Raw genomic sequence first — 138,597 nt, forward strand, 5'->3', positions numbered from 1 at the left:
ATTACCACAGACTGGGGGGCTGAAAACAACAGTTTATTCTCTGACAGTTCTGGAGATCAGTGCTGGTTTGAAACTGTTGTGTACCCCAGAAAAGCCATGTTCTTTAATCCTCATTCAATGCTGTTGGGTGGCATCTTTTTATTAAGTTGTTTCCATGAAGATGTGATCCACCCAACTGTGGGTGGGTTTTTTGATTAGGTAGTTCACTGAAGATGTGTCTCTACCAATTCAAGGTGGGGTTACTTACTGGAGACTGTTAAGAGGGAACCATTTTGGAAAAAGCTTTAGGATCTTCACAGCCAGAGACCTTTGGAGATGAAGAAGGAGAATGCTCCTGGGGAAGCCTCATGAAACAAGGAACCGGGAGAAAAAGCTAGTGGACTTCAATGTGTGCTTTCCCAGCTGACAGGTGTTCTGGATGGCATCAACCTTTCTTGACTGAAGGTAACCTCTTCTTGGTGCTTTCATTTGGACATTTGCACAGCCTTAGAACTGCAAACTTGCAACATAATAAATTCACCTTTCAAAGCCACTGTTTCCGGTATATTGAATTCTGACAGCTTTAGCAAACTAATACAAGACCAAAGCCCGAAATCGAGGCATCAGCAGGCTGGGCTCCCTCTGAGACCTGCAGGGGAGTCTCCTCCTTGGCCTCTTTCAGCTTCGGTGGTGGCCAGCCATTCTTAGCATCCCTAAGTTTACAGCTGCAGCACTCCAACCTCTGCCTCTGTCGTCACACAGCCTTCTTCCCGCTGGGCATCCTTTGGGTCTGTCTGAATACCCCTCTCTTTCCTCTTATCAAGATGCCAGTCATTAGAGGATTACATTAGGATTCACCTGAATCCCACATGATCATCTTAACCTGATGACATGTGCAAAGACCTTATTTCCAAACAAGGTCACACTCACAGGCACCAGAGGTTAGGACTTAAACATGTTCTTTTGGGGGACACAATTTAATCCATTACAGTCTGTAATAATCTTGTGGCCATATGCAGCCACCACCTGTGGTGTCAACATTTTGGCAGTTCTGGAGGTGGTTTGCTTTCCCTCCTCGGGCTCCATGATGGCACATATTCCCGGCTCTTTTCCTGCTGCACTGGCTATTCCTTCTCCTCCTCGGCCCCTGCCCTTCTCTCTTTGGTATACGTACTCTCTCCCTAGGTGAACCAACCCAGGTTAGTGGTTTTCATCCCCACTCTATATGGATGACTTGGATTATATCTCCAGCACTGACCTCCACACACAGGTCAAAAAACATAGGTTCAACTGCTGATTTGACATATCTGTGCACTGATAAATGTTCAAACTTAACTTGTCAGAAAGGAACTCATGGCTCCACACCCACACTGCACCACCTGCTCCTTCTTCGATCATTTATTGAGCTGATAAATGGCCACACCCAGTTGCTCAGACCAAAATGTAGGAGCCACGTTGTCCCATCCCCCTCTCACTCCCTGCCAACTCTGCCTCCACCACACAGGTCAAATCTGTCTATGCTCTCTTTTCACAGCTCATGAGTGTTAGCTGTGGAATTATCCTGCTCAGATCTTCCTTCAAGAAAGAACTTGGCTTTCAAGTGAGAAAAGTTGCAGACAGCCAATGGCCTCCAGCAGCAGCACCCACTCCATCCGCTCCACAATTTAGGCTAAGAGCACTCTCTTCCTTAAAGTCACTGGCCAACTCTCTCTCTCAGCCAACACAACAAGCAAACTCACCACCCTCCCCCTGTCTACATGGGACATGACTCCCAGGAGTGTGGACCTTCCTGGCAACATGGGACAGAAATCCTAGAATGAGTTAAGACTCAGGATCAAGGGATTGAGAAAAACCTTCTCGACCAAAAGGGGGAAGAGTGAAATGAGACAGAGCGTCAATGGCTGAGAGATTCCAAACAGAGTAGAGAAGTTATCCTGGAGGTATTCTTACACATTAAGTACATATCACCTTGTTATTCAAGATGTAACAGAGAGGCTGGAGGGAACTGCCTGAAAGTGTAGAGCTGTGTCCCAGTAGCCATGTTTCTTGAGGATGATATAGCTTTCACAATGTGACTGTGTGATTGTGAAAACCTTGTGTCTGATGCTCCTTTTATCCACCTTGTCAACAGACGAGTAGAACATATGGAATAAAAATAAATAATAGGGGAAACAAATGTGAAAATAAATTTAGTTTGAAATGCTAGTGATCAATGAAAGGGAGGGGTAAGGGGTATGATATGTACATATATATATTTTTGTTTTCATTTTATTTTTTTCTGTTGTCTTTATTTCTTTTTCTGAATTGATGCAAATGTTCTAAGAAATGATCATGATGATGAATATGCAACTATGTGATGATATTGTGAATTACTGATTATATATGTAGAATGGAATGATCAAAATAGGAATGTTTGTGTTTAATTGGTGTCTTTTTTTGTATTAAAAAAATAATAAATAAATAAATAAAATTAAAAAGCCACTGGCCAAGGACTGAACACAAAGGGGCTGCTAGGTTCCGACAACTCTAACCTTAACCCTAACCCACTTCTGCCCATGGGGAGATTCCTGTATTAGGCAGTCTTGGCTCCAGAGCTCTCCATTGGGTTGGCCGGTACTCAGTCAGATCTGCACTGCAGTCTGAGAACCCCCCTTGCTTATTCCAGCTTCTTTCCCATTTCCCTTTCTCAGGCAGCAGATCTGCATCATTATCTGAAAGGCTTCCCCTGCCCTCTGGCATCTTCCCATTTACCTTTCACAGCCCGTAATAAATGCTTTGCAGTCCTTGTTCCATCCCTGCAATTGCTTCCTGGAGACCTAATCCAAGCCACACCATCTCTGGCACGGCCACCTGTAATCATCTCCTAAATGGTCTCCCTACTTTCTTCCTCACTTCCCTCCCGCATCCCATTCCTCCTACAGAAGCCGAAATGACCTTTTAAACACTTGTATCATGACCCTCTCACGCTTAAAATCATTGACGGCTTCCTTCACCATTAAACAAAAACATCCAAACTCTTTTCTGCAGCCCACGAGGCTCCACAACGGTGGCCTGGCCCCTGCACACCCCTCTGGCTGTACCTGCACTCCTCCACTCCCTCCCTTCTGCCAGCAGAGCTTAACCACACCAGCTTTCTCTCCATCCCTCCCACACGACCGACTCATTCCCACCTATGCCAGTACTTAGCTGTCTGCTCCATCCTCGGATCTCCGCGTTCGGGTTTCAGCTCAATGTGTCCTCAAGGAGGCCTTCCCTCCTGCCTCCGTCCAAGTGCCCCTCCACCGGAAAAACACAGGACACCCAATTAAACGTGAATTTCAGATAAACAAGTAAAATTTTTAGCACAATTATGCTCCAAAAATCGCAGATATCTATGGCATGGGACATCGTCCCACGGCCAAAACTGTGGTTTTTCTGAGGCTCATAGACAGCTGGGCGCCCCACACCGGCAGCCTTGCCCCGGGTCTAGGTCCACCACGAAACGGCATGTTCGCCGCCTTCACTGGCGTCACCTCCATCCAAAGGGAGCTCGTCCACTCGTCCGCCCATTTCTCGTCGGCGTCTGCAGCCCCTTCGCCCACTCGGACGTCGACGTCGGGGCCCTCGGGGCCAGGCCGGGGCCCAGCCCGCAGCCCGCGCTTCACCACCCCCTTCGCCGCTCTCTGGGGTGCTGCCGGCCGTCCTCCGCAGCCCTGGGTCGCGAAGGCAAACGCGCTCGCGGGGGCCAAAGCGGACTCCCGCCCGTCGGGGCCGCAGCACGCCCCTCTCGCCCCGAAGCCGAGGGTCCGGGGACACGCGCCGCCAGGCCCCCCTTCCACGCTCGGCCGGCGGGCTACACCGACCAGGCTCCCAGCCGCGCTTCTCTCCCCACTCCCGGCTCGATGCAGGATCCCGGGAGCCCCCAAACCCGACCCTCGACCGCCCACCCTGCGGTGCTCTCTGGGGAACGCCCTATTCCCGTGCGGGCCAACGCGGAACCGGAGGCGGCAGCCCAGTTTCCAGCCGGCGGGAAAGGGGGAAGCACTTCCGGAGCCTGGCGCGCGCATGCGCGGAGCGCTTACGGCGGCCTGTCCGGGACCCGGAGCTCGGGTTCCTGCCCAGTGACAGCCGGGTTGGTCTGCAGAAACGTGCTTTCGGCGGGGATAGGCCGGCTCCGGGGCCGTCTCTGTTTTGGCTGAGGACACGTCGCGGCCGGGAGACTAAAGAGAGGGAATACGCTTTCCGGGGGCGCGCGGGGGGCGGCCGGACGCCGCCGTTCAGTGTCGGGCCCCCGGGACCTTGGGTAGTGCCGGGATGGCGAAGGCGAAGGCCCCGACTTCCAATCGCGCCCCGAGCAGCCCCGAGGCGAAACCAGAGAGTGTCAAGAAGCGAAATCGAAAGAAAAACAAGAGGAAAAAATTCTGGAAAAAAAAAGCACAAGAAGTCAGCAAGAAGCCGGAAAACGAGTCCAGAGTGGTCGCGGTGCGACCTCCAAAGGCACCAGAAGACTTTTCTCAAAATTGGAAAGCGCTGCAAGAGGTAGGACTTGAGAGGGCCCTGCCAGAGCCAGTGGCGAGGACAAGGGAAGCTCATTTCCCCCGGGGCTCGCTGTTCAGTCACGCAGCACACACTAGAAAGGGAAAGACTGGTGTGGGCCCAAAGTCACACGTTCTGAAATGGGTTGATGCTTTTTGCTGCTGCGCATTGTTGACTTTCAGAGTCTCCTCTGCAGTTTTCTGGAGTCCACTGTGGGGCCTCTGAGTGAGAGAGAGAAAGTAGAGAACCTCCTGAGCCTCTTAACACCCGGCACGCTGTCCTAAGGGCAGTGGTTTGTAGGGGTTTTCCTACCCCGACACAGAGGACTAGATCATGTTCAAACAGAGTTGAATTCCCCTGGGGAATCCCGGGGTTCTGCGTAATGTCTTGAACACTAGCTGTAATACTACCTCTTTCTCCCAAGAAGGTACATCAGAATTCAGTGCATGAGAGGGATGTGTGCTTAGGGGAAATCTTGAATTCCTTGTGAGAGTATGTAAGTCCTTTAGTTCTCTAGATATTATGGACACAGGTAAGTGGAACTCAGCTTACCCTCTCTCAGCTGGTTGCTCCACAGCAGGGTCTTCACTGGTTGAGAACTGCCATGTGGGGACGTGAGCATGGAGAGGTAGATGGGCTCAGAGACCTTGGATCCCCTCTTGGGATGAGGCAGAACCAAGACTGCTGGGATTCTTCAGCCATCTCCAGTTTGACAAGAGCTGTTCCTCTTCCTGGGACCCTCACAACAGCAAACCAAAAAGTTTGTAAAGAAGCTGGTTGCTGTATGCCAACATATTGACACCCAGTCATTTCTGACTTAGAAATAACTTATGCGATAAGTTAAATACATTTTTTAGAAAATGGTATCAGGTTGCCTAATGTTTCTGCAGGCTCAGAGCAAATTGGTCTGCAGTGTCCAGTGATCGACAGGTACTTCAGGGTGGTGTATTGGCCTAAACAAGGGAGCGAATGTCAGCTTATGCAAGGCAGTGGAATAAGCAGGGGAACAGCATTCACAAGAATGCTGTGTTATGGGCAAGAATGAGAAGGGGCTTTCCCAACCCACCTGAAAATATATTTCAGGGATGGTGGTAGGAAGTTTACATAGATGTGATTGATGTGTGGTTGTATCTATTAGAGACACATACACATAAATTTTTTTAATCTTCTATGCTTACTTACTTTCCAAATTAAAAAATGGCATTCATTTTATTTTTGATCCCTTAGTTGCTGAAACAAAAACCACAAACCCCAGAAAAGCTTCCTGTTACCCCTCAGATGGGCTCCAAAAAGCAGCCCAAAATTAACTGGCAAAACAGAAAGGAAGTCTCAGGTGAAGATGAAACACAGCCAGGGCCCACAGCAAAACCAGACCGCAGGGCCCCCAGGAACTCCACACCTTCTGGAGTTCTGACAGACACGAAGAGGCCAGCACTTCCTGCAGAGGCCATCAGAGTAGAGCACAAGGAGGAGGCAACCAGGAAAAAGGCAAATGGAGCCATTTCTGTGAAGCGAGTGCTTATCAAACATAAGCGGAAAGCCAAGGAGGCAGCTGCAACCCCGCCAACAGAGTAAGTATTTGGAGTTTCTTTCCCCAGTGGTACCCGTGGCCTCCTCTGCAGCCAGAATCAGCTCTCAGGGCCACAGCCTGGCCCCTGTCACCCCTCACCCCTGAGAACAGTTACAGCGACATCACACCCTGAGGCCGGTACCCCTGCAGACTTGCCATCGCCTTACCTGACGGTATTTGCTTTCACTTTGGTTGTAATCTGCTGTTACTTGTTCTCCCCTAGCATGCGGACATCACGGAAGCAGGGCTGTCTCGTGCTCAGCCCTGTGTCTTCAGGTTCCGGCACAAGCACAGCACTTAGTAGGCACAGTAGATCTGTGGGGTGAATGAATGCCAGAGCCGGAGAGACACGAGATGGACACCAGGTCTTATTCCTTGTGGGTTGGCTGGTTTGGAACAAGTGAGGGAAGCCCCCCAAGCCTCGTGCAGCCATCTGCGGGCAGTGGGAAGGGGTAGAGGGTGGGCATGGGGTACTGGCCCATATGATTGTCCCTCACGCAAGGAGGACCAGGAGCCGGCGGTGTCTCACCTGAAGGTGGCACCTTGGCAGGTCAGAGGCAGGCTCCACATTACCTGGGTGTTCAGGATACGGTGTGAAGGTCAAAGGAATGAATCATCTGAGTGTCCAGCAGATGCCGTTGTGCTAGGACCACATCTGGGACTGGAGCCATTGGCAGGACAAGCCTGGCCCTGGCCTGAGCTTCTGGTGATAAGCTGAAATCATCTTGGGAGCCATGTGTCTGTGTTCACTGTGCACTTGGTGCAGAGATGCTTACGGGGGGTGCTGGCAGGGGCAGCACATCTCAGTGGGTGGGGCTTGGGAAGAGTTTTTCTCAGGGAATGGCCTTTCAGCCAAGCCCAAAGGATGAATTCACCAGTGACATGCTTCTGTTGTTGTGTGGGCATCCAAGCATGGAGGCCTGACATGGAAACACCACCTGTCAACCTTAGGAGTTCTGCGCTTTCCATTTGATGGTTGTTTTAGTTTGCTAGCTGCTGGAATGCAATATACCAGAAACGGAATGGCTTTTACAAAGGGGAATTTAATGAGTTGCTAGTTTACAGTTCTAAGGCCGAGAAAATGTCCCAATTAAAACAAGTCTAAAGAAATGTCCAATCAAAGGCATCCATGGAGAGATACCTTGGTTCAAGAAGGCCGATGAAGTTCAGGGTTTCTCTCTCAAGTGAGAAGGCACATGGCGAACACAGTCAGGGCTTCTCTCTCAGCTGGAAGGGCACGTGGCGAACACGGCGTCATCTGCTAGCTTTCTCTCCTGGCTTCCTGTTTCATGAAGCTCCCCGGGAGGCGTTTTCCTTCTTTATCTCCAAAGGTCTCTGGCTGGTGGACTCTCTGCTTTGTAGTGTTGCTCTCTCTGAATCTCTCTGAATCTCTCATTCTCCAAAATGTTTCCTCTTTTATAGGACTTCAGAAACTAATCAAGGCCCACTCAAATGGGTGGAGACATGTTATCCCCTAATCCAGTTTAACAACCATTCTTAACTAAATCACATCAACCAGGGAGATGATCTCATTACAGTTTCAAGTATACAGTATTGAATAGGGATTATTCTACCTTTAAGAAATGAGATTTATATTAAAACATGGCTTTTCTTAGGGGGCATACTTCCTTTCAAACCAGCACAATGGTCTTGGTGTTTGTCTGCGTTTCCTGTTCGGTAATGAACATAAACCTTTCGTAGTTAAGAGGGAAATGTTGGCAGTCATTGTATCTTGGGGGGAGAGTTACACATTTCTATTTTATATTCTTTGTATTTGTCTGAATTTCTAGAATCTGCAGTAATGAACCTATTATTTTGTGATTAAAGAAAACAGTATCTGTTTGATGAAAGCAAAGTGCCAAGATGATCCAGACAGCAAGACCAGCTGGGGCAGTGGCTTTGCCGCTCGGACCCTGGTCACTGGAGGCGCAGACCCCAGGCCATATGCCGTCTGCCTGTCAGTGCCTGCAGAACCGGCTTCCAGGAGGCAGCTTGAGGGTGCTTTGGTGACCAATGTGTCCCTGTCTTTGCCTTACAGAGAGGACATCTGGTTTGATGACGTTGATCCGGCGGACATTGAAGCTGCCATAGGCCCTGAAGCAGCCAAGATAGCAAGAAGAAAACTGGGTCAGAGTGAAAGTAGCTTCTCCTTAGTGAAGGAGCACGCCTTCAGTGGGTGCGTTGGCCCCTGGAGGAGCCCTGGGTGCTGGGAGGGTTAGCCTTAGGGAGATGAGAGCCTCAAGAAAGAAGTGCTGCCCGTTCCTCCAGCTGAGTTGGCCCTGCCCAGAGTGCTCTGATGATGTCCGTGACCGTGTGCATATGCCACAATGGCGGTTGGTGGTTCCGGGCAGAGAGTGTTTCTGTGCGGAGGCTGTTGCCCTTGGATCCCTTGGGTCTGACTGGGAATGCGGGGCTCGTTGTGCTTATTGAGCTGGAGCTTCTGCTCTCCCTACAGCCTGACAACGGCTGTGGCCATGGACTGCGAGATGGTGGGCGTTGGCCCCAAAGGGGAGGACAGCATCGTCGCCCGCGTGTCCTTGGTGAACCAGTTTGGGAAGCGTGTTTATGACAAGTACGTCAAGCCGACAGAGCCAGTGACTGACTATAGGACGGCAGTGAGTGGGATACGGCCAGAGAACCTCAAGCAGGGTATGGAATTTACAGCTAATAAGCAAAGAAGCGACGGTGGCTCAGTGGCAGAATTCTCGCCTGCCATGCCGGGGACCTGGGTTCGATTCCCGGTGCCTGCCCATCCAAAATATAAAAGCACAGAAGGGAAACCGAGTAACTGTGTCAGCCTTTCTCCCTCTCATCCCCTTTTCTGTTCAGCGGGAACGCTGGCACTTTTTATCTCCTGTTACCTCTGCATCTGAGATACAGGGCAGGGAGTGCTGTTGGGAGGTGGGATAGGTTATAGGGTCTGGTAGGCCCTTGTAAGGACTTTGGCTTTTAATTCATGCGAGAGGGGAGGGTTGTGAGCAGAGTCTGGCTGCAGTATCCGGAACAGAACATAGCGGACAGGAGGGTAGAAACAAGAAGGCTGGATCTGGTGGCGACTTGGGGTAGTGGCAGTGGAAGGATAAGGGTGTGTCCGGGGGCTTGCACGACTAGGACTTGTGAGGTGGGTTGCAAGACAAGAGTGGGACCCAGATAGATCCTGGAGAACCTTTTGGGGCCAAGACTGCTGCTCTGGGCCCCCTGTCTGTCTGATTCTGGATCACATGCTTGTGTTCTCCACACCTCTTCACGTTCTTTTTCTGCATACTGCCTTTCTCTCCTTTTTTTTCTTTTAATTGTGCATCACCTGGTACACTCAGTCCATTAAGGTGCCCTGACACTTAGCACCTCTCAGTCCCAATTCTGGATCTGTGGCAGGGAGGCTGTGGTCCTGCTTGGGTCAGGGGCCACGTTTGGTCCAGTCACCCTTGGCCAGGGTGGGTGGAGGAGGGTGGTGCAAACATGGTTGCTGGGGCCTTTCCTTGTGCAGGGGTGAGGAGGGAGTTCTCACAAGTGGGGTGCAGGTGGGGTTGCCTCACAGGGTGTCTGCTCAGAAAGCACACAGATTGCTGCCTTCTGAGCTGGGGTCTGAGCAGGGCCTTACACACTGTCATGGCCAAGACCAGCTTTGTTTCTGATCAGAAAGACAAAATGCAAGGCCTAGTTTTTATCATTAGATCCGACAGCCACAATTACCCTGTTAGATGGCAAGAAGGGTTTCTTACAGCTTGCTTACCATTTGTCCAGTCCCCTCATGGGCTGTGCAGGTGGTCTGCAGGCCGTGGACTGGCTGGCAGTGCTCCAGAGCACCATCCCTACCCAAGGCTGCCTTCTTCCCACCAGAGGCAGAGAGCCACGCCAACATGCCCCACAGCAGTGTCCCCAGAAGCCCTCCCTGAGGGCCAGCATGGGACTGAGCCCCTTCTCCCTGAGTAAGACCTCAGCAAAAGGTCCTACTCATAATGGGTCCACACCCACAGGAGTAGCCTCAAGTATGGGCATTGTCCTGGGCTTGGCCGGGTCTCACCTCCAGGCCAGAATCCCAGCCCGACCTGTCAGGGGCCGGAGGTGGGAAAGGGCCCCACCGGGCAGGTTGTAGTCTTCTGGAATGCTTACCCCACCATCACCACCCAGTGGTTTACCTGTTACCAAAAACCACTTCTTTGATGTGATTTCCAGGAGAAGAATTTGAAGTTGTTCAGAAGGAAGTTGCAGAACTTCTGAAGGGCCGAATTCTTGTTGGACACGCACTGCACAATGATTTGAAGGTACAGCAGGTGGAAGCCTTGGGCCTCCTGGGGACGCGGGGCTGGCGGCTCCTGAGTGCACGGTACACTGCGTTTTGCTGCATGGGCATTGGTGTGGGGTTGTTTATGTTATTTTGGAATTTATGCCTGTTTTGAGTTTTCTCGGATGCTCAAACAAATACCATGAAAGAGGTCAGCTTAAACAATGGGAATTTATTAGCTTGCAGTTTTGAGGTGAGGAGAAAGTCATCAGGTTTTGGCATGTTGGGACTGGCAGCCAACAGGCTTTGGTCCTTAGCTTGTCACCTGGCAAAGCACATGGTGCCCTCTCCTGGTCTCTCCCTTTTCTGGGTTCCATTTCAGCTTCTTGCTTCCTGTGGCTTTTCTCTCTCTCATGTCTGAATCTGTTCTGCTTATAAAGGACTCCAGAAATAGGATAAAACCCTTCCTGATTGGGTTGGGTCACACACAGCTTAACCGAAATGACCTCAGCAAAAGGTCCTCCTCATAGTGGGTCCACCCGCAGGAGCAGATGAGGTTTGAGAACAGGTTGTCTGGTGTATTTGCAGCCCTACGCTGGGAACGCCCTAGAGAACTATCAGATGCCGCAGAGGAGAAAGCCGAGGCTCGGGGATGTTTGAAGGGGCTTGCCAGATATCAGCCTGGTAGGGCTGGGGTGCAGGCCCAGATCTAGGGCCAGGCCCCTCACTGCCATACTGACGCACACCAGCTTGCTGCTCTCCAGCTCTCACCCCGCCAGGCAGTTTTCAGGACAGGTCTCTCTGAAAACTGTCCTGAGGTTGCTAGGTGAGCTGTTAAAAATGATTGTCATCTCTCATTGCCTGTATGTGTTGCACTAAGTCAAAATGGGAACAAGTTGCTGCTGCCTAGTTGATGACTGTCCGTCTCCTGCCTCCCCCGTGTCATGGGGGTGTTTTTATTAACATGGCCCTCACTGTAGGACTTCATCTCAAGGTGGTGAGAGAAATTTCTTACAAAAACTCAGAGTCCCTGTAAGACATCACTGTTGCAGTATTTTATTTTTTTTCTAGGTCCTATTTCTTGATCACCCAAAAAAGAACATTCGGGACACACAGAAGTACAAGAACACACACGGTTAAGCTGTGTGTGACCCAACCCAATCAGGAAGGGTTTTATCCTATTTCTGGAGTCCTTTATAAGCAGAACTGATTCAGACATGAGAGAGAGAAAAGCCACAGGAAGCAAGAAGCTGAAATGGAACCCAGAAAAGGGAGAGACCAGGAGAGGGCACCATGTGCTTTGCCAGGTGACAAGCTAAGGACCAAAGCCTGTGCATCTCTGAGGCCCAGGGACCCTTGTCTGGAAACACTTCCCCAGGTTCTTTGCACGCGGAGGCTCAGCTTGTCTCCCTCCTCACCTGACAACTGACTTTGGCTGGTTGGCAGGTGGTGGAGTAGGGATGGTCTTGCACTTGAGTGTCCTGGCCCTCCTCATTCCTCAAGCCTCAGCTCCTTCTGGGCATCTCTGCTGTGGGCAGAGCTGACCACAGTTCTGATGGGAGCCCTTGGGCAGGCAGCATGGAGACTAGCTCAGGCTATGGTGCCACATGTCATAGTTTGCAGACTGTGTTCCGTGGAACCCTGGGGTCCACAGAGACCTTCAGGGACCTCTAGCTGTTGATTCTAATGTCTTTTAAAAATACATTTTTAACCTTTAAGAACTAATAAAAAAATAACCACACACTCAGATACATTAAATCACAAATATCAACACTTGAAGGCCACCACCTCCCCTTGGACATCCCCCCAACTCTGGCTCTATCTGTAAACTTGTGCAAACTTGCTTTTCTGAAAGACTTCATAGGTCTCTCTGAAAACTGTCCTGAGGTTGCTAGGTGAGCTGTTAAAAATGATTGTCATCTCTCATTGCCTGTATGTGTTGCACTAAGTCAAAATGGGAACAAGTTGCTGCTGCCTAGTTAATGACTGTCCGTCTCCTGCCTCCCCCGTGTCATGGGGGTGTTTTTATTAACATGGCCCTCACTGTAGGACTTCATCTCAAGGTGGTGAGAGAAATTTCTTACAAAAACTCAGAGTCCCTGTAAGACATCACTGTTGCAGTATTTTATTTTTTTTCTAGGTCCTGTTTCTTGATCACCCAAAAAAGAACATTCGGGACACACAGAAGTACAAGCCTTTCAAGAGACAAGTAAAGGTGCTTAGATGTGACTCAGCACGTTGTACTCTGTCCTGTTAGTTCACCTGGCTGTGGTTCTGGTCCCTGGTAGCTGACGTATTGGCTAGAGGGTTTTATGTTTTTTCTTTTAAACCTTTCAATCTAAAAGGACTCTTAAAAGGCAAAGTAGGTTTCTGCTCATTGCAAACCTTAAGATTAGTGTAGCTGAGGGCAAGCGGTTGCCAATCTCTGCCCCCGAACAAGCTCCCTTCCAGGTTCCACTGGCCTGTCGTGGCTGGTGGTTGCAGCCCCATGTGCTGCCGGTGCCTCCATTGAAAGGCAGCCAAGGTCCCTGGTGTCGAGGCTCAGTGGCCAGTTCTTTCTGAGCTGTGGCTGAAGGCACCTTACCGAGCACAGCTGAACTGTCCCCTCTCTTTCCAGAGTGGAAGGCCGTCTCTGAAGCTGCTTTCTGAGAAGATCCTCGGGATCACGGTGCAGGAGTCGGAACATTGCTCGGTGAGCATGTCCTTGGGGGGATGGTCTTCAGGGCTTGGGGCCGTCCCTGACCTTGTTCCAAGACACCTTGTCACCTGACTGCACACACAGGTGTTGGGGGAGGCAGCTGGGCCTTGGCAGCCTTGGTTTTTTGATCTATAAAACCAAGTTTTCTTGGTTTCTGATCTATAAAAAAGGAAATGGCAAATGAACTCACCAAATATTGACAAAACATTACACAGAGCTATAAGGTCGTAATTATTTGGTGAAAAAAATCACCGGTCTAAATTGAAGGCCCCCAGCAGCCTGCTTGGTGCCCCTCTGTGCTCAGTGAAGAGTAGCTTGTGTTGCGAACCTCAGAGGGTAACTTGTCCCCTCCCTCGTTTGGTTTCCATACCCTTTCCGGTTAAGTGGGGGGGCCTGAGGCCCAGAGTTGCTATGAGGATCAGTCGGTTGGCTGACAGCTCCCCACATTGTTCTCCCTCTCTGCGAGTACACATCACAGCGAGTACACCTCACAGCGCCATGCCTGGCATCGGACTCAGTAATTGTGGATGGAGTTGGGTCTGTGTGTGTGGCCAGGCTGTGCTACCTGTGGGAACAGCCATCGTGTTGTTCTGTGTCGTCTAGATTCAAGATGCCCAGGTAGCAATGAGACTTTACGTAATGGTGAAGAAAGAGTGGGAGAGTGCTGCCAGAGACTCAGGCCCAACAGCAACCGTGCCAGCTGATGACAGCATGTGACCCATGCCACCCCTGGGCTCCACCGCCACCATCCTGAGGCAGCACCTCATTCCAGAGGCAGCAGCTCCCAACCACAGGGCCACTGGTATCTCCCTACCCAAGAGATGGTCTCCAAGTCAGCTAAGACCTACCCGTACTCTCTTGAGTGTGATGGTGGCAGGGTGGAAGGGCCAGAGCTAGGGGTTGCTCAGGGCTTCTTTCCCTGGGCACAGCCAGGGGGAGGGGGCCTGGCTGCTCTCCAGGCTACGACCTTCAAAGCGAGGATGATGAGCTGGGGAGAGATGGGCCTGCAGCATGCTGTTGCTGCCACCCTGGCTGAAGGGTTCAGGGGGTGGTGCACCCAGGTAGCTGTCTGCCAACCGTGTCCCAAGGGCAGAAGGCACCTACCGGCTTCTGTGCCTACCTCTCCTGAGGCAACTTTTTCCTCCACTGTCATGGGCAACATAAAGAACTCTGCCGGGACTTGATGGGACCTCAGACCAGGGGCTGCAGTTAGCCGCCTGAGAAGTGACTTGCCATCAGTTGCCTCCACCAGGCAGCTTTCTGACTCCCCTTTGGAATTCAAAAGAGCCTTCCTGAGGATGGATATTCCTCCCCCCTCCCCAGTTTAAACACCTACCCATCTGAGTTGGCCATGGTTGGCTGGCAGATCAGAGCCCGGTCAGGGTGCCACTGTGAGGATGTGGAGGGGTCAGGGTGATGGGAGTGTCCGGGGCCCGCAAGCACAGTGATAGCTGTTCTAGAGCTGGGTGCCTTGCCCTTGGCGAAGATAAGACGTGCTGACCGCGGAATGGCCACATTCTTCAAGCACGCCATGGCCTGAGCTGGCCCAGGTGGGATGCTTTCTCGGCATCGGCGTCAAGAGCAGCAGCAGCCCTTGCTGATGGTGGGAATGAAGCCCGAGTCTTTGCAGGGCCAGGGGATAGCTATGTAGAAAGGTCCAAATGCCCAAGGATAGTATTTAAAATAAATGAAGATGTTTACTTTTTAAATGGAGCTTGCAGATTCTGAAGCTCAACTTCCCCCGTTTGAAGCTCAACTTCCCCCGTTCGAAGGCCCGCAAAGCCCGCTGTACCTATTTCCACCACCAGCTTCGGCCAAGGGTGAGATTTGTGGGAAGACTGCGTACAGAGGTCCAACATTGGCTAGCCATGTTGCACCCTGTCCTGTCCCCAGGGACTGACTCGGGAAAGCCAGAACAAGCACTGCGGTGTCTTTATTAGCACTCTGTAAGAAGGCCCCAAGTGCACACACTGTCCCCATCAAGTAACCCAGCTCTCTCCTCCACCGCCACTCAGCAGCAGTGCTGGGAGAGGAGGGTTGGGTGCTTCAGCCCTAACTGGGGAGGGGAGGTGTGCTCTGTGGTGGTGCCTTTGCTGTGTCCGCTTCTTTGCCATCCAAGCAGAGAGACAGGCTGTTCTCGGGGGAGCTGGGTGGCAGGGCCTCCTCCAGCCTCAGCAGCACCTTTTCAGCGTAGGAAACCAGCTCCTGAGGAGAGGGCAAGCAGGTCAGCGTTTCCCCAGACAGGACCCCTCACCTTCAGGTGTGCAGGTGGAATCAGGGTCCTGCATGCTCGGGACCCTGGGCCCAGCGCCACCCAGGTCCAGTCGGAAGATGGTGTGTGCATCAGCACACGTGGGTCCTGCGCTGCACTCACCAGACTGGAGGAGAAGCGCCCCCTGATCTCCTGGGCCAGGGACCTGATGTCTTCGGACAGGAGCTCAGGCAGGATCTCCCCTGGGGGCAGGACAGGAGGCTGTGGGTGGCCAGCAGCATCTACCCGGCAGGAAGCTTCCCCAGCTCCCAGCCCAAGGAGAAACCCTGAAGGGCCTGGGAAAAAGCTCGGCATGGTGGCCCCGTGAGAGGCAGGCATCTCTGAGACAGCCCATAGGGCTGGCCTGGGGTGCAGGACCCTGGTGTCACTCTCAACAGGGACAGCGCCTGGCACATGGCAGGTCTTCAGGGGCCAGCCTAGTGGGACAGGATGGCTCAGGGCGGGGGCTCCCACCAGCAGAGACCTGAGACCTCCGCCCTCTGGCATGGGGTTCTGGCCTTAGGCAGTGCCACAGCCCCTGGAGCAAGCCCCTAGACCACAGGCTTCGGGGTGGGGTGGCGAGGTGCCGGGTTCTCACCATAGGAAGCCAGGTGGGCCAGCAACATGCAGACATTCTCCACCACCTCAGGGTCATCCTGGTGGCGGCAGTAGGTCTCCTTAATGAGCATCAGTCCACTGCCGCCCTCCTCCTGCATCACCACCTGAAAGGCTGCCAGCTCTGGGGGTGGGCAGAGGGCAAGTGGGGTACATTAGGAGTCTAGGTTTACACCCTGGTGGGCCACTTCCCAGCCGGCCCGAGCCAGCTGTGGCCTGAGCTCCAGCACTGTCCTCCAGGAAGTAGAGTGAGCATTGGCTGCCAAGGGCTGCAGAGAACCCAGGGTGCTAGGCGTGGCAGGGGCTGCCGCCAAGGGGGTCATCTTTCCCTGTTGCCTCCAAGGCTGCTCCCTGAGGCCTGGGCTTCTCCCCTTCGGTTGTAAAACAAAACCAATAGTGATTTGCCACCCGTTTCCCACATCAGGAGGGACACTCCACCTCCCTTGCCCCAGGCACTGCTCCTGTGAGCAGTGGCCTGAGCCTGGGCACGCCTGGTCTCTAGAACTACCCCCAGGCCTGCCTGCGGACAAGGGGCTGGGGCCAGTCAGGATAGTCAGGCCTTGGCCACTGGGGTGGGGAGGGGTGGTGGGAAGGGTCTGTGGGCAGTTTCTCCGCCTCACGCGCCTGCTATGACTTCCCAGGCACAGGCTGTGCTTACAGCTCCCAAGTTCTGTGGAGATGTTCCCTCGCCAGACCCTTGTTCTGAGATCCCAGGCTGCACAAGCTGGTCCTGTTCCTTTGTCCTCAGGGCCTCAGCCTCCCCTCTGATCCCTCAAGGGAGTGAGCCTGCTGACTCCTGGCACAGAGGAAAGTCGGTCCCTGACGCTCTGCAGAGCCTCCCAGAGCTGAAGGTTTCCCCACTCACCTCAGGGCCCAGCCCAGCCTGCCCATCCTAGAGCCCTCAGTTGGCACTGAATGGCAGAGGGGCTGAGCCATTCCCCATGCAGGGGCTGCTGGGGGCTGGGGTGGGGTGCAGTGGGTGGGATGAGGTAGGATCCCGTTCCGGCCTGGACTCAAGAGTCCCCCATCAGCTTGAGGAACCCAGGAGGCTCTGAAGACAAGCTGGCATATGCCATGATAGGGTAAGAGGCAGGGGGCAGAGGGGAGCTGGGACAGCTGGGAACAGGCCTGGACCCCAGCGTGCTCAGGAGGGATGTGCAGAGCAGAGGTCCTTGACCTTGGGTGGGCACCTCCACCCACCGCACTCCAGGCCTCAAGTGTCCTCTGTGACGCTCGGGTGCCCTGAATGGGGTCACAATGGGGGGTCTTGGCCCAGGGCCCGGCAGCACGTCTGAGGCAGAGGAAACGGGGACAAACCTGTTCCTTAGCCGTCAGAGCTGCTTTAATAAGTTAGGGTCTAACTGTGTGGTGGAAAACTGCAGCCCTGATGTGAGTTTGTGGACAGGGAAAAACATCCGCAGTACAGCATGAAGCAAAGGAGAACTTGATCAAAACTGTGCATAGGTCTCTCTTTCTGGATGCTGGGACAATGACTGCTTCCCCTTCTTTTCTCTTCACCCTTGCTGGGACAATGACTGCTTCCCCTTCTTTTCTCTTCACCCTTGTGACTGTGTGTGGTTTGCGTGTGACCAGTGGTCCCTTGCTCACCTGACCTCTTGGCAAGGCTGGCCAGGCCCCGGTAGGCGTTGTTCACCAGCAGGACCCTGTCCTGGCACAGCCGGACGCTGTGGAGGAGCAGCGCCGTCACCCGCTCCAGCTCGCCCTCCTTGATGCAGCCTGTGGGGTCAGCGTAGCCGGTCACCACATGGCCACCGTAGGCTCGTGCAGACCCTATCCCACACAGCCCCTCTCTGGAGGCCCTGGTCACTCACCCTGGAGGGACAGCAGCCAGTAGACTGCACAGCCGGCTTCGGCCATCTCTGTATCCGTGGGGTAGGTTGTCAGCACCTGGGCGAGGAGGGCTGGTGCATTCTCCAAGGGGGTCTTGTCCACCAAGACAGCTGGAACCAGGGGCCAGGGTGGAGGGGAGGGCACTGAACACTGCGTCCCCCACCACGAACACCTCACCTCCTCACAAGGACAAAGTCAGAAGGCTGTGAGAAGCAGCTGTCCTCAGAGATGGGAAGCAGGGCTTTCCCCCACTGCCCGTGCATCTTGGGAGGAAAAGGATGGTCAGCCTGCAAGAGGCGTGGGGACTCGGCACTTGGGAGTAGGCAAGGCTTTCCTGAGCTTCCCTGGCCCTCCTTGGTTTGGGAGTTCTCTCCGTGGGCCAGAATGCCCTCCAGGGCATGGGAGAGGCAAGACACGGCCTGGAGGCCACTGTACCTTCCAGTGCCAAGCCTGGCTCTGAAGCCAGTGGGGGCCAGGATGGGCAGGAGGCATCGGGGGACCTGTCCAGGGTCTGCCCGAGCAGGCGCCCAGGCCCAGCACCCCTCCTGCACACCTGCTGCTTCCAAGTTACAGTCTCAGAAGGTCCTGGCAGCTGTGGCTAGTCCAGAAGCATCTCAGGGACGGGGTATGGGGGCCCCTGAGGATGAGGGAGGATCTGGGGGTGCCTGCCTCCGCAGGGAGGCCCTCACCATCCACTAGCAGGGCCCAAAGGAGGCCAAGGCCACTGAGGCAGATGTCCCTGTGTGCCAGGCAGCTGTCCAGGTGCTCCAGGATGTGCTTGAACAGCCCGGCTCTCTGCAGCTCCTCCGCCACCGGTTCTGTGGGGCAGGCCCAGGATGAGGACTCAGAAGGCCTCCTCCAGGAAGCCCTCCCTGCTCTGCTGTCCTTCCCACTGCAGTCCTGTCTCCCCAGCCCTGCTGGGGGCCCCAAAACCTAAGAATGTGGTCCTGACCCTTGATCAAGGGGCCATCTCCTGGGCCCCACTTCCCAGACTTTCCCATCTCTTGGCTGGTCTGGACCCAGCCCCACTGTAGAGTCCCATCCACACCAAGCAGGCTATGCCTTCCTGGAGGAGACACAACTGTGGGCATCCCCAGCAGGACAGGCCAATGTCCAGTTTGCTGGTGGCTCTGTACCTATCATACCTATTAGTAATTCCCCTTTCATTCCCAAAAGCCAGCCCGGGACTTCAGGTGTTTCCCTGAGCCGGCTGGGGAGAGCAGGGTTGTGGGAGGGTTGAGTGATGCCAGGCGATAACAGACACTCAGCCACACACAGGGAACCCTGGGCCATGGCCCCGCCTCCATGCCACCCCTGGCCACCACCTGCCCAGCCGGCCTCGGGACCCAGTGCGCCACAGGGTGGAGAGGAGCCAACTCTGGCTGCACCCCATCCAGAAGGCGCCAAGAGGTCCCCACGTGATGGGCTTCCTCGGGAAGACCTGGTGGCTGGCACTCGGCCTGAGCGCTGTCCATTTGGGGAGGAATGAATGACAAGGCAGAGAAGGGAAGTGGGTGGCTTCAGGTGCCGTCTCAGGAAGAGGCCCAACTCCTGTGCCAACAAGTAACTGGGATCCCAGTCCTCCACCCTCCCAGCCCCACGTTCTGAGTTCCTGCCTGGGACAGGGCGACCCACCCTGGCCCGCGATGATGGTGAGCAAGCTGTAGACCAAGATGATCAGCTCCTCTGAGTCGGGGTGGCTCCGCGTGATGCTCAGTAGGTCGGCGACCATGGCGCTGTCCCATGGTACCTGTGCATCCAGGCTGTGCACTAGCGCTGCCCGGGGAGAAGCACCTGTCACCCCGCCATGCCCAGGCCTGCACCCTCACTCTTGGGCGGCAGCGACCCCCTGGATGGGAAGAAAGCCGCGTCCACCTTGCTCCCCCAGCTTGCTGTCTGCCCAGGTCAGTCCCCACTGAACACTGAGAGCCGGGGCCACTTCCAAAGGCCTGCCAGGGCGAGGCTGCCTGGCCCCATGGCGTTACACTGAGCTGAGCATTTAACGTGCTTCTTGGAAAACATGACTTGAAAATTAAGGTTTAAATGTGAAAACTAGAAAGATAAACATACGTGCGTGCCTTTGGCTCAAAAACCAAAGCTATTCGAGCCTTCCTTCACCATTCAAAAGGCTCCAGCTCCTTGCCAGGTGGCAAGCATGCAGCTACCTCTTCCTCCAAGCTCCAGCACGGGGGCACAACCCACCCCTCCTCCAGGGTCAGTCTGAGGACCACTGAGGCCCCGTTTTGTCAAGAGGAGAAAAGGACAGCTGGGGAAAACCACCGGGGAGAGTGAGGGGTTTTCACAGCAGACATTGGGGGTACCCAGGTCTCTGGACTCCTGGCCTCTGCTCTGCCCTCCCGGCATCCCCAGGTGGGCTGGGGGGAGGAGGCTGCTGAGCAGAGTACGGCTGTCCAAAGGGTCAGCAGCCATGGTGGGCACTGCTGTGGGCAGCGAGCTGGGGTCCCTGGGTTTAGTTGATACGGCAGGTGGGCTGGGGCCCCGGGCTAGTCCTGCTGTGTCAGGGACCCTCCGTCCTGGCGTGGTGCCCTGCCTTGGCCCAGGACGCGCAGCAGCAGGGAGCAGGCACACAGCTGCATGTCGAGAATCCTCTTGTGCTGCTTCATGATGCTGACCACCTCCTCCACCAGCTCCAGTGGCCAGGGCAGACCTGGGCAAGGTGGGGCGGCACAAGTGAGATGCGGCTGGGAGTGCCAGTGGGCAGGTATGCCCCAGACCAGGGGCCACCAGCATCACTGGGAGTCAGCACAGGACCCTGGAGAGTTGGATGGCCACTGACATGTTTATCAAGGGCTTATGGAGTGCCCACAGGGGGCATCTTACCGCTACTTCCCAGGGCTTTGTGAGGGACCCTTCTTGCTACTACCCGCATTCCACAGGGGAGGAAACCGCGGGCCAGAGAGCTGAGAGAACCTGCTCTGGAGGAACGCCTGGGCCCTGAGCACCAGCGGTGATCTCTGGGTTCCGGCCCATCCCCGCTGTGCCAGGCTTGGTGCATGTGTGCCAAAGGGGTAAGAGGCAGTGGGAAGGTAGCTCAGTCCTGTCCCAGCTGCCCCTTTCCCCACTGCTACTTCCCCTCTCCCAGCCTGAGTTTCCTCACCTGAGGATTGCAGATAATAGTTCCTCCATGGCAGGGTTGTGGGGAGAATGAGAAAGATCAAAACTCTGGCACAAGAGGGCTGAGCCACAGCAAACCCCTCTCCAAGGGGTGGGGAAGGGGCCCAGCAGCCGCCCTCAGCTTTCCCAGGAAGGCACCATCTCCTTTCCAATTGACCCCATCCTGGACATGGTTCAGCTCTAGAAGGGATCAAGGGGAAGGCGGGGAGTGGGGGAAGACAGATGGCCAACAAGAGGTCTCTCCTGCCCCACAAGAGGCTGGGCTGGGCCCCTATAATATCTAATGCCTGGCCACTGGGTCAGGCCCCGGACCTCACCGAATTCTCAGTACATCTTAATACGTGTTTCACAGTGGATGAAGAGAGGGAGGGATGGGTGGATGATGGACAGAGGCAGATGGGTGGAAGAAGAGATGGAGGGATGAACAGATGAATGAATGGAAGGATAAAGGGGCAAATGGGTGATGGAGGGACACATAGATGGTGAATGACTCAAAGGACAGATGGAAGGGTGGACAGATGAATGGATGGTCAGAAGGATGGACAGATGGGTGATGGATAGATGGATAGGTGACAGACAGATGGAAGGAATGGGGGGGGATGAGTGAATAAATGCAATCATCAGGACAGTGAGACCGAGATTGACGGGAGAGATTTTATGCAACCATGATTTGGCAAAATTAAGAAGCTTAATACTCATTGATAGGAGGTGCTGAGGAAGGAGCCCCTCCTGTGCACCCTTGGAGAGGGGGTTAATTTGGGGTATCCATGGGAGGCGATTAAAGTAGTCACCCCTCAGAACACCCAGGCACGTGCAAGTTTGTGGCCATGCTTGAGGACTGGAAGGAGCTGCTCACAAACACTTGTGCAAATGCACAAACACCCAGCATGGGATGGTCATCACAGCACTGTGTCACCGTGGAAAATGGTGGGGACACAAGGGGTGCCTTGTTATGTCCACTAAAGTCAAGGGGGCCCCAGGGACACCCTTAGGACCCTGGCCACCCACACCTCCCCTCCTCCACTTGCATGGGAAAAGCTCCGTGCTGCCTACTGGACAAGCAGGTGGGAAACACATGGGAGCCTTATGGGAAGGACAAGAGGCCTCGAGAGGTATAAGAAAGTGCCAGCTGGGAGAGCTGGGGACCAGCCACAGCTCCCCCAAGGCCTTGGCCACAGGGTCTGTCCAGGGGAAGAGCTGGGGAGGGGAACGGGATGGGGTTTCGGTACCCAGCTCGTCTTCAGGCATTGTCAAGAGCCGCTTCAGGGCCCTGAGTTGGACCTCGGGTCTGCTGGAGAAATTCTGCAAGACCTCTGCAAGGGACACAGGGAAGCATGAGAAGGTGAGTCAGGGTGCAGGGGTTCCAGCTTAGGGTGCCCACTACTGCTCAAGAGCCACGTGCCCAGGCCACAAGGCAGGCGTGGAACAGTCCCACTTGTCAGGTGAAGCGAGGAACCCAAGCCTGGGTGCCGCCAGCCTGCCCTGGAGCCGTGGTGGGCCCTGCTGCTTGATGCCAGGCCCCTGGATTCTTGCCACTTCCCCCTGCCCGGCAGTTTCTTTGAGTCACAGCAAACTTGCCCCCACCCCATGCCACCCAGCCCAAAACCATCTGTGATGGTTCCTACGGCTCATTCAGGGACTCCTCCACCCCCTAACCACGACGGCACCGCCAGCACCTCCCTAGCAGGCCTCCCCAAGCAGTAGTTCCCTAAATCCTCACAGCAGCCCGTGAAGTAGGTCCCACTGGGATCCCTGCTTGCCAAATAAGGAAAGGGAGGCCCAGAAGCAACTTGCTTAAGGCCACCCGGTGGTTAGTGATGGGCTTGCATCTGACCCATCTCCAAAGCCTATGTGACTGTGGAGTCAGAGAAACTGATTAGGTGGGGCCTCTTGGGGACTCTCCTTCCCTGGATTGGGGGAGACAGACGGCAGGGGGCCCATGTCAGAGTAGCCTAGGGGGAGCCACGGACAGAGGGGAGGGACAGAGCTGCCCATCCACATGGGACCCCGAGGCCCAGGGCAGGGCATGGAGCTGAGCTTGAATGTGAAGGTGGTTCTAGAGCCACTGTGTGCTCAGGTCCTTGGGCCTGGCTGCTGTCCACCAGCCATGGACCCTGGCCTGGGACACATGGTAGAGGCTAGCGCCAGGCACCCAGGGTGCTGAGAGGGGGCAAGCCCCCCATCCACAGAGGGGGCCAGCGTGAGTTGAAGTGCAGCCAGAGTCCCTGTGCCCTGTCATCCCTCTGCAGGGACCCCCACCTGCCAGTCCAGATAACCCCTCACCCATCTCCAGGCCCAGTGCCATTCCAGGTATGTAGGGAGAAAGCTGGACCCTTGCGAGCCAGGGTGTAGAAGCAAGAAGGCATGGGGTCCTGGGGAGCCTGGGGCCAATGATCCGCCATGGTAGCTGTGAGAGGGCTTGTGAAGTAGAGAGGGAGGAGCTAGGCTGTGGGGATGAGTGCTGGGGTGGAGGTAACTGGTTGCTATTGAGGGTATTGCAGTTGGGGCAGGGTCAGTGACCTGAGCAAAGCAGTGCTCAGGCAGGACGGGGAGAGCCAGCTGCCAGGCCTGCAAGCTAGCAACTGACCCACTGGAGTGGAAGCAATGGAAAGTAAAGGCCATGGTGGCCCCCACTTCGGGTGTCCAACGTCACCTAAGACACTTGCGATGCTGCCCGCCAGCAGCATGTCGGCCAGGTGGGTGGGCAGCGGCTGCCTGTGCACATCCAAGGTCATGGCCACGCTCGAGGACTTGAAGGAGCTGCTCACAAAGGCGAAGTGGATCGCATCCCTGGGAGAGAAGCAGAGGGAGGTGGAGGCAGCCCTTCCCAGCATTCGCCCTGCCTTGGGGCCGCCTCGCGGAGTGCAGGTGGGAGGTGTTTGGTAGGTGTATCTGGAAGCCACCAGAGCTCAGGTGTATCTGGAAGCCACCCGGCCACCTGGCCTCCAGGAACCTCTTCCCAGGAAGCCCCTGGGCCCTGCCTGGGCACTTTTGCCTTTGGGGGTCGGGGGAGAGGCCCCTCCTCTGCGAAAACACATGAAAGATTTATCTTACGGAGTTCTGTCTGACGTTGGAGGGTGAGAAGCAAGGTGGCGGCTAAGTGACGTGGGGATTTTAGTTCATCCTCCAGAGCAGCGAGTAAATAGCCAGAAACAGTACAGAACAACTTCTGAGGCCACATCAGTGACTGGACGCACAGCATGCCCCAGTCTGGACCAGCTGGACCAGCTGCAGTCCCGCCCAGAACCATGAGTCCCACAAGCCACGGCGGCCGGCGCCCTCCCTCACAGGCTGGTTCCCAGAGGGGAAAGGAAAGGGACTTTACTCGAAGCAGGGGCTGAGCACAACCAAGCTCCAATTGTGGAATTAATTAACAAAATCTCACTACTAAAAACAGGCCCCCAGCTCAGATAAACCTGGAATCAGAGATAAATTACTAAGAGTTTTTGCCTCAGCAGAGAGGGGATGGGGCTAACTGAAAACAAAAAATTAAGAAAGAGGCTTTTGAGTTGGACAGCACAAAATACGTGAAGAGGGCTCCTAAAAACAAGGGACACATAAAGCCTGGAAATTCGTAGGGCCACATACCAAATTAAGCTCTTGATGGACAAAACCTGAGGAGCAAGGGTCCTGTTTTTTTTTTTTTTGCTTTTTGCTTTGTCTCTACTACTCAACAGCTCACTAGATACAACTGCAAACCTTTTTAGCCTCAGGCACTGCCCCAGGCCAGGGTGGAATTAAGCTTGTCTGAGAGACAAAGTAACTAGTCAGGTGAAAGGAATTAAATTGCTAAAGCTATACCTTCCCCAGAGAAAGGTGGGGCCCAGCTTAGGTGCAATCCGGTCCTCACGGAACTCAGGCCTCAGGGACTGGAGCACTGAAGCAATTACCGCCAGCCTCCACCCTCACCCATTCCAACCCCAACCCCGGCAGGGACGGTCTGCTGAAGCTAAAGCCACCGCCCCACTGTACAGTGGTGGGAAGTCCGGGTGGACAGCGCCCCACGCTGGACGGGATGGGAAGAGCAGCCTGGAGGCTTCCGGGGAAGTGGCCGCCCGCTGGGCCTCACCCTCAGGGACAACCGGTGCAGCTGGCAGGAGGCCAGTCCAGTCTGGGGAAACCTGGCTGGGGTCTGTAATATCTGAGGAGATCCTCCTCAAAAACACAAAACAAACAAAAACTCCAAATAGGCAGGGCAAGAAGCGGAAAAACAAAAAGTGAAAAATTCTGAAGTGTAAAAGAACGGTTAGAGAACAAGCTGTTCCAACCCCAACCCCGGCAGGGACACTCTGCTGATCAAATCAGAACAAAGCTGTTCTCTATCCAGCAAGACAATTCTAGGTAAAAGAGTGGAAACAACCCCCAGAATAAGCTAATTAAGGAAATTAAATGCCTAGACACCAGCAAAAATAACGAGCCGTACTAGGACAATTGAAGATATGGCCCAGTCAAAGCAACAAACCAACAATTCAAATGAGATACAGGAGTTGAAACAACTAATTCAGGATGTTCGAACAGACATGAAAAATCTCATCAAAAATGAAACCAGGGTGGGCCACGGTGGCTCAGCAGGCAGAGTTCTCACCTGCCATGCTGGAGACTCAGGTTTGGTTCCCAGTGCCTGCCCATGCAAAAACAAATAATAAATCAACAAGTTGAGGGAGGATATAAAGAAGGCACTGGGTGAACAAAAAGAAGAAATTGAAAGTTTGAAAAAACAAATTATAGAACGTATGGGAATGAAAGGCACAGTAGAAAAAATGAAGAAAAAACGATTGAAATTCAGAGGTCTCACACTAAAAAATGTTTATTTGGTACAAAATTCATATTTTGACTAGTGCATTTCCTAATATAACTTATGTAGATAGCTTGATTGAACACCATAAGTACTTGGAATCTTGGGTAGGACATGAGATTTTGTTGGTTTGTCCAGAGTGGTGCCCCAATGAATCCCAGAGTGATTCAACCAGTGAGTGGAAAAGTATTTGCAGAGTCCCCTTCGGGGAATGGTGAGAATGGGGAGAAATTCAACTTCCCCAAGTTGAATTCTTGATATTCTCACAAGCAGTGTGGACAACCAAAGCTATAGGCTGAGCCCCCAGTCTTGGGGTTTGTTCATATGAAACATAACCCCACAAAGGAGTGTGGACCTTCCTGGCAACGTGGGACAGAAATCCTAGAATGAGCTGAGACTCAGCATCAAGAGATTGAGAAAAACTTCTCGACCAAAAGGGGGAAGAGGGAAATGAGACAAAATAAAGTGTCAATGGCTGAGAGATTCCAAACAGAGTCGAGAGGTTATCCTGGAGGTTATTCTTATGCATTAAGTAGATATCACCTTGTTATTCAAGATGTAGTGGAGAGGCTGGAGGGAACTGCCTGAAAATGTGGAGCTGTGTTCCAGTAGCCATGTTTCTTGATAAATTTAGTTTGGAATGCTAGTGATCAATGAAAGCAAGGGGTAAGGGGTATGGTATGTATAATCTTTTTTTTTTCTTTCTGTTTTTGTTTTATTTCTTTTTCTATTGTCTTTTTCTTTTTCTGAATTGATACAAATGTTCTAAGAAATGACGAATATGCAACTATGTGATGATACTGTGAATTACTGATTATATATGTAGAATGGAATGATCATATGTTAATGCTTTTTAATTTTTTTAATTAATAATAAATAAATGTAAAAAAACAATTGAAATCTACAATGACAAATTTGAAGGGGCAGAAAAAAGAATTAGTGAACTAGAGGACTAGACATCTGAAATCCAATACATGAAAGAAAATATAGGGAAAAGAATGGAAAAATATGAGCAGGATCTCAGAGAACTGAATGGCAACATGAAGCACGAATATACGTGCTGTGGGTGTCCCAGAAAGAGAAGAGAAGGGAAAAGGAGGAGAAAGACTAATGGAGGAAATTATCACTGAAAATTTCACATCTCTTATGAAAGACATAAAATTACAGATCCAAGAAGTGCAGTGTACCCCAAAGAGAATAGATCCAAATAGACGTACTCCAAGACACTTACTAATCAGAATGTCAAATATCAAAGATAAAGAGAGAATTTTGAAAGCAGCAAGAGAAAATCAATCCATCACATGCAAGGGAAGCCCAGTAAGACTGTGTATAGATTTCTCAGCAGAAACCATGGAGGTGAGAAAACAGTGGGATGATTTATTTAAGATTCTAAAAGAGAAAAATGCCAGCCAAGAATTCTATATCCAGCAGAATTGTCCTTCAAAAATGAGGAGATTAAAATATTTTCAGACAATCACTAAGAGAATTTGTGACCAAGAGACTGACTCTGCAAGAAATGCTAAAGGGAGCACTACAGGCAGATAGGAAAAGGCAGGAGAGAGATACCAAATAGTTGGAGACGTCAATTCCCCACTCTCCTCAATGGACAGAACATCTAAACACAGGATCAATAAAGAAACGGAGAATTTGAATAATACAATAAACGAACTAGACTTAACAGACATTTATAGAACATTACGCCCCACAGCAGCAGGATACACCTTTTTCTCAAGTGCTCATGGATCACTCTCAAGGATAGACCATATGTGGGTCACAAAGTGAGTCTCAATAAATTTTAAAAGATTGAAATCATATAAGACACTTTCTCAGATCATAAAGGCATGAAGTTGGAAATGAACTTCTGGCAGAGTGCCAGAAGATTCACAACTATATGGTGGCTCAACAACACACTCTTAAACAACCAGTGGGCCAAGGAGGAAATTACAAGAGAAATCAGTAAATATCTTGAGGCAAATGAAAATGAAAACAAAACATATCAAAATTTATGGGATACAGCAAAGGCAGTGCTAAGAGGGAAATGTATTGCCCTAAATGCCTACATCAAAAAAGAAGAAAGAGCTAAAACTCCTAAGAATTAGCTGTTCACTTGGAAGAACATAAGAACAGCAAACTAACCCCACAGCAAACAAAAGGAAAGAAATAACGAAGGTTAGAGCAGAAATAAGCAAATTTGAGAACATGAAAACAATCGAGAAAATCAACAAAATCAGAAGTTGGTTCCTTGAGAAAATAATTAAAAATCGATGGACCCTTAGCAAGGTTGACGAAAAGAAGTGAGAGGATGTGAATAAATAAAATAAATAAATCAAAATAAATTAAAAAAAAAGATTTATCTTACGGCTGTGTGGCTATCAAGATAGGCATAACCCGGGCTGGATTTGTTGTTTTATATTCATCTTTTTCCTTCTGAATTGCAAATAAATTAAGATGAGGAAATTTCCTGGATCGCACTGTCACGTGAGGATGTGCCTTCAAGGGAGCTGTTCATCCCACGGATGACCTGGGCACGTGCGCTGGAGCTCTCTGCAGCCCTCAGGGGTCCGTGTGCGCCTTAAGATGGGTAGGGGCTGAAAGGTGGGCTGACGACCAAAGTGAGACGCTGGAGCTCTCTGCAGCCCTCAGGGGTCCGCATGGTTGCACCTTAAGATGGGTAGGGGCTGAAAGGTGGGCTGACGACCAAAGTGAGACCCCAGGCCCCAAGCACCTCACAGTGGTCCGTTCCTGAGGCTCGATCTGAAGCATCATCGGCAAGAGAGAAGCCAGGGTTACTGCGTCGGGGACCCCCTTCTCCTCCAGCTGCTTCAGGGCGCACTCCAGGCTGCCCGGAAGCTCGCGGATTGCCTTCCGCAGAAGCATGGCCTCTGTCTTCTGGAGGAGAGAGGAAACTGCTTCGTGTGTGTCCTTGAGGACCACGGGTGTTCACAGGGACGGAGGGAGGAGGGACTGGAGGCTGAGAGCAAAACCAGCAGGAGCACTCAGGGCCCGTCTCTGATCTGGATCCAGCCCAGGGAGGGGGCTCCCTGTGCCCATTTAACAGAGGGAGAAACCAAGGCCTTCAACCTGAAGCGATGTGCCCCAGGTCACGCTCTGCCAGGGCTGAGAGTGGAACCTGGTGCCCTGACCCAGCGTGTCATGCAGCCCCGCAAGTGGGACGTCCTGACCTCCATGGGAGTCTCCAGGAGAGAGGTGGGAAGGCGCTGGGTCGAGGTGGAGTTAAGGTGGGGACCTGGGAGATGGTGCTTCCTGGAGGCCACATGTTGGGGGGTGGAGCTGGGGAGGCTCTTGGAGGTGCCCAGTGACCCCACACCCACCTTGCATGCTCTTCCATGGAGGGTGTGACACGACACCCTCGACCTTCTGGAGGTGCCGCTGCCAGGGTGACCACGGGGCCTGTCCTGGCCAGAGGGTCAGAGCACTGAGGGGCCAGCATGGCCCCCTGCCCATCCCTCTCCGTCCTACCCATAAGCTTTGCCCGGCAGGCGTGGGCGTGAAAGCCAGATGGAAGGATGGACAGAAACGTTCAAGGCGTGGGTGCACTAGCCCAGGGCTTGCACGAGAAGAGCTACTCCGTGAGCTTCAGCCCCTGGAGGTCCAGCTCCCTGCTCTCACAGGTAAGTGCATCCTAACAACATGGCCGCGTGGAGGGCTTGGGACAACAGAATCCAGATCCCCGGGGAGAGGGTGGCTCGTCCAGAGGGCGTGACATGAGAGGGAGGACCGTGATGTCCCCATTAAGGCATTCTCATCCCCGCAGAGCCCAGGGGCCTGTGTGAGGTGGGTGGGGGGCAGGGGGCAGCACAGCTGGAGGAGGGGGTGCTTTGCACAGCTGTGTGGAAGGGCACCCAAAGGGGAGGGGGTGTGGGTGGGAAGCAGGGTAAGGACCACCCCTGCCCGCGCTGGGGGTGAGCACACCCCTGCATCCGGGGTCTGCTCCCTGGGGACCCGAGGTGTGGGTGGGGCAGGGCAGAAGCCGGCTCACATTCATGAAGGAGCAGTTGGCCATGTCAAGGAGGATGCAACCCATGGACCAGACGTCAGACTTCTGGCTGAAGGAGAATCTGAGGGCTTCTGGAGCCATCCAGGACTTCTGGAAGGGATCTGCAGGTGGGAGCAGGGGGAGGGAACGTGCTTAATCTTAACTTTCTGGGGTGCAGGGGGTATGAAGAAACCATCCCAATCAAGAACTGTATCCCTTTCAGTACCCCCTTGGAAGTAGTGTAAAAACAAGCCCTTAAATGACCCTTATGACAGTGGAGAAGTGCTATCTGTGGAGGGAGAAGAGGCCACAGGTAGCAAGACCTTGCCTTTGAACTCCAAGTACTATGCCATCTGTATACCTCCAACAGATCCACCATCCATCCACCCACCTCCATCCCCCATCCATCCACCCACTCATCCATCCATCTCTCCATCCACCCACCTACTCATCCACCCACCCATATACCACCCATCCACCAACCCATTCATCCATCCCCCGACCCAGTCACCCACCTGTCCACCCACTCATACATCCACCCACTCATCCAACCATCTCTCCATCTATTGATCCATCCACCACTCCATCCACTCATCCATCCATCTCTCTCCCCACCCATCCACCCTCCCATCCTTCCCCCACCCCATCCCCACCTATCTCCTTTGTATCAAGGACAGAGCAGCTCCAGGACTCTGGAATTCTCCACGGTGGTTTCCCTCTCTCTCCCTACAACTGCTACAGGCTTGAGGCCCAGCCCTTTTGGCCCCTCATCCTTTCAATGGCAAGAGAACTCATTTCCCTTGCCCCCGCTCCTACCGTTTCGTGATTACTGTAGGACCCCGTAGAGGAGTGGGCAGGAGCCGGTTCTTGGCCTCTTAGGGGCCCTTGGTCCTGACCTGTTCATTCCCTCCTTTCTGAGACCTTTCTTTTCCCTCCATGAGGGTGTCATAACCATCACTTTGTTTCTCAGGGCTTTTTCTCCTAAGCGCTGGGGGCCTTTGGGACCCTACCCCTCCCAATTCTGCTCAGGGGTGACCCAGAGAAGGAGGTCTCTTTGGAGCCCATACAGCCTGGAGATCTGTGGGGCCCTCAAGCAAAGGGAGGTTTGGTGCTGCCTTGTCCCAGCACCGAGAGTGTGGCGGCCCCTGGGCTACAGGAGCTGACCCCTGCCGGTGAATGAGCCCACTCCGGCCACCCTCCCCCTCTGGCTGGGCAGACCCTGACCACCTTCCTCTGCCCGGACATTCCACTTGGCCTCATCGGTCATCAGAGTGCTGGAGCTCAGGTCCTGCAGCTTGCAGCGGTTGGGGCTGACGAGGACGATGTTGGAGGGCTTGAGGTTCCTGAAACCGAGAGGTGGGGGGTCTCCTCTGGGCGCCCGCCAGCACACTATCGCCCCTGGCCCAGCAGCTGCCCTGGGGGACAGATCCCTGGGGTGGGGGCTCTGTCCCTCCAGAGCAGGGCTGGACCTCGGGGAGACCTGTGGGGGAAGGGGTCATGCATGTGCCCTCACCCCCTACCCCCCTCCACCCGGCTCTCCAGTGCAGGCCCCGCCCCTCCTCTCTCCTCAGTGAAAACGCCCCCTTCTCAGCCCACAGTATAAACAGTTGTTTCCTAGAAACATGAATTATGCTCAGTTATTTCAAGTTGGAAAAAAAAAAGCCAGCCTGCGAGTAGGAGAACACCCAGCTGCCCTGCCGCCTTGTGTTACCATCTCGGTTTTTCTCCTCCCAGCCTCAACAATGTATTTGTTTGGGGGGGTTCTCTTGGACCACTTTTTTTTAATGCCCAGGGATAGGAACACTGATTCATGAGCCTTTTCCTTTGGACCAACAGCCTGCCTGGCGTCTCTCTCTTCCTTTCAATCAGACATGGATATTTAAATGGGAAGCTGTCTGCCCCAGGCCGAGGTGTCCCTTCTCCCAGCCAGTCTGTGGATCCCAGAGGCCGGGGCTCTCCTACCGGTGGGTGACAAGCTCAGGCTGGGGGTGCTGTGACCCATGCTGGCCCGTCCACAGGCCGCGGCCACGGCAGGCCCTGACGCCTCCCCGGAGGGCTGTTATCTGGTTCGTCCCCTTGCACTTTAGAACCAAACTGCCGGGCCAGCTCATACCTGAGGCAGCTGCACAGGGCGGGGTGAGTCAAGAATCGCTGCTACGTGGCAGAGGCGGCTTTCTCCTTAGGCCTGGGCCCAGACCTTGCTGTGGCCGGGCTGGCTCTGGGCCACCCCCTCCCCAGGCCTGTTCACGGGCTCAGAGGCCCCGCAGTCACCGGCAGGACAGGGGCCCTGGTCACCTGTGCAGGATGTCCATCTGGTGCAGGTGTTCCAGTGCGTCCAGCGCTTGGCCCAGAATGTTCTGCATCCACTGGGAAAGAGGGGGAGATGCCAGGAGTCCCCAGCTGGCCCCTCCAAGCAGCCAGTACGGGGCAGCACATTCTCCCCTGGTGTCACAGGTCAGGCCTGAAGCTGGCCACCAACTGAGAGCAGGGAGGGAGAGGGTTTTGCCTTTTTGGGGTTTCTGGAGCCTGGAGCATGTGTGGCTTTCCAAACAGAGCCAGGGCAGCTTCCTGGGTTTGGACTCCTTACTCCTGTCACCACACTGCAGACCTGGGTGCCCCGGGCTCCACCCTCTCCGTCCTCCCTCACCCCCCGTGGGCCACGCTGAGCAACTCCCACCCGGAGCAGGTGGGTGTCAAGATGGCAAAGACTTCAGTGCCTACTCGGGGTGTCCCCCTTGCTGCCAGCAGAATATAAGAGCCCTGAGCAAGAACGTTCTGGAAGCACTTTGGGTCAAAAATATCCATCTCAGGCAATAATTTCCAACCCATGTTCCTAGGCACCCTGGAGTCCACACTGGTGGGGGCTTCAGAGCCACCCCGGGTGCTGGAGGGAAGCTGCGCAGGCATCCTATGGGTTCCCTTCACCCTACCTTACTCAGCCCCTCCCCCAGCCGGAGCAGCGCTGCTTTACTCCCCGGCTTCTGAGTAACATCTTGTGTTTAAACATTCCGCCATGGACAGAACGTTCGAAACCCACCCCGGAGCCTGCACGGAGGCCCCTGCTGGGAGAGGGGCTGCGTGCGCAGAGGCCACGGAACACAGTGGGGCTCAGAGCCAAAGCGGGAGCACGCATGCAGAAACACGCTCGCAGTGTGCGACAGACTGAAATACGAAAGTGAAACATCTTTCACAGAATCTCTTCATGACCTTGGGGCGGCAAAGGCCTCAAAAGGCACAAAAACTGTTAAGAAAACAACCGGTAAACTGAATTTCATAAAATTAGGAAGTTCTGTTCACCAAAGCCATCATTAAAAAAATGGATCCGCCAGGACCAGGCTGGGAGAAGGTATTTGGCTACTTGGAACCCAGATATAGCAAGAACTTCTACGAGTCAAGGAGGAAAAGACAAGCAACACAAGTTTTTAAGTGGGCAGAAGACTGGAATGATCATTAAAGAAGACATCAAATGGCCCCAAGTACTCACCGTCGTCGCTCATCAGGGAAATACAAACTGAAACTGCGATAAAATACCACTACCCTTACCCAACCCCCCAATCTGAGTAGCCAAATTTAAAGAACTGATGCTGAAGTGTCGACAAAGTTTTGAGCAACTGGGATGTTCAGAACTTTCTGGTAACATTGGATGCTGGTCCGACCAAGCCACCTTGGGAAACTGGAATATCTACTAAAGCTAAACATGCAGCTACTCCACCAACTGTCCCACCCCAGGTGCTTCTCCAAGGAGAATGCCAGCATAGGTCTCAGGAGACCGGTCCAGCCATGCTCGTGGCTCCAAAGCAGGAGCAAGCCCGAAAGCCCCCAGCCCTGGCCTAGATGAACTGTCTACTCACAGCACGGACTAGGGCTGAGCGGTGGAAGAGAACCACCTGGTGTCACACGCAGCAGCACAGATGGTAGAGTGCTAGGGTGAGCAAAAGACCTGAGAGGCAGCAATGTGGCTTGATGCCACCCTCATGAAGTTCAGGGACAGGCAGAGCAAGTCCACGGAGGTGGGAGTCAAAGTATGGTTACTCCAGGGCTGGGGCACGGATGGGAACCTGTAGTCTGAGGAGTATTCTAGCTCTCAGTCAGGGAGAGGCTGTGTGGGTGTATGAACACGTGACAATGCACCAAGCTCTACACTCATGAGGTGTGCACATCATCATACCCAGAGCCTCAATTCATAAATTTGAGAGAACAATAAGTCCAGACTCCGGGGGCGCCTGCCCTCCCCTGTGTCCCTCAGCCCACTGCTGTGGGCGGGCGAGATGACCCCCAGGGGCCAGCCTTACCTCCGAGTCCATGATGGCCCTGGCCTTTCTCTTCTCCTCGATGACGCCCTCGAGGCTCTCCCTGTGGTACTCCATCACCAGGCAGAGGAACAGAGAGGAGATCTGTGGGGCGCGCAGAGGCTGCTGAGCCAGGGCTGCAGCTTCCGAAGCCCCGTCCCCGGCTCCAGGCCTCCCCTCCGCCGGCTAAAGGGTTACAGCCCCACCACTGAGCCCTGCTCTGGTCTCAGGCCTCGTCTCTCTCCTTTCCCCTCCAGGCCCACTGCCAACTCCACGTTCTACCCACATTAAGCCACGTGGGCTTTTCTGAAAACCATGCTTGCCTCTGGCCAGTGCACGGCCCCCTGCCTCGGCCTCTTCCTGGGATGGGCCCACTCATCCTTAGGGCTCAGCTGAGACCCCACCTCCCTGGAGGAGCCTGCCAGGCCCTGACCCAGCAGACCCAGCCAGGGGCCTCAGCTCAGGCTTCCGAGAGGACCCTGTGCCCACTGCCTGGGAAAGTGTCCTCTTGAGAGCATTTGGGGGACTCAGAAAGTATTTTGGGCTGAATGTGTGCCTGTGGTGAGGCGGAACACGTCCTGCACAGACCCTCAGCTATCAGCATGCTGGGGCAGGGGGTGCTAACGTGGAGATGGACGGAGGTCTGACCCCTGGCACGAGGTCTCCAGCCTTCCCCTCGGTCCCGGTCTGGAGCCATCTGAGAGCCTGTGGCTCCGTGGAAAGCCAGGTCAGCCTGGGGCAGGGGTACCGAGACCCGGGTGTGGGTGGCCATGCGAAGGTTACCGGCCAGGTGGCTTTGGGGGTTTCCTGAGGCTCTCTGAGCTCCAGATCTACCATCAGGAAAGGAGGAAGGCCACTCGAGCCCAGGGAATCTCCTAGGATCTGGCCATAAACCGTGCAGGAACCCCACAGTGAGGGTCAGGAGGCCCTAAAACACTGCTCCTTGGTGGGGTGGAGAGCAGGGGAGCAGCTTCCTCATGCCCCTGGCTCAGTCCTCAGCCTGCAGGGCACGGACCCAAGGTGCACGAGGGTGCTGAGGCCAGCATTGCTGGCCGCTCACAAGCTGGATGTCCAGGGAGGCAACGTGCCTCTCCTGGCCTGTTTCTTCTGCACAAGTTGGGTCACCCTCACTGTCCTGGAAAGAGTCACCGCAAGGCGCAGTCGGGTGGGGTGGGGGGCTGTGCTGGTGCTGGCCCGCCGCCCGCTGAGCCTGAGGCACGCCCTCTGACCCACCTGGCTGTCCCACATGATGAACAGCTCCTGGTACACGGAGATGTGGGGGTGCTGCAGCTGCAGCAGTGGCATCAGCTGCAGAGACGAGAGCAGAGGAAGTGGAGGGGTTCCGGAAGCCCCATCCCCCCTAGAAGAGGCCTTCACTCTCACCTATCCCAGCAGGAGGCATGGCCACACTGTGTGACAGAACCTGTGCTTGACCTGTCTGGCCTCCTTCCTCATCTGAAGATGACCACAGTGTCTGCCCTCCAGGGATGTCATGAAGTCAAGTGTGGGTGTGCTGTCGGAGTCGTCAAGTGGGGAGGGGCTGCTAACTCGCTGCCCCTCCCCCCAGGCTGTGCAGACTGGGGGTCTGAGGGCCCCCTAGGTGAGGATGCTTTGAAAGCAAAGGCGATTTGGTAGCCGAAAGGGCACATCAGAGACTAAGGCAAGTGGCCATGGGGGAGGTTGGATGTCATAGCAGCTAACCTCACCAAATCTGCAGGGGATGAGGGAAAGGGAAAAGCTGGAGGGCCCTTCTCTTTTCCTTCACTTTTGTCCCAACGTGGCCTAGGGCTCAGTTACACCGAGAACTGAATCAGCGTTTGTTGCAAAGCTCAAGAGCTAGCAATTCCAGAAAGAAGACAAACAAATGACTATTGGATATAAAAGGGTACATTTATCCTTCTGTGAAATCCAAGAAATTCTACGACGTTGAAATGCATGCAGTCGTTATTCCTACGATTATATACTGGGATGTTATCATTGGGCATTTTGGAGTGGTAGGATTAAGGTGATTTGAATTTTCTTTGCTAAATAATTTTGTATTTTCCAAATTTTCTACTGTAACAAATAATTTTATGATTTAAGAAAAAACATTTAATAAAATTATCATTTGGTAGGTCAGCTTAGGGACCTGACCAACATTTAAACTTTGCCATCATAAGAAACACATTCTAGGGTGTCAGCACCTGGATTTAGAAATGAGTACACCTTGGGGGCAGCTGGTTTCACAAACACGGGTGTGAGAACACCACGCTCCACCAAGGTATCCCTCCACCTGTCACTCAGCAAGCAGTTGCAGAGCACAGTCCCAGTGTGTTCTGAATCGTAATTCCCCAAGAGAGGAAGACACCAACAGAGTTACCTCCTCTAGAGCTGCGTTTGCCTGATGCTCATCGATGCACTCCACCTGCAGGGGCACAGGAACGCTAGCTCAGAGACGGGCTGCCATGGCCATCCTCACCATCCCATCACCATCATCCTCACATCACCATCACCATCCTCACCTTCACCATCCTCATCATCACCATCCTCACCATCACCATCCTCACCATCCTCACCATCCTCACCATCATCATCCTCACCTTCACCATCCTCATCATCACCATCACCATCATCACCATCACCATCACCATCATCATCACCATAATCATCATCATCATCACCACCATCCTCACCATCACCATCCTCACCATCATCATCAGCATCCTCACCATCATCATCACCATCACCATCATCACCATCCTCGCCTTCACCATCCTCACCTTCACCATCCTCATCATCACCATCACCATCATCACCATCACCATCACCATCACCATAATCATCATCATCATCATCATCACCATCCTCACCATCACCATCCTCACCATCATCATCAGCATCCTCACCATCATCATCACCATCACCATCATCACCATCCTCACCATCACCATCCTCATCATCATCATCACCATCCTCACCATCATCACCACCATCATCACCATCAATCATCATTATCACCATCCTCACCATCACCATTATCACTATCATCACCATCATCACCATCACCATCATCATCATCACCGTCACCACCATCACCATCACTGTCGTCATCACCATCATCGTCACTAGCACCCTTGCCAGCACTGCCCTCCTCCTCCTTGTCACTGTTTCAGAATGCTGGGCTACTGAAAACAGACACTACAAAATGGGGTGGCTTTTAACAGTGGGAATTAGTAGTGTGCCAGCTTACAGTTTTGAGGACATAAAAACCATCCAAATCAAGGCATTGTCAGGGCAATGCTTTCTTCCTGAAGACTGGCTGCCAGCGATCCCAGACTCCTCTGCCACAGGACAAGGCACATGGCAGCATCTGCTGGTCTCTCCCTTCTCTTCTGGGATTTGCTGCTTCCAGCTTCTTGCTTTCCTGGCTTTCTCACCTGAATTTTATTCTTATAAAGGATTCCAATAAAAGGATTAAGAACCTCCCTAATCAAAATGGGTCACGTCTTAATTTAAGTAGCCTTGCCAAAAGATCTACTTGCAATGGGTCCACACCCACAGGAATGGATTAACTTTAAAAACATACTTTCCTGGCCTTACGGAGAGGCAGCCCCCACCCTTTCCAAGTGCTGTGCAGTGGCTATGCTCTCCCCAAACATTGGGGTGGAGGCTCCAACATCTGCAAACATTGGGATGATGGCCAGGCTCTTGGTTCTGCCCTCATCAAGCATCGGGGTGGTGTCTAGACTCAAACACCCATGACCCCTGTTTTCCTTCCAATTTCTCGTCATGGGAATGCTTATCCTATGCCTGTCCTTCCTTTGCATATTGGAAGCAGATAACTCGTTCTCTAGGTTTCCCAAATCCGCTGGCTCAGGGGAATTGTGCCCCAGGGTAGACCACACCTATAACTGATTGTGATGAGACTTTGTACTTAGTATTGCTACTGAAATGAATTAAAGCTTTCGGATTATTGTGATGGAATGAATGTATTTTGCATATGGAAATAACATGTCTATTTGGGGTGGAGGGTAGAATGCTGTAGTTTGAAGTTGTTTTTAAAGTTATGTTCTTAAAATTAATCCATTCTTGAGAATATGGACCCATTAGGAGTAGGATCTTTTGGTGAGTAGAATATTTTATTTTTTTAAATTAATTTTAAAAATTTTTTTAAAAATATGCAAGAAAGAAACACAAACATTCTTAACATATGATCATTCCGTTCTACATATATAATCAGTAATTCACAATATCATCACATAGTTGCATACTCATCATCATGATCATTTCTTGGAACATTTGCATCTATTCAGAAAAACTAAACGAAAACAGAAAAAGAATTTATACATACCTTACCCCTTACCCCTCCCTTTCATTGATCACTAGAATTTCAAATTAAATTTATTTTTTTAAAACTTTTTTTATTGATTAAAAAAATTAACAAACAAACCATTAAGATATCATTCCATTCTACATATACAATTAGTAATTCTTAATATCATCACATAGTTGCATATTCATAATTTCTTAGAACATTTGCATCAAAAACTAAATTTATTTTAACATTTGTTCCCCTATTACTCATCTTTATTCTATATGTTTTACTCATCTGTTGATAAGGTAGATAAAAGGAGCATCAGACACAAGGTTTTCATAATCACACAGTCACATTGTGAAAGCTATATCATCATACAATCATCATCAAGAAGCATGGCTACTGGAACACAGCTCTACATTTTCAGGCAGTTCCCTCCAGCTTCTCCATTACGTCTTGAATAACAAGGTGATATCTACTTAATGCATAAGAATAATCTCCAGGATATCCTCTCGACTCTGTTTGGAATCCCTCAGCCATTGACACTTTGTCTCATTTCACTCTTCCCCCTTTTTGTTGAGAAGGTTCTCTCAATCCCTTGAGGCTGAGTCTCAGCTCATTCTAGGGTTTTTCTCAGTCCTTTGGTGCTGAGTCTCAGCTCATTCCAGGATCTTTGTCCCACGTTGCCAGGAAGGTCCACACCCCTGGGAGTCATGTCCCACGCAGAGAGGGGGGGGGTGGTGAGACTGCTCGTCATGTTGGCTGGAGAGAGAGGCCACATTGGGCAACAAAAGAGGCTCTCTTGGGGGTGACTCTTAGGCCTAATTTTTAAGTAGACTTGACCTATCCTTTGTGGGGTTAAGTTTCATATGAACAAACCCCAAGACTGGGGGCTCAGCCTATAGCTTTGGTTGTCCACACTGCTTGTGAGAATATCAAGAATTCATCTTGGGGAATGGTAAGTAGAATCTTAATTTAAGATAGGATCCACTTCATTCACGGTGGGTGTTAATCCTCTCACAGGAGTCCTTTGTAAGAAAATGAAATTTAGACAAGAGAGAGAAAGCCAGGGAGCAAGAAGTTGAAAGCTAGGAAACTTGGAAGAGAAGGGAGATGCCAGCAGATGCTGCCATGTCCTCGCCCTGCGGCAGAGGCGTGTAGGATGCTGGGAGCTGGTCTGTGGGAAGAAAGCATCGCCTCGATGATCCCTTGATTTGGATATTTTTCATGTCCTCAAAACTGTAAGCTTGCACACTACTCAATTTCTTTTGTTAAAAGTCAGTCGTCTTCCTTGAGATTTTAAAGATAATCACCTATATTAACTTTGCTTTCACTTCTCTTTTTGAAAAAAAAGTCTAACCCTTTCTGGAGTGATGCAAATGTTCTAAAATTGAACATTTTCAATTTTAGATGAATACAAAACTATGTGATGATATTGTGAGCCACTGATTGCATACTATGTATGTACTGTATATGTGTGAAGATTTCTCAATAAAAAATATTTTTAAAAGAAAAAAAAAAAAAGTCAGTCGTTTTGGACAACGGTGTCTCAAGTGGTAGACTTCTCGCCTGCCATGCCAGAGACCCGGGTTCAATTCCCAGAGCCAGCCCATGCAGGAAGAAAAACAAAAGTCAGCCCGTTTTATGGTATCTGCTTTCAGTAGCCTAGCAAACTAGAACAACTGTCGTCATCATCCCCCTTGTCATCCTCACCACTGCCATCAGCATCGTCACTGCCATTCACTATGGGTGCCGGGCCCCCACCTTTCATTCCCCCAGCACATGACACTAGATGGGGCCTAGAGCTGTTCCCTAGGCAAGGACAAACATACTTGGAGTGATAGAGCATCTTTGTTCCGGCTGCAAGGATAAGTTTAGCATAACATAGACGGACCAATTTAAGACCGTCTTAAAAGCTGGGAAGAAACCAATGTGTTCACTCCAGAGCTCTGACCTTGTTGGGAAAATATCAGTCTCATCACTTCCTCGTTTAGCCAAACTGGGAAGATGGTTCCACTCACCAAACATGTATCAGCCTTTCCCTATCCTCTCTCTCTCTGGGTGGAAAGGTGATGGGGCAGGGTGGGGGATGGGAGGGAGAAGGACGGGGCGGGAGGGTGCCAGGAAAGTGGAGGCTGAGGCCACACAGAGGTTCGATTCTGTCACAGCTTTGGTGGCAGTGCCTCTGGGTAAATTATATTCCCAGATCAAACACTAGAGTCTCATCTAGAACTTTCACTCCCGAGTTTTATAAATGAAGTGCGCCTACAATAGGGGCAACTGCAGAGCAAAATAGAAGCTGGGCAGGTTATTCCCGGATGCATATAAAGATGGGAACTGCTGCACCTGGGGCAAAGACCCTGGGTGAGCCCCCTGCCCGCGCTTCCTCCTGCTTCCAGGGGACTTTGTTCAGGTCAGCTTGGTCAAAACAGACATGAAAAACTCAGAAATCCCATGCCTAAGCATTTTTCCCAAAGAAATCATGAGCGCTCAGAAAAAAAGAAGCTATAAGAATGTTTATCAGAGTTTGTATATAGGTAGTGAGAAATTGAGAACACGCTAAAAGCTGACCTCAGTGTGGATGGGGGTGGGTGACAGTACGTCCGGTGTGACAGATATCCCTGTGGCCCCCAGACCCAGGAGAGAGGCGCCATGCCAATGACAGAGGTGATGGTCACAACTTATCAGGTAGAAAAAAGTACATTGCCAGCTGTAACGATCCCATTCTTGTAAAGAAACACAAAAAGGCTGATGAATCCTTAGTAAAAAGACTGGAAAGATACACCAACTCTTACTGTCACCCCCGGTTTTTAGAAAGAGCTGACTGGTTTTCCAAAAGCTGCTCGATTGCCCAGAAGGCAGCCTGCAGACCTGCACAGCTACCCCCAAGTTCGTTTATGGCAGCTCTCTTCTCCGAGACCGTCTGTCTATCTGGACCCCCCGTCATGGACACACAAAGGGGTCTACTCCCTCTGCAGCTCTGCCTGTCTCCCACCCTGCTGTGGCCAGCCATGGAGAAGTGGGAAGGCAGGGCCCAGGACCCCTGTCCCACCCTTGCTTTGCCCTGGGTACCCTTGTCTTATGCTTCCCTGAGCCTCACTGCCCTAGGCTGTGAGATGGAACCATCTTCCCTGCTGTGCTCGTCGACAGGTGATTAAATAGGGAGAGGATGCCAGCGGGAAGTACCATGGCCTAAGTGGTAAGAACTGGGGTCGTTATTATGATTTGGGCAAAACTGAGTCATTGGGGCGAGAGAGTCTAGCCTGCGAGGAAGCCTGGGGAGTCTCACCCCAAACCAACTGGTCTTCTCAAGGCTAGCAGAGAGAACCCAGTTTGGGCAGCAGGATGCCCTCCCGGGGAGTGTTGAGGATGTGTCTGGGGAAAGGGCAGCTACAGGCCCCCCTTGAGGCTGTGGGGGTGCCTCTCACCTGCTTTACCACGTGCTTCACTCTGCTGGTTTCTTCCACCACCAGGTTCACCCCCAGGGCCCCGGGCTTCAGCCTCTCCAACAACTGCCAGTCAAGAAGGAGAGAAACGTTCAGGGAATGAAATTTCAGGGAAACTTCTCTCCAAAGTGTTCTATTCGGAACCCCCCATCAGCCAGGCAGACAAGCGTCTTCTCCCTATGTTGCTGACAGTGTGGCCATTAAAAGGCAGGACTCAAACCCGTCTCTTTGGGGACAATTCTGGAGCTCTTTCGTTCCCTTCTCCCATCTGCAAGGGAGACCAGCAGGCATCCAAGAGCTGACACCTCCCTGGGACAAAGGGTTTCTTCACCCCAACTTCCAGCATATGAGATTTCCACACTGGCAGGGAACTGGTCCCATAACTGGTCGGGCATAGCCTGTGGGCCCAGCACAATGGCTAATTCCACAGCGATACCGAGGAAACCGAGGCACAGAGAGTTAGGTCCTTTCCTGAGGCCATGGAGCCAAGAAGTGGACCCCTGGATTGTTCCCAGATATCTGAGCCAGTCGTGCCAAAATGCCCCCAAGCCAGAGCTCTGCTGGGGGCCAGGTGCTCTGAGTGAGGGGGCAGGCAATGGCATCTGCCAGAGGAGGGGAGGGGTGTAGAGCAGGGCATGTTGCACATGGAACCCTGAGTCTAGGGACTCCTGGGGTCCAGAAAAGTCTTCAGGTTCTCTAACCCATCTCCTGTCCATGGCCTGAAAGCTGCTCTGGGGATACCTGGGAAATTGTCCAGGTTGGCTAAAGCACAAGGCCTGAGAGCAGGCCAGCATGAGAACTGCGTAAATCAAACAGGATGAAATACAGCCACACCTCAATCAGGTCTACAGCCTTTTCCTAAAAGAATCGTTTTGCTTTTAAAACTATCTGCCACCGGAAGTGCATCTGACTGAACACCGGCTGGCTCCCCTGCAGCCCTGTCCCCAACCAGGGAATCCCCGCCGGGTGAGAAAAGCCCAACCCACAACTGTGTTCAAATTAATGACATAGCTGCAAACACTGAATCTAACATTGAATAAATCTGACATATGTGGAAACATTCAGTTAAACATTTATTCGTTTTCATTTGCCAGCTTTCTTTCTGTGTTTTAGAACCAATAAGTGAATGTTTTCAGGTCTCAACCATTGTCACATGGAAAATACCCAAGGCCCCTCCTGGGATGACCCAGGTTGAGGGGGTGGGGTGTTTTTGTTGTTCTTGTTTGTTTTTTTAGGTTTAGGCGTTTTTGTTTTTGTTTAAATATTTTTATTGAGAAACACACACGTACAGTCCAACCATATTATACAATCAGTGGCTCACAATATCATCACATAGGTGTGTATTCTTCTCCATGATAATTTTTAGAACATTTCCATCACTCCGAAAAGAGAAATAAAAAGAAGAAAAAAGAATTCATACATCCCATATTTCTTACCTCTCCTTCTCATTGACCCACAGTAGTTCAAACTACCCAATTTTTATCCTTTATCTCCTCCTATTATTTATTTATTTTTATCCTTAGTATTATTACTTTTTTTTAGCTCATCCGTCCATACCCTGGATAAAAGGAGCATTAGACACAAGGTTTTCACAATCACACAGTTACATGGTCAAAGCAATATAGTTATACAGCCTTCTTCAAGAATCAAGGCTACTGGAACACAGCTCAACATGTTCAGGTATTTCCCTTCAGCCACTGTAATACACCATGAACTACAAAGGGACATGTATATAATGCATGACAATAATCTGCAGGATAACCTCTCAACTCTGAAATCTCTCAGCCACTGAGACTTTATTTTGTCTCATTTCTCTCTTCCCCCTGTTGGTCAAGAAGGCTTTCTCAATTCCACGATGCTGGGTCCCAGCTCATCCCAGGAGTCCTGTCCCACGTAGGTGTGGAGGGCAGTGAGCTCACTGCCGAGTTGGCTTAGAGAGAGAGGCCACATTTAACAACAAAAGAGGCCCTCTGGGGGTGACTCTCAGGCACACTTATACACAGGCTCAGCCTCCCCTTTGCAGGAGTACATCTCATAGGGACAAGCCCCAAGGTCGAGGGCTCAGCCTATTCAATTGGTTGTCCCACTGCTTGTGAGAATACCAAGAATTCCCCAGATGAGAAATTTGAATATTTCCTCCTTTCTCCCCACTCCCCCAAGGGGACTTTGGAAATATTTTTTTATTCTCTGCTCAAATTACTCTGGGATATATCAAAGCTTTCCACTAACCTGTACACAAACCAACAAGACCTCATGCCCTATTCTAGATTCCATGTAATGAGAGGGTGTTTTTAAGAGGCTGGGGGCTCCCCAGTCTATATCCTGGACATTCTAGGGTGTCTTCTGTCTCCACCGCTCTGTGCACTTAACGGTCCCGGGGCAAGGAGGATGGGGAAGGGGCTGGTCTCCATGCACAGTAATTCCCACCTTGGGGAATGGAGGGCCCTCACAGTTCATTTCTTCCATCATTTCAGAGAGGGGGAAACTGAGGCCCAGAGAGGCTAAGGTCACCCCACACGTCAGCCAGCAGGTCCCCGAGGACACCCTGCGAGCTGGCGGCAGCCGCTGGCCACAACACTGGCCTCTATGGGTTGGATCTGGCCGCCGGCCGCCTCTGCAGGGGCTGCGACCGTTATCCCAGTAAGAGTTGGGGTGGCGGGGGACGTCCTCATCCTGGGCTCGCCCCTGACTGTCGACCTCACGTGGCCCCTCCCCAAACCCCCCCATGGGGACAGCTCGTCACCTGATACTTCTCCATAGTACAGTGAGACAAGACACCGGGCCGCACTGTCCGTCTGTCCGCTGGGTGCTCGGGGTCGACGCCCCGAGCTGGCGCCCGCAGTGGGACCCTGAATGGAGCATGCGCATAAGGAGTCACCTCCGGGGGAGCGCCCCACCCTCCCCCGGGGGCGTCCCTGGTCCTGGGTATATCTGCCAGACCCCCAGGACTCTGTCTTGGAGGGCTCGCCCTCCTCAAGGGCCGAGGGGCTCCGGGATGCGGCCCTTTTAAGGGCAAGGCGGGGCGGGGCTCCGGGGCGCGGCCCCTTTAAGGGCAAGGCGGGGCGGGGCTCCGGGGCGCGTCCCCTTTAAGGGCGGCGGGGGCGGGCCGTGCGGCGGCGCGCGGCCCCTTTAAGGCTTGGCCTACGTGGCAGCCGCTGGAGCCGCCGCCGAGTCGCGAGGCCGCGCGGGCACTTCCTGTGGAGGCCGCAGGGGCGCGGGCGCCGAGGAGGCCGAGGCCGACGAGCGAGCCAGCCGAGCCCCCGCCGCCGCCATGGGCCAGAACGACCTGATGGGCACGGCCGAGGACTTCGCCGACCAGGTGCGGCCCGCGCGGCGCCCCCAGGCCCCGCCCCAAGCCGCCAGCCCCGGCGCGGCGGGCACTCCCCCACCCCCACTCGCGCCCCGGACGCCCCGGACGCCCCGAGTCGGGCCTCCCGCCCCCCGCGGGGCTGGGCCCTCACCCCAACGCCAGCCAGCCGGAGGGGGCTCGCCCTTCCGCAGCCTTCCAGCCCTCGCCCACCGTGCAGACCCTCCGAGCTCCCGCCCCCGTCCTGGCCTAGGACCCCCTGGAAACCGGCCTCGGGGTCCCAGCCTGTCCTAATCGCCTCCCCCAGACCGAGGCTTAGGGTGTGTCCTCGGGGGGCCCCTCGCGTTTGCCCCTGGCGTGGATGGACCGGGGCCCTGCGCTCAGCCTGGATGGAGATCCCCGGGAGGTGGGTGGACGTAGGTGACAGCGGCAGGAGGCCCTGGGGGTCTCGGGGGATCCGCGGTTGGCCCGGCTCTTAGGGAGCAAGCCTGAGGGCTGTTGGGAAGCGTCCTCTATGGTTGAACTGTTGGGGGGCCCCGGCCCAGCCCCCCTTTCACAAGACACCCTTAGGAGGCGTTTGGGGGTGGTGGGGCTCACACTGAACAGTGGTTGGTCAGATTGGCGGCCGGGGCCGGGCTTTCTTACCTCCCGAGTAGTGGGAGGGCCCTGGGATGTACCCCAACTCAGAACAGCAGTGGCACTGTCTCCTTTTCACTTTCCCAGGTTTGTCAGACCCTTGGGGTCCCTTTGGCACCCCCTGCATCTTTCCTGCCCTGTTTGGACTCTGCCCTGGGCCTGGATTGAATGGATTTTTGTACACAGACCTGGGAGGAGGGGAGGCCTATCTTCCCCTTGTTTTTCTCTCTTCCAGAAGTGTCCAGGTGGCATTCTGAGTAACAGGGAAGCTCTGCAAACAGGCAGTTGAGTAATTGGGAAAAGCATTCAAAAGCTGTACGGACCAGGTCAGATCCTGGGAAGGTGAAGGGACAGCACTTCTCTGTTTAAAGCTCCACAGTGGGGGCGACTTTGGATTTAGTTGTCTGTCTGTAACTTCTAAAAGTATTCCGTTATGTCTCCAAATTAAGGACATTATCCCTGCAGGCACATCCTCGTGGACCCCAGTTGCCATTTTTCCTTCTGTTTACTCACTGTGTGTGGCTCAGCTGAGTTAAAAGTAATGGTGGTGAAGGTAGTAATTTTTATGGGGGTAATATTGAGTAATCAAACTCTGAAGTCTAGACTGGTAATAGGGTGTGTGTGTGTATTTGTATGATTTTTCTTTTTTTTTGGTCTTTTTAACCCAAGTTAGCATTTTCTGATGGGAATGAGATTTTTCCAGGGATCCTCTCAATGAGTGATAGCTTTCCAGTATGTCTCATTATTATTGGGTTTTTGGGGTACCACTTTCCTGTGGGAAGGAAAAGCATACTGACTTGAAGAAACAGTATATCCTAAAGTCACGATTTTGTATTTAAAAACAATTAAGAAATCACGCCCTTTGCAAAAACAGCTTGTATTGAAGGCTCTCGGGAACTAGGTAGGCCTTTTTGTCTTGTCAGTTTTCATTGAAGTTAATTTTTCATGACCCAATTTGATTTCCCCAAAGTAGCAACTCATGAAGAAGATGGCTCCTTTTCAACTCATGAAGAAGATGGCTCCTTTTAGTCAAAGGAGTTTTTAGAGCTATGTACACTCACTCTTCAGCCTGGAAACCCTGGTTTTGCAAGTGAATTTCATAACTAAATCTAGATAAAACGTCTCCAGTCTCACTCCTGCCAGCTACCAAATGATAAACTCTTCTACTGAAAAAACAGTTCAGAATCTCTTTATATAATCTTATGTAATCTTCTCTCCTTTATTTCTGTGCTGTTTGTTGTTTTGTTTTCATTGAAAGAAACAGAGTCTTGTAAATGGAAGGGTCTTGCACGGGGCACATAGTTTACCTTAACCAAGTTTCTGAGGGGACAGTGAGACATGCTGTGTCTCCCAGACCTGCCAGTCTCCAGCCTTGAGGCTGATGCTGTCAACAACGTACTTTTCCCACTGGATGCTTCTCTTCTGGCACAAATCAAGGCACAAACACTATCATTGTTAAAAAGGGGCATGCTGCTTAAAAATGAAAGGAGTTGGCTAGCAGTGTTTAGAGCTCCGCCTTGCTCGGAGCAGAGCATTTCAGTATGAACTTCATGCTCCTGTGTAGGGAGGGCAGCATCTCTCATGTTCCTCAAAAACAAGGCCAGGGTGCCTCTTCTCCCATGAGTAGGCTGGGCGCAGAAGGAGGAAGTGGAGCGGTGTCAGTGTGCGGGCCAAAGTGGCAGCTTCCCATGGACAAGATCTGGCCACACTTGGGTGGCTCTTGTTTCTCCCATTTATCTGTGATCTTCAAAACAAAGTTGCCAGTATTAAAGAGTGCCAAGAGTCTGGACTCATAAAACAAAGGTGATCTAATATGAGGAGAGTGGGGAAGTAATGTTGGAGTCACTTCTCGGATAAGGCAAACCCATTTTTTTTTTCAGTTTGCCTCCAGAAAAAAAAATAAAAAAAAGCAAAAATGAGGTGATGGGATTTGAGCAGAAAGTCTGGGCTGCTGAGGGTGAAACCCAGAAAAGCTTTCTCTCCAGATGTCTGTCCTCTGAAAATCATGCCAGGGATATTGAGCCTGTAGCTGTATACCAGGCTTGACCAGGTCCTTGGGGCATCTGACCTTGTCTCTCGCTGAGGCCAGCCACGGTCTCTCCATTTCTAGACAAGGAGAGTGAAGCGCGTGGTCCTGCTGACAGGTGGTGGGGCTGGCATCCGACCCTATGTCTTGATCCCCCAAGCTCCTGACTGCTTGGCATGTTGCACCCTTTCCTTTAGGTCTGCAGAGGCAAGTCCTGGGAGAAAACAGGCTGCTTAGTTCCTGCTGGTAGCCTCCTCCAGTCCCTGTATATCACTTCTTTGCCTTTGGCCACAAGCTCCTGGCTCTCTTTGCGAGTTGGGTGCTTGTCAGCCACTGGAAACCAGGTCGTCAGGGCCCAGGCACCCATGGACTCAGTGGTCCAAATAATGAATCTGCTGTGCAACCGCTATTCATTGCTTATTAGACAGTCTACAAAGTGTAACTTCCAGCACATTTATTCCAGGGAACAGGAGAGTTAGCACCAACTGGGCTCTGCCTGAAGTTCACACCAGGGTACTGAGCTTGCTGCACAGATCTTACTCTTTTGTGTGGTCTTTGGTGTTTTGTTTCCAGGAAAAAAAAAAAGCAAAAATGAGGTGATGGGATTTGAGCAGAAAGTCTGAGCTGCTGAGGGTGAAACCTAGAAAAGCTTTCTCTCCAGATGTGTCTGTCCTCTGAAAATCATGCCAGGAATATTGAGTCCTTCAGTGTGACTGAGCCCATCAGGGAGATACCACCCCTAGAAGCTCCTCTTGGCCATTGCTGGAGCATTGGGTAGCTGGGAAGGCTCTGGCGGTGGTGTCTGTACTAGGTGCATGCAGCCCACAGGCAGGGCTCTCTGCTAACACTGCTGGAAAGGCCACTTTGGGTGTGGTTCTGGGACGGGGTGTACTCTGCACATCTCTTGTTCCTGTGCTCCTCTGCCACCCCCTCCAGGGGGTTCCAGTCCTGGAAACGAATGAGGAGAGAGGGCAAGGAGTAGCAGACTGTTTTTCTCTGCTTGCTACAGGCCACAGGAGGTCACAGCAAACCCCAGCACTTTGGAGGGAGGGGGTGGGGGTGGGGAAGCAGTGGGGACTGTGGTAAGTATGGCTGCTCCTAGAAGCTGTGCACACAACATTCTCTCCTGTCCAGCCTCTGGGGCTGCTTTCCTAGAATGCAGCATTTTATCACAGAGGAGAGATTTTAGGACGGCAAGGTTCTCCACACTGCTTGGGGCCAATTGACTTCTCTCCTGGGCCCCGTGATGCAGCACAGACCTGAGAAATACTTGGAAGAAATGGGAGTTGGGGGGAGGCGTTCACGTGTCTTGGAACCTGAGTGCCAGCCCTGACTCAGCCTTAAGGAGGCAGCCTTTGGCACAGGCCCTTGTCTTCTAGGGCGTGGAGACTTAAGTTGGTTCTTGAGAAGGGCAGCCCCAGCCTTTGGTGATCAAGACCATCTCATCCTTTTCCTCTTCTTCAGACTTTTCATTGACTAAGAATTGCAGGTTGCTTTCTCCAGTTTTATTTTCTTCCTGTAGACCCAGAGAGTAGATTTTTATGAATTGTGTGGGAGTCGAAGAAGGCTTTTGGGTATTCCCAAAGAGTTATGTTTCTGATTGGAGAGAATTATATTTATAAAATCCCCTTCAATCCCCTAAAATATTGACCCTGTTGAAATCGGATTCAGTTTTCATGTTTGAGTCACTTGGACGCTGTCACTTCTTAGACACCCGTTGCACCAAGTGTGACGCCCCTGGGGGTTCTCCCTGAGAAGCTAGCCTGTAGAGTTGGCTGCCTCATCCTGTCTTCCGTCGAGCCCTCCTGCACAGTGGCCCCATCCGGGCTGGCCGTGCTTGTGGTGCTGCACACTCGCGAGCAGCATCTGGCTCTCAAGTCCCCATGTGCTGCCTGGGGGGTCCAACGCCAGCAGAATTGGGACCCAACTGTTCTCAGTTCATTCAGCGGCATGTCCTGTTTGGCTGGTGGAGTCTGGGCACTTCTGGGTTGTGGTAAGGGGGAGCTTGCTTGGAGACTTCCTGAGTCTCAACATGTCGGTTAAGTGCCTAGTCCAAATGGCTGTGACCAAAACACATGCAGGGAAAAAGATGAAAGCTGGGTCTGATGTTGTTATTAAATACAGGGTTTTTTGTGTGTTCAGCCCAAACTGATGCTTATTGGAGGGGAGCTTGTTTCAAGGAGGTTTGGGGTGGGGGTGGCTGGCTTATAAAATGACCGACCTCAAATCCAGATCATAGACATCAAGTCAGACGGATCTAATTCTGACTGTAACGACCAACACTTTTAGCTTTTGTTCTAAAGTGAGGAGATGTGTCTGTTTCTTCGCCACGTTTGCATGGGAAAAGGAGGAGTGGATCACCTTCCTGGATGGAAATGTCTCCCCATCTCTTTGCTTTTTAACCTTCCCAGTCTGACACTCTAGTTAAGAGGGAGAGTCTGCAAGGACGCATTTAGGTGCTGCCTCAGACTTGGGGGCTGGGCTGCACAGCAAATTATAGTGTGTTCACTGAGATTACTTCTAGCAAAGGGAGGGTCTTGTCTGCTTATCCTTTTGGTCTGAATGGCACTGTGCAGATGTCCCAGGGAGCCAGCTCATGCCCTTTTCAGGAAGTAAGCAGAATGCCTCCCATGACTGTCTTGGGGGCGTGGATCACAGGACACTCCTCCTGGGGTCCCGCCATGGCGCCTTCTTGTTGGAGCCTTCCTTCCAGGCGGTTGCCTTTTTCCAGGGGTTGAGCCTGAGCTGGAGGTCTGTGTCCCTCCAGGACCTCTGCACACTGGACCTTCACATGAAGGTCATTCCAGCCGACCAGCACCAGTTCAGGAGCAGGGTGGTGGTTTTTTCTTCTCCATAGGAACCGGTGACTACACCGTTGCCAGGCATTCTGGAAGTGTTCAGGCCCCGAGATGGAAACTGGGCAGATGGGTGGTGCCAGTGGTACTGGACCTCATCCTCTGTGCAGTGCTCGCCGTGCACGTATGCACCTGCTGTGTACGCTTCCCACATGGGCCCTCAACTCTATGGCAGAGCACTTGGGACTGCTCATCTTGTGTTTTCAAGCAAGGTTTTGCTCCCTCCCTGCTGATGGTTTTCTTGACTATTAAGTTGGGACAGACCCTTGGTGACCATCTGATCCAGCTCCGCTTCTTTTGTAGAAAGATAAGAGACCCCTCCAGAAAGTAACTTGGCTTGTCCCTGGTCACATGGTATGGTCAGTATTGGGGCCAGGACAAGAGCATGGCTTCAGTCTCAGCCAGGGCTTTGTCTCCCGTATCCATTGGTTGGCTGTCTGGGTGTCTGTCTGTCCCTATTACTAAATGGGGAACCAAAGCCTGAGTGTGGGTGTGACGTCAGCAGTTGGGGCTCAGGCTCTGTGGTCTTGGCCTCGTGTGCCTCCCCCTCCTCCGAAGATGAGCCAGTCAGTGGTCCCAACCAGAGGCTGCTGGAAGGCAGTGGACTTGCGTAACTAGGTGCTCCTTAGCAGAAACAGACACTTTCCAAAACACCAGCAATTAAGAAATGCTCTTAGGCACACCCTCGTTGTTCCAGCAGCAGGTTGGATTGGCCCTGAAAGGGGCTGTTTGGCCGATGTCCACCTGACTGTATCTTTGAGGGATTAGACTCAGGTGTGCCCTTTAGACTCCAGCCTTCTGGCCCCTGGCTCATAAGGGTGGGCCCTGACCTTTCTCCTACGTACCTGCTGTGTTGTCATGGGATTCCTTTCCTTTTGTTTCTCAGCTTTATGGCTGGGAAGGGAAGGCATACTGGCACATGAATGACATTTGGACCTGGCATTTGACAGTACATATGTGTCTCCTAATCAAGCCATCATAAATGGCATAACTTGCATGGGACAGACATTACAAATGTACTTTTTCCCTCTAACATTGGCCATTGGTTTCCCATACCTGCAGTCATTGCTGCTCCAACAGACATTCTCCTGATCTATGTATCTTTAATTTGTTTTGGCTCCACAGGCTTTTTTAAAAATCCCAGTGATTTCTAGCCATTCCACATACTCAGCATTTCAGTTTTACTCATGATTATTGTGCATACACAGTTGTCCAAGTCAGACTGCCCAACTGTATTAGGGGCTAGGATGGCAGCTTTAAAGAGTGCCTGCTCCCACAGCCTGGGCTACCCCCTCGCTGCTCTGCAGATTTGGGAAAAGGCGAGCTCCGGAGCTACCACCAGTTGACCCCCTCACCCCAGAGGCCTGGGACCTTCTGGGTGGAGGGGCACTGAGCATCCCTGAGGTGTCAGGGAGGCCAAGACCATGGTGACTAGGTCACAGATAATCCAGTGGGCTAGGGGCAAGTCTCAGCCTTGCACTGTCATGTCACTGTGGCCTTGAGGGAACCACTTCTCCCCTCTTACCTTCAGTTTGTCCATTTGTAAAATGAGAGTTAGACTAGAGCAGTGGGTCTCAACCAGGACCAGTTCTGCCCCTTCTCCCTCCCCAGGGGAAATGTGGTGATGTTTGCAGACATATTTGATTGTCACAAGGGAGGGTACTCCTGACTTCTGGTTGGTGGAGGTCCGGGATGCTCTTACATATCCCACAGTGCATGGGATGGCCCTAGACATCAGTGTGCCAAAGGGAGACCCTGTCCTAGGTGATCTCTAAGGGCCTTTGTGTGCCGTGACTAAGTGGTGGGCTCCCTCAACAGAAATGCAAGCTGTGCCTCTTGTAGTCAGGTCTATGTGTTTGGCCCACAGTTGCCACCTAACTGTGCCTGCTGGGAATTGGAGGAAAGCAGGTTCTAGGGGAGGCTGAGCTGCAGCAGCCGATGCTTTACAGAGTCTGGGGCTGACACTTGGATTGTCGTGCACACTTAAAAGGGGTGCTGGAAAAGAGGTTGAGAGTCCCCCAACTGCCCTGGAGAGATACTGGGAACCTTGAGAGCTCTTCTCCAGTTCCTGAATGCCCTGTTATCTGCGGAAGCTGTGGTGTGTTAGCAGTCGCAGCCTGCTCACCAGGGGATTTCTCTGGTCCGCAGTTCCTCCGTGTGACGAAGCAGTACCTCCCCCACGTGGCGCGCCTCTGCCTGATCAGCACCTTCCTGGAGGACGGCATCCGCATGTGGTTCCAGTGGAGTGAGCAGCGGGACTACATCGACACCACCTGGAGCTGCGGCTACCTCCTTGCCTCTTCCTTTGTGTTCCTCAACCTGCTGGGACAGCTGAGTAAGTGGCTGCTTGTGGTGCTCCGAGTCATCTGCGGAGTTGACAGGCTTTGCCAGGGGCTTCTTGTTCCCTCACCGACACAACCTGCACAGTTTGTGCTGATTAGAGGCTGGGAGGCTGTTTGGATTTGAGGCTCTCCTGAGACGGTTGTCTACTTTTCCCCTCTTCTCTAGGGCAGGCTTGCCAGGCCAGCGAGTTGTGTTGTGCAGACCCTTCAGGGAATGCTCTGTGTCAAGTCCTGGGCTGATAGCTCTGGCACTTGCTAAAGAAATACAGCAGTGCTTGGTCTGCAGTGCCCAAAGCAGGAGGTGCTGGGGAGACTGGGAGGTCTAGGTGGGCCTGAATTGGAGCTAAACTAGGTAGAGACAGAGGGGCCTAGGCAGGATAAACGGGATTAGGTAAATGGAGAGAGAAGAATGAGGCCTGTGCTAGTTTCTGACCTTTCTCCTGCTCCTGTGGGACCATCTGCTGGTAGCTCCCTCCATAAATTAGGGGTGAGGAAGAGACTTACTTTCCCATGTCCTCTGCTCTTCATAGTAGAGCAGATAGACTACTCTGATGGGAAACCAACCCCGGGAAATTGCCCCTTTTTCCTAGCAAGGGCTCCACCGGATGTGTCTTTGTAAGTAACATCCGGTGAGCTGGTTGCTGGTGCATGCCCAGTCCTGTCAACTCTCCCAGAAGCTGCCTGCAGCTTGGGGCAGGTGAGGAGATGATGTATGTTCCTTGCCTGGGGTTACCTGCAGTGCCCTGACCCTTGCCCCTCTCCCTTCCAGCTGGCTGTGTCCTGGTACTGAGCAGGAACTTTGTGCAGTATGCCTGTTTTGGACTCTTTGGCATCATAGCATTACAGGTAGGCAGAGCAGTCTTTGCTGGTCCTCCCTTGTCATGCCCTGGGTACAGTCAAGCTGTTGAAAAGGTGCCATCCTTTCAACCTCTGACTGCCTGGAACCGTTCTCTACTCAAGGGCCAATAACTAGCTTTTCCTCAGCACAAGCTCAAGAGCAGCAGACCACTGAGCAGGGCTGTTGAGGCTGTTCCCATCGAGGAGGCAGCATGCGCTGGGGCACCAGGCGGCTGTCATGCCCATCCTTGGCCACTTCCCTGAGTCTCCGAACCACAAGGGTGGTTTTCAGCCAGAATGTTATCTGGTTATCTAAGAGGAACACTCTTTATTCAGATGAAATGTTTGCAGTGGTTTCAGAGCCTGGGTATTGGTTGAGCAGACCCAGGGTCCCCATACTACTCTTTTGGGGAATTACTAAGCCAAACTTCTGAACTTGGAGCTGTCCCCAGTGTCCTAAAACGGTTTTGTGTACTTTTATATTTTTTACTTAATGTTGGAAAGCTGCCAAATGCTGTTAATTCTATAGAAAAGAAATTTGTTTGAAAATGCTGAGACTTAAGTTTCTCTCTGTCTTCTCCTTTCCCCTCAGACGATTGCCTACAGCATTTTATGGGACTTGAAGTTTTTGATGAGGTATGTGCATTCTGGCTAGTGAATTTAGTGAACTTTTCTCCTATCTCTACTCTGAAACCAGTGTTTGGAGTAAAGCTTGTTTGGGTCCAAACCATGCTTTTTAATAAAAGATTCTGCAGCAGGGCCTGCCCTGACAAGGCCCCTGCCCTGATCCCCTGGAGTGCTGGTGAGAAGGCGCTCATCTATCCAATCTGGGGAGTGGGATGGATGGACGGACTTGCTTGCCAGGGTTCGTCATTGGTCTGGGCATGTCCAGGTTACCGGTCCCTTCAGTTGGAGAAGCACACCTGCATCTGCAGCATAGGGACCTGAAGTTTGCCTGCGTCCCAGTGCTCTGGCCCTGTAGGCTTGAGCCTGCTGTGGTCCTGCTTAGTGCATGGTCTGGGCTTATGCCAGGTCCCCCTCTAGCTAGCTGGGCAGGCAGGTCAATGTGTTTCTTCTCCTCAGGAACCTGGCCCTGGGCGGAGGCCTCCTGCTGCTCCTGGCCGAGTCCCGGTCAGAGGGAAAGAGCATGTTCGCAGGCGTGCCCACTATGCGTGAGAGCTCCCCCAAGCAGTACATGCAGCTCGGAGGCAGGCTGTTGCTGGTCCTGATGTTCATGACCCTCCTTCACTTCGATGCCAGCTTCTTTTCTGTGAGTATTCTCGCTTATGGAAATCAGTCTGGTTTCAGAGTCTTCCTCGAAAAGAGCAGTCCCTCTCCCAGTCCTACCCTGTTTTTCTTGGTTGTGTACCGTGCAGGGGACACAGCAAACCTTGTTTGCCAGAGCAGTGGCCTTTCCAACAAATTATGCCAGAAATCGACATGAACTCGCCCCGTTTTTCTTTCCTTTGTTCATCAGAACCTTTATCGCATCCTTCTTGCATGCCAGTTGTTGGGGTCACAGACATGCAGAAGGTTCCTTTCTTGCCTTCAAGGAGCTTACAGAGTACATATCACACGTATCACCACCTAGACAGTGGTGAGGTTGGCAGTGGGTATGAGAGACCCTGGCCAGGGCAGGCTACCCCACAGGTTCCAGATTGGCTGTGGGAAAAGAGGTTGTTTCTAGCTTGGGTGACTGGGTGGGTCGTGAGGCCCCTGGGAAATGAGTTATGGCTCAGATCCATCAAGCAGAAACTTGAGTTGATCTTGGTGAGTCACAGCCCAGCAGTTGGAGATTTTCTTTTCATCTTTCCCAAACTCTTTGGCTTCAAAGCCAGTGTTATGTTATCTGCTGCTCCCCCATCTCTGTCTCGCTTTTATTTCTCCACCTGTAATTTCCCACTCTTATTTTCTGTCTTCATTCTTGAACCTTCAACTGCCATCTTACAGCTGAACCCCTAGTTGCTGAACCTGGCACAGATAAGTTGATGACACAGGACAGGTGGGCATTTCCATCTTTTCCTTCCCCAAAGTCATTTTGAATTTCTACTTTCTGCCCAATGCAGATTCTCCAGAACATCGTGGGCACAGCTCTGATGATTTTAGTGGCCATTGGGTTTAAAACCAAGCTAGCTGCGTTGACTCTGGTCATCTGGCTCTTTGCCATCAACGTGTATTTCAACGCCTTCTGGACCATTCCAGTCTACAAGCCCATGCATGACTTCCTGAAGTATGACTTCTTCCAGACCATGTCCGTGATCGGAGGCTTGCTCCTGGTGGTGGCTCTGGGCCCTGGAGGTGTCTCCATGGATGAGAAGAAGAAAGAGTGGTAACAGATCCCTCCCGACCTGGCTAAGACCTGTGGCCATCCAGGACTGGTTCGAGGTGGAATTTGACAAAACTGCCAGCATTTATGTATCCTCTTCTTTTCCCCTCCCTTGGTAAAGGCACAGATGTTTGAGAACTTTATTTGCAGAATACCTGAAAATTAATGGCTAAATCTGCTTTGGAACCACAATTTGGTATCTTTGGGTATTTAGTGCTGGCCAGCCAGAACAGTTAGTATGGCACCCCTGGACCAGGGCTTCTTGGAGTGAGCAGCTTGGTTAGTTGTGGCCTCTTAGTCCCATTTTTGTTTCTTTTCTTTTGTTGTTGGGGGGAGCCTTCAAACTGTACTGTGAGCAGATACGTTTGTGTCTCATTCAAAGTGGTCTCCCTCTTATTTTTATGTTTTTAGCTAAAGCTACTAACTGATTTGGAATGGCCTGGCCAGCTATCGAACACCCTGTCCAACTTCCTGGTTTAAAATCCCACCCAGTGGCTTCAATGTGTGTTGGCCCCTGCATTGTAAGACTTGTTAAGTGTAGGAAGAAAACCATTTCAGAGAAATCCAAAGAAATGATGCAGTATTAAAGGGGCAACTGAAGCTGCTGCTCAAAGCAAAAGACTTGAGTTAGAACATCAGCTTGGGTTGGTGTCAAGTTTCTCTTTGGATAACACCCCTTAGTTGTGAGCATTCATGGCCCAAGGCAGGCGCTAAAGGCTCCCAAGTCCTGGGGGAAGTGGCTGGCAACCTGCAGTCCCCAAGCCTGGCATGCAGGATGATGGTGAGGACACTGTACACTGAGACAGCTGGCACAGCCTCTTGGGCAAGTTGGCCTTGGCAGGCTCCTGCTGACCAATCTCAAAGGCTGCTGCCCTGGGGTAGAGCAGTGAGGGAGGCTCTAAGACCCAAGGGCTTGCAAATTAGTTACCTCACACTTGACCTTTCCACCAACAAGGTCTGAAAACCACATGCAGAGCTCTGACCTGACTTGGCACCATCCCACACATTTTTTTCTTTGGCTTGAAGGTTTTCCCAGGCTGCAGGTTCAAAGTTACACAGCCATGACTTAACATTTCCAAGAGGCTGTTGCTTGCTCAGTGTCTTTCGCTATGCTGAATACAACCCAAATTAGTATTTACAATTTGTGATGCCTTATCAATTTGATCTTAATCCTGTATTTAAAGTTTTCTAACATTGCCTTATACTGTGTTTCTCTTCTTGGAGAGTATCCCTCCTTGCTCTCCTCTGTTATCTGTATTGCAGTGGCCTCACAGAGGGTCAGATACTTTCCTCCCTCAGGGGCGTGGCTGCCTAAGACTGAGACCCACACCTGGGGAGGGAAAGCGGCTCACTCCAAACTCAAAGGTCTAGCAGAAGCCCAAACTTGGGCCTTATTTTTTTCTCTGATAGTAGCAGCTAGGTATGCAAGACTTAGAATGAGTTCCCAGGAGTGCTGTGGGCCCAGTCCTGACCTCCCACTTCCCTTGTCAGCACCACAGAACAGGGTGAGGCAGGTGTTTGTCACCAGGGCTTGAAAGCCTTCTCTGGTCCTGCAGCCTGGGCCCCCCTCATCTGGCAGGAGTGATGGGGTGCCCTTTCAGGGCACCACCCCCACAGGGCCCCGCCATAGTGGAAGCTCCTCCCAAGATATCTACTGTCTACCCCCTAGTAGCTACAGGGCTAGGCCATGGCATAGGAACAGAGGGCTCTTTCCTTCCTGGTCACTCATGCTTGCTGCATGGAAGGTGACCTCTGATCCCTTCCCCATTCAGCCCTTTCCCTGCAAACACTGCACAACAGCCCCATAGGACCACACTCTTGGCCAAGTCAGTTTCTCGGTGGCCAGTTCTGGCGGGCAGGGTTCTTCCTTGGCACCACCCTTGGGGACTTGTTGGTTTGTAGAAAGCCAGAATGAGCTGAGGAACCCAGGGTGGGGAGGGGACAGCCATCACTGGCTCTGCAACAGCAGCCTTGGATCTGGTGGTTTCCTGTCCCCCCAGCCCAGAGAGGCTAGTGTGCAGGGTTAGATGCCTTTGCTGGAAAGAGAGAAAAAGGATGGTCTACCAATTAATTGGTTTTGGCAAACAACTTCTGAAAATGTATGTGGGAAATAGGTATAAATTTCATTTTATGCTGTATTTTATATCTTAGTTGTGTTTGAAAACGTTTTGATTTTTGGAAACATCAAAATAAATAATGGCATTTGTTGTATGCTGTGATCCTCTGGTGTTTCCTAGACGGGGATGGTCCTGGCCCGAGCTTGCCTCTGTAGGTCACAGGGAGCCAGGTTCTTGTCTTGGAGAGCTCATCCAGGTAGCATCCTTCCTTCTCTTGGAGCACCTGCTGCTTTCTCATCCCAGGCAAGGGAGTGGCCTGGTCAGCAAGTGGGGTGGGGGGGCAGTAAATGCCAGGAAACAAAGCTGAATCATGGAGAAGGTACTGTTGACACAGTGCCAGCAGTTCAGGGGCATGTGGCAGCCTGATCAGAACAGTGAGGGAACAAGAGCTAAAGAGTTTCTCCAGCTATCTTGTATTAACCCAGCTGTTTCAAAGAGCTAAATCTCTTAGGTTTGCAGTGATGGCTTTTGAATTTCTTCTTCAATGAACTGGACTGCTTCTGTGGCATAAACAGAAAATCCTATTTGTTAGAACCCTTCTGATCCTAAGATGTTGGGCTCTGTGAAGTCAGGGCTCCCCCACCCCCCATGCAGAGAGTTTAGTGTGACAGTTGTCATCTTTCCTGCCACAGCTTAGCTGCTGGATGGAATGGCTCCAGGGGACACAGGAAAGGGCAGCCAGTGGCGCTTTGGAACTTTGCAGCAAGACCCGTTCTAGCCTAACCCCACTGATTTATCCTTGGGGACAAGAACCTTCATTCCTGCCAACTGCAAAGGATGGCATCTAGTAATGGGGTTTCTTCTCTAGGATCCTCTGCTACAGTGGCAAAGAAAAGCAAATCCCAACTCCCATTAGGTGGTTTTGCTTTTAGACTGGTGGTTTCAGCCTGTCCAGGGAGCCAGGGCTCCTTGTAGCTGCTTCCAGGCAAGCGCTAAGCAAAGTAACAGCTTTTGCTTAATCATAGCAGCCTTGGCTGGTGTTTTCTTTGTATACTGTTAAGTTCAGGGTTCCATTTGCTTGGGGACCTACTGTTTCAAAGAACTTGAAACTCACCTTCCCGCGTTTCCGGTCCAGCGCCGGGGCCACCCCAGTCTCCCCTGCGAGCCCAGTGCCTTCCTCCCCAGCATCATCCTCACTTGCCATCAAAATGACATTGGTGTGGTCCCCATTCTCAGTCCTTCCTGGGGCCTTCTGGGTGAACAGCTCGGCTGGAAGGAGCAGAGGGAGCACGCTGAAGCTTGAGGGATGGACATGCAGTAGGAGTGAGAAGGGCCCAGACCAGAGCCAGGGATGCTGGTGGGAACCCCAGGACTAAGCCACAGTGAAGTGTGAAGAGGAAGTTGTACTGGGCCTGGCCAGGTAGAGAGGGCCTATGCTGCTTACGTGGGTACAAATCTGTCATGCTGTCATCGCTCTGGGCTCCTTCCTCGTCACTGGATGCGGGCTCCCAGAAGTGTGCTCCTCTGCCAAGCGACCCATCGCTATCTGTCTGGCCTTCCCTCCTACTCCTCTTGTGCAGCAAACAGGCAGGGACAAACTCCACTCCCTGCTTCCGGCACTCTTCATCTGGGAGGTAAGCACATGCTGCCTGGCACCTGGTGGCTCCCTCGAGTCCTGTGCATCCCCAACCAGACTGTGAACAGGGCCCTGGCACCCCTACCCACTGGGGCAGCTCAGAGCAGTGGCAGGCACACATCCTTGGCTCAGTTCCTGCTAAGTGTGCAGGGAGAGTAATGGGAGCCCAGAAGTCAGCATGGGCCCATGCGGCCATTGCCATCCTATCCCTCGTTCCAGCCAAGAGATAGAGGCTGGGAGCAGTAAACAGGCACAGACAAGAAGAGCTGTCCCAAGGGAAGGCGGACGTGTGGTCCTCCAGCATAGTCGGGCCTGCCACTCGCCCTGGCCCACCTTTGGCTGAAAGCAGTTCGCATTAGTCTCCCACAGAAGGCCCTCACCAGGACCCCCACTGATGCCTTCCATGCTGCCAACCCAGGGAAGCTGGGTCCCTGGTGTGGAGAGGCAGTGAGCAGAGGCTGGGTAGAGACAGCCCCCTAGGGGCCACTGTGGCTCCCTCACAGGGGTGCAGCACTAGGTCAGCCTGGGCACCAGGACACACCAGCTCCCTCTTCCTGCTTTCACCCCTCACTGGCCAGTCCTGCAAGGCCCTGGTCTCTAATTTCCCTGCCTGCCTCGGTCCCACCTTCAGGTGCCTGCGCTCCACCCCACCACAGCCTACACTACACCTCCCTGGGGCAAGGCAGCCAGGCCCCATCACCACCAGAAGCTGCACACGGACCTGGAGTTGTTCTTCGGACATCCTCGGCCAGGTCTCTGACTCCAGACCATTGTCCTAAAGTGGCCTCACTTCCTCCTTGTTTGGTCTCACGCCCCTGGTCCATCACTACAACTCGGTCCTTCCCTCTTGTCCTGTTGAACGCACTGCGAAAACCTCAGCCCTGAGCCCCCACCTTCCTCCTTCCTATGCCCCAGAGCAGCTGAGCATGCCTGGAGAAGACCCACCACCGGCTCTCATCTGGAACAGCGTGCTCTGCAAGCTGCCTGTTTTCTGCTCCTGAGAGGCCCATGTCCTGCCTTTTTGACCCTCCTGCAGCTTCCTCTGCTTTCACACTCAGGCAAAGACTGGCTTTCCATCCTTGACCCCACGTGGCAGGCTCCCGGGATGCTCACTCACGCCCCCAGGCTGTCTCACAACGCCACCACAGCCACCACAACCACCCTCGCTGGGGTCGCCAGGGCCCTCCAAATGGTCAAACCTCACGATATTTCTGTCCTCACCTTCCCTTCACCAGCAGTTGATGGAATCAACCCCTTTTCCCGGAGACCCTCCTCAGGCCCTGAGGCACCACTTTCAATGGGGTTCTCCCCCTCATGTGGCCCCTTCTCTGCAGTGCTCGGACCTTCCCCTCCTATGCTCACCCCAATGGGGGACACAAGCACCACCTCGGCCTCTATGACTTGTGGTATTGGAGTGTCTCAAGGACACTCCAATAATAGACCTGACCGAACATATCCCAAGGAACCTTAATTCTCACCACAAACCTGCTATTCAGACTCCATTCTGCTGCCTTGGTTACTGATACTCCCATCTACCTGAAGCCGGAAGGATCGAAGCAGATCATGCTCCATCCCTTGGTGGTCCTGGCCACGGCCTCCAAGGCCCTCTGTGACCCGGTCCCTCAAGCCCCCTGGCACGCTGCCACAATGGCCGTCCTTTGAATCTCTTCTGCCTCAGACCTTGTCCGGCCCCTCTCCTGCCCCTGGAGCACTGTGGCCCTAGCCCCATGTCCCTCAGGTCTCCACCAGAAGAGAAACCCTGGAGATCCTTTCCCACCCTGTCCAAGGTAGGCCTCTGGACACCTGCCTAGCACCGCCTTCTTTGCAGGCATGCCACAACTTGCAATTAGACTTCCAAGTCTGCTTCCTACACTGCACCCGTGCTTACTAAACCAAGCTCTCTGGGGCAGGACCACGGTCCACTGTCCTCTGTGCTTGGACTGGACCTGGGCACTGGCAAAATATCATGGAAGAATGCCCAAGATATCACCTTTGTCTCTGAGAAGTGGCTCTCTCTGTCACCCCGATATCTGCACTGAGAGGCAGGCTGTGTCCTAAGCACCCTCTGATGGAGGGTTCCTCCCCGCCCTCCCAGGCTACTCACATCTGCGCAGCGCCCTCTGGAACCGCCGGCCCTGGGTGTGCCGCAGCACGTGCTCTGGGGACTTGTTGATGTGTCGCAGGGTGAGCCTACAGAACATCTGGTGCCTGAGGGCAGGCAAAGTACAGTTGGAGGGCACAGGGACAGGTCATCAGAGGGCTCCCGGCCACCCCCAGTGGCTGATGGGACAGTCTGCAGCACAGCCTGGACACTGGGCCTTGCAAGAACTCCCCACCCAGTCCACCCCGCAGCAGAGGTGAATCACAGCTGATGGAGCCTTTTAGCATTTACCTATAAAATAGGCAGACTTGAGCCTCCTGGAATATTCCAGGGAGAAAGAATGCCTATTCACGACCTGACAGAGCTGGCAAAGTGCTCAACAAATGGGAGAACTCATCACCACCGAAGTCTCCCTTGTGATGCTTCCTGTCAACCAGTGCTCTCGGCTAAGCCAGGGGAGACGTGAAACCCAACACTCAGCATCTCAGGAGACGAAGCACAACCCTCATGCCCCCCTCGGCAGCAGGCAGGACACGCACGACAGCCTCGCGTGACAGCACAGGACATATGCTCCCCGGGCCCAGGGACCCTCCCCCTGGAGAACTGGTTTTCCTGGGAGAAGCGCTGACCCCGGAGCCCGAGGCCCGGCTCTGGACTCGGCCAGGCACTTAGGCGCTGGCCAGCCGGGTGCCAGCGGCCGTGCGGAAAGGTGCTGGGGAGACGGGGGCACCGGCCTGCGCGCCCCGCCCCGCCGCCCTCGCCCTCCCCGCGGCGCTGCCCACGTACGGGTGCTTGGTGCTGGGCACAATGTGCGGCTTCAGCTCCGCGTAGTCGAAGGACGGGCAGGCGCGGACCAGCCGCTGGTATTTCTTGCCGCTGGTGTAGACCTGGAGCTCCGGCAGGCGGCACGGCAGCTCGTGGCCCGTCAGGGAGCACCTCACCTGCGGGCGGGGCCCGGGGCCGTCAGAGGGGGCCTCCCCCGCCGCCCACCGGTCCCCCGGTCCGTCCGCCTCCCCTTCCTGCCCCGCCGCGGACCTTGGAGGCCCCGGGCTCGAGCCGCAGCGCCGGATGCTCGCGCAGGAAGGCCCGCACGTCGGCGTGGAGATCGACCATGGCTCGCAGCGCGCAGCCCGGCAGCTTCGGTTTTGCGCGGCGGGGAGGGACTCGGCGGCCACCCGGAACCGGAAGCTCCCGCGCCCCGGAAGTGTTCGCGGGCCGCCGGGTGCCATGGCGGCGGCGACGAGCTGGCTGGGGCTGCTGCTGCGCACGGTGTGCGCTGGGCCGAAGCGCGGGGGCAGGCGGGGGGGTGGGCATGAGACCGGGTCCCAGCGAGGGGCGGGCGGGACCCGGGCGGGCTGCGCGCCAGGGAGGGGGAGGCGGCGGCCGTAGGAGGGGAGCCAGGTCATCCCTTGTCTCCGCAGGCCCCGGCCGGCGCAGTCAGGAAACGCCTCTTGGGGGTCCCCGCGTGCCCAGGTGAGGATTCGGCACAGGGTGGATTTAGGGACCGAGGAAGAACCACCCGACTTTCAGCCCCTTCTTCTTAAAGGGGCGACCTGGGGATTAAAATAAATTCCGTAACCACCGACTGAATGTAAGCTCCGTGTGAAAGGGTTTCACCGTGAAATAACATTCTAGATTAAATGCCTCGTTATCAAGCCTCGATTATGTGCCCGGCGCCATAACGAGTGCTTTGTCCTCACAGCAATCAAGGGGAGGGAGTCCTGTTATTCCAGTTTTACAGATGAGGCTCCAACTAATGAGGGCCCACCTGAGATTGGAACCTGGCCTCTGAGCTTCAAACTAAAGCATATGTAAACGCCACATTTCCAGACTGCTTCTCCCTCCAGGTCAAGGGGCACTTTGTTCCCAGGAAAGTGCTCTGTACAAATAGGAGAGGGTACTTTGCCAGCCTGCTGCAGGCCTGCTTTTCTGTCATCTGAATGTCATAATGCTTTCAGCAGATGGGACTTGCCTTCTGAGAGCTTAAATGTGTCTTCTGTGTACATTGTTACATCTTTAAATTTATGTTGAACAATGAAAAAGAAAAGCTATTAAGAGAGCTTTGTAAACCACTGTCCTGAGTTTATGGCTGATACTTATTTCTCTTTATAATACAATAGCCAGTGGTGCCTGGCACATTAGCTGTTTAATAAATGTTTTTGAGCAAGCAAATCCCTAGTGCATTTTAGTGCAATAGAATACGTTTTAGTGTATTCATGAGCAAAAAGGCATGAAGTGGTCACTTATTTACTCAGGGTCAAGTGGCAGAGCTGTAACTAAGTCCTGGGTCTTATTTATTTAGTCAAACAAACATTTACTGAGCCTTTGCTGTGCTGAGCACTGGGTTAAGAGCTGGGCTGGATGCAGTGCTGCTCGTTGGCTCTTAACTGCAGGTTTTGATCTGTTCATTCCTCTTCCACATTCTCAGGCAACATTGGTGGTGTCTTCTTAAGAAATTTCTGCCCCAGTTCTATTTATTTTGGGGTTTCTGACCCCGTGCCAGTATTGTCAATTCAACAGTGCCCAACGCTCTCTTTTTTAAATTACAAAGGCATATACTTTCAATTGCAGGTAGGGGTTGTTTTTTATACAGGCAACTCTACGCATGTTCTGGGGTGGGGAATGATCCAGTTTTACCTAGGTTTTTGTTTTGTTTTTATCCCAATTAGGGAAGTTGTAAGTTTACAGAAAAATCATGAAGAAAATGGAGTTCCCATATGCCTCCCTCTTCCATTTTTAACATTTTTGCATTAGTGTAGCACTTTTTCCAGCTCTTTTGCTTCCTCTAGGGGTGGCCTGGAGGCTAAGCAGGTGTGGCAGTTCTACAGCAGAAGCACCTGCAACAAAAGCAGAGGATGACTCCTTTTTCCGGTGGCTCCTGCTTCTCATCCCTGTAACAGCCTTTGGCCTGGGAACATGGCAGGTAGAGTGGTATCTAGGTCGGGGGTTGAGGGGGGCAGGAACCAGTCCTCTGAGCTCTTGCCTCCCTGCAGTCTGCTCAGGAGTCTGCTGATGCTGTTTCTTAAGGTCCAACGTCGGAAGTGGAAGCTGAAGCTGATTGCAGAATTAGAATCTCGAGTCATGGCGGAGCCCATATCTCTGCCCGCAGAGTAAGTGTGTGGCTGCCTACCCTGAATGGGGCTCACTTGAGGCCAGCAGCAGAAGCCTGACTTCTACTAGCCACCTTGCCCCCGTTTGCCCTCAGATGGGAGCCCTCGAGATCAGTCTTTCTGCTGGGCTTCCTACTGAAACTGAACTGGGAAGCTGCTTGATCTATTCAGAACCTTCTCACCTGGTTTTAACCTTTGGTCAGGTGCATGTACATAAGCCCTCCTCTGTCCCCACCCCAGTGCTGATGGCTGTCCAGAGTAGTGATTCTTAGCTGGTGGGTGAGAGCAGAGGAAGCAGGTCTTAGCATGAAGGTATTATGAACAAGTGCCCCAAGTGATTATAGTCCTCCCCACATCATTTAAAAGCACTGTCCTAGAGGGAGCGTTGTATTCAATAAAGGTTCCCATTGTTTGACTTGCAAATGGAGCTTTGACATATTTTACTAACTTTATGTAACACTTTTGCACAGGAGTCCACACTTTTAGCTTCTCTTGGGAAAGTAGACTGTTTGGCAGCAGATCCTCATTCCCATATGGCATTGCAATGTTGGAGCTGAGGTTCAGCCATCCTTATTAGAGGGCAGACCCTGTGGTTTAAAGGTCCCTCCATTTCCTACTGCCTTCCCTTTTGACTCCTTGTCCTGCTCTTTTGGGTTTGTAATGTACAACATAAGCGTTAGAGGGTTTGTTTTCCTGTCCAGCCTTGCTTAGTCTGAAATCTGTTTATGCTTTTCACATAGCTCCACAGAACTGAAAGATCTGGAGTACAGGCCAGTGAGGGTCAGGGGGCACTTTGACCACTCCAAGGAACTGTACATGATGCCACGGACCATGGTGGACCCTTCCCGGGAGGCCGGCCAGATCTCCTCCTCCGCCAAGAGTGGTGCCCACGTGGTCACCCCTTTCCACTGCTCAGACCTGGGGTGAGTAGCAGGTATGGCAAAGGTGATACCAGGGCACAGTGACGAAGTTGTGGCAGAAAACCCATTATCATTCTTTTCTTCTCATCCCTCAACCTTCGTAAGACATTGGGGAACTCTCAATCCAAGAAAGGTTCAGTTCCTTGAATTGTCAAGTCTGTAATTCTGTTACTTGTTAAACCATCTTTTTTGTCAAACCATTTGTTTCACTGTGTATCCCTGCATAAATCCTCTATACTAAGCTCTGAGGCCGAAGAAATGAGTAAAACATAGGTCTCTCCTCTAGAAAAATTGTTCTAGTGGCTAGTCTTGTGAATTACAATGTAGCATGGTGGTCAGCAGGAGGAATTCAGAAGGTACCCTCACACTGTCTGGAGGTCAGAGTCAGGCATGCTTCCCAAGAGCTGTTTTTGAGACAAATCTACTGAGAGGGCAAAGACTGAGGACTGCCTGGGGCTTTGTGGAAACATAGGATGGGGTTCTGTAGCAAGCCCCTCCTCGAAGTACCCTGCTATTCCAACTACCGAGCTGGGAGGTGGCAGGCCTTGTTATCGTGGCTCGACATTTGCATTTAGAATTTGACTGTGGCTGCCCTAATTAGGAGATTGGAGGCAGGTGGGCAAACAATTGTTGGAGCAGTTCCAAATTGACAAAAACAGGCACAGCAGAGAAAGACTTCCTAGTGGTACACATGTGGTCAATGGTACCATCAATGACGTGTCTGCCAAACTGACCTTCCCGTGTGCATTTCCTTGGCTCACCTTTGAAAACCAGTGGGCAGTGCTGTGCCTACGTAAGTTCGCAATGCCTATTTAAAAACGTCCCCACCTGAAATAACATTATCTGTACACACGTATTACTTTTGTTATTCCAGAATCACCATACTGGTAAATAGAGGGTTTGTCCCCAAGAAGAAAGTGAATCCAGACACCCGGCAGAAGGGCCAGGTAAGGGCTGAGCACCCTCTGGTTGTGAGTGATCAAGAGATTCCCAGGAGCCATGCGGGGCTCTCCTGTGTGAAGCACTTTCCCTCAAGGGCAATCTCACATCTTCCTTCACAGATTGAGGAAGAAGTGGACCTAGTTGGGATGGTGAGGCTGACAGAAACCAGAAAGCCCTTTGTCCCTGAGAATAATCCAGAAAGGAACCACTGGCATTACCGGGACCTGGAGGCCATGGCCAGGGCCACAGGCGCAGACCCCATTTTCCTCGATGCTGACTTCAGTACGTTTACCAGTCCACCCACTAATCTTGTGAATACCTTGTTCTATCTTCCTCAACCTTGACCTTCCAGAGTGGCTCTGTCACTGACATCCTAGGGGGAGAGCAACTGTAGGCTCAGCCTTGTTGACTACCAAGGGAAAGAAGCAACACCAGGATGACAGTTGGCTACAAGTCTGTAGGGTGTCACTGAGCAGCTTTGGAGTTCACTGGGGGAAATGGACCATGCAAAATGACAGTTGGGAAAAGCCATCAGAAAAACTAGAAAAAGCAGACCAAGTTGCTAGAGAAGGGACACGGTGTGGGAAGCACACATAACTGCACGTCATTCACTCTCTCCACAGAAAGTACAGTTCCCGGAGGACCCATCGGAGGTCAAACACGAGTCAGTTTGAGGAATGAACACATGCAGTATATTATCACCTGGTAAGCACCCAGTCCCTACCAGTCTCACCCCAGCTCCTTGCCCTACCCCAAGTTGACTCAGCCCCTTCTACATACTTTCAACACAAGGTATGGATTGTGTGCAGCCACATCATACTTGTGGTTTAAGAAATTCATGCATTGGACCCCTGGCATGTGACAAATCAGCTGACAGCCTGTCCCAGAAGCAAGCAGGACATAACTTGGTGCATATTACCTTTTAAGCTGATCATGTATTGTTGGTGATAGAAATAAAATTCCTTGGTTCACATATTAGGCACTTTTATTTCTTTCTGCCCAAGTGAGCTAGTAACTGGCTTGGTTCAGAATACTAACGTACCGTGTGATGATTCTGTAGTATACAGGACTGGCATGTTAAGCAAATTTAGTTACTGATTGTGTGTGTTTGTGTGGCGGAGGGGGGGCATGGGAAAGTTTCTAGTTTGCAAATGCTCCCATGCCTCTTGCCTTCAACCCAGAAAGCGTAACAGACACTGGTTAAAGGAGAGTCTTTATTTTTATGTACAGGAGATCAACATTTAACCCAGTTTAGTGGCAAGTTCTTTAGCTTTTGCCTTCTCCAGCTTGGCAATGCGAGCCACAGATTTTGGACCCAAGACATTGCCTCCCCAGTGACGGCGGATCTGAAACAAAAAGAAGCAAGTTAGCTCGCCCTGTCATTTTTGGAGGCTTGAGAAGCATGTTTAGTGAAGCTATCCTATTGTGTAAAGGTGCCTCTTACCTCATCATATCTGTCGTTGTAATTGGTCCTAATAGCTTCCACCAGCTTAGCTAGTGCTCCTTTGTCTTCCCTACCAGAAAGGGAAAAAAAATAAATAAATAAGGCCTTTGCCTCAATTACTCTTGCAGAAAGCAGGAACACCTTTTTTAGCAAGCACAAACCCTTTTGCCTCAGATGAAAGTAATGACCACAAGGTTTGTTCAGGTGAAGAAATTCTTAACCATCATAGGCAAAGTTCAGACAACTATAATCCTTGAGCTAGAACATTAGTTTTTAAGTTAAAATCCCTCAAAAGAATGGGCATTGGGGTCCCGTCCCACCCACAACCAGGCCACCTACTTACGAGTTGACCTGTGTGAAGGCCACGGTAGTACAGGTCTTCCTGTGGACGAGACGTCCCAGCCTGGCCTTCCCCTTGATGATGCAGTAGGGGACCCCCATTTTGCGACACAAGGCAGGCAGGAAGACAACCAGCTGGAAGACAGCATCATCTCTGGAGTACATTTTGACCAAAAGCAGTAACTTAAAAGGGTTATTTGGTAGCAACTGCTCAGGGTTAAAAAGCTCATGGATTTGCACTTCAAGGTTTCATTCAGTGAGAGATTCACATCATTGCAAGAGCATGGGAGGGTGCCATGTTGAGACAGTTCAGATGAAAAAGCTGGTGGTCATGGTGACCCCACTTTGGCCTCCATGCCTCAGTCCACTCTATCCATCTTCCTAGTACCAACGTAAGGACCCAACTTGAGTTTAGCCTCAATGCTTGTAAGTCAGAAATGTACCTCGATGGGGTCCACATCATGTGCAATCACCACCAGCTGAGCCTTCTTGTTTTCCACCAATGTGGTGACAGTGTTCACTCCTGCAACACACAATACACGTGTGAGCACAAAGGGCTGCTCAGGTCACAGAACAGCCCTGTGGTCACTCAGCTGTGACTCAGTGTTAAAAAGCTCTGATTTTACCCTTCACGGTAATTTCAGGTGAAGAAATTCGCTCATCATTTTAACAGCTGGCCCCATCAGCCACCCTGTTCTAAAAAGAGAGGCTCACTCACCTGCTCGTAGCACAGGCGGCCTCTTAGTGGGGACATCCCCTTTGCCAGCAGCTTTCTTCTCAGCCCGGGCCAACAGCCTCTGCTTCTTCTCGTGCTTTGTCTCTGGTTTGTACTTGTGGGCCAACTTAAGCAGTTGAGTAGCTGGGAAAATACTGTTTAGTTTAGGTATGCCAAGTGACATTCTTTGTCACAATCTAAATTCTACATCACTGTCCTGGTGATTAAGTGATAATGACAACTGCATTCAACAAATGTAAGACCCCATGGGAAACCATCTCAAGCTTTGGAATCTAGACAAGGAATTCCACCCCCAAAGAACTCGTATGTGACACTGTCAGTTAAGCCACGGCCCTGCCTGAGAACCCTTTCTTTTCCCAGTGCTGGCTCCATGCCACGACACCTCACCTGTCTGGCGGTCCAAGGCCTGGGTGAACTGGTTGATGGCAGGGGGCACTTTCAGCCGCTTGTAGAGGATGGCCCTTTGCCGCTGCAGCCGGATGTAGCGGGGCCATTTGACAAAGCGGGTGAGGTCCCTCTTGGGCTGGATATCCTGCCCTGAGAAGTAGAGGGGTAACATGGTAAGCGAGGCTCAAACGCTCTGTCATGTTTGGGGCTGCTGGGGCATCAGCCATGTTTGTGGTTTAAAGTGCCATCACCATGCTTCAGACAGCAATATTTTCCATTGTTCGCACACATCCTTTAGACCACAGAGGAAGCATAGTGAACCCTTTCCTGGTCTAATACCACCAGGAACGCATTCCGAGTACCTTGGCCAAGTAAAATGCCACAGGCCATGCTCCCAACACTTGAACTTGGGATAACCCCACAAAGGATGTCATTTCATTACTAATTCAAAGGAATAGAACAGTTTACAGCTAAAAACTGTCACAAGAAGAACTCAAATCCAGGAAGCATCAACTCGAGACCCCTACAATCAATCCACTGCTAATAGACGTCTGATGGATCCTGCTCCATAAACTACCATTTTCTTTGGGAAGCACACACAGAAGCTGCCACCATCTCCCTTTTTCCTACTCACCAATGCCAAAATTCTTGGGCCTTTTCTCAAACAGCGGATTTATCACCTTCTTGGCCTCCTGCTTCTTCACAACAGCAGGGGCCGGAGCCACCTTTTTCCCCTTCGCCTTCTTTCCTTTCGGCTGGCGAAAAAAGAAAACCCAGTTAAAACCGCCATTTCCCCATCTCCTCTGCCAGTTTCTCTGTGGAGAACGCGGGGCAGGGACTGGTCTCCTAGCCAAGTTCTGCTCCCAGGCTCAAAAGAAAGCAGGGCTGAGTGCCCGGCCACACGCCCGCTCGTGCATCAGCGATCTCGGTGGTTAAGGGCGTCCACACCACTACTCGGATAGCAAATATTCTTTTCACATCATCTGCACAAGCGCGGGACAGCCTAGGGAGATGCTCTTAAGAGACATCGGGCCGGAGCACTCGGAGGGCTCGCAGCCCCTCTGCGCCCTGAGCCCGCTGGCGCGCCCGGCTGGGCCTCGGAACAGCAAGGGCGGCCTCGGAGCCCGGTTCGCGGCGAACTCCGCATTGCGGCGCGATGGCTTCCCGGCTTCCCTCCCCGCTGGCCCGGCTACGCAAGCGCACCCTTCTCCCGACACCTACATGCCAGACCCCGCGGGGCTGTAGTAGCACGAGGCCCCGACGAGGATGGCGACAGATAGAGCCCAAGCCAGGACGCAGAACACAAACTCACTCACCATCTTGGGCGGCGGGGCGAGAGAGAAAGAAAAGGGAATTATGGGTAATTTGTACGTGACCTCGGAGATCGCGAGAATTGTGTCCTGCGCGAGATTTCTGATTTAAAGTGACAGACCCTTTGTGCCGGCGCGCCGAGAGTGGCACCGAGAGAGGCCGCGCGTGAGAGGGAGTGTCGGATCCGGGAGGCGCGGGTAGGCGTGGGCCTGGGTCCGCGGTCCGGCTGTGCGGTGGACTCCGGGCTTTCGTCCTGCGGGGCCGTGTAGACGGAACTTCCCGTGAAGGGGGTGTGGCGTGTGGGCCGCCCGCGCGGTTTCCTTCACCCCCGAGCCCCAACTCAGAACCCCGGGCCCTTCCTGCGGCCGCGGCCTCGTACACCTGGGCCCCGGAGGAAAGCTGACTCCTGAGGAGCCAGGCCAAACAATGCGCCCGTGCTCTGGGGTCATGGGAGCCCCGGGAGGGTTTCGGCGGGTGGCAGTCGCGTTTTAGGGCGTCCGGCTGTGCCTGTGGAGACGAGGCAGGGAGGGAGGCGGGAGGGGGATGGCGTGGAGGAAAAGCGTGGATCCGGAAGGTGTCTGGGCTGAGAGGCAGAAGGACTGGGTGCTGGTAGGGGGACGGGGGGCGGAGGCGCCCTGGGGAGAAGTTCACGGGAGGGGGGGGTGGGGAGCCCCTTCCAGGCCTGGGGGACGTGCAGCAGCAAAGCCAAGAGCCCGATGTGGGCCTGGACTGGGGAGGCGGCTGGAGCCCCAGGGCAGAGTTTTGTGGGTTTGGCGGGCTTGCCCAGGGAGAGGGCATGAAGCAGGGCTAGAGGGCCGGGACCAGCAGTGCCTGCTTACGGAACGAGTTTATTAAGCAGAAAAGAAATCACCAGAAAGCCGTGCGTTCTCTTGAGCTGGGGGCGCGGAGAGGTTGGTTGGGAGCTGTGCTCAGCTCACACTCAGACTTCTGTCCTCCGTGCTGTTCCCAGGTGCTGACAGGTGTCCCCCAGGCCTCGGCTGTGCCCCCACACCACCCGAGGCTCCACCATGGCCCAACAGAGAGCCCTGCCACAGAGCAAAGAGACGCTGCTTCAGTCTTACAACAAACGGCTCAAGGATGACATCAAGTCCATCATGGATAATTTCACCGAGATTATCAAGACGGCCAAGGTGGGCAGGGCTGGCCGTGGAAACCAGAGAAATGAGCAGGGTCTAGAGAGATCACAGAGAATTGAGCTGAGTGGCTTCCTCTGGTGAATGGTATCCTATCATTCCAGACAGGTGATTGGCATGGGGAACATGCTGTCAGCAGCTCCCACCATAAATGGGGCACACACCTAAGCCAGGTACAGCAGGTTTCGTGGAGATGACACTTGGGAGCAGGAGGTGGCAGGGGATTGACAATCGCAAGCAAGCCCTGGAGGGGCTCTGTAGTCCAATTGCTAGGGCTCAAAGTCCAGCACCACTTAGGAACTGTGTGGATTTGGACTGGTTACTTGATTTCTCAGCACCTCTGTTTGCTCAGCAAATGGGGAAACAGATTGACTGCCTTAGAGGATCTTTGCCATGATAGACTGAATTTAGAGAAAGCATTACCCTGGCCCTGGCACAGAGCAGGCATCCCATAAACCCTAGTTCTTGGGAGTATGATCAAGGAGAGAAAGGATATGATAAACTGAGAAGGTCACTTCGGGGATGGGTAGAATGGTCAGGAATCAGTCAGACATTCGTTTCATGCTTCTTATGTGTCAGGTAGGTTGTGAGAGAGACTAGGTCCATATCACTTAGTTTCATAAGAACTTTATGAGGTAGGTACCATTGTTTCCTTCCCCATTTTCAGAGGAGAAAACCGACGCACAGGGGAGTTAATATCTTGCCTGAGGTCACTCGGCTCATAACCAGCAGAGCCAGGATTTGAAGCCTGACAGTCTTCTGAGCCCACACTCTTAACCACTGACCGTGAGACCACAATGGCCCTTACCCCACTCCCATCCGAGATGATGGGGGCATCGGTAGCCTTGGACTCCTGCTTCCCCATTTCCTGTCAGAGGTTCCTGGAGCACCCTGTGTTGTCTGTCCCAGCCTCAAATGTGTTCACCCAGGAAGCACTCAATAAGTGGCTGCTTAAGAAAGAGCACAGTCCCTTTACCCACCCACCCAATGCAGCTTATTGGTGCCCGTCTCTCACCCAGCTCCAAGCTTGTGACCTGAAGCCCTACTGAATAGGGCTCCCCTCCCCCTGCAAATGACTTGATCCCTGATGGAACCCCATCCCTGCTCCTAGCACAGCAGTGACAACCCGTTCATCCTGACCCCTTCTCACTTCTTGCACAGCCGCATGACAGAGGGTGAAACTGAATGTTTCCGGGATTCTGGTTGGCAGATACGTGCACATTAACTGAATGTGGGCAAAGCCCTACTGAATAGGGCTCCCCTCCCCCTGCAAATGACTTGATCCCTGATGGAACCCCATCCCTGCTCCTAGCACAGCAGTGACAACCCGTTCATCCTGACCCCTTCTCACTTCTTGCACAGCCGCATGACAGAGGGTGAAACTGAATGTTTCCGGGATTCTGGTTGGCAGATACGTGCACATTAACTGAATGTGGGCAAGTGTTAGGTGTGGCCGGACTGCATCCTGTGGGCCAGGGGTCGGCAATCCTAATTCTGGCCTTCTCCTGCCCTGCAGATTGAGGATGAGACCCAGGTGTCACGGGCCACTCAGGGTGAGCAGGACAACTATGAGATGCACGTGCGAGCCGCCAACATCGTGAGTCACCAGGTGGAGGGTTCCAGCCGGCTCCAGGAGCACTTGGGGTTTCCCTGGGTAGAGTATGGGACACTTTATCACTGGTCTCCCTTTCCCGTGGACAGGCAGCAGAAGGAAGATACAGCAAGGCTGTGGTTTCAGCCCCTTGGCAGCTTTCAAGAATGGGGTGGGGAATAAGTCTTTTCCTGGGGGCCCATGTCATCCCCACAACGACCCTGGGTGGGTAAGCCCTCCAGGCCTGTTTTGCAGATGAGGAAGCAGAGGCTCTGTGAGAGGGGGCATTGCTTGTGGGGGCAGAACTGCTAGCCCCTCATTGACCCCTGGCTGCTCTGGTCTGGCCATTGCAGGTCCGAGCTGGCGAGTCCCTGATGAAGTTGGTCTCTGATCTTAAGCAGTTCCTGATCCTCAACGACTTCCCATCCGTGAATGACGCCATTGACCAGCGAAACCAGCAGCTGCGGGCCCTGCGGGAAGAGTGCGATCGGAAACTTGTGGCGCTGCGGGATGAGGTCGCCATCGACCTGTATGAGCTGGAGGAGGACTACTACTCGTCCAGGTACAGATAGGGCCCACCCCCACGGAGGGGCGCCTGTGAACTTGCACCTGGCAGCCCCCCCCCCCCCCAACCAGGCAGCCTGAAGTACCTCTCATTTTTTCCAAACCCTTCCTGGTTCTGGTCAGAGCGTGGGACCAGCAGATAATTTACAGCCATCTACTGAGCCCTGGGCCTTTCCCACCAGCAGCGTGATGAGAATCATGGAACCTCAAGGCAGGTGGGCCACTAGATGCACAGTCCCTATGGGACAGTGGAGAAGGCAGGGCGGCTGCCTACTGTCACCCAGCGGCAGGAGGGTGGCCAGTACTCCTGGCCAGCACTGGGCCGCCTCCTTCCAGAGACTTTCTCATCAGGCAGGGCTCTCTGGCCCGGTGTTCCTCCTCTCAGCTTTTAAATCGATGCTTAAAACACATGGGCAGAGGCCGACCTCACTCCTCTTGGCCACCACTACCATGCCACGCCCAGGGCTGCAATTCCATGTGGATTCCACCAGAAACTCCACAGTAGACGGCTGTGAGAGGAAAATTCCCAAATGGAGAATGGCCTTGAAAGCCAGACCCAGGCACCAGGACCACCAGTTTCTATTCATTTCAGCCTTGTTTATGAAGCACTCCTGTGTGCCTGCACCGGGATACGGCAGGAGGCCAGGGCTCGTCGTCCCAGCCCTTGGGGGCCACTTGGGATCCCAAAAGCTCTGCCCATTTGAACTGGAAGGGCTCTGAGAAACCAGTCTGAGTCCTATTTACATTGGGCTAAACCGAGGCTGGAGATGGGGCAGGCCTTACTGCTCCACACCCCTTAACTCAGAAAATCAAGACTGGGTCCAGCAGACACAGAGGTCATGCCCATCTCGTCCCCTCGCCCCAACAAATTTTTCTTCCTTTCCGGGCTGGGGTGGGGGGTGGATTGGAAAGGCTTGTGTCTGTCCCAGGGAAGGCTCCCTGAGGACCTGTAGGTGCCCAGGACCAGCATGCTCTGGGGCCTGACGTCTGCAGGTGGGTGTCCCCACTCTGGACCCGCTTCTGTCCCTTGTGTTCTCTACTGTGGGAAGGGACTGAATGTGGCTGCCCAGCTGGAGTGGTTCTTGAGTTTTCCAGAGAGTTCTGGATCTGCCCTTGCTCCCCAATATTCAGGGGCTCAGCCTGCATTGCAAGCATCTCCTCCACACCAGGCATCAGAGGAGCACGGGTCCTGGAGTATTCCAGGCCCTTCCATGAGGTGACCCCTTCCATACCTCCAGCATGGCCCTACCCCGGGGGCCTCTGGACTGAGCCCTGCCTCCCCAGTCAAGGGTCTGCCCAGAGGACCAGAGCCTCTGCTGCCCTCACCTCACCCTGTCCGTTTCTGTGGTTTACCCAGAGGTGTGCCTGGGCCAGCCAGGTGTCCCCCTCCCCCTACAAGGCAGTCCCTGGGTGCCTTAGGGGGCTGAGGGGGGCTGATCCCGACTCCCTCAGGGTCTCCTGTGGCCGAGTAGTTTGGATTCCTCACCTGCAGAGATCTTTTATATGGTCAAGGGACAAACAAGTCAGGCTGCCGAGGGTGAGACCCAGGCAGGTTTCACTGGACTTTCCCTGCTGTCCCGTGGATAAGTGTTGCTATGCGCTACCCAAACCCAAACTGCCCGCCTCTCCAGCTCTGTCTCCTTCCTGAGCTCCCGCTGCCCTCCATGCCCACCCCACACTCTCTCACCCACCTTTTTACTCACTGTCTGCCCTTTTCAGCTCTGCCTCTCTCCCTCTGCTCCCTCTGAGAGGCCACCCTGTGCTGAGGGTGCTTTCCAGCCTCAGCTCAGGGCTGAGCAAGGGAGGATGCAGGGGAACCTGGGGGACTTCGGCACAGTAGGAATGGCAGGGGCCAAGCTGGGGCTCCTGGGGGCTGTAATGAGGCCACGTTGTACACCCCGCTGAGGTCCCAGGAGCAGAGGCACTGCCCAAGACCACACAGCATTGCGGGTGGGAAAGAGCTCCAGGGCCCGTGTTGCTACCTGTCGCCCGTAAAGGCCTGGTGCCAGGCTAGGGCAGGTTGAAATATGACAGGGCCTGCCTCACAGAACTTACTAAGCTTAGTGACCTAGGAAAGGCTGAAAGCAGCATGGGCTGCTGGGCTGGGGTCCAGCAGGTACCTAGGATGACACCCTGTGGGAGCCTGGCAGGATGAACACTGGCTGGTATGATGGGCTGTCCAGGAGCCAGCTCTGCCCAGGGCTCACCCAGGCTGAGGGGCAGCCCTGCTGGGGTCCTGCAGCCTGTGAGGGCTGACCCAGGATGGCTCCCTCTGTGGTAAGGGTGGTCCCTCGGCCAGGCCTATGTGAGGGAGGGGAGGCCAGCCCAGAGCAGAGGAAGGAGAGGCAGGGGCTGGGGTGTGGGTTTCCCTCTGTGTTTTCTTAACTCTGCTTCTGTCTTGCTTTTTCCCCCTCCCTGGCTTCTGCCTCTACCTGCTCCTGTCTGTCCCTGGGGTTTCTGGTGGTGGAAAAGCTCAAGTCTTTGCGAAGCTAATGACCTGCCTCTGTGTGAAGCTTATTGGAGGCCCGACCTCGACACGGACTCCACTGATGGCCTCTCGGCCCCTTTGCTGGCTTCCCCAGAACCCAGCTCTGGCTCTTTGCCAGCCGCAGCCCCTGCCCACCCCCATGCTGGTGGCCCTGGCCCCACAGAGCACTCCTGACCACCTAGGGTGCCCCTCCCTGGTACCTGTTGCCCCTCCAGACAGCCCCTGGAGCTGCTGTGGCTTCCTTGGAAATCTCAGCCTGGGCCTCGGGGCCAGCCCACCCAGAACTGTTGGGGACACCATCTCCCACTCGCCGGTTTCCCATGGTTCATCCTCTAGGCCACCATCTTCACAATTTCCCTGGCTCCGCCAGGAACGGGCAGGGGTGGAGGGCAGTTTTTGAGGAGTATTTAACCCATACCAACAGTGGGCAGGAGGGTAAGCTGTGCCCTGGGTAGGGTGGGGTCTAAAACAAGTTCAGTCTCTGGCCATGTTGGAGGGGTGCCTGTCCTCACAGCAGCCCGATGTGTGGGCCTTCCCAAACCCTCCTGCCATGTGCGTTCTGATTGTAATGAGACTGTTGAATAAAGCCACCATTGCCCACTTGCATTGGCTCCTCTGTCTTCCTCATCCCTGGTCGTGCTGGGACCCCCTAGTCTCCCAGCGCTGACGGGAGCCACCGTGCCTCCTCTCATCTGCGCAGGGCTCCCTGCAGACAGGGACATACTCCATTGGGCACCTGGGCTGCCTGGTCCCCAGGGCATGGCGAGTGAGTGAAACTGTCTTCCACGTGCGTGGGCCCGACCCCTTACCGCCTCTGTCCTTACAAACCTGAGTGGAGCCGTTACCTCCCGTGTCCCGAGAGGAGAGGACGTATGGGCTCGGAAGGCTCTGGGGTGTGTGCCAAGGTCACAGAGCTGGGAAGTGAAGTGGCAGGAAATGGGGCTCGAGCCTGGATGGGATGGTAAATACAGGGCCTCCCGGCTTCCTTAACGCTTGCGGTATAGAGGGCATGCGGGCTGGGCCTCACCCTGGCCCCGAGCTGCCTCTCCCCATAAGAGGGGTTCCCCATCCTCACTCCTGAAAGAGGCAACACAGGCCGCCTTGTCGGGAACCCCCTACAGCCACACTAAAGTTCCCAGGCAGCCAGTGTGTGCCCTGGCTGGGAAGTTGCCTCTGAGCCGCCTTCTGGCTGGTAAGGTTGGCAATGGGCTCTTCCCACAATATGTTAAGAAATTTATGAAAGAGCTTGAGGTTAACCAGAAGAAAGATGGCAGCCGGGTAGGAGCACACGGGAGGACGAAGCCAGGACGGGGGCCCACCGTTGGTGGTGGTAGTGGGGGGGTGTCCCTCCACCCCTAAGGGCTGAGGATGGAGTCCCCCTGCAGTGGTTTTACACTGCCCTTCAGAGGTGAGTTTGTCCCTTTGAAGCAAAGCCGTGGGCCCTTCCCGTGCTGTCTGGCAGCCAGCTTCCCCCTCCTCCCCACCGCCCCCAGGTTTCCCTCTCGGACCTACCCCTGGCCAGGCTCAGCCACCCTCGTCCACAGGAGTTTGAATCCCGAGGTTGTATTTCAAGGCTGTTCGAACCCATGGAAAATTATAGCTCAGGCATACCCAGCAGACCCCTCTCTGCCCTCACCTTCCCCGTGGCTCACCTTTTCTCTTCTGTGAAAACCACTCAGCGGTTGGGTGCAGACCTCGGCCTGGGCAGCGCAGCTCATGGCCTGTGCTGTCCCCATGCCCCGCGGGGTCACCCACATTTCCCTAGCCATTCCCCAAGGGTCTCCTGCCTGTTGTTATTCTGTGTTGCGTTTAGTCCTCATTCGTTGTAGTCCTCTTAGGCCTGGAATGAGATCAGGACATGGTGGGGTGGGTTGAGTACAGTCTTGGGGGGCTCTGCAGGCAGAACCCACAGGAGATTCTGGGGCTTGAAGCCCGGGAAGGGTGGGGTCAGGGAGGGCAGAAGGGGGTGGGGTGCGGTGGTTCTGGACGTAGCAGGTGGGCAGGTATGCTCACTGTCCCAACCGAGTGAGCAGGGCTCCGAAGGGTCTGGCAGAAGCGAGAGAGGCCCGGGGACTCAGTGGAGCCCCGGTGGGAAGGCACAGCAGGGAGGGGAGGGCCTGGCTGCCTGGGGAATGGAAGCCCCTTGAGGACAAGTGCCTAAAAGAGGGAGAATCAGGTTGTGAAATGTTCCAGAAAATCATGAACTTTATCAGGGAGTTTAACTGTTCACATCTGATAGTTGTTATGCTTCACATTGTCAGGTGCAGTTTTCTCTTTGACAGTGGAAACACTGTATTGTTTAGAATTGAATTGGAAATACAAATATAAATTCTTGGCTTTTAAAGTAGAAAAATAAATAAGTAAATGCGTTTTTTTTCTAGCTCTGACCCCTGAAATGACCTAGATGCAGGCCACCCCCACGAAGCTCCCCAGTACCCTGATTCTGTTTTTTAATAAAAGTTTTTCCCTCAAAGGGGTCAGGGCTTCTAGGAGAAAGGGCTGATTCCGTGTCGGGCAGGGAAGTCCACGGTGAGCCTGGAATGCTGCTTTGTGCCACAACGCAAGGAAGATGTCCAAGTTCATAGCATTGGGTCCAGAGAACACAGCTGTTGGCCAAAAGGGAACGCCCAGTACTTAGTGATGGGACAGTTTGAGCTGTTTACTCAAAAGAGTAATAGCTATAGGTGATTGAAATAACTGACACACAAAAAGAAATAATAAGTCATTCTAGAAAAGATGAACAGAACCAGATACGTGATTGTTGAATTTACCAATGTCAAGACAACCATGGAGACACACAACACTTAATTGGATTATATTGAGATGTATTAATTGGCCATTCATAAATAGGACCAGGTTTGATTCAAGTTCTCCTTAAAGACAAATGTTAAAATTAGACAGGCTCATAAGCAAGGTCTACACTCCAAACTTCAACCACTTAGAATGTCTGGGTTTCCTCTACCTGCCCCGGCACGTCTCTGGTGGCACCCACCACCTCCTGCCCTAGGGAAGACCTCAGGGAAGCCTCGAAGGCCTACCTGGAGATGGAGACACAGGACAGAGAGCTCCAGACTTGCGATGTGAACTGAGAATCCCACAGGAGGACCCATCATGCCCGACCCTTGCCGCGTCCCTATTCCTTCAGCATCTCTTGCTGTAGCAGACCCTGACCCACCCTCCATCCCCTACTGATCACTTGATGACGTCTTTCCAAACCAGCTCTTTCCTTAAGTTGTAAAGTTTCCATTTCTCTTAACTGTAATCCCGATTTTTTTTTAACTGATGCTATGTTTTAAAACTCCATCCTGTAACCAAAACTCCTGACTGATCTTACTTGTGTCCCCATCTTGTTTTGCATGCCGTTGCATGCAGCCTCCTGAAGTCAGGTGCCCTTGTAGCTAGCCCTTATTGATTAATGTAAGTCAGCTCAGAACTAAACGCCCCAAGTTCCTAACCCGTCTTGTTGAACCTAGTCAGTTCTAATCAAAGTTAGCCCGCCTGACACACACAGTAGCCGAAGTACGTAATTGCTCTAGGCATACTCAGTGATTAGACTATCTCTGACCTCATCATCTAAACCAGCTTCGCTTATTATCCTAAGCTTGCCCACCTCTGCTCGAATGCCATAAAATATTGAACATTTCTCCAGTTCAGGGAGACATTTAAGGAAACTGTCTTCCTGTCTTCACGAGGCTTACCTTTGCTAAATAAACTTTTTCTCTTCTCAAAATCACGGTGTCTTCAACCTGGAGGTTATTCTTATGCATTATATAGATATCCCCTTTTTAGATTAAGGTCTACTAGGCTAGAGGGAAGTGCCTGAAACTGTAGAGCTGCATTCCAGTAGCCATGTTTCTTTTATTTATTTATTTATTAAACATAACAACATACAAACATCCTAACGATATGAGCATCCCATTCTTGTTATACAATCAATAACTCACAATATCATCACCTAGTTGTATATTCATCATGATCATTTCTTAGAACATTTGTAATCAATTTAGAAAAAGAAATAAAAAGAAAACAAAAAAATTCATGCCTACCTTACCCCTTACCCCTCCCTTTCATTGATCACTAGCATTTCAATCTATTAAATTTATTTTAACATTTGTTCTCCCTATTATTTATTTTTAATCCATACGTTTTCCTGGTCTGTCGATAAGGTAGATAAAAGGAGCATCAGACACAAGGTTTTTACAATCACAGTCATATTGCAAAAGCTGTATCATTATACAATCATAGTCTATGATTGGACTATGAGTAAAATTGATGGATTAAAAAGAAATAAATAATAGAGGGAGCAAATGTTAAAATTTAAAAATAAATATATTGGATAGATAGAAATACTAGTGAGAGGGAGAAGTAAGGGGTGTGGTATGTACGATTTTTTTTTCTTTTTATTTCTTTTCCCAGAGTGATACAAATGTTCTAAAAAATGATCATGGTGATGAATATACTACTATGTGATGATACTATGAGCCATTGATTGTACACCAAGTATGGAATGTTTCTATGTTAATAATGTATGTGCTTATACTTTGTTGTATCAATAAAAATTTTTAAAAAATCGCGGTGGGTGTCTGATTGCTGACCGACGGTGTCCATCAGCGGAGGACTCACTTCTGAGCCGTGACATTGCATCCTTGCTTAAAAAGTAGTCCCTGAAAGGCCAAGTTGCTGGCTTGTCCTTTATAGGTCAAGCTATTGTGTTGTGTAGCTCAGCTGCGGGGGTAGCTGTCTACAGTGGGTGGGGAGACCGTGATGAACTAGCACCTCAGTGCACCACCTCACGACCTACATTGGGGAAGAAAGTTAAATCCTTAATGTTTCAAACGCATCTGGTCTTAGCAGCAGACTTTCCAAGGTGACTGCAAACTCCCCTTCCTTCCAAGGCGGGTCTTCCCTCTATCTACAAAGGGGGGCTCCAGTGGAGTCACAAAAACCGGTCCTTCGGCTGTGTTAAGGAACTGGGGCTGTGGTCCGCCGCCCCGGGCTGGTGGACACTCTTCCCTTTCCCCTGAGGGGTACGATAAAGGCCAAGTTTTGTTTTAAAAAGTTTATTCTGGGATGATAGTCTCCAAAACGGAAGTCAGCTTCCCAGCGGGCCTTCCCCGGATACTCCGGCTCCGTCACCATTCACTACTACCAAGCACCGTGGCTGACACCTACAAAGGCTCGACGGCACACGGGGGCGTGGGGATCCGCTAGTCTGGTTCCCCGCTTTACTCCCAGGCTCCGAGGGTGCTGGCACGGCGCGCAGTCCGCTTTCAATGCAGCGGGCCCATCAGCCGACCACACTCCGCTGACTCACTCGTGCACCCCTCTTACGGCACCACGGGGGAGCGCGAGGTCACACCGAGGCCGAGGAAAAGGGCGCGAGGGTCGCGACTCAGGGTCACGCGCCCACCTCCGCCCCGGCCCAGCCCAGCCCAGCCCACCCCAGCCCACCCCAGCCCACAAGGCTTTGCGCGCCTCCTGGCTCCCTTCTTCCGGGTGGAGCCAGGCATGGCCAATCGAGCGCCGCCGGCTGGCGGCGCCTGCGCACGTGGTACTTTCGGTCGAGTTGAGCGGTGCGCGGGGAAGGAGGGTCGCCTGGCGCGGGGACCACCGTGAGAGTGGCGGGACCGCCGGTGTGCGCTCGGGCCGTCTCTCCGCTCAACGCCCCGATCCTCCCTGAGCAGGCCCTCGAGTAAGCCCCGCCCTCGAGCCTTCCAGGCCCCCGAACCTCCAGCCATGGCTTCGCTGCTCGCCAAAGATGCCTACCTGCAGAATCTGGCCAGGAAAATCTGCGCCCAGCCCAGCCCGGAGCCGCAGAAGCGCAAGTGGGGTAATGCGCAGTCGGGACACTTGGGGTTCGTAAGGTTGGGTGTGGAACCAAGGAGAGCGTCGAAAGGTTCCCCCTCCCGCCTAGAGTGGGAGGCCCCCGTAACCCCGCGACCGAGGTCGGGGTGCACCCCGCACGCCGTACCCCAGAGTAGCCTTCGGGTGGATTAAACATGGAAAGGCTTAAAACAGGCCTGTAAATACCAGAAGGAAACATAGGCGATGTTTGTGTAAAGTTACTGCCGTTTCCCTTATTTGATAGCCGTCCGGGGGGTCCCGGGGATTAAGCGCCCTCTGCCCCCTGGACTGGATGCACTGCCGGCATTTGGGGGCGGCGGTCCTTGTAGAATGGGTTCTTCGTTGGGCGTCGTGAATCCGCGTGACCCACGCCCCACAATGAGTGTGAAGACGATTATGAATGAGTCAGAAAATGCGTTTTCAGCTCGTTAATGTGAGTCTGGTGCTGCCTGGGGAAAAGAAAATTCAGGACTCCTGCCAGTTGGGTTTAATGGGGTGTGTATGTGTGTGACAGGAGTACTCGGGAGTAGATAGATGCACAAGCTGGTGAAAGAAGCTGGGCTGCAGAGACCCGGGCCTTATGCTTAGAACCTGGCTGGGAAGAGGAACGAGTTGCAGGGTCTGGCATAGAACTACCCGAGAAGGAACAGCCTTTTTTCCTTATTTGTTATAAAAAGTTAGAAAACTCAAATGAGTTTTCTCCTCCCAGTTAGTCCTCAGGGCTGTGCTTTACTAGCGTATTTTTGTCTGTATATATTTTACTTTTAAAAACAGTTCTTAGACTCGTTATACTCACTTTTCCCGTTTAAAATATAAACATTTTTCCACTCATAAAGGGAAAGCCTACATTGTTGACTTTGACAGCTACGTAGTGCCGTAATTTGTCCCATTGTTGGACATGTATGCTTTCCCAGTTTGTCACTCAGCAAAACACCCTTGAAGCCAAATAGTTGGTGCGTGAATCCTCATTCCACCCAGTGGAGTTGCTGGGTCCCATGTGTGAGTGTTTTTAAGGTTTTTGATATGTGTGGCCAGTCTGCTCTCCAGGAAGTCTGTGGTGCTGAGTTCCATGGATAAGTGCTTCTGGAGCTGTATCCTGATCCTTTTTCTGTGTCTTTTTGGGATCATAGCCCTTGCAAAGACCTGCTTGCCTCTTCCTGCTTCCTCCCAATCGCAGAAATTGGGATGGCAACCCTTGCGTGTTTTGCATTTCAGCTGGCAAAACTCGAGACTCAAAAGCTGCTGGGCCTCCAAAAAAGAAAAAGAAGAAAACACAGAAGAGACTTCGGGAGCAGGAAGAGAAGGCCACAGAGCACAAGGCCAAGTCCCTGGAAAAGTCATCTCTGGCAGCTTCTGGGGCCAAGAAACCAGCAGCAGCCAAAGAGGAGTTGGTGTCTAGCTCCAGCACGGCCTCCCCTGCAGGTGAGAGGCTGTGGGGATGCAGTGGTAGGATGGGGGCTGGGATGGGGTGCAGGATTGGTCCTTTCTGCTTATAAAATGGGGCACTGGCAGTCACCTTAGGGCTGTGCAAGACTTTGCAAAGAGTGAAACTCCAGAGAACAGTTTATTGGTGCCCTGTGGGTGATGTGAGCTGAGGAAGTGGCTGGTGATTCCAGGCCAGATGGTGTCCAGGGTTGGGATGTACAAGGCCGTGTCCCACTGAGGACACGAAGTGGCTAGGCTGGGGGAAGAGGAGATTCTGTGAAGAGTAGCACTATGCTCAGGTGTTGGAAAGAGAGGCCAAACAGGCTCCTGGGGGCACGGGGGACAGAAGTTGGAAGGGGTGGGGGATGGGCTTTTCTGGTGCCATCTTGGGCACTTTATCACTCCCCAGTGACTTGCCTTGTGAGGGACTCCCTTTCCAGGGGAAGAGCTGAGGTAGAGGGCAGGCCATGGCAGTTCAGCAGGCAGAGTTCTCGCTTGCCATGCTGAAGACCCGGGTTAAATTCCTGGTGACTGCCCATGTGAAAAAAAGAAGAGTTGAGGTAGAATTTACTGGAATCACTCTCTTGCAGTTCCATGACTGACCACAAGTCCACAAGTGCTTGTGTGTGTGTGTCTGTGTGTATATAGAGAGAGACAGACTTGGATTTTCAGCCCTGGGGAAGGTAGGGAAAAGGCTGGGGAGAGTCTCCTCTCAGTCCTTCTATCTGTTTCCCCCACAGGCAGCCTGGCCACAAAACCTGACTCTTTCTTTGCCCTGGACGTTCTCCGGCAGCGGCTGCATGAGAAGATTCAGGAGGCCCGGGGTCAGGTGGGACGTGGGAAGACCCTCCCTGGGGTGCTGGGGTGCTGGGGCACTGTGTTGGCTGGAGCGTTTTTCCTGCCCGGCCTGGAGGAGAAGACGCTGCCTCCTCTCTGCAGCATCATTTTCGAGCTCGGTTGGCTTGGAGGCCAGCGGAGCCATCACAGGCTGACCAGTAAAACGTATGGGTTGACAATAGGAGCCTCAGCCACCATCTTCGCCCCTGCCTGGTGTCATGGGCTCTACTCTGAGAGAGAGCTGTGGGGTTTTGAGCTTCTCCCCAGAGTCATTGGCTCCCGGCTGCCTGTTTAGATGGCACCTGGCTCTTCTCTTTCACAGGACTTGGAAAGAAGCTCAACATCCTTTCTTCTGGAAAGTTGGCTTTCTTGTGCCCCCTGATGGGCTGGGCGGTTCCTATGCATCTAATTGAGTTAGGTGGGGACCCTGAAATAAAGTGGCCTGTCTGGGGAGATAGGCACCAGAGCCAAGAATGGAACCAATCTTGACGTTTTCTGCTAAGCTCTGTTGCTTTCTTCCAACCTGGCCGTTCTGCATCCTTTCCCTCCGGGACCCTCTTTCTGTCCTCCTGCGGTTGGGGCATGGTTCCCAGCTGTTTTCCTCAGCCTCCTGGACAAGCCCACCGGCCCATCCTTAGTATATGGTGGCCAGTTCCCAGGAGGGGGGTGTAGTTCTGGACCCTGCATGCCTCTAGCAGGTCTAGTTCAGCAACCTGTCCAGAGCTGTCTTTTTTTTTTTTTTTTTTAATTTTTTGTTAATTAAAAAAAATTACAAGAAAGAAACACAAGCATTCTTAATATATGCTCATTCTATTCTACATATATAATCAGTAATTCACAATATCATCACATAGTTGCATATTCATCATCATGATCATTTCTGAGAACATTTGCATTAATTCAGAAAAAGAAATAAAAAGACAACAGAAAAATAAAACAAAAACAGAAAAAAAAATTTTACATACTATACCCCTTACCCCTCCCTTTCATTGATCATTAGCATTTCAAACTAAATCTGTTTTAACATTTGTTCCCCCTATTATTTATTTTTATTCCATATGTTCTACTGTTGACAAGGTAGATAAAAGGAGCATCAGACACAAGGTTTTCACAATCACACAGTCACATTGTGAAAGCTATATCATTATATAATCATCCTCAAGAAACATGGCTACTGGAACACAGCGCTACATTTTCAGGCAGTTCCCTCCAGCCTCTCCATTACATCTCAGATAACAAGGTGATTGATATCTACTTAATGCGTAAGAATAACCTCCTCTCTCGACTCTGTTTGGAATCTCTCAACCATTGACACTTTGTCTCATTTCACTCTTCCCCCTTTTGGTCCAGAAGGTTCTCTCAGTCCCTTGATACTGGGTCTCAGCTCATTAGTTTTTCTCAATCCCTTGATGCTGAGTCTCAGCTCATTTTGGGATTTCTGTCCCACCTTGCCAGGAAGATCCACACCCCTGGTAGTCATGTCCCACGTAGACGGGGAGGGTGGTGAGTTTGCTTGTTGTGTTGGCTGGAGAGAGAGGCCACATCTGAGCAACAAAAGAGGCTCTCTTTGTGGTGACTCTTAGGCCTAAATTTTAAGTAGGCTTGACCTATCCCCTGTGGGGTTAAGTTTCATATGAACAAACCCCAAGACTGGGGGCTCAGCCTATAGCTTTGGTTGTCCACACTGCTTGTGAGAATATCAAGAATTCAACTTGGGGAGGTTGAATTTTCCCCCGTTCTCACCATTCCCCGAAGGGGACTCTGCAAATACTTTTCCACTCACTGATCAAATCACTCTGGGATTCATCAAGGCATCACTCTGGACAAACCAACGAAATCTCATGTCCTACCCAAAATTTCATGTACTTATGGTGTTCAACCAACTATCTTCATAAGTTATATTAGGAGATGCCCTCCAGAGCTGTCTTGTTGGAACCTGTACTGAAAAGAGTCAGGGTTTGACTCCCCTGTGTCTTGAGAGGAGAACAGTGCGGTGGGGGGCCGACTCCCCTGGGTCCTGAGAGGACAGTGCAGTGGGAGGCTGACTGCTGTGTCCTAAGGGGACAGTGCAGTGGCCAAGACAGGGTGCTTGACTCCAAGTTCTGGGTTTTCCTCTCCCTGGCAGACACCTTGGTAAAGTGACTTGACCTTTCTCGTCTCTGAAACAGGGGTGGGTCACGGCCCCTCTGCTGCCTCATTGCACTCTGTGTTGGTACAGTTCCCTGACACTTAGTCCATGTCTGGGAACTGGCCCCCCCAGGGGTCACTTACATTTGGGTTGAGAGCCCAATTCATCATGGAACACTGAGCTCAGGGGCCCCTCACCCTGGCCGGATTCCAGCCATGTGCTGCATAGGGTTCCCGAAGTCGGGGAACCTGATGAGTGGGTACCCCCTTTCCCCCCTGCAGGGCAGTACCCAAGCGCTGTCTCCAGCCGCTCTGGAGAGAAGACGGCGGAGGAAGCAGGAGCGGGACCGGAAGAAGCGGAAACGAAAGGAGCTGAGAGCCCAGGAGAAGGCTGCGGAGGCTGCTGCACCGCCCCCCGCGGAGCCCGACGAGGAGCCGCAGGAGCCGCAGGAGCAGCAGGGGCTGATGTTCAGTAAGGTGGGTGGGAGCTGGTAGCGAGGCCGAGGGCTCCAGCAGCTTTAGACTCCGTGGGCCTCGCCCCCACTCTGCTCCAGGCTGGCGGTGCGAGTGGGTAAGGGGCTTCCCCTCCGGGCCTCCGTCCCTCTGGGCACAGCAGGTGTGGCCAGTGCACCCGGGAGGGATCACAGAGGTGGTGAGGGTGGGGCGCTCATGGCCTGTAGTCATACCTGTTCTTGCCCAGGTGGAGGTGGGGGAGGAGGAACCGGTCAGCAAGGCCCAGCGAAGGAAGGAGAAGAGGCAGAAGGTGAAGGGGAACCTGACGCCTCTGACGGGCAAGAACTACCGCCAGCTGCTGGAGCGCCTGCGGGCACGGCAGAGCCGGCTGGAGGAGCTGCGGGAGCAGGACGCGGGCCGGGCGCGGGAGCTGGAGAGCAAGATGCAGTGGACCAACCTGCTCTACAAGGCGGAAGGCGTGCGGATCCGCGATGACGAGCGCCTGCTGCAGGAAGCGCTGAAGCGCAAGGAGAAGCGGCGGGCTCAGCGGAAGCGCAAGTGGGAGAAGCGCACGGCGCAGGTCGTGGAGAAGATGCAGCAGCGCCAGGACAAGCGGCGGCAGAACCTGCGCAGGAGGAAGGTGGCCAAGGCCGAGCGGCGGATGGAGAAGGCCCGCAAGAAGGGCCGGATCCTGCCCCAGGACCTGGAGCGCGCTGGCCTCGCATGAGGGCCCCCAGCCCCGGGCACCCTCCCAACCCCTGCTGCCACCTCCACCCTCGGGTGTGCGGAGGGTCCCCACCACGTGACCTGGCAGGTCTCCACATCCCAGTCAGGCTTGAGCGTCCTCCATGCCATCCTTCGACCCTGATCCTGGGGAAGGAAATTCCCGATGGTCTGTGGGGCCGGGTGCTTCACCGGTCCCTTCTTCCCTGCCTGTGTGCGCAGGGCCATAGCAGCAGACGGGGGTGGACTTTGTCCCCTGTCGTTTTCTGACCCTCACCTGGGAGAATGGACACCCAGCTCCCGCAGCTTGAGTGGAAGGTGCACTTGCCTGGCTGCTGTGGCTTGGACAAAGGGCTGGAGCCAACCTCAGGTGAGGCTCCTCTTGAGACAGGTGCCCCTTTGCAGCGTGGATGGCGTAGAATTGGGTCCCAGGCCTGCCCTGACAGTGACTGACTGGCCTTCTGTTACCCTCCTGGAGTCAGGAGCAGCTCCCCTGAGGTGGCCGGTGGAGGGAGGTTTCCAGTAGCAGACAAGACTGATAACCAGCTGCTCTCTCCCCTGTTGGCCGCATGGGTAGATGGGAGTGGAGGTTTATGTAATTGTCATGCCTACCAAGTAGCTAGGTAGAAAAGAGCTTCCCCCCCAACCCCCCCCCCCCCCGAGTTATTTTTCTTTTATAGAATGGGTGAAGTCTTCCCATGGCACATAGTTCAGAGCCTGCAAGAGCACACTTTTGCTTGAGGCAGCACAGCATCTAAATGGGCTCAGAACCCTTTCCAACATGGTGGAAGGGAAAATGCTTTATAGAGTTTGTTTGTTTTTAATGCATGACTGGGCTGGTGGGAAATTAAGAGGCCAGAAATTACAAAGTACAGGTCCCTGGGTTGGAGCTGGCCAGGACCTCCAGGGTGGGGTGGGTGGGAGACCTGCTTGGACTCATCCTGCTGCTCCCCGGGTGGAAGGTGTGTACCCAGAAAGGGTCTAACAGGATTCCAGACATAGCCAAAGACCAGTCTTGGTAACTGATGTGCTTGAAAAATAACGTGGGGGAGGCATGTTATTGTTTGCAGGAGAGTGGCTGAGAATGTTGGATTTGGAGAGCCAGGGAGCCTGCAGTACCTTGTATCACGTGCAGACACACCCTACTGTCCGGCTGCCGGGAGGGTTGTTGGTTGATGTCTCTCTTGGCTATCGCCAGGCCATCCTCCTCTTGGGGAGCCTCGTCCTGCTGACAGCACAGTGGGGTGCCAGGGCCTTGACATTTCTACGTGGAGTGTAGACACAACTCTGAATCGAGGTTCTGAGGCTTCCCTGCCGGTGTCTGTTAACCCCCTCCCCCATGACTCTGTCTCAGCGTCTGTTTTGCCAGAGGACTGAAACACAAAGTCTCCAACAAGTTCCAAGCAAGGCACGATTTTAAAAGCCACTCCTGGACATACGTGCCAATCTGTGGAACAAAGAAAGATGTGACAGGCAACCAGGGAAAAAAGTCATTACCTACCAGCAACAACAGATTGACAGCTGATTTTTCAGCGACCTTGAAAACCTGAAAAAGTTGTACTGAAAAAAAAGTCAATCTAGAATTCTGTACCCTGTAAATGCTTTTCACTTAAGTGAGGGTTGTTTTTCTGTCAGCAACTAGTTTTGCTTGTCAGAAAGTCTTTAAATGGAATGATCATATGGTAAGAATGTTTGTGTTTGTATGTTGTTAATGTTTAATAAAAAGAAAAAAAAAGTGTCTTTATTTCACCCATGTTCTTGAAAAGAAGGAAGTTTAAAAAGGAATGGTGAGTAAAGACAAGGGGAAACATTTTAAATATAGATTGTGTAAAACTGTCTAGTTTGGTAGCCACTCATCACGTGTGGCTATTTAAAATAATAAGTTAAACGTTCACTGTCTTTGTTGCATGAGCTGCGTTTCAAGAGTTCAGTGGCTGCATGGCCAGTGGCTATGATATTGAACCACGCAGGGAAGACATTATTACCATATTGCAGAAAAGTGCTAGTGGTCAGTGCTTGTATAAAACAGTAGCAAGGTTTTGTGTTTTGTGGGCTTAAAGAAAGTCGAACTATATATAAAATACAGGACAAATAGGGCAGATGTACGGTGTAGGGAAGTGATGAGTTGAAATCTAAGGTTATTTGTAGGAAGGGTAAGCATTAGAATCTAAGTTTAATATGCTTAGTAAAACTTCTAAGATAACCGCTAAAGATAGAAGCAATGTATACTAAACCAGAAAAAAAATGGGGTGAGGAGGGCTGGAGCCCAATAGTGAAGGCCAGAAAAAAGAAAACCTAGAAAAAGTGAACTGAATGGAAGGCAAATGTAAGATGGTAGGATTAAATGTAAATCCAAATGAAGCTGATGAGATATGGGTGAATTTTATGGTGTGTGAGTTAGTATCAATAGAGCTAGTAATAAAATTTCTATACTGAACTCTCCAGTTAGGAGACTGTGGTGGAATTTCCAACAAAGCAGTTTAGTACTGTTTGCAGGCAGCACCCCAAAACCATCAGGAAGACAGGCTGAGAGGAAAAGGGTGAAGGTCCATGAGCCAGTACTGACAAGAAGGACCAACAGACAGGACACTTCAAGGTCGAAAGCACTGCCAAAGAAAACCTTTTATCGGTGAGAGGTCAATTCAACTTAAAGTCGAGCCCTTAAACATTCACCAATATCATTGCTTTGAAAGCTGTAGCAAAACCATCCACAGCTAAGAGAAAATTGACAGGTGACAGTGAAAGTTGGAGGGTTTTAATTTCTAGGAATCTATGGCCAGCAGAGGGGAATCAGGTGGGTGTGGAAGATTCAAATGATATCCTTTACAAGCTTGACTAAGGAACCTCGGGCAGTGCACCTGTGGACACGAATGTGCCTTGCTAACTTTGGAGTTTTTATGATGATTGATCACCTGCTAGTCCAGAAAGCAGAGCTTCACAGGTTCAAAGAATCAACATCATGCAAACTACATTATCAGACCTTGTCACAATTTTTTTTCTTTTTTAAAAAATTTATTATTTAAAAAATAAAGAAACAAAACAACATACATAATCAGTAATTCACAATATCATCACTTAGTTGCATATTCATCATTTCTTAGGACATTTGCATTAATTCAGAAAAAGAAAAGACAATAGAAAAATAAAATGAACACAGGAAAGAAAAAAAAAAAGATTATACCTAACCCTAACCCTTACCCTTTGCTTTCATTGATCACTAGCATTTCAAACTATTTTAGCATTTGTTCCCCCTGTTATTTATTTTTATTCCATATGTTCTGCTCCTTTGTTGACAAGGTAGATAAAAGGAGCATCAGACAGAAGGTTTTCACGATCACACAGTCTCATTGTGACAGCTGTACCATTATACAATCATCCTCAAGAAACATGACTACTGGAACACAGCTCTACATTTTCAGGCAGTTCCCTCCAGCCTCTCCATTACATCTTGAATAACAAGGTGATATCTATTTAATGTGTAAGAATAACCTCCAGGATAACCTCTCGACTCTGTTTGGAATCTCTCAGCCATTAACACTTTGTCTCATTTCCCTCTTCCCCCTTTTGGTCGAGAAGGTTTTCTCAATCCCTTGATGCTGGGTCTCAGCTCATTCTAGGGTTTTTCTCAATACCTTGATGCTGAGTCTCCGCTCATTCCACGATCTCTGTCCTACATTGCCAGGAAGGTCCACACCCCTGGGAGTCATGTCCCACGTAGAGAGGGGTAGGGTGGTGAAACTGCTCGTTGTGTTGGCTGGAGAGAGAGGCCACATCTGAGCAACAAAAGAGCCTTGTCACAATTTTAAAATAAGTTTGTTTACATACAGTTTTATTGTGATACACTCACACTCCGTACAGACCATCTGAAGTATACAATCACTGGCTCACAGTATCATCGCAAAGTTGTGCATACATCCCCATGATCAATTTTGGAACATTGTCATTACTCCAGAAAGGAAACACAAATAGAAAATAAAACCCAAATCCTCCCATACCCCTTATCCCTCCCTGCCCCATTACTGATGGTATTGGTGTGGTACATTTTTAACTGTTAATGAATGAATATTAAAGTATTAGCCACAGTCTAGTTTGCAATAGATACATTTCCCCCCATGTATCCATTATCTTTTAACATTTGTTCCCCTATTATTTATTTATTTTTAATCCATATATTTTACTCATCTGTCCATCCCATAGATAAAAAGAACATCAGACACAAGGTTTTCACAATCACACAGTCACATTGTGAAAGCTATTTCATACAATCATCTTCAAGAAACATGGTTACTGCAAGAGCTCCACAGTTTCAGGTACTTCCCTCTCTAATACACCATAGACTAAAAGGGGGATATCTATATAATGTGTAAGAATAACCCCCAGGATAACATCTTGACTGTGTTTGAAATTTCTCAGACACCGACTGTTTATTTTGTCTCATTTCCATATACCAATACCATCGGTAAATAGGGCAGGGAGGGATAAGGGGTATGGGAGGATTTGGGTTTTATTTTCTATTTTTGTTTCCTTTCTGGAGTAATGAAAATGTTTCAAAATTGATCATGGGGATGTATGCACAACTTTGTGATGATACTGTGAACCAGTGATTGTATACTTCAGATGGTCAGTATGGTGTGTGAGTGTATCTCAATAAAACTGTATTTAAAAAACTTATTTTAAAATTGTGACAAGGTCTGATAATGTAGTTTGCATGAGGCTGATTCATTTTGGCAGAGAAGGTTTTTTCAATCCCTTGATTCTGAGTCCCAGCTCATTCTAGGGCTTCTGTCCCATGTTGTCAGGGAGGTTTACACCCTGGGAGTCATGTCCATGAAGAGAGGGGGAGGGAAGTGAGTTTGCTTGCAATGTTGGATGAGAGAGATTGGCCACATCTAAACAACAAAAGAGGTTCTCTGGGGGGTGACTCTTAGGCCTAATTTTAAGTAGGAGGGGGGATAAGTTTCATATAAACAACCCCCAAGATTGAGGGCTCAGCCTATTGAATTGGTTGTCCCCACTGCTTGCAAGAATATCAGAAATTCTCCAAATGGGAAGTTGAATTTTCCCCCATTCTCACCATTCCCCCAAGGGGACTTTGCAAATACTTCTTGATAAAATAAGTTTTAAATATTTTTAATTAAAAAAAATGAGAGCAATTGTAGGTTTACAGAAAAAATGCAGAAGGTACAGGAACATTTCCTCCTCCCCACAAACACCACAGTTTTCCCTACTAACATTTCGTATTAGAGTGGTAACTTTGCTACAATTAATGCAACATACTGACATACTGAACCATAGTCCATAGTTTACAATAGGATCCACTCTTTGGTAATGTTTTATCTTTTAATTTTTATTTTAGTATCAAATGCAACTTAAAATTCCCCATTTTACCCACTTTCAGATCTACAATTCATGGTGTTAATTACATTCACAGTGTTGGGCTACCATTCCCACCATCTTATCAAAGAGTTTCCATCACCCCCAAACGGAAGCTGCTAATGAAGGAGTTTTTTTTTTTTTTTAACTTTTATAACGGGATTTTATTGAGTAATGAATTTAAAGTTCCAAGTCCTTAAAATGTTCAAAATAAGGCATCCAGAGAAAGATACCTTGACTCAAGAAAGAGCCAATTATGTTCAGGGCTTCTCTGACAGCTGGCACATCTGTTAGCTTTCCCGGCTTCTGGTTTCATGCAAGAAGCTAATTTTTAAAGCAATATGTTTGGAAATTTAAGAACATATTTCTAAATTGCCTGTGAGTCCAAGAACTTATAATGGCTGTTAGAAAATATTTAGAACTGAAATTTGTGGATGGAGCTAGAGCTATCATTTTATAGCCTTGAATGTGTATGTATATGTGTGTGTGTTATAATGTATACATACTTAAAAGCCAAGAATAAATAAGCTAAGCATCCAACTTAAGATGTTAGAAAAGCAGAATAAACTCACAGATAGTAGACAGAAGAAAATAAAGCTTGGAACATAATGAAAGAAACACAATGTAAAATACAGAGGATCAACAAAATTTGGTTTTCTGAAATGTGTAAAATTGGCAATGTTCAGGCAAGTGTGATCCAGAAAAATGGATAAGGCATAAGTAATTATTAAAGATGACTACTGAAATTATGAAGAAATTTAAAAGAATCATGTTTTTAAAAGAATAGTTTTGAACAAGTGAAGTGAAAATTTTCTAGAAAAATGTAAATTATCAGAACTGACCACAGGAGAAATGGAAAGCCTCAGTTTTAAATGCTAATGAAAATGGAATCAACAGTTAAGAATAACCCACAGGGAGGCCTGGAGGGTTTTCCAGGCAAGTTTCACCAAATATTCGAAAGACAAGTCTTAGATTCTCCCAGAGAATAGAGAAAGAACAGTTCTTTTACTCATTTGATACCAAAAGCAGGCAAAGACAGAGGGAGCAAGAAATGACAGACCAAATTGATTTCTTAATCTGAAAGAGGATTTGGGAGACAGTCTCAGCATCCACCTTGAAACCTCTACCCTATTCTGGGCCAGGCACATTGGATGTATTGGGGGATAGAGCCCCCTGGTTCCTCAGGAGGTGAGGCCAGCATCGAACATTGCATGTTCTTTTCTTCTGGTAACATGCATATAACCTAAAATTCCTCCTTTTAACCACATTCAAATATATAATTCAGTGCTTCTAGTTGTGTCCAAAATATTGTGCTAACATCATCAACATCCATTACCAAAACTTTTTCATCAACTCAAATAGAAACTGTACAATTTATGCATTAGCCCCCCATCCCTATCCTCACCCCAGACCCTGGTAAACTACATACTAGTTTCTGACACTATGAGATTGCTTGTTCTAATTATTTCATATCAATGAGATCATACACTCTTTGTCCTTTTGTGTCTGGCTTATTTCATGCAACCTGATTTCTTCAAAGTTGTCCCATGTGTCAGACCTTGTTTCTTTTTACACCTGAATAATATTCTATTGTGTGTATATAACACATTTACTTTTAACCCAAGTTGTTGGTCACTTGGGTTACTTCCATCTTTTGGCAATTGTGAATAATGCTGCTATGAACATTGGTGTGCAAATATCTGTTTGAGTCCCTCTTTTAATTATTTTGGGTATGTCTCTAGATGTGAGATTGCCAGATTATATGATAATTATATATTTAAATTTCTGAGATCCACCAAAATATCCTTCACAGCAGCTCCACTATTTCAAATTACAACCAGCAACAAATGAATTTCCTTATTTCTCCACATTCTCTCCGACATTTGTGATTTTCAGTTTTTTTAAGTAGTAGCCATTCTAGTGGGTTTGAATGGGTGTCTCATTGTGGTTTTGATTTGCATTTCTCTAATAGCTAATAATGTTTTGGCTTGCTAAAGCTGACAAAATGCAATATACCAGAAATGGACTGGCTTTTAACCATGGGGGTTTATTAGCTTACAAGTTTACAATTGTAAGCCTGTGAAAATGTTCAAATTAAGACATAACAGGACAATACCTTCTCTGAAGACCAGCTACAAGTGAGCTTGGGCTCCTCTGTCTCATGGAAGGTCATATGGTGGCATCTGCTGGTCCTTTTCTCCTGGGTTCTGTTGCTTCCAGGTTCTGGCTTCAGTGGCTTCCTCTCTACCTCTGGGGCTTTCTCTGAGGGTTCTCTAAATTTCATCCCTTAACTTTGTGTGTGTTTTATCTTCTTATAAAGGTCTTGAGTAAGTGGATTAAGACCCACCTTGAATGAGGTGTGTCACATTTCAATTAAAATAACCTAATCAAATGGTCCCACCTAAAATAGGTCTGCACCCACAGGAACAGACTAAAAGAACATGGTCTCTTCTAGGGTACATAACAGCTTCCAGCTACCACAGATGTTGAACATTTTTCATGCCTGTTTTGGCCATTTGTATAATTTTGTTGGGAGAAATATCTATACACATATTTTTCAATGTTTAATTTTGGTTTTCTTTTTGTTGTTGAGTTGTATGATTTCTTTATCTGCTCTGGCTATTATATACTTGTTGGATGTGAAGTTTCCAAATATTTTCTTCCACTGTGTAGGTTGCATTTTTACTTTTGTGATAAAGTCCTTTGATGCAGAAAAGTTTTGAACTTTAATGAGGACCGATTTATCATTTATTCTTTTGTTCTTGTGCTTTGCGTGTAAAATTATGAAACCATTTCCTAAGAGAAGGTCCTGAAGATGTTACCCTATTCTTTTTTTGGGGGGGGGAGTGTATTAGTAGGGTTCTCTAGAGAAACAGAATCAACAGGGAACACTCACAAATATAAAATTTATGAAAGTGTCTCACATGACTGTGGGAACACAGAGTCCAAAATCTGCAGGGCAGGCTGTGAAGTCGACGATTCTGATGGAAGGTCTGTACGAACTCCACAGGACAGGCTCACCAGCCAAAGCAGGAAGAGAGCCTGTCTCTTCTGAATCCTCCTTAAAAGGTTTCCAGTGATCAGATTAAGCATTACTCATTGCAGAAGACACTCCCCTTTGGCTGATTACAAATGGAATCAGCTGTGGATGCAGCTGACATGTTCATGATTTAATTCTATGAAATGTCCTCATTGCAACAGACAGGACAGCACTTGCCCAGCCAGACAAATAGGTATCACCACTTGGCCAAGTTGACACATGAACCTGACCATTACAGTCCACCCCTTGTCAACTTGGCAGCTATACATACCACCTTAAACCATACCTTATTTCTAAATAAAAAACAATAAAACACACATTTTTTTCTTTCACTTGACAATATTTAAATGTCCTGCATATAACTGGAAGCACATTAAATCTCTCCAGAATAGGGTGCAAATCCTTGGGTAATATTCATTCTTAAACTTGATATCTTACAACTTAAATAGTATAACATGAACAAAATAACATTACAGTCCTCGTTTCTGTAACTGATCACATGGTCAAAGTTCATATTTATCACTACCTTCTTCCACTACCCATTCCATGTTCCCTTTACCCTCAGCAAGCACTTCAGCTGGCTGTGATTCTTTGCCTGGTGGGGTGACCAAACCTTCATTTCTGAAGTTTCAGACCCATTGGTAGTCCTGCCTGGATTGGATTGTTGCAGTTTTCCATTGATTTTAATCACAGGGCATGGTAGTACTAAAAGACACCCTAGGGGATCTCCTATATTCCAAGAAAACTCTTCTTTACCTCCATTATGTAGTGGCAGTCCTACTTCCCTCTGATAGTCAGGGTCAATCACCCCAGACAATAATGTAATCCCTTCTTGACTTATTGATCCAGTGGCATAAGTAACCTAAAGTGACCAGGTGGCAGTCTTAACTTCTAGTTCAGTGGAATCATTGTTGTTTCTCCTGGTGGAAGCACTCCCCCTTTTGGAACTAAAATCTGTAGACCAGCAGAGCTCAGGGCCGCAGGGACAGGAAGCAAACATTTTCCTAGTGGATCACTAGGGGTAATAGTGAGTGGTGCCACTCCCATTTCCACCCCTTGGTTCCTGGACCCATGGATCCTGGCTATGGGAGAAATAGCACCATACAGTGGACGCTGATTCAGAGCATATGCAGCTTCCTGGAGAACATTACCCTTAACTTTCAAGGTATTGCCACCTAGCTGGCACTGTAATTGAGTTTTCAAAAGGTCATTCCACCGTTCTATCAATCCAGCTGCTTCTGGATGATGGGGAACATGATAAGACCAGAGAATTCCATGAACATGTGCCCATCCCCGCACTTCATTTGCTGTAAAGTGTGTTCCTTGATCAGAAGCAATGCTATGCGGAACACCATGATGATGGATAAGGCATTCCGTAAGCCCGTGGTTGATAATTTTGGCAGAAGCATTGTGTGCAGGGAAAGTGAACCCATATCCAGAGTATGTGTCTATTCCAGTTAGAACAAATCGCTGCCCTTTCCATGAAGGGAGTGGGCCAATGTAATCAACCTGCCACCATGTAGCTGGCTGGTCACCTTGGGGAATGGTGCCATATCGGGTGCTCAGTGTAGGTCTCTGCTGCTAGCAGATTGGGCACTCAGCAGTGGCTGTAGCCAAGTCAGCCTTGGTGAGTGGAAGTCCATGTTGCTGAGCCCATGCATAACCTCCATTCCTACCACCATGACCACTTTTTTCATGAGCCCATTGGGCAATGACAGGAATTGCTGGGGAAAGAGGCTGACTGGTATCCACAGAATGGGTGATCTTATCCACATGATTATTAAAATCTTCCTCTGCTGAAGTCTCCCTCTGGTGTGCATTCACATGGGACACAAATATGTTCATGTTTTTAGCCCACTCAGAAAGGCCTATCCACATACTTCTTCCCCAGACCCCTCTGTCACCAATTTTCCAATTATGGTGTTTCCAAGTCCCTGACCATCCAGCCAAACCATTAGCAACAGTCCATGAGTCAGTATACAAATGCACCTCTGGCCAGTTCTCCTTCCAAGCAAAATGAACAACCAGGTGCACTGCTCGAAGTTCTGTCCACTGGAAGGATTTCCCTCACCACTGTCCTACAAGGACACCCCAGAAAAGGGTTGTAATGCTGCAGATGTCCACTTTCGGGTGTACCTGCATATCATGCTGAACCATATGTAAACCATGCCCCAGTTTTCTCTTCCTCAGTCAATTCACTGTAAGGAACTCTCCAAGAGGCCATAGCTCTGGTCTGGGAAAGAGACAGTAATATGGCAGGAGTGGAGACCATGGGCATTTGGGCCACTTCTTCATGTAACTTACTTGTGCCTTCAAGACCTGCTCTGGCCCTATCTCCTATATACCATTTCCATTTTACAATAGAGTGCTGCTGCACACATCCAACCTTATGGCTTGGTGGGTCAGACAACACCCAGCTCATGATAGGCAACTTAGGTCTCATGGTAACTTGGTGGCCCATGGTTAAGCATTCAGTCTCTACTCAGGCCCAGTAGCAGGTCAAAAGCTGTTTCTCAAAAGGAGAGTAGTTATCTGCAGCAGATGGTAAGGCTCTTCTCCAAAAACTTAAGGGTCTGCTTTGTGATTCTCCTATAGGGGCCTGCCAAAGGCTCCAGACAGCATCTCTATTTGCCACTGACACTTCCAGCACTATTGGATCTGCTGGATCATATGGCCCAAGTGGCAGAGCAGCTTGTACAGCAGCCTGGACCTGTTGCAGAGCCTCCTCTTTTTCAGGTCCTTGCTCAAAATTAGCAGCTTTTCTGGTCACCCGATAAATGGGTCAGAGTAGCACACCCAAATGAGGAATATGTTGTCACCAAAATCCAAAGAGACCAACTAGGTGTTGTGCCTCTTTTTTGGTCATAGGAGGGGCCAGATGCAGCAACTTATCCTTCACCTTAGAAGGAATATCTCGACATGCCCCACACCACTGGACACCTAGAAATTTCACTGAGATGGAAGGCCCCTGTATTTTTGTTGGATTTATCTCTCATACTCTGATATGCAAATGCCTTACCAGTAAGTCTAGAGAGGTTGCTACTTCTTGCTCACTAGGTCCAATCAACATGATATCATCAATATAATGAACCAGTGTGATGTCTTGTGGGAGGGAGAAATGATCAAGGTCCCTGCAGACAAGATTATGACATAGGGCTGGAGAGTGGATATTCACCTGAGGTAAGACATTGAAAGTATATTGCTGACCTTGCCAGCTGAAAACGAACTGTTTCTGGTGGTCCTTACTAATAGCTATTGAGAAAAAATAATTTGCCAGTTCAATAGTTGCATACCACATACCAGGGGATATACTGATTTGCTCAAGCAATGATACCACATCTGGAACAGCAGCTGCAATTGGAGTTACCACCTGGTTGAGTTTCTGATAATTCACTGTCATCCTCCAAGACTCATCTGTTTTCTGCACAGGCCAAATAGGAAAGTTGAATAGGGATGTGGTAGGAATCACCTACCAGGAATCTGGTATTGCTTCTGATTTACTATTTTGCTCTGTAGGGGCAGTTCTAGTGGCTTCTACTTGACCTTTCCCACCATAATAGCCCTCACTGCATGAGTTAGAGAGCCAAAATGGGGATTCCACCAGTTGCTCATTATGTCTATACCAATTATACATTCTGGAACTGGGGAAATAACAACAGAATGGGTCCTGGGGCCCACTGAACCCACTGTGAGATGGACCTGTGTGTTTGAAACTCTAATCAGATCCTCTTCCTGGGGATGTGATTAAATCAAGAATGGTTGTGTAGCTGAGGTAGGTGACAATATGTCTCCAGCCATCTGGGTGGGTCTTGGTAAGTTTCTGGAGTCCTGCAAAAGAGGAAACATTTTGGAGAATGAAAGACTCACAGAGAGCACAGCAGAATGACATGGCCACAAGAAGCAGAGTTCACCCACCAGCGACCTTTGGAGATGAAGAAGGAACATACCTCCCAGGGAGTTTCCTGAAACAGGAAGCCAGGAGAAGAAGCTAGCAGATGATGCCGTACTCACCATATACCTTTCCAGATTAGAGAGGCACCCTGACTGTATTCACCATGTGCCTTTGCAGACAAGAGAGAAACTGCAACTATGTTTACCATGTGACTTCTCACTTGAGAGAGAAACCCTGAACCTCATCTGCTTTTTTGAACCAGAGTAGATCTCCCTGGATGACTTAGATTGGACATTCCTATAGACTTGATTAATTGGGACATTTTCTGGGCCTTTGAACTGTAAACTTATTAAATTAGCTTTTTTTTAAAAATTATTCCATTTCTGGTATATTGCACTCCTGCAGCTAACAAACTAGAACAGATTTTGGTACCGGAGAGTGGGGTGCTCCTGCTGCACTTTGGAAATACCAAAGATGGTGGAACAGTGTTTTCAATGGATAAGGGGAAGAATCAGTGAGAATTGTGAGAACCTCAAAAGAGAAGGCCTAGAATGCTTTGAAGAGACTATTGGTAGAAATGTGGGCTCTAAAGATACCTTTGATGAGGCCATAGACAGAAATGAGGCATGTCTTATTGCAAACTGGAAGGAAGGTAATCTTTGTTTTCAAATAGCAGATAATTGGGCAGAATGGACAAGTGACTTTGTCTGGAAGGTAGATTTTAAGTGCGATAAACTTGGATATTTAGCAGAAGAGATCTCCAAGTTAACACATCCAGGGAAAGATTACCTTGGCTCAAGATGACCAGTGATGTTACTATTTCCCAGCTGACTTCTGCTAGCCTTCTTTCTAGGTTTCTTCAACAGCTTCCCCAGGGATGTTTTCAAGCTTTTTCCAAAATAGATCTCTTTTAAATGGCTCCAGTATGTAACCCCACCTTGAATGGGTGGATACACACCTCCACAGAAACCATCTAATCAGAAGTTACCACCCACCATTGGGTGAGTCTCATCTCCATGGAAACAGTCACCCAATTGTGACTATGACTTTTGATGAGGCAGCGATATGACTCTGCCCAGTCCAGGTGGGTCATGATTAATTTACTGGAATCCTTAAAAGAGGAAACATTTTGGAGAGAGTCAGAAATGACAGAACCTTCAGAGCCGACAGAGAGAGCAGATGTAGACACTTGGAGAACAGTTGCATCAGAGAACAGAGATACAGATGTTTGGAGATGCTTGGAGCCCAGCAGACATCCCCATGAGATGTTAAGCAAGCCAGAATTTGGAGAGAGCCAAGGGAAGCCAAGTAATGAAAGCCAGGCCCAGAGAAGCAAAGTGAGGAACTCCCACAAGACTAAAGGATGAAAGCAATAGAACCCAGGAGCAAGGGACCAGCAGATGCCACCCAGGTGACTTCCCAGCTGACAGAGCTATTCCAGATGCATCAGCCTTTCTTGAGTGAAGGTAGCCTCTTATTGCTGCCTTAATTTGGACACTTTCACTTCCTTAAAACTGTAAACTTGTAACTTATTAAATTCCACTTTTAAAAAGCATTCCAGTTCTGGTATATCACATTCTGGCAGCTTGCAAATTAGATCAATATCTTAAGTCCAAAGAAAGGGCTGATGAAGGTCAAGCTTTCTCTATCAGCTGGGAGGACACATGGTGGTGCCTGCTACCTTTCTCTCCTCATTTCATAAGGCTTCCCTGGGGGTGGTTTTCTCTGTGCATCTCCAAATGTCTCTGGGCTGTGTGGGCTTTGTTGTCTCTTAAGCTTTTTCCAAAATGGATCCCTCTTAAAAGTCTCCAGAAACCCCACCTTGAATGGGTGGAGACACATCTCCATGGAACCCATCTAATCAGAAGTTACCACACATAGCTGGGTGGGTCACATCTCCATGGAAACAATAAAAAAGATCCCACCCAGCAATGTTGAATGAAGGTTAAAGAGCATGGCTTTTCTGGGGTACGTGGCAGTTTTGAACCGACAAATTGTACCCTTTGGACCCCCAAAAGGCACATTCTTTTGAAATGCAAAATGCATTCACTCCATCACAATATCATAAAGCCTTAAACTATTTCAGTAACAATACAAATACCTTACAAAGTCAGAAATCATACAAAATCCCAACAAAGTGTAGCTACAGGCATGGTTTGTCCTAAGGCAGAATTCTATTCTAGCTCTCATCCTGTGAAACTCAAATCAAGTTATAAAGGAGGAATGAGTGTGTGCCCCAGAGATGGCAGAGGGCCTGCCTGAGGCTCTGATGTTTGGAGAGGGTAGAGCCAAGAAAAAGTGTGCTCCCAAATGTCCTTCAAGGTTGCAATGCTCACCCCAGCATTTGGGGTGCTTTCCAAGGGCTACTGTGTAAGCTCTTGGAAAGGGTGGGACTGCCGCTTTCTAAAACCCCAAGGACAACTGACTCTCAGACTTCAAATCTAATGGAGTTTGCCCTGCAGGTTTTCAGAGGATATGCCAATATATAAAGGAGGAATAATCATAGGATAAATGTTCTCATTTCCATAGGGAGAAATTAGAAGGAACATAGGGGTCATTTGGACCCTAATAGTTCTGAAAACCTGCAGTGCAAACTCCATTAGATTTGAAAGGCTGAGAGTCAGTTGTCCTCTGGCCTTTAGAAAGCAGCAGTCCTACCCTTTCCAAGAGCTTACACAGCAGCCCTTGGAAAGCACCCCAAATGCTGGAGATAAAATTGTAACCTTGAAGGACATTACTAAAGAGGACACTTTTGGCTCCACCTTCTCCAAACATCAGGGTCTCAGGCAGGCCCTCTCCCATCTCTGGGGCACACACCCAGCCCCTCCAAAACAATGGGGTGTCTAGCCCAAAACTAAAGGACAAATACTGTATGGTCCCACTGATGTGAACCGACATTCGAGAATCAGCTTGGAATATATCATTGGTAACAGAGACTAGCAGGAGTTAGAAACAGGGTAAGATAATGGGTAATTGGAGCTGAAGGGATACAGACTGTGCAACAGGACTAGATACAAAAACTCAAAAATGGACAGCACAATGATACCTAAGTGTAATGTAACTAGGTTGGAACACTGAATGAAGCTGCACCTGAAATATGGTTTTTTGTTTGTTTGTTTGTGTGTTTGTATCTTTTGTTTTTGTTTTTTTCTTTTTCCTTTTTATATATATATATATTTATTAGTATTATTATTTTAATTCTCTTCTCTATATTAACATTCTATATCTTTTTCTGCTGTTTTGCTAGTTCTTTTCCTAAATCGATGCAAATGTACTAAGAAATGATGATCATACATCTATGTGATGATACTAAGAATTACTGAGTGCATGTGTAGAATGGAATGATTTCTAAATGTTGTGTTAATTTCTTTTCTTTTTTTTGATTAATAAAAAAAAATTAAACAAAAAAAAACAAAAAAAAACCAATGGGGTGGCATCCAGGTTCTTCCTAGTCTACAAAGAATATGCTCCACCCTTTCCAAGGCCTGGGGGACAGCCTCTCATAGCACACAAGTGGAAGGTCCACACTTTGCCTTTAGGGCAAACATACCTTCTCCAGGTGGTTGGAAAGGTCTGCTCTCCTGGCCCCAGACTCCTTGGCTTCAGATCTTAGCTTCCATGCTTTTGCCTCTGAAATTACTTTTCCTTCAATTTGTCCCTTTTCTGTCACTTTTAGTCCAGACTAGCAGTGGTTCCATTTATGCAGACCGCACATCATCTCTTGTTGGTTTTCTGTGTAGTAGGCTGGGATCAAAACCATGAGACAGTAGGATTTTCCACAAATCCTTCTTGGATAACTCCATCTCCAACCCTGGCTTTTTCTGAAATGGCTGTCTGGTTCCATGTTTGGTTAAATCCTCACATGGGGCACTTTTCTCTGGGGTCTCTCTTTCTGGAAGCCCAGAATTTTCCAGACTATTAGTTTCTGGTTTCTTTGTACCCAAGAGTTCAGTTCTTAGCTTTTCTCATTCCTGTTGCATTTCACTATAAGCTGCAAGGAGAAACCAGGCCACAGTTTCCATATTTAATATAGAAATCTGCTCAGCTAAGTATCCTGGGTCAATGCCTTTAAATTCTAACTTCCATCCAGCAGCAGTACTCAATTTTGCTAAATTTTCTGCTTCTTTACAACAAGGATTGCATACCTTCCAATTTGCAATAATGCATGCATCATTTCTGTCTAAGGCCTTATCAGAAGTATCTTCAGAGTCTACATTTCTACCAATAGTATCCTCAAAGCATTCTAGGCCTTCTCTATCAAGCTCTTCATGACTCTTCCAGAATTTTCCCCTTATGCACCTAACAAATTGTTCCAACATGTTTGGTATTTGCAAACCCAAGCAGTACACCATGTCTCTGGTAGCAAAATCTGTTTTAGTTTGTTAAGATGCCAGAATGCAATATGCCAGACATGGAATGGCTTTATTTTTTTTTCAAGTCTCTATTTTGTTTTAGTTTTTAAAAGTAATTTCTCTCCTTCACAATTTGTTGTCACACACACATGTGTGCACATTTCACACAACACACAACTTGAGATGGCCAGAGAAACATGGATAACCTACTTTTTCTTTTTTTTTTTTTTTTACAAAATTCAAAGTAGATTATACTCGTGTGGTTTTCAGTCATCACACAACAAACAGACATGATCCACTTACTGATTTATGCTCCCCAAATGCTTTAACAGTGAGGATTTTCTATGAAAGTAGACATAAAACATCTTGTTTTTACTAAAGCCAGTCTCAGGCATACATTTTATGTTTATATATAGTCCTTGAGAATACTATAGTAGCAGTACATAAGTTCATTCTGTAAGAAGATCTGCAAGATGATTTTCAAGAGGCTTCATGCATTGTACTCTCAAATAAAAATCCTTAGTCAAAAGATAATAACAGTTAAAACTGCATATTTATGTCAGAGAGCAGAAGAAGGTATAAATGTAAATAGCTGTGCTTAGGGACTCTTTTGGCAAAGTTGTTCCAATAATAAATAAAAACTAGAAAACTCTCAGACTGATACAAAGTGGACATAGGCATCAAGAATTATCTATACTTGGCTCAGAGTTTTTAGGAGAAAATAATATCCACACAAATGACACAGCATCTGGTAATCTCAATTTGGGCAAGTCCTTACTGTCAGTCAGTCTGGAGGCTTGGGAGAAAAAAATAAATTTGTTTTTCCCCTGTTAACAGAAAGGCAGGGTGAAACTACTAGCTAAACTAATGCCTTCCTTCCTTTAGAACTCTTAGATCAATTAGAGAGGTTGCCCTATCGTAGCGCAAAAACCAGGAACAAGGCCACAGGCCTCCAGGAACATTCTGCAAAGTTAGAACAGGCTGAGACTAAGGATCCGTAGTTTTGGGAAGCAGGTTTTATTTGCTATGACCATAGGGCTCAGCTGAGTAGCCTCTGAAAGTCTGAGCCCCAAACAAAAGGCAACCTTAGCTTTTATAGACTCTTTGACATGTTAAAGACAAGGTAAACAATTGGCTGATTTAAGTTGAGAATGGCCCAAAACTGAACCGTTGAGGGGCCCCCACCCCAAGAATGTCTTATCTTGCCTACGTGCACCTTCACCAGTTCATGAAGGCTAGGGGAGGGGTTTCTATCCCAGGAAATGTGCCTTATCTCACTTGCCTGCAAGGAGAGGGGGTTTGGGGATTTTCCACAGAGAGCACAGCTAAGCCAGAAGGAGGGGAAGGCCTGCCTGCTACACTATTTCTAGTGGGTTTTAATTTCAAAACTAACATGCTTAGCATTTGGACCACAACCTATTTTGTAGTTCACCTAGGATAAGCATGATCCCTCAGTACTTGGTGCTTTTTTTGAACTTCCACACATGAACTGTAAAACTCTTATTTAAGAAATACCATGGCAACTGTTTATGGTACTAGAGGACAAGGTATAATTTACATAGTAATATTGATGCTTGTAGCCAAGAAATAAATGTACTTTTTATTTTTAGACTGGTCAGTTTGTGCCTTTAGACCTTTAACTTTGAAGGACTCCTGACCTTAACAATCAAAGCAAACTAGAAAAAGATGACAAAATAACAAATGTTTTATTTAAACTCTTCTGTGCAATAGGTACAGATAGAAAAATTACTCATTCAAATAATTTCATAGGTGTCACTCAGAAGCATCCTTGCTGTCTGTAACTTAATATGCTAGAGCCCTTAAAATAAAATTATAGGGGAATTTAAAGTGTATATTATATACTTGCAATTATTTTAAATCGTTCAAGTTTATAGCATGTTACTGGAGTGAGATAGAGATAAAGACAGTTCACATTTATATTTAGAAGATAAAATTACTACAGAAGTCAGCTGAAATCCTTGCTCATGTTTAAGTATAGTCTTTGTGATAAGACCTAAAGTATAAGCAGGCACTAATTTTTGATTCACACTCAAGTGGGGGTAGAAAGGTACCAGCAATTCCACATTGCCCAGTGTAGCCAGCATTAGGGCTGCAGTGCACACCAATCCCAGGAAGACAGATAGTGAACTAGGCCCTGAGGAGATGGCTGTGGTTCCTGCATGAAATGACTGCCCAAAAAATAAACTTTCTCTTAAATCCTCCTTCATTCTTTTCTCCTGTTTTTCCTTTTATTGTTCTTTTGTATATGAAGAGTAGCAATACCTTCTTTCCTTCCTAAAGCCTTCCTCTGACTGCTCAGGAACTTGGAGATGGAATTTGTCTATTACACCATAGTGATGGGATCAAACATCTCTATCACAAATCACAATATCCACACCACACTGAGGCCTTACTGCACCTGCAGCATCAATGACAACACACTTATTTGGAGTAGTACTCAAAACTTTGAACTTCAAGGCAAACTCACAGGGATTATATAGAGTCAGCTCTTGCTTATGTGTTGCCTGATCATCTGCATAAAGTGTTACCTCCATGGAAAATACAAGATCTGGAAGATTTCCTTCCACTGACTCTGGTTGTCTTTTTTGTTGATGCATTGGCACTAAACCCCCTTGCTGCACTTCTGTTTCTACAGTCTCTTCTGATCTGGGCTTTTCTTAGATGAAGTTAAAACTCAAAAACACACTAGCTACTAAAATATCATCTGCCTATAGCAAAAGGACACTTTGATGCAATTTTTTTCCAACCTTTTTTTGTTTTTTTATTTATTAGTTAAAAAATTAACAACAAAAAACATCAACACATCATTCCGTTCTACATATACAATCAGCGATTCTCAATGTCATCACATAGTTGCATATTCATCATTTCTTAGAACATTTGCATTGATTTAGAAAAAGAAATAAAAAGACAGCAAAAAAGAAACAAAATGATAACAGAAAAAAAAGATTATACATACCATGCCCCTTACCCCTCGTTTTCATTCATCACTAGCATTTCAAACTAAATTTATTTCAACATTTGTTCCCCCTATTATTTATTTTATTCCATATGTTCTACTCATCTGTTGACATGGTAGATAAAAAGAGCATCAGACACAAGGTTTTCACAATCACAGAGTCATATTGTGAAAGCTATATCATTATTCAATCATCCTCAAGAAACATGGCTACTGGAACACAGCTCTGCGTTTTCAGGCAGTTTCCGCCAGTCTCTCCACTGTATCTTGAACAAAAGGGTGATGTCTACTTGATGTGTAGGAGTGGCCTCCGGGATAACCTCTCGACTCTCAGCCGTTGACACTTTGTCTCATTTCACTCTTCCCCCTTTTGGTCGAGAGGGTTCTCTCAATCCCTTGATGTTAATTCTCAGCTCGTTCTAGGGTTTTTCTTGATCCCTTGATGCTGAGTCTCAGCTCATTCCAGGATCTCTGTCCCACATTGCCAGGAGGGTCCACATCCCTGGGAGTCATGTCCTATGCAGAGTGGGGGAGGGTGGTGAGACTGCTCATCGTGTTGGCTGGAGAGAGGGGCCACATCTGAGCAACAAAAGAGGATCTCTTGGGGGTGACTGTTAGGCCTAGATTTTGAGTAGACTTGACCTATCCTTTGTGGGGATAAGTTTCATATGAACAAACCCCAAGACCGGGGGCTCAGCCTATAGCTTTGGTTGTCCACACTGCTTGTGAGACTATCAAGAATTCAACTTGGGGAATTTGAATTTCTCCCCGTTCTCACCATTCCCTGAAGGGGGCTTTGCATATACTTTTCCACTCACTGATTGAATCACTCTGGAATTCATTAGGGCATCACTCTGGACAAACCAACAAAATCTCATGTCCTACCTGAGATTCCAGGTACTTGTGGCATTCAATCAAACTATCTACATAAATTATATTGGGAAATGCACTAGTCAGAATATGAATTTTGTAACAAAGATTTCTTGCTTTAGTCTCACACATAAGGTGACATTTTAAAATATTAATTACCATCTATTTTCAGCACCCTGCAATAATGACATTCCTTTGTTGTTCCTCATGCAAGAACATTTTAAAAATTTGTACATTGTACATTTCACTATTATTGTACACTCTAGGCAATCCTAGATTATACTATCTCAATCTTTAACATCTATCTTTCTTTCTGATTTCATTTATGACTTTGATGCTATTTTAAAGCAAACATATCTTTTGCTAAGAATTCTCCAGCGAGCGTGGGAGAATTCTTAAATCCTTGTGGTAAAACAGTCCATGTAAGTTGCTCTCTAATTTTACTGCTGGGTCCTCCCATTTAAAGGCAAATATTCCAAACAAATATTTTCCTTTGGTATGCAAAAGAAAGCATCTTTTAAATTTAATAAGAGAATCATTTGAACTTACTAGTTAAAGTTTTCAATAAAGTATAAGGATTATGGACAACTGGATAAATGTCTTTCATAATTTTATTTATGGCCCTTAAATCTTGAACAAACCTATATTCCCCATTAGTGTTAGGTTTCAAATCTGGGAATATAGACATATTATATGAGACTGGCAAGCCTCCTTTATGGTTTCCTTTTCTGTTGCAGCAGGATCCTCACATATAGCTCCCTCTGAATCCTCAAGATACAATTAATTAAATCTTGTTACAATCTCTTTGTCTTTCAACAACCATACAAATGATTGAATGTCAGGCACTACTTTTAACCTCTTGCTTTTCTTGCAACACATCTCTAGTTAGATAATCACCAAAAGGTCAGTAGTCCCTTTCCATGTTCATTCTTCCCCTTTACTTAATTTATATTGTGGCCACACAGAGTTTTGATAATGCACTAACAATTGCTTATTTAAATGACATTTTCTTAATTTAAACCAAATGCTAAGAATCATTCCCAAGGGAGATGTAGCTGGTGAACTTCAAGAGTTTTCCATGACTGTAAATTAAAAAAAAAATCATGAAGGCAGAGCATCAGAGTAGGAGCTCCTTAAATGCAACTGGTTCACCACACATCTGCTAACTGTATAATTGTGCAAAATCAAAAAGTGAACCACAAATCTTGAGTCATGGATAGTGGAGCTCAATTCCACTATCCCCTACATTCTCAATCTCTTATGTGAACAGTCCATTTATTTGCTTGCTTTCCTGGTTCTCCTCTCTGAATATCACTTTCATTAGAATGTTTGGTATTTTCTGTCTTACATGCTGGGCTCCTTTCATGTTAAAGGGCCTGAAAGAGAGGATTTTATTAGGATTGCCTCTCATTGTAACAAAATCTGAGTGAAACAATGCCACTTTCAGTCTTTTGTCAGTCATCTACTGTTTAACATGGCACTCAAGCTTATTCCTTGAAGGTGTTGACTTCTGGATTACTATAACTCTAACATAACTAATGATGATTTTAACTTCCACAAAGATGATCCTTCCAATACTGGCTTATTAATTGACTGATTAGCCAATTACTTTTCAAGAATATTTAATCTACCTTAGATGCTCACTCTCACAGTCATATCCAACAACTTGTGATCACCATTTATAATCTCAGTTTCATACCCACTAACCTCCAATCCCACACCATGTATTTCAATTTTAAATATACTATAGCCCAATTCTAACAATTTCTTGATGCCAATGTGATGTAGAAAACATTGATGATACCAAATTTTTACATGACATTAAGCATAATCTTGCCTAAGAAAATGCACAAGTTGTTCCCTGTGACTTAATTATTCTTTCTAAAGACATCTCTGGCTTAAAACTTCACTTTACTTGGTTATTATTCAATTCTGCCTTTTAAGTATGCTTTCCCTGTCTCACTTACAGAATTTCAATTCCTATTCATGAATATTTCACATCACTTATTACTCCATCCCTGATTAATTTTTCTCCCTAAAAATTATAATTATCTAACATGCCATAAAGTTTATTTTTTAATTTGGTTTATTATATGTCTCTAAAACAAAGATTGTATTTCATATAAGGATATATATATATATTTACTATAAATCCCCAGTGCCTAGAATATTGTTTGGCACATAGTAAGTAAACAGTAATTTTGTTGAATTAATAAAGGAATAACACTAAAAAAAAAAAAAACTCCAAAACATTTCATCTCAAAACATGAGCTCCTCAGACAGGAGCTGTGACTGTTTCTCCAATCCTTTGTCATCACCTCTAGGCTGCACTGTGGAATGGCTTTTAAAAGGGAATTTATTAAGTTGCAAATTTACAGGTCTAAGGCCACAGAAATATTATTGCTGAAATGTTTAGTTCTCCTTTCAATTCTGTAAATGTTCACTTCATGTATTTAGAAGCTTTTGGTTAGTTACATGGGTGTCAGTCTTATTTAAGATTATTTTGTACGTGATGAGTTGCTTCTTTGTTACTCCTTTTGAGATTCACTCATTGTCTTTGGCTTCCAGCTGTATTTTATCATGTGTCTAAGTATGGATGCCTTTGAATTATCCTACTTTGAGTTCACTGACCTCTTGGATGGGTAGATAAATGTTGATTATCCAATCTGGGAGGTTTTGAGCCATTTTTCATCCTTCAGATACCCTTCCCCTTCCCCGCCTGTCCTTCTGAAGGGCCCATTACGTGTGTGTTGATGTCCCACTGGCCTCTAAGGCTCTGCTCATTTCCTTCATTCTTTTCTCCTTTTCTGCTCTTCAGGTTGGTTTTTCTCAATCAGCTTCGATTCATATTTGCTCATTCTTCCTTCTGACTATTTGTATTTTCAGTTGAGCTCCTGTAGGGAACATTTAATTTTAGTTATTGTATTTTTCTAGTCTTGCATTTCACTTTGGCTTTTCTTTTTTCTTCTTTTACCTTCTCCTTTTGAAATAGTCATAAAATGAGAGGACAGCAGCAAAATCAATACAAATTCCACACAGAGAACTCCACCGTATCCCCACCCACCCCCTAAACACCCAGATCTAAATTTTAACATTTTACCACCTTTGCTGAATCATTGTTTCTGTCCACCTTTCCACACACTTGTCTGTCTTATCATCTATCTAGCTTTCTATCTTCTGAACATTTGAGAGCAGGTTGTACACATCATACTCCTTGAATGCAGACTACTTCCATGTACATTTCCTGTGAATAAGGACATTCACTTATTGTTTAGTTTCCTGGCTGCTAAATTCAATACCATGCAATCGGTTGGCTTAAACAATGTGGATTTATTGACTCACAGATTTGAAGCTGGTAGGCCATAGTCAAGAAATCATAAGGTGATGCTTTCTCCCAGATCACTGACATTCTGGGGCTGTTGCCAACAGTCCTTCATCCTTGGCTTTTTTGTCACAAGGGGCATGGGGCAGGCTCTCCTGGGTTGTGTGGGCTCCACTGCCTTCCCTTTCCTTCTCATGACTTACTATTTGTGTTTCACTCTGCTTATGAAGGATTCCAGTAATCTGGATTAAACCCCAACCTTTAACTGAAGCAACTTTTTTTGCTGATTGAATTGCATGTTTTGAGGCTGTAAAGTTAAATAAAGCTATAAAATTTAAAATACTATTCTGAACATTTGTTTACATTACAGTTTATCCATTCAATGAAAAATATTTCTTTTGCCATTAAAATTAGAATTTTTTCTGAAGACTATTAGTGCAAGGCAGAGCAACTCAGGAGCATTTTGTTCAGTGAAAAAGCAGGATATTAAGTTGTAGAACATAATCCTATTTTATATGTATATGTTTTTATTTTTGTATGCTTGGGGAAAAAAAACAAGAAGTAAACACACAAGAATATTGCCATTGAGGTGTCTCTATACAGAAGGATTATAGCTTTTTATTTTCTTCTCCTTATATGTCTATATTTTCCAAATGCTTCATCATAAGCATAATTAATTTTTTTAGGCCAGGTGGCAGTGTTCTCACCTGCCATGCCAGAGACCTGGGTTCAATTCCTGGTGCCTGCCCAAGCAAAAAAAAAAAATTATATGAGGGACATATTTGTATGTAATAAGCTCCCATATGTTGCAAATTAAATAGGCTGCAGCCCATATGTTTTCATACTTTTTGCTTTACTAGGAGAAAATGTGGCAAATGGAATACCTTTCAAATAGTCTATGTTCAAAACACCTTGTCACGACACACCCACTATCAATTTCTCTAGAATTCTTTTTTTGTGTGTGAAAGGGAAAAATATTTGCTTTAGGTATTTAAGATACATATTTAAAATATTATCAGTATGTTTTCTTAAAGAAAATTTTAAAAATTTGTTTAAAAAACCTTTTCATTTTCAATGTACACTGTGGTTTTTTGTACATTGCATGTCACTTTCAAATTGCTTTTATTTAGTGGATTATTGTTATCATTAGTTTTCCTAGAATCTTAATAGTTTTTAATGTTGGATGTGTCTGAGAAACTCTGGTGCAAAGTACAGCAAAATGAAAATATTGTTAACTATTAACAAGTATAATGCAGCTTTGAACTTACAGTGCTTTTATATATAGCCTATGAATTCACACAGGAAATATATGTGTACTGTCTCCAAACATCTGGATATTGTTTTCATGTATATCCACATGAACAGTTGTGCTTTTAATCAATAAAAATATAATTTCTCATAAAATGTACAAGTAATCTATTTTCTCCTACTTTTTATGGTAAAGGAAGACTGGTCACCCAGATCTGTTTGTAGAGTTTAGATTTAAAACTGCTGGATCATAGCTTACATGAAAATGTGTAAATTTGTACAAACATTTCTGAGATACATAGGTGTTCTTTATGTGACTACAGGGAGGTACAGTTTTGCATATACAGTTATAAACTGCCTAAACCACACAAATGTGGTATTTTAGTTTGCTAAGGCTGCCAGAAAGCAATGTACTAGAAATCCATCAGATTTTATAAAGGGGATTTATTAAGTTACAAATTTAAAGTTCCAAGGCCTTAAAAAGGTCCAGACCAAGACATCCAGAGAAAGATACCTTGACTCCAAAGAAATGCCAATGTCTGTCACATGGGAAGGCATGTGGCTGGTATCTGCTAATCCTCATTCTCGGTTCCGTGGCCTTTAGCTTCTGAGTCCAGTGGCTTTCTCTTTAGTTATCTGTGGGTCCCGACTAAGCTGCTCTGGGACAAAACTCTGCATTTCATCTCTTAGCTTAGCATCTCAAAGAAAGGCACATGGTGACATCTGCTGGGCTCTGGTTTCTGTCTAGCTTCAGCTCAGCTCCTGGCATCTCTTGAGCTTCTGTTTTGTGAAACCATCTGCATTTAAGCTTTCTCCTAAATGGTTCCCTGTGTTGGTTCTCTTAAGGACTCCAGTAACCTAATCAAGGCCCACCTTGAATGGAGTCACATCTTCTAATCAAAAGATCACACCCACAATTTAGTGTGTCACATCTCCATGGAAACAAACTAATGAAAATACTGATTCAGGATTAAAAGAACAAAGCTATTCTGGGGTGGCTAACAGTTTTTAACCAGAACATGTAGATAGCATAAAAATTACTTATAATATATGCTCTAAAATTTACAAACATACTTCCATACCTAGTGATATATTGGAATAAAAATTCTGAAAAACATAGCTGTGGCAAATATATAAAATTACTATATAAAAATATAATAAAAGTTAAAACTTTTATGTTGCTAATAATTTGTCAGGCACATTTTCCAAGTGCTTTACATACATTAACTCTAAAATTGTTATTATTATTTTTCCCATTTTACAGAGAAGGAATGACATCTTTTTTCAAATTGAGCTTGTAAGAAAGTGAGGTCCAAAAATAGAAAACAGAAACCAGGCTGATGACTTTGCGTTGAAGCCATGGGCTGCCAGGACAGCTCTGCCCATTCTGGGAACTAAAGAAGGCAGTTAGTTCCATGGCAAACTCAGGGGCCTTGCACAGCAGAGAATTGAAACTAAACCCTACATAATGTCTGAGACCTGGTGCTTTGCATAAGAATGGGGTGCAGTCAGTCAATCCATCCATAGGCCAAGGAAATGAAAGTGTGTATTTAATTACACATAGTGGCAGAAGGTACATTTATAAGTCAGTCTATGAATAGTTTTTAATTTAGATCAAAGAACTAGTCTTTTAAATTAATTTGACTCATTTTCAACTGAAGTTTTCTTGTGCACATGGAGAAAGTGAAGCAGTAAATATTCTGCTAGCAGAGGACTTTAAAAACAGTGACAGAATGCCAGTTGTGTATCAGTATTATCAGATGCCTCAAATAGAAAATCACATAAGTTAATTCAAATAAGTTCCCTTTTTAAATTCAGTTTACAAAATTAAAGCTAAGTCTTTGGAAGTTCATTCTCTCACAGATGGATTATCTGACATTCTTTACTGTCATATTTAACTGATTTTAGAATTCTAAAGTCAATTAAAAATTCAACATTGAAGGGAAAATTATTTTTGGCTTGATTATAGTAGTACAAATTTGGACAGGTACATATTTTGGTAAAAATAGCATTCAAACTAATTTAAGAAACCCACGTAGCAGTAATGTACTTGGAATTGGTTTTGATGTAGATTAATTCATAACTGGGTCCAAACAAACTGTCAATAAAAACAGGTCAATAAAAGTACCACTTTTTCTGTGTAGGCACAAAGTAACTGATCTGCAAAATTTCTTACAGTGGCTGATGTTAAATGATACCATTTTATAAAGCACTTTCTTCATCATCCACAATGGATTGGATATTAGAAACATCCGAACCACAGATTTTGTAAATCAGCTTGTGTTGAGGGGCAAGTGGTATGAGATGTATATGCTTTTCTGTATTCTTTTAATTTCTTTTTCTGGAGTGATGCAAATGTTCAAAAATGACCATAGTGATGAATACACAATTATGTCATGGCATTGTGAGCCACTGATTGTATCCTGTAGATGGACTGTATATGCTTGAAGATTTCTTAATAAAACTGTTTTTTTTAAATCAATGTATTTTTCCTCAAAGGTAATTAATAACCCTTTTTTTGGTAAGTGGATCCTGTATTTTAGCTTCTTCATTCAAATAAGTTGGAAATCTTTAATGAATGTGTTCAATGAATGATGTACAAGAAAAAATTTTTTTAATTCAAAGTTTTGGCAAGTTGCATAACTGGCAACAAACCTAAAAATAAGACATTTTAAGAAGACCCTTACAAAAGAGAAGAAACCAGACAAAATAAATAATTGAGAGCTCAAATAGAACACGAGTTAATTTTAAACTTCGATTACTTTGCTTTACTGTAATATCTGTACTTAGGGGAAGAATCTTTTAATAAAGCACATTATTTTAAATTGGATAAATGTGAATTCCACATCAGAAAAGACTGAAGTGGAAAAAAAGAAGAATGGAATAAAGACATTCCAAGGACTTATAAATAATTTATTGGGCATAGTTTATCTTGTAATTGAATTCCACATCAGAAAAGACTGAAGTGGAAAAAAAGAAGAATGGAATAAAGACATTCCAAGGACTTATAAATAATTTATTGGGCATAGTTTATCTTGTAAAAATTATGCATTGAAGAAAGGTGCTCTAAATGGAGATAAGAGAGAGAATCTGTGAAAATATGGGATGAAATATTTAAGTTTTTCACATGAGAACATTGGAGGTAACAATGTCCTCCACTTAGCACAATTTGTTCAGAATCTACTAGGCACTTCAGCGCTTACAGATATGGAATATTCTCAAATTAAAATATGATCTGCAGTGAAGAGTCAAATGAAAGGGTCAACAAATTTAGAGCATTTAAGCATAAAATGCAGCTCCAAAAATATTGTCAGAAATTTTACTTAAAAAATAAAGCCATATTGAAAAATTGTCTTCAGAAAAATACCAATGACATACTATTGAGAAAGCTAAGTATTGGATTAAAGTACCTAGATAGGTGATGAGATAATTCTGCTTAGATTATTTGTAAATTTCAGATAAAATAAAAATCTCTTTTAAATTTAGGAAGAAATTTATTTTAAAAAATAATTGTAAGAAAATAATAATAATTGTTAAATAGACACTTCCATAGCCTTCTGTAGTTGGTCCCTCTCTATTTTGAAATAATTGTCAGTCAATATATATTTCAAGAAACTGTAGAGTGTTAATTACTGGTGCTTATTTTCATTCTCAGATGTTCCAGTTTGGACCATAAATTTAATGGCCACCTCATTGATAGAGGAATTTCAAAGAATCAAGTACAAACAGACCATATTCTGTGACCATAATAGTGTAACTGCATTAGAAATCAATAACAAAAAAAGCCACAAACACAACAAAAACCATCCATAGATATTTAAAATTTAAAATACACTAAAAGTTGATAGCAGAAATAGGAATTGTGAGGAATGTTAAGAATTAGTCAGAATTCAAAAATATAAGCATACTATGCTTCAAAAACAATGTTTAATGAAATTTATACCCTTAAAATGTTGATATTATAAAGAAAAAAGGATGAAAATTGTTGGACTATGTGCTCATCTTAAGAGGTTTAAAAATGCAGCAAAGTAAACCTTTATTTAAGAAATGAAAGGAAGTAAGAAAAATAAAAGTGGTAATTTACATGTAGAAGATAAATGAATAATAGGAAGATTCAATAAGACACAATTTCATAATAGACAAACCTATGGCAACATTGATAAAGGAAAAAGGAGGGATGGCCAGATTCAGAAATAAAAAAAACATAACTACATATAACAGATTTTTTGTATTTTTTAACTTTTATTATTGTATAGCATAACACACATAGAAAGCAAAGAAACTTAAAAAGCAATATTTTTCAAAGCATTCTTCAACAAGTAGTTACAGGACAGATCCCAGAGTTTGTTGTGGGCTACCATGCCATCACCTCAGATTTTTTTCTTCTAGCTCTTCAAGAACATAGGAGGCTAAAAGGCTTGAATATTTCTTTATCACACAGTCAATTCTTTTCCCTTTTTGCATGACAGATAACATATACATAAAAAAGCAATAAATTTCAAAGGACAGCACCACAATTAGTTGTAGAACACATTTCAGAGTTTGACAGGGTTACAATTCCACAATTTCAGGTTTTTATTTCAGCTTCTTGAAGATACTGAAGACTAAAAGAGATATCAATATAATGATTCTGCATTCATATTCATTTGTTCAATCCTACCTTCTCTGTATAACCCCACCATCACCTTTGATCTTTCTATCCTTCTTGTTAGGGATATTTGGGCTATGGCCATTCTTTGTCATGTTGGAAAGGTCTGCCAGTAATAGGGGGTAGGGAGTTGGAACTATCTGATGTCCTGGAGAGGCTGGGCCCTCTAGGTTTCAGGACGTATCTGGAAAGTTGTACCAGTGCATGGAAACCTTGTGGAATCTTCTATATTGCTCTGGGTGTATTTTAGGATTGGCTGGAATGGTCCTTGTTGGTGGTTGGCAGGTTATGCTAGAGCAACCTCCAGAGAAGACTCTTTGCTCTATTTGAATTCTCTCTGCCACTGATACTTAGTTGTACTTCTTTTACCCCTTTTAGTCAGGATGGAATTATTGATCCCATGGTACCATGGCGTTGTGTTCATCTTAGCTTCCTGCTATTGTATTTATGGTTTACCTCTCTGATCCCAGGGATCCAGGTAGGAATCTGCTGATCTATCCTTCCACACCTTCTCCAGCCTTACTAATCATCCCACTCAGATGGTTGATTTCACTCGGGAAAGGGTGGGGGCTCATGTATCAATATCTGCCTCACCTCTTATGACCCTGTATATGTGGCAATCCTACTTTTCCTTTTATATGGGAGATTTGAGATTCCAATCCCCCAGGGCCTGAACAGGGCTCAGGTGTACCCAGATACCTGCAATATCTCTGGTTGGTTTCATTCAATCAATACATACTTATCGAGCACATACTATGTGCAGGCACATTTCAGGCTTTGAGTGTAACACTGTGAGCCAGACAAAGACCTCTGTCTCCAGAACTTCCATTCTAGTTGGGGAATCAGACAGAGACCCCAGACTGCATGAGCAGAAAGGGGCACAGCACATTAGAGGGGACCCCTCAAGGCTCATGTAGATGTAGATGTGTCCCCCAAATTGTGACTGTTCAGGTAACCTCTAGAATAAACTTATAAGGAGAGTGGGCTTTGCGTCAGGAAGAGGGACCCCTGTCTCCACAGACCTGGTAGGGAAGTTGGAGGACTGTCTCTGAGAGATGCTGTGCAGGATCTGTTCCCACTTATTTTATGATTTCACTAGAGGCCTGAGGTCTGGGAGCTTCCCCTCAGGGGGAAAAGAGTCAATGAGAGCCATGAATGTGGTCTTAGTCCCTTGGGCACAGAGGGGACTCTAGGGAAATAGAGATAGCCCATGAGGAAATCAGTCCTATGTGGACCCCATCATGCCAGCTCTGACACGCAGCATCGTGCCCACCTTCTCATTGCCCAACTATGGTGCCTGAAGCTCACTGAGACAGAGCACATGGCGAGGGCTCAGCTCAAATGGTAGGGTGGGCAGAGGAGCCCAGCCCACAAAGTGCCCTCAGAGGGCAGAGATGGTGACAGGACAGGCATCTGGTTTGGGTTCCAGCTCACCTCACCCATAGTGCCATACCCTCCATCCTGGGCATCTGGCAGAATCATTACTCAGGACTTCTTCCAGCTCCACATACTGCTGGTTTCAGGAGGCACTGGACTGCATCCAGATTGAATGTCTGGGTCAGGGCTACACCACCATGCACATCATTTCCATCTTAAGTCTTTGGATTCACTGGTGGTCAGGGTACCTGTGCCAGGCTCAGTATTTTGCTTCCAAGCTTTGGATTCTCTTTTCAGTGGGAGCCAAGTCAGAGGGTGAGGAGGGCTGGGGCTGGGCACCAGTGAGCCAGAAGGGAGGGCATGGTGGCAGCACTCAGAGACAATCCTGTTGGGTAGCGTGGACCAGGAGCAACGGGGTCCTTCAGAAGAGTCCTCTGCAGACCTCTGCATTATGGTACTGAAGGTCTATCTTGATGACTTGCATGTAGCCTGAGAATGGGTATCTTCTGTTGTTGGATGAAGTGTTCCTGACTGCCAATAAACCCAGTTGATTGATGATGATGCTCACTTCAATTATGTCTCTACTGATTGTCTGCATTTTGGATGTTTCCATTACTGAGAGAGGAGTGTTGCAGTCTCTAACTACACAGAGTGGTTGTCCTTTTTTTTTGTAGTTTTATTTGATTTGCCTTATGTATTTTGATGCTATGTTGGCAGGGGGCAAATCACTAAGAATTATTATGTTTCTTTGGAGAATCCAACATTTAACCTTATGCAAGCCCTTTTTCAACCCTGATAGTTTCCCTTTTCAGAAATCTGCTCTGACTGAAATTAATAAATCTTCTGTAGCTTTCCTTTGATTAGTTCTGACATGATTTATCTCTCCACATCACTTTAATTATAAACTGTCTTTTAGTAGCTCTTTAGATTTTAAATATAGCATTTACATTTTTTTAAGTTTTAAGTTAATTGTGCAATATAGAAAACTGAAGAGTACAAGAAGCAAAGAACACAAAATTCATCCAGAATGACAAGCATTGAACAGTTTGACATATTTTTCTAGGTCCTTTATGTGTTTTCATATTTAATATGCTTTCTTTTAATGTTTTAACCTTTTTTTTTATTTGCATGGGAATTGAACCCGGGTCTCCAGCATGGCATGTGGGAACTATGCCTGCTGAGCCACTGTGGCCCACCCTGTGCCTTTCTTTTACATTACACATTTCAGCATAGGGAGATCTTAGTTTTCTTTGCTTTGTTGTGTTTTGTTTATATCCACTCTGTCAATGTTTGCTTTTTTTTTTTTTTTTTTTTTTTTTTTTTTAAAGGAAAGACAGAGAGAAGGAAGGAAGGATAGAAGGAAGGAAGGAAGGAAGAAAGGGAAACATTTTTAAACATTTTCTTGTTTTATTGTATTCTGTTTCTCCGTTTTTTGTTACATGGGCTGGGGCCGGGAATCGAACCGAGGTCCTCCGGCATAGCAGGCAAGCACTTTGCCCGCTGAGCCACCGCGGCCCGCCCTCAATGTTTGCTTTTAAGTGGAGTATTCATACCATTGGAATGTAAAGTGATTATTAATATGTTTAGATTAATGCCAACCATATTTTAACAGTCTCCTATTAGTTGCACTTGCTATTTGTGACTATCTTCTGCATTTTATCTGCAAAATTTGGCTTTAATTGAACATTTTATCTGTTTTAATTACTCTCCTCTCTTGGCATGTCAATTAGATACTCTTATCAAATTTTTATACTAGTTGCCCTAGACTTTGCAATGTAAATTTACAACTATACCACTTCCTCATTAGCCTTGTCACCTGTGTTAGGGTTCTCTAGAGAACCAAAACCAACAGGACAAACTGGTAAATATGAGATTTATAAAGGTGTCTCATACAACCATTGGAATGGAAGAGTCCAAATTCCATAGGGCAGGCTGAGAGGCTGGTGACTCCAATGAAGTGTCTGGATGAACTCAATAGGAGAGGCTCACTGGCTAAAGAAGCAGCAACTGAGTCTCTCTTCTCCATTAAAAGACTTCAACTGATTGTACTAGCTCATTGTAGTAGAAAACCCTTAGATGATCACATATGTAATCAGCCACAGATTCAATCAACTAACTGATGATTTAATGTACCTGCCTTCCAGTTTATCAACCAGCCATGGAATATCCTTGCAGCAAGGGTCAGTGCTTGCCTGACCAGACAACAAGGGTCAGTGTTTGCCTGACCAGACAACTTGGCATAATCATGTGGCCAAGTTGACACCAGAACCTGCCACAGTTCACCCCTTTTCAACTTCACAACTATACACATCACCATGAAACATTCTTAATTTCCAAATAGAACACTATAACAGACATATGTTTCACCTACAATACTCAACTGCCCTGCATACAACCAGAAATGCACTACCTTTCTCCAGAACAGAATCACATCCTTTGGTAATATTCACTTTTAAAGTTCATGTCTTATGACTTAAATGTTATAACATGAACAATAAAACTTGTGTCAAATGATAAGAGGAAAACAAGCTAGTTCCTTATATAAAAATGCAAACATACTCATAACAATACAGATAGGAAATATTCATACACTCATAGTTCTTGTTTCTGTAGCTGGTCACTTGGACATATTGATCACTAGCTTCTTCTACTACACATTCCACATTCCCATTACCCTCAGTAAGCACTTCGGCTTGCCGTGGTTCTTTACCAGGTGGAGGCACCCAAACCTTCATTCCTGAAGTTTCTGGAACACTGGTAGTCCTGCCTAGATTGGGTTGTTGCAATTTTCCATTGACTTTAATTACAGAGTATGGTAGTACTAAGAGACACCCAATGTGATCTCCAGCATTCCAGGAAAACCCTTGTGCATGACTTTGAAATAAAATGCAGGATCCCAGGGTGAGTCTCCTTGCTCTTACCTGAGGGAGAAGGAGGTTTCAGGAGAATTCCCTCCATCACATGGGCAGACCCAGCCTCAGGCAGCACAGAGGGGACATTTAGCAGCTGTAGAGTCAGAGTTTTCTGGCCCTGACCTGTGTCTTCCAGCAGCCACATAGCCTTGGCAAGCCTTTTGTTTTCTCTTCTATAGAATGGGACAGCTTTGTGAGGACTCAGGTGATAATACCCTTATGACAGGCTATTTATAAAGGAGGGCTACCATTACTCAGGTAACAAAATAGCCTGAATGTACTAAGGTTTAAAACTTTCTCCCGCTAAGGTCATCCATGTCCCACCTCTTTCCAGTCCCTGAAGACTTGGGATTTCCAGGCTTGAGCTCCTTTTCCAACCCTCCTGGTGTTCCTGGTGGAACTGCTGACTGCATTTTCCTTTCCCTGATACCCTAGTGTGAAGAGGAGGCTCCTGGGGTCATAGAAGACAGCACCCAGTTTCAGACCATCCTCAGGTATTGCAGCCTCGTGGAGCTGGTGCAGTGCATTGTGCCCTCTCCCATGGGCAGGTAGTTCTCTCTCATGTATCTATTCCAGGGGAACATGAGCCATTGCATGCCACAACCACTACTTCTTGTGCAGTTGGTCATGGTCACCAGCTCAGTGCCATACCCCATGTCACCTGTGATCCTGCCAGCACTCACCATGGGCCCCAGTATAGCAGAAGATACTGTGTCATAGGATAAAAGGACTGTGATGGGTTCCTTGAGCCTGAGGGGAGAACATGGGGGAGAACTCCAGGAGGAGACCCCAGGGCTGGTGTTGGTCTAGGAGTAAAGTGGAATGTCAGAATATTTATCGTCTGGACCTCTGTCTTGGAAGGACTCCTGGACTGGGAATCCTGGGTTTAGGCATCTCATATTTAGTGGGATATTTTCTGACTTTGGAGCAATCCCTGGGAAGGCTGTCATGCTGGTGAATATACTCCTTGTTTCAGCTCCAGCACCACCTGCACTGCCAGCTCTACCTCCTGCTCTCATACAAGCAGAGGTAGAAAGGACTTCATGTTTCACACACGCTCTGGAGCTGGCACCAAAATGATCACCAGCTAGGGATTTGGAGCCAACTTCAGAGCTAGAGTCCCTAATGAAACCAGGTCCACTGACTGAGGCAGAAGCTCCCAGTAATGTGGCAGTTCCCCTACACAAACCAGGAGCTACAGAAGAGGACATGGCATTCCCCACTCCTATGAGGGTATTTGTATTTCTCTTTACAACATTCATAATCATGTTATGTGTAATGTGTTATTACATTTATTATTCATATTAAAACTCACATTAAATATTTCATTTTAATACCACATTCATATCAGCATCATGTGCACATTACAATGCTGGAGAATCATCACCACTGTCACATCCAGAACATTCCTTCTCCTCAAACTGGACCCCCACCCCACTCAGCTATCACCCTCCTTTCTCACATCCTTAGGACCCTGGGAACAACTGATCTGCTTCTGTCTCCTGTGTTTCTGTCCTGGGCCCTGTGCTGAGAACGTGGAGGTTCTTCGGTCCCAGCACAGAGTCAGGCTCAGTCAATAGGAACAAGTTATTGTCCCTACTTCACACTTTGGACAGAGTGGCTCAGGCTGGACTTACCCACCATGTTCCAGCTGGAAAGTTGGGGAACAGGGGCTGGAGCACAGAGCAGGGCTCAGCCAGAGTCAAATGTCCATCATTGTTTCCCCCACTTGTGACGTAGACCCTCTTGCCTTATGGCACTGGTCAAGTACTCAACTCCATGTCCTTTATCTGGCTCTGCCAGAATCAGTTCAGGAGGTGACTCTGGCCTTGTTCTCAGGATATGGCCAGTAGAATGTGTGTGGCAAAGGGCATCCCTGGGGTTATGTACATGTTGTCACCATGGTGTCCCCACCAAGTGGAGGAGGTGGGCATCCAGGAGGATATGAGGACTTGTAGCTGGAGGTCCGGGCACTCCTGAGGTGAAGAGGTGAGTCTGCATAGTTTAAGCAGATGCTTATCATGAGCATATCCCAAGAAGAACCAGGGATGGAGGCTGTTGGGGATGCATGGGTGATCCGGGAATTCATCAAGTCTCTTGAGGATAGTTCCATCCCAGTGTCTGTTAAGAGAAAGCTGTGGCCATATCACTGGTTCTGCAGTTATATTTGTATTTATACCTCACCCTCACTCAAAGCTTTGAGATATCTCCCTCTAATAATTCAGCATGAAGATAGATTGTGTCACACCAAGTGAACTTGTAGTCATCATTTTGTTGGATGAGATGTATGTTCTGAGTTCTTTCACTCCTTTGCTCTGAAAGGAAACTCAGAGCTTCATTTTCTCCTTTCTTGCTTCCAAGCTTCATCCAAGTTTTCTCGGTATATTTTATGTATCTACATCTCAAGTATTCCAAATTTACTTTAATGCAATTGACTATTAAAGTTAATGGGGTCTGCAATGTATTCACAGAATGAAGCTCTTTTGAAAGGATTCAAAGCCCTTCAGAGTCATTAAGCAGAGCCAATCCTGCCATGATCTCTCCATCCACACAGCATGGGGGCTGGAAGATACATTAAGAAAGTGTCAGTAGGATGGAATGGAGGATGAGGAAATGTGTGCAGGGCTGGGTGAGGCAGGGAAATATCAAAGGGTTTGTAGAACCATTGAAACTGAGATATTAGAAGGGAACCTCTCGAGTTTTATCAGCCTGGCCAAGTCAGACAAGGTAAGAACATGGGGGAACATAGGCATGTCATTTCAAATGGTCCGATAGGTTTGTGGGTCACCTGTTGGTGATGCCATGACTTGACAGTGAAAGGCATCTCCCAGTGGCCATATTCTTGCCCAGGTTCTCCCGTGGTGTGGCTCAGGGCTGCCTCTTTTCATGGGAACCAGGAAGAGGATGTTCCTCTTCCATTCTCAAGTCCACCACATCTTCCTACTGGACTCCTGGGATAGTCTCATATACAGGGTTCACGGTCATCATAGAATGAGACATTGTTGTGCCTGCAACTCTTGGTTATGGAGAGGCTCCTGCCTAGCTTCTAGAAGACCTCATGGCAGGAAAGAGCAGGCATGGTAGTGGGATCATCTCACTGTTGCCCCTCCACCCAGCTCCAAAGGGAAGCCTGCTCACCCATGCGGGGCAGAACCATAGAATGATATGTGACTCCTGGTCTAACGTCCTTCCTCCCTAATTTGCACAGGTCCTCTCCTCCAGGCATGTTTCTCCAGCTCTCTAAATCCTCAGCATCTCTACAGCTCCAACCATACCTCTGGAGTCTGCTGTTTCCTCAGTGATGGTCCTATTAGCCATGTGGATGGCTGGCATGTTGATGATGACAATCCAGTGCCCAGCCATGTGGATTGCAGAAATGGACCACCAAACTGATGGTCAACTGATTTTTATTTTTTTAATTATTAACAGTGTATAGACATACACACATTCTTGACATACAAACATTCTTGACATGGTTACAATCAATAGCTAACAATATCATCACATAGCTGTGCATTCATCACCATGGTCATTTTTTTGAACATTTGCATGTCTCCAGCAAAAGAAAGAAAAAAGTAAAGACTCATACATGGCCTATTCCTTGCTACTCACTTTCAGTGACCACTAATATTTTAATCTACTCAGTTTATTTTGACCTTTGTTCCACCTATTATTTGTTTATATTTTTATCCATCCTTTACTCATCTGTCCATACCATACATAAAAGGAGCATCAGACAAAAAGTTTTCACAAGCACAAAGTCACATTGTAAAAGCTATATCTTCACAAAATCATCTTCAAGAAGCAAGGATCCTGGAACACAGCTGTACAGGTTCAGGCATTTCCCTCTAGCCATTCCAATACACCATAAACCAAAAAGGCATATCTATATATATTCAACAGATTTTTAACAAGACTGAAAAATCCACTGTACTGTGACAAAATACTCTTTTTTAGAAAAATTGGCATGGGAGAGCTGGAAATCAATAGCCAAAAGAATGAAAGAGGGCACAACTTACATCTTATACAAAAATGTTAATTCAAAATGATCAAATGCTTAAATATATAAGAACAAGCACCATAAGGCTTCTAAAAGAAAATGCAGGGAAACAACTTCAAGACCTATAGTTTGAAGTAGCTTCATAAACTTTACACCCAAAGAACAAGCAACAAAAGAAAAAATACACAAATGGGCCCTCCTCAAAATAAAATACTTCTGCATATCCAAAGGCTTCATCAAAAAGGTGAAGAGGCAGCTAAACTCCATGGGAGAAAATATTTGGAAATCACACGTTAGATAAAGGTTTACTATCCTGTATACATAAAGAAATGATACAACTTAACAACAAAGAGCAAACAACCCAATCATAAACTGGGTGAAAGACATGAATAGGCATTTTTCTGAAGAGTAAATCAAGATGGCTCAAAAACACTTGAAGAGATGCTCATTTTCATTAGCTATCAGCAGAATGCAGATCAGGACTACAATGAGATACCACCTTACATGTATAAGGGTGGCTGCTATTTAACAAACAGGAAACTGTAAATATTGGAGAGGATGTGGAGAAATTGAGACACTTTTGCAGTACTGGTGAGAAGGTATAATGGTGCAGCCACTATGTAAGATAAATTGGCAGTTCCTTAGAAAGTTAAATGTTGAGTTGCCCTATGATCCATCAATAGAACTACTTGGTATATACCCAGAAGAGCTGAAAGTAGTGACACAAACAGACATTCGTGTGCTGATGTTCATAGCAGCATTATTCACAGTTGCCTAAACCTGGAAACAATGCAAATGTCCATCAACAGATGAGTGGATTAAGAAAATATGCTATGTACATACGATGCAGTTTTATGCAGCAGTAACATGAAATGACGTCCTGAAGCACATGACAAGAGTATGAGCCTTGAGGATCTAATTCTGAGTGAAATAAGCCAGACACAAAAGGAATGATACTGCATGCCTCCACTTTTATGACCATGGTAGAGGTAAAACCACAGGGTGATAATACATAATATAGGGGATTTAGAGATACTGCAATACTAGGTACTCAAAGCTAGAGATGGGTGAACAGTTAACTAATGAGATTGAACTCAAATGTAAATGAATAGATAGAAGTGAAAGTGGCTCTCTGGTGAGTCTATAAATGAAATTACTATATTGAAGGTGAACAAGATTGAAAGGGGTTGTATAGACCTGAGTCCCACTGATTAATACTAGAAATATAAACTATTTCTTGCAAAAACTACTTCAAAGCTATGTTTCATGTACAAAGAGTGTTTAACTAGGGTACAGGAAAAAACTGGTATTGCATGCTATGGGCTTTCTTTAGCAGGAAAACATCAGCAGCACCACAACAGCAGCAGGAGTAAGTAAAGGGGGTGAGGGCACGAGAGTCAAGGGGAGGTTTAGATTTCCTGTTTGTTGACAGTGTGTTTATTGGTTAATGTTTCTCTTGGGAACAATGAAATTATTTAAAATTCAGAGTGTTGATGAACTGTGGACGTTGGTCATTATACATGATGCCCAATAAATGCAGGGGTCTGAAGGAGGCACTGACTGAGAAGTAGATTGGTGAACTATATCATATACATATGACTAAATATTGTGATGCTCCAAAAGGAACAAAGTCATGAGGCATGAAAGAATGTAAATGAACCTGTGGGACATTTGATGAGGCAAAATAAGTCAGAAATGAAAGAGCAATTATTGTATAATCACCCTTAGAAAATGTCTATAAAAAAACATAGGCCTAGATTGTAAGCTCTTATAGCAGACACATTTACTCCAAAGTGGTAATTATTATTTCTAGATTTTGAGAGGCTGTTTTATATATCTATAACCTGGTCTATAGAGATCAGAAAGAAGTTGATCAATTTGGGATTCAAGTAATTCAGAGCACAGGGTTAAGGAGAACTTTGTCTATATTTTAGTACTGCACCTAGTCTTTGCAATCAAAGGAAGAAAGGTTTATTTTCTCCAGAATCTGAATTTTGTGTAGACCATGATCTAGCTCAACCTGTATGGATACCTCAACGAACAATTGAAGCACAGGGAAACCAGAATAAGAATGAGGGTCTTTAATCCTGTATAGCTTAATATACAGGATATATATGCTACAATATATTAAGCAGATAATCCAGAAGAATTGGCAAAGTCCCTAAACGGATGGGAGAAAAAATATGGACTATTAAACTTTACCACTGGGGAAAATCCTGATACTGAGTCAAACATTAGGGACACCCAGGTTAATCTGCCAAGCCCTTGATCTTCTTTTCTGACTTTTAAAAAGGGGTATTTATTAAGTTGCAAGTTTACAGTTGTAAGGCCATGAAAATGTCCAAATGAAGGCACTAACAAGAGATTATCTTCACTGAAAACTGGCCAAGGAAGTTCAGGGTTTCTCTCTCGCTGGAAGGGCACATGGCAAGGTCTGCTAGCTTTCTCTCCCAGCTTCTTGTTTCATGAAGCTTCCCCAAGGGCTTGTTCCTTCTTCTGCAAAGGTCTCTGACAATGTGAGATCTAAACTTCTTCTAAAATGGTTCCCTCTTAAAGTGCTCCACTAAGCAAGCCCATCTTGAATTGGTGGAGTCACATCTGCATGGAAACCATCTAATCAAAAGTTACCTACCACAACTGGGCAAGACACATCTCCATGTAAACAATTCAAAAGCTCCCACACAGCAATATTGAATGTGGATTAAAGAACTTGACTTTTCTGGGGTACCCAACAAATTAAACTGGCCACAGTTCAAGCCCTTCTTGAGGTTTACTCTTGTGAAGCTCATTCAGGTAGCAGTGAAGCTTAGCCTACCTACAGGTATGCCTAAGAGTTGCCTCTGAAGGATCTATTTTGTTGTTCAGATGTGGCCTCACTCTCTCTAAGGCCAACTCTACAAGTGAGATCACTGCCCTCCACTCTTGTATGGGAGAATACATATAAGGCTGGAAGTCTCCCTGGTGGCTTGTGAGATGACACTCAGGGATGAATCTGACCCTGGCACCATGGGATCAACAATCCCATCCTGAATATAAGGGGTGGGGAGTGTAACTTAATGAGGTATCGGTGGCTTGGAGAGTTCAGTAGAGTTGAGAGGCTACTCTGGAGGACACTCTTTTTTTTAATTAAAGAAAAAAAGGAATTAACACAACATTTAGAAATCATTCCATTCTACATATGCAATCAGTAATTCTTAACATCATCACATAGATGCATGATCATCATTTCTTAGTACATTTGCATCAATTTAGGAAAAGAACTAGCAAAACAACAGAAAAAGATATAGAATGTTAATATAGAGAAAAAAATAAAAAAAATAATAAAAAAAAGAAAAGGAAAAAGAAAGAAAAAAACAAAAGACACAAACAAACAAACAAACAAACAGACAACCAAAAAAAAGAACTATAGCTCAGATGCAGCTTCATTCAGTGTTTTAACATAATTACATTACAATTAGGTATTATTGTGCTGTCCATTTTTGAGTTTTTGTATCTAGTCCTGTTGCACAGTCTGTATCCCTTCAGCTCCAATTACCCATTATCTTACCCTGTTTCTAACTCCTGCTGGTCTCTGTTACCAATGACATATTCCAAGTTTATTCTCGAATGTCGGTTCACATGAGTGGGACCATACAGTATTTGTCCTTTAGTTTTTGGCTAGACTCACTCAGCATAATGTTCTCTAGGTCCATCCATGTTATTACATGCTTCATAAGTTTATTCTGTCTTAAAGCTGCATAATATTCCATCGTATGTATATACCACAGTTTCTTTAGCCACTCGTCTGTTGATGGACATTTTGGCTGTTTCCATCTCTTTGCAATTGTAAATAAGGCTGCTATAAATATTGGTGTGCAAATGTCCGTTTGTGTCTTTGCCCTTAAGTCCTTTGAGTAGATACCTAGCAATGGTATTGCTGGGTCATATGGCAATTCTATATTCAGCTTTTTGAGGAACCGCCAAACTGCCTGCCACAGTGGTTGCACCATTTGACATTCCCACCAACAGTGGATAAGTGTGCCTCTTTCTCCGCATCCTCTTCAGCACTTGTCATTTTCTGTTTTGTTGATAATGGCCATTCTGGTGGGTGTGAGATGATATCTCATTGTGGTTTTGATTTGCATTTCTCTAATGGCCAGGGACATTGAACATCTCTTCATGTGCCTTTTGGCCATTTGTATTTCCTCTTCTGAGAGGTGTCTGTTCAAGTCTTTTTCCCATTTTGTAATTGGGTTGGCTGTCTTTTTGTTGTTGAGTTGAACAATCTCTTTATAAATTCTGGATACTAGACCTTTATCTGATATGTCATTTCCAAATATTGTCTCCCGTTGTGTAGGCTGTCTTTCTACTTTCTTGATGAAGTTCTTTGATGCACAAAAGTGTTTAATTTTGAGGAGCTCCCATTTCTTTCTTTCTTTCTTCAGTCCTCTTGCTTTAGGTTTAAGGTCCGTAAAACCACCTCCAATTGTAAGTTTCATAAGATATCTCCCTACATTTTCCTCTAACTGTTTTATGGTCTTAGACCTAATGTTTAGATCTTTGATCCATTTTTAGTTAACTTTTGTATAGGGTGTGAGATACGGGTCCTCTTTCATTCTTTTGCATATGGATATCCAGTTCTCTAGGCACCATTTATTGAAGAGACTGTTCTGTCCCAGGTGAGTTGGCTTGACTGCCTTATCAAAGATCAAATGTCCATAGATGAGAGGGTCTATATTTGAGCACTCTATTCGATTCCATTGGTCGATATATCTATCTTTATGCCAATACCATGCTGTTTTGACCATTGCGGCTTCATAATATGCCTTAAAGTCCGGCAACGTGAGACCTCCAGCTTCGTTTTTTTCCCTCAAGATACTTTTAGCAATTCGGGGCACCCTGCCCTTCCAGATAAATTTGCTTATTGGTTTTTCTATTTCTGAAAAATAAGTTGTTGGGATTTTGATTGGTATTGCATTGAATCTGTAAATCAATTTAGGTAGGATTGACATCTTAACTATATTTAGTCTTCCAATCCATGAACACGGTATGCCCTTCCATCTATTTAGGTCTTCTGTGATTTCTTTTAACAGTTTTTTGTAGTTTTTTTTGTATAGGTTTTTTGTCTCTTTAGTTAAATTTATTCCTAGGTATTTTATTCTTTTAGTTGCAATTGTAAATGGAATTCATTTCTTGATTTCCCCTTCAGCTTGTTCATTGCTAGTGTATAGAAATGCTACAGATTTTTGAATGTTGATCTTGTAACCTGCTACTTTGCTGTACTCATTTATCAGCTCTAGTAGTTTTGTTGTGGATTTTTCCGGGTTTTTGATGTATAATATCATATCATCTGCAAACAGTGATAGTTTTACTTCTTCCTTTCCAATTTTGATGCCTTGTATTTCTTTTTCTTGTCTAATTGCTCTGGCTAGAACCTCCAACATGATGTTGAATAATAGTGGTGATAATGGACATCCTTGTCTTGTTCCTGATCTTAGGGGGAAAGTTTTCAATTTTTCCCCATTGAGGATGATATTAGCTGTCGGTTTTTCATATATTCCCTCTATCATTTTAAGGAGGTTCCCTTGTATTCCTATCTTTTGAAGTGTTTTCAACAGGAAAGGATGTTGAATCTTGTCAAATGCCTTCTCTGCATCAATTGAGATGATCATGTGATTTTTCTGCTTTGATTTGTTGATATGGTGTATTACATTAATTGATTTTCTTATGTTGAACCATCCTTGCATACCGGGGATGAATCCTACTTGGTCATGATGTATAATTCTTTTAATGTGTTGCTGGATTCGATTTGCTAGAATTTTGTTGAGGATTTTTGCATCTATATTTATTAGAGAGATTGGTCTGTAGTTTTCTTTTTTTGTAATATCTTTGCCTGGTTTTGGTATGAGGGTGATGTTGGCTTCATAGAATGAATTAGGTAGCTTTCCCTCCGCTTCGATTTTTTTGAAGAGTTTGAGGAGAGTTGGTACTAATTCTTTCTGGAATGTTTGGTAGAATTCACATGTGAAACCGTCTGGTCCTGGACTTTTCTTTTTAGGAAGTTTTTGAATGACTGATTCAATTTCTTTACTTGTGATTGGTTTGTTGAGGTCATCTATTTCTTCTTGAGTCAAAGTTGGTTGTTCATGTCTTTCCAGGAACCCATCCATTTCATCTAAATTGTTGTATTTATTAGCATAAAGTTGTTCATAGTATCCTGTTATTACCTCCTTTATTTCTGTGAGGTCAGTGGTTATGTCTCCTCTTCCATTTCTGATCTGATTTATTTGCATCCTCTCTCTTCTTCTTTTTGTCAATCTTGCTAAGGGCTCATCAATCTTATTGATTTTCTCATAGAGCCAACTTCTGGCCTTATTGATTTTCTCTATTGTTTTCATGTTTTCAATTTCATTTATTTCTGCTCTAATCTTTGTTATTTCTTTCCTTTTGCTTGCTTTGGGGTTAGTTTACTGTTCTTTCTCCAGTTCTTCCAAGTGGACAGTTAATTCCTGAATTTTTGCCTTTTCTTCTTTACTGATATAGGCATTTAAGGCAATAAATTTCCCTCTTAACACTGCCTTTGCTGCATCCCATAGGTTTTGATATGTTGTGTTTTCATTTTCATTTGCCTTGAGGTATTTACTAATTTCTCTTGTAATTTCTTCCTTGACCCACTGGTTGTTTAAGAGTGTGGTGTTGAGCCTCCACGTATTTGTGAATTTTCTGGCACTCTGCCTATTATTGATTTCCAACTTCATTCCTTTATGATCTGAGAAAGTGTTGTGTATGATTTCAATCTTTTTAAATTTGTTAAGACTTGCTTTGTGACCCAGCATATGGTCTATCTTTGAGAATGATTCATGAGCACTTGAGAAAAAGGTGTATCCTGCTGTTGTGGGATGTAATGTCCTATAAATGTCTGTTAAGTCTAACTCATTTATAGTAATATTCAGATTCTCTATTTCTTTATTGATCCTCTGTCTAGATGTTCTGTCCATTGATGAGAGTGGTGAATTGAAGTCTCCAAGTATTATAGTATATGTGTCTATTTCCCTTTTCAGTGTTTGCAGTGTATTCCTCACGTATTTTGTGGCATTCTGGTTCATTGCATAAATATTTATGATTGTTATGTCTTCTTGTTTAATTGTTCCTTTTATTAGTAGATAGTGTCCTTCTTTGTCTCTTTTAACTGTTTTACATTTGAAGTCTAATTTGTTGGATATTAGTATAGCTACTCCTGCTCATTTCTGGTTGTTATTTGCATGAAATATTTTTTCCCAACCTTTCACTTTCAACCTATGTTTATCTTTGGGTCTAAGATGTGTTTCCTGTAGACAGCATATAGAAGGATCCTGTTTTTTAATCCATTCTGCCAGTCTATGCCTTTTGATTGGGGAATTCAGTCCATTAACATTTAGTGTTATTACTGTTTGGATAATATTTTCCTCTACGATTTTGCCTTTTGCATTATATATATCATATCTGATTTTCCTTCTTTCTACACTCTTCTCCATACCTCTCTCTTCTGTCTTTTCATATCTGACTCTCGTGCTCCCTTTAGTATTTCTTGCAGAGCTTGTCTCTTGGTCACAAATTCTCTCAGTGACTTTTTGTCTGAAAATGTTTTAATTTCTCCCTCATTTTTGAAGGACAGTTTCGCTGGATATAGAAGCCTTGGTTGGCAGTTTTTCTCTTTTAGTAATTTAAATATATCATCCCACTGTCTTCTAGCTTCCATGGTTTCTGCTGAGAAATCTACACATAGTCTTATTGGGTTTCCCTTGTATGTGATGGATTGCTTTTCTCTTGCTGCTTTCAAGATCCTGTCTTTCTCTTTGACCTCTGACATTCTAACTAGTAAGTGTCTTGGAGAACGCCTATTTGGGTCTATTCTCTTTGGGGTGTGCTGCACTTCTTGGATCTGTAATTTTAGGTCTTTCATAAGAGTTTGGAAATTTTCAGTGATAATTTCCTCCATTAGTTTTTCTCCTCCTTTTCCCTTCTCTTCTCCTTCTGGGACACCCACAACACATATATTTGTATGCTTCATATTGTCATTCAGTTTCCTGATCCCTTGTTCAAATTTTTCCATTCTTTTCCCTATAGTTTCTGTTTCTTTTTGGAATTCAGATGTTTCATCCTCCAATTCACTAATTCTATCTTCTGTCTCTTTAAATCTACCATTGTAGGTATTCATTGTTTTTTCCATCTTTTCTACTTTGTCCTTCACTCCCATAAGTTCTGTGATTTGTTTTTCAGTTTTTCTATTTCTTCTTTTTGTTCAGCCCATGTCTTCTTCATGTCCTCCCTCAATTTATTGATTTGGTGTTTGAAGAGGTTTTCCATTTCTGTTCGTATATTCATCATTATTTGTCTCAGCTCCTGTATCTCATTTGAACTATTGGTTTGTTCCTTTAACTGGGCCATATCTTCAATTTTCTGAGCGTGATCCATTATCTTCTGCTGGCGTCTGGGCATTTAATCAGATTTCCCTTGGTGTGGGACCCAGCAGGTTGAAAAATTTTTCTGTGAAATCTCTGGGCTCTGTTTTTCTTATTCTGCCCAGTAGGTGGCGCTCGTGGCGCTCATCTGTCTGAGGGTCCCACCAGTAAAAGATGCTGTGGGTCCTTTAACTTTGGAAAACTCTCGCTGTAGGGGAGGGTCGTGGGCCTAAGCGGCTTGGGGGAGTGCCAATCCGAATCTCCCAGCCGGCCCTGGAATCCGCGTGTGTGGAGGGTTGCCAGCCTCTGTGGCTTGGGGGAGCACCCATCCAAATTTCCCAGCCGGCCCGGGGTGCCAAGCGTGGTGAGGGGGGCGCCGGCTGCCACGGCTTGGGGGAGTGCCTATCCACTGTTCCCAGCCGGACCGGGAAGCCACATGTTTGGAAGGGACCCTGCTCGCTGATCTCCACGGTTTGGGGGATCTCCGATCCAATTCTCCCAGCTGGTCCGGGGGGCTGCGCGTGGAGGGGAGTTGCCAGCCACCACGGCTTGAGGGGATTGCCTGTCCAATTCTCCCAGCCGGCCCGGGAAGGAGGGAGGGAGGGACTCTGGCCGCCTGCCGCCCCGGCCTGGGAAAGCGCGCGCTCCTTGGCGATCTCACCGCAGCGGGTTCTCCCAGCCAGTCAGCCATTCCAGAACGGGGTACACTGTCTTCTTGGTCTCTGTCATGGCTCTGGGAGCTGTTCTGTATCGTTTCTACTTCCCTAGTAGCTGTTCTGGAGGAGGAGCTAAGACCCGCACATCTTACTAAGCCGCCATCTTCTCCAGAGGTCCCTGGAGGACACTCTTATACCAGCAGCAGTTAGACATTGCTACCTATCATAACCTACCAAACCACAAGCACGACCATTCCAGCCTATCCTAAAGAACACCTTGGGTAATATATAAGATTCAAAAAAGGTTCTATATGCTAGTGTATTTTCTAGAAACCTACAATTTCCAGATGGGTCCCAGGACCAGATGATTCCTGAAACCTAGAGGGCCCAGCCTCCCCAGAACATCACCTAATTCCCTCTCCATACCCCATATTATTGACAATCCCTTCAAATATGAAAATGTTAGAAAGCAATAGTCCAAATACCCCTAAAGAGTGGGATAGAAAGGTCAAAGATGATGATGAAGTTATACAGAGCAGGTAGAATTAAACAAATGAATATGATTGCTGAATCACTAAATTGATATTTATTTTAGTCTCCAGTATATTAGAACTGCAAGAAGCAAACACTAAAATTGTGGAATTGAAACCCACACCAAACTCTGAAATCTGTTCTACAACAAATAGTCATGCTATGCTTTGAATATATATGACAGTTTTTTATATGTTATTTTTCATAAAAGTAAGACAAAAATTGATCGTGATGATAAAAAAATTATCTGTTCTAGCCTCCTATATTCTGGAGCAGTTAGAAGGAAAAGTCTGAGAGGAACAAGTGCCAGCCCATGACAAACTCAGGGATCTGTACTGTAACTACTTGTTGAAAAGTGCTTTGAAAAGTGTTGCTATTTTTTCTTTGGTTTGGATATATATTTTATAGTATACAATTTAAGTGTTAGGGTGGGCTATCGTGGCTTGGCAGGCAGAGATCTTACCTGCCATGCTGGAGACCCAGGTTTGATTTCTAGTGCCTGTCCATGCAAAAAAAAAAAAAAAAAACTTAAACCAATACACTGAAAATAAAAACTAAAGGAGATTTTTAATTTCAGTCAAAATAAATTTCTAAACAGGGAAAGTATCAGTAAAGATTAAGTAGATCAGTACACCATTCAATGGTGTATTCTCCAAGAAGACATTATTATCTTTAATGAGTAGCTACTACCAACAGAACATCCAAATTCATAAGCCAAATCAAATGAAGCTACAAGAGAAAAGGACAAACACACTGTGTACTTGGAGACTGCAACACTCCTCCTGTCGTAATGGGAACATCCAAAATGCTGGCAATCAGTAAGGAGATAATTGAAGTGAACAACATCATCAACTGTGTTTATTGGCATTTACAGAATATTTCATACAACAACAGCAGATACACATTCTCAAGATACATGTATTTCAACAATATGGATCATCAAAACCACAAAACAGATGTCCACAGAGGACTCTTCTGAAATTCCCCATTGCTCCTGTGCCCGCCCTAGCCTGGAAGTTGGTTTCTGGATGGCTGGGGACCATGTCATGATAGCCCTCCGGAGATGTCCTGTCACCATCTCTGCCCTCTGAGGGTACACTGTGGGCTGGACTCCTGTGCCTGCCCTGCTCCACAAGCCAAGGCCTCCCTAAGTGCTCTTCCTCAGTGAGGTCCAGGTGCTGTAGCTGGGAAGTGTAAAGGTAGACAGGATGCTGCAAGTCAGAGCTGGCATGGGAGCTCCATGTAGGACAGGCTCCCAGAGGGGCTCTCTCCTGATCACCAGCCTCCCCTCTGTTCCCAAGGGGCCGAGACCCCGTTCATAGATCCCTGTGACTCCTTCCTTCCTAAGAGGAGGCCCAAGGCCTCAGGCCTGTTGTGGAAAAAAAAATATCTGGGAACAGAGTCCTGAACAGGCTCTCCCAGGGACAGTTCCCTAACTAACACACCTGGTGGAGACAGGGGACGCTCTTCCTGATGCAAAGATCACTCACCTTTCAGTTGACCCTGGATGTTGGCTGAAGTGTCAAAACATGGGGGGACACATCCTCATCTAGATGGGTCATGAGAGGTCCCCTTTAACATGCTGTGCATCCTCCATGCTTATGTGTTCTGGGATCCCTGTCTGACTCTCCAATGAGAAAGGAAGCCCAGAAGGCAACAATCTTTATCTGATAGGCTCACTATGTTATGCTCAGAGCCTGAAATGTGCCTGCACATAGCAGGTACTCAATAAATCTGGGCAGATTAAATGAACCACAATCAGAATCATTACAGTTATCTGAGTGTACCCGGGAAATGTGCCAGCCAGTGGGGTTTTTGTTCTCACTCCACCAGGGATAGGGACTCCCTCGATGTAATCTCAAATCTCACATACAAAAGAAAATGTAGATTTGTGCACATTTGCACTGTTGTGAGGGTGAGAGCAGATATTGATACATGAGTCCCCAGCCTCTCCTGATTGAAAAGAATCATCCTGCATGGCATGATTAGTAAGGTTAGAGAAGGTGTAGAAGGATGGAACAGCAGATTGCTACTTGGACCCTAGGATCAGAGAGGTAAACCATAAATGTATTTCAGGAGGAAAACCCAGGGAGGGAGCTCAGTGGGGACTTCAGGTGGCATCTGGACAAGGGGCCCTTCTTGACCCCTCAGGGCTCTGGGTGAGGAGACCCCAAACCACCCACAGTCACTCTGTACCAACACTGCACCTTTGGTCCACATGGGGCACCGTGACTGTACAGGGGCTTGTGAAGACCACCCTGCCCATCAGGCCCTCACTGACCCTCTGTGTGGAGTTCTGCAAATAAGACCCCAGCAGTGGGGCTATGAGGCACCAGGGGAGGCTTGGCCATGGCTTCAGTGGTGCTCCCAGGTGACCATCTATACCCAGGGCTGGCTGGGGACCGTGTCATGATACCCATCCAACTTGGGGGCTAAGAGCTGGCAGATGGAGGTTCTAGATGTCATGTAGGGCACACGTCTCCCACACCAGCATCATCTTTGCAACCTGCTGGATATACTCTGGATGTGGAACTGTTATTCAGCCACAAGTACATGGAGATCAAAGTGCCCACACCTCCAAGGATGTACCAACCATCATTGAAATGTGGAATCCAGATCCCAAGGCCCTGAATTGGTCACCTGAACTATGTAGACCACAACTCACCAGAGAAGAGAACTTCTCCATGGCACCAAGCCCTGTGGCCATCCACATACTCAACTCTCATCTGTCTACATGGGTACAAGCCAGGCTTAACAAGGAGGCATGTGCATTGCTCCTGGCCAGCCCCTCCAGATGT

General features: G+C 48.1%; 8 protein-coding genes, 4 non-coding genes and 1 pseudogene across 18 annotated transcripts; 5 read left to right on the forward strand and 8 right to left on the reverse strand.

The window, feature by feature from the left end:
* The first annotated feature begins 4,037 nt into the window (after window positions 1–4,037).
* REXO4 (REX4 homolog, 3'-5' exonuclease) lies at window positions 4,038–14,696 on the forward strand. The gene is made up of 8 exons (XM_077149077.1): window positions 4,038–4,497; window positions 5,722–6,065; window positions 8,103–8,240; window positions 8,520–8,713; window positions 10,241–10,329; window positions 12,430–12,504; window positions 12,907–12,981; window positions 13,591–14,696. The coding sequence occupies exons 1-8, from the start codon at window positions 4,273–4,275 to the stop codon at window positions 13,702–13,704; spliced, it is 1,254 nt and encodes a 417-aa protein (XP_077005192.1). The 5' UTR covers window positions 4,038–4,272; the 3' UTR covers window positions 13,705–14,696.
* A 205-nt stretch (window positions 14,697–14,901) lies between these two features.
* Window positions 14,902–44,689, reverse strand: STKLD1 (serine/threonine kinase like domain containing 1). 3 transcript variants are annotated; one of them, XM_077149074.1, is made up of 19 exons: window positions 44,404–44,689; window positions 41,643–41,726; window positions 36,280–36,324; window positions 35,154–35,228; window positions 33,924–34,025; window positions 31,927–31,997; window positions 30,859–30,974; window positions 29,635–29,753; window positions 28,360–28,523; window positions 23,493–23,629; window positions 22,069–22,152; window positions 20,256–20,372; window positions 19,340–19,480; window positions 18,394–18,522; window positions 17,686–17,814; window positions 17,462–17,590; window positions 15,837–15,977; window positions 15,362–15,441; window positions 14,902–15,192 (listed from the first exon to the last, which is right to left on the reverse strand). In XM_077149074.1, the coding sequence occupies exons 1-19, from the start codon at window positions 44,416–44,418 to the stop codon at window positions 15,040–15,042; spliced, it is 2,031 nt and encodes a 676-aa protein (XP_077005189.1). In that variant the 5' UTR covers window positions 44,419–44,689; the 3' UTR covers window positions 14,902–15,039. The 3 variants fall into 3 exon arrangements, with proteins under 3 accessions (XP_077005189.1, XP_077005190.1, XP_077005191.1); XM_077149075.1 differs by lacking the exons at window positions 33,924–34,025; window positions 35,154–35,228; window positions 36,280–36,324; window positions 41,643–41,726; window positions 44,404–44,689 and adding an exon at window positions 32,669–32,958 and having other exon boundaries at window positions 30,856–30,974; XM_077149076.1 differs by lacking the exons at window positions 31,927–31,997; window positions 33,924–34,025; window positions 35,154–35,228; ... (1 more) ...; window positions 41,643–41,726; window positions 44,404–44,689 and adding an exon at window positions 31,594–31,915 and having other exon boundaries at window positions 30,856–30,974.
* Window positions 44,690–44,818: 129 nt separating this feature from the next.
* Window positions 44,819–58,200, forward strand: SURF4 (surfeit 4). The gene is made up of 6 exons (XM_077149079.1): window positions 44,819–44,979; window positions 52,633–52,819; window positions 53,596–53,672; window positions 54,256–54,299; window positions 54,747–54,933; window positions 55,730–58,200. The coding sequence occupies exons 1-6, from the start codon at window positions 44,932–44,934 to the stop codon at window positions 55,994–55,996; spliced, it is 810 nt and encodes a 269-aa protein (XP_077005194.1). The 5' UTR covers window positions 44,819–44,931; the 3' UTR covers window positions 55,997–58,200.
* SURF2 (surfeit 2) lies at window positions 55,730–62,947 on the reverse strand. Its single transcript, XM_077149081.1, has 6 exons — window positions 62,819–62,947; window positions 62,570–62,724; window positions 61,787–61,890; window positions 59,491–59,673; window positions 59,161–59,315; window positions 55,730–58,606 (listed from the first exon to the last, which is right to left on the reverse strand). Exons 1-6 carry the CDS (start codon window positions 62,894–62,896, stop codon window positions 58,523–58,525), a joined length of 759 nt encoding a protein of 252 aa, XP_077005196.1. The 5' UTR covers window positions 62,897–62,947; the 3' UTR covers window positions 55,730–58,522.
* Window positions 62,948–62,990: 43 nt separating this feature from the next.
* SURF1 (SURF1 cytochrome c oxidase assembly factor) lies at window positions 62,991–67,728 on the forward strand. Its single transcript, XM_077149078.1, has 9 exons — window positions 62,991–63,052; window positions 63,205–63,256; window positions 64,573–64,706; window positions 64,811–64,893; window positions 65,634–65,816; window positions 66,688–66,760; window positions 66,875–67,037; window positions 67,379–67,460; window positions 67,548–67,728. Exons 1-9 carry the CDS (start codon window positions 63,011–63,013, stop codon window positions 67,615–67,617), a joined length of 882 nt encoding a protein of 293 aa, XP_077005193.1. The 5' UTR covers window positions 62,991–63,010; the 3' UTR covers window positions 67,618–67,728.
* Window positions 67,729–67,955: 227 nt separating this feature from the next.
* On the reverse strand, window positions 67,956–71,086 carry RPL7A (ribosomal protein L7a). Its single transcript, XM_077149080.1, has 8 exons — window positions 70,978–71,086; window positions 70,296–70,416; window positions 69,662–69,811; window positions 69,257–69,397; window positions 68,982–69,061; window positions 68,543–68,673; window positions 68,200–68,269; window positions 67,956–68,101 (listed from the first exon to the last, which is right to left on the reverse strand). The coding sequence occupies exons 1-8, from the start codon at window positions 70,978–70,980 to the stop codon at window positions 67,997–67,999; spliced, it is 801 nt and encodes a 266-aa protein (XP_077005195.1). The 5' UTR covers window positions 70,981–71,086; the 3' UTR covers window positions 67,956–67,996.
* Window positions 68,364–68,432, reverse strand: LOC143675339 (small nucleolar RNA SNORD36). Its single transcript, XR_013171566.1, has one exon. It is a non-coding gene; the product is annotated as a small nucleolar RNA SNORD36 (small nucleolar RNA).
* On the reverse strand, window positions 68,745–68,817 carry LOC143675337 (small nucleolar RNA SNORD36). Its single transcript, XR_013171564.1, has one exon. It is a non-coding gene; the product is annotated as a small nucleolar RNA SNORD36 (small nucleolar RNA).
* On the reverse strand, window positions 69,133–69,209 carry LOC143675338 (small nucleolar RNA SNORD36). The gene has a single exon (XR_013171565.1). It is a non-coding gene; the product is annotated as a small nucleolar RNA SNORD36 (small nucleolar RNA).
* Window positions 70,574–70,649, reverse strand: LOC143675348 (small nucleolar RNA SNORD24). The gene has a single exon (XR_013171575.1). It is a non-coding gene; the product is annotated as a small nucleolar RNA SNORD24 (small nucleolar RNA).
* On the forward strand, window positions 71,075–77,373 carry MED22 (mediator complex subunit 22). 5 transcript variants are annotated; one of them, XM_077149083.1, is made up of 5 exons: window positions 71,075–71,169; window positions 71,943–72,123; window positions 73,643–73,735; window positions 74,071–74,279; window positions 76,754–77,373. In XM_077149083.1, exons 2-5 carry the CDS (start codon window positions 72,001–72,003, stop codon window positions 76,941–76,943), a joined length of 615 nt encoding a protein of 204 aa, XP_077005198.1. In that variant the 5' UTR covers window positions 71,075–71,169; window positions 71,943–72,000; the 3' UTR covers window positions 76,944–77,373. The 5 variants fall into 5 exon arrangements, with proteins under 5 accessions (XP_077005198.1, XP_077005200.1, XP_077005201.1 ...); XM_077149085.1 differs by having other exon boundaries at window positions 73,643–73,723; XM_077149086.1 differs by having other exon boundaries at window positions 73,643–73,723; window positions 74,119–74,279.
* Window positions 77,374–82,278: 4,905 nt separating this feature from the next.
* On the forward strand, window positions 82,279–89,916 carry SURF6 (surfeit 6). Its single transcript, XM_077149088.1, has 5 exons — window positions 82,279–82,599; window positions 83,829–84,035; window positions 84,779–84,867; window positions 87,285–87,479; window positions 87,703–89,916. The coding sequence occupies exons 1-5, from the start codon at window positions 82,506–82,508 to the stop codon at window positions 88,180–88,182; spliced, it is 1,065 nt and encodes a 354-aa protein (XP_077005203.1). The 5' UTR covers window positions 82,279–82,505; the 3' UTR covers window positions 88,183–89,916.
* Window positions 89,917–106,724: 16,808 nt separating this feature from the next.
* Window positions 106,725–107,453, reverse strand: LOC143657450 (motile sperm domain-containing protein 1 pseudogene; annotated as a pseudogene).
* Between the last annotated feature and the right edge of the window lie 31,144 nt (window positions 107,454–138,597).

This window comes from Tamandua tetradactyla, chromosome 2 (assembly GCF_023851605.1).
Source record: "Tamandua tetradactyla isolate mTamTet1 chromosome 2, mTamTet1.pri, whole genome shotgun sequence".
Taxonomy (NCBI): Eukaryota; Metazoa; Chordata; class Mammalia; order Pilosa; family Myrmecophagidae; genus Tamandua; species Tamandua tetradactyla.

Coding starts and splice junctions, on each gene's coding strand:
- MED22 (XM_077149083.1), top strand. CDS start 72,001: ATGGCCCAACAGAGAGCCCTGCCACAGAGCAAAGAGACGCTGCTTCAG. Junction 72,124..73,642: donor AGATTATCAAGACGGCCAAG/GTGGGCAGGGCT, acceptor CCTGCCCTGCAG/ATTGAGGATGAGACCCAGGT. Junction 74,280..76,753: donor GAGGACTACTACTCGTCCAG/GTACAGATAGGG, acceptor GTGGTGGAAAAG/CTCAAGTCTTTGCGAAGCTA.
- SURF2 (XM_077149081.1), bottom strand. CDS start 62,896: ATGGTCGATCTCCACGCCGACGTGCGGGCCTTCCTGCGCGAGCATCCG. Junction 62,725..62,818: donor TCGAGCCCGGGGCCTCCAAG/GTCCGCGGCGGG, acceptor CCCCGCCCGCAG/GTGAGGTGCTCCCTGACGGG. Junction 59,674..61,786: donor CCAGAGGGCGCTGCGCAGAT/GTGAGTAGCCTG, acceptor CTTACCTCCCAG/ATGAAGAGTGCCGGAAGCAG.
- SURF1 (XM_077149078.1), top strand. CDS start 63,011: ATGGCGGCGGCGACGAGCTGGCTGGGGCTGCTGCTGCGCACG. Junction 63,053..63,204: donor TGGGGCTGCTGCTGCGCACG/GTGTGCGCTGGG, acceptor TTGTCTCCGCAG/GCCCCGGCCGGCGCAGTCAG. Junction 67,038..67,378: donor TTTCCTCGATGCTGACTTCA/GTACGTTTACCA, acceptor CTCTCTCCACAG/AAAGTACAGTTCCCGGAGGA.
- RPL7A (XM_077149080.1), bottom strand. Junction 69,812..70,295: donor GCCCAAGAATTTTGGCATTG/GTGAGTAGGAAA, acceptor TCTACTTCTCAG/GGCAGGATATCCAGCCCAAG. Junction 69,398..69,661: donor GGCCTTGGACCGCCAGACAG/GTGAGGTGTCGT, acceptor GTATTTTCCCAG/CTACTCAACTGCTTAAGTTG.
- STKLD1 (XM_077149074.1), bottom strand. Junction 36,325..41,642: donor TGAAGCACGTGGTAAAGCAG/GTGAGAGGCACC, acceptor GTGCCCCTGCAG/GTGGAGTGCATCGATGAGCA. Junction 15,442..15,836: donor GGCCCACCTGGCTTCCTATG/GTGAGAACCCGG, acceptor TCCTGCCCCCAG/GGGAGATCCTGCCTGAGCTC.
- SURF4 (XM_077149079.1), top strand. CDS start 44,932: ATGGGCCAGAACGACCTGATGGGCACGGCCGAGGACTTCGCCGACCAG. Junction 52,820..53,595: donor CAACCTGCTGGGACAGCTGA/GTAAGTGGCTGC, acceptor TCTCCCTTCCAG/CTGGCTGTGTCCTGGTACTG. Junction 54,300..54,746: donor GACTTGAAGTTTTTGATGAG/GTATGTGCATTC, acceptor TCTTCTCCTCAG/GAACCTGGCCCTGGGCGGAG.
- REXO4 (XM_077149077.1), top strand. CDS start 4,273: ATGGCGAAGGCGAAGGCCCCGACTTCCAATCGCGCCCCGAGCAGCCCC. Junction 6,066..8,102: donor GCTGCAACCCCGCCAACAGA/GTAAGTATTTGG, acceptor TTTGCCTTACAG/AGAGGACATCTGGTTTGATG. Junction 10,330..12,429: donor CACTGCACAATGATTTGAAG/GTACAGCAGGTG, acceptor TTTTTTTTCTAG/GTCCTGTTTCTTGATCACCC.
- SURF6 (XM_077149088.1), top strand. CDS start 82,506: ATGGCTTCGCTGCTCGCCAAAGATGCCTACCTGCAGAATCTGGCCAGG. Junction 84,036..84,778: donor CAGCACGGCCTCCCCTGCAG/GTGAGAGGCTGT, acceptor TTTCCCCCACAG/GCAGCCTGGCCACAAAACCT. Junction 87,480..87,702: donor AGGGGCTGATGTTCAGTAAG/GTGGGTGGGAGC, acceptor GTTCTTGCCCAG/GTGGAGGTGGGGGAGGAGGA.